The sequence below is a fragment of the Daucus carota genome, chromosome 5, assembly GCF_001625215.2.
Source record: "Daucus carota subsp. sativus chromosome 5, DH1 v3.0, whole genome shotgun sequence".
NCBI lineage: Eukaryota > Viridiplantae > Streptophyta > Magnoliopsida > Apiales > Apiaceae > Daucus > Daucus carota.
In genome coordinates this window covers 24,483,780-24,627,958 of record NC_030385.2, presented here as the reverse complement: position 1 = coordinate 24,627,958, position 144,179 = coordinate 24,483,780, and the positions used below count along the sequence as shown (strand labels likewise).

General features: G+C 35.8%; 7 protein-coding genes and 3 long non-coding RNA genes across 21 annotated transcripts; 3 read left to right on the top strand and 7 right to left on the bottom strand.

The window, feature by feature from the left end:
* Nucleotides 1-4,711: 4,711 nt before the first annotated feature.
* Nucleotides 4,712-5,611, bottom strand: LOC108221471 (uncharacterized). The gene has a single exon (XM_017395347.1). It carries the CDS (start codon nucleotides 5,609-5,611, stop codon nucleotides 4,712-4,714), a length of 900 nt encoding a protein of 299 aa, XP_017250836.1.
* Nucleotides 5,612-5,686: 75 nt separating this feature from the next.
* Nucleotides 5,687-9,322, bottom strand: LOC108221472 (uncharacterized). Its single transcript, XM_064093929.1, has 7 exons — nucleotides 9,255-9,322; nucleotides 8,423-9,204; nucleotides 8,191-8,333; nucleotides 7,876-8,092; nucleotides 7,562-7,799; nucleotides 6,453-7,471; nucleotides 5,687-6,345 (listed from the first exon to the last, which is right to left on the bottom strand). The coding sequence occupies exons 1-7, from the start codon at nucleotides 9,320-9,322 to the stop codon at nucleotides 5,687-5,689; spliced, it is 3,126 nt and encodes a 1,041-aa protein (XP_063949999.1).
* A 156-nt stretch (nucleotides 9,323-9,478) lies between these two features.
* On the bottom strand, nucleotides 9,479-10,016 carry LOC135152696 (uncharacterized). Its single transcript, XR_010292100.1, has 3 exons — nucleotides 9,789-10,016; nucleotides 9,635-9,691; nucleotides 9,479-9,535 (listed from the first exon to the last, which is right to left on the bottom strand). It is a non-coding gene; the product is annotated as an uncharacterized LOC135152696 (long non-coding RNA).
* A 63-nt stretch (nucleotides 10,017-10,079) lies between these two features.
* Nucleotides 10,080-11,435, bottom strand: LOC135152818 (uncharacterized). The gene is made up of 5 exons (XM_064093928.1): nucleotides 11,147-11,435; nucleotides 10,992-11,049; nucleotides 10,772-10,909; nucleotides 10,258-10,494; nucleotides 10,080-10,159 (listed from the first exon to the last, which is right to left on the bottom strand). Exons 1-5 carry the CDS (start codon nucleotides 11,153-11,155, stop codon nucleotides 10,080-10,082), a joined length of 522 nt encoding a protein of 173 aa, XP_063949998.1. The 5' UTR covers nucleotides 11,156-11,435.
* A 54,936-nt stretch (nucleotides 11,436-66,371) lies between these two features.
* LOC108220549 (uncharacterized) lies at nucleotides 66,372-70,335 on the bottom strand. Of its 9 annotated transcripts, XR_001806750.2 has the most exons (8): nucleotides 69,810-70,329; nucleotides 69,435-69,563; nucleotides 69,243-69,321; nucleotides 68,910-69,084; nucleotides 68,301-68,436; nucleotides 67,591-67,645; nucleotides 67,442-67,487; nucleotides 66,372-66,773 (listed from the first exon to the last, which is right to left on the bottom strand). It is a non-coding gene; the product is annotated as an uncharacterized LOC108220549 (long non-coding RNA). The 9 variants fall into 9 exon arrangements; XR_010292510.1 differs by having other exon boundaries at nucleotides 67,591-68,436; nucleotides 69,810-70,334; XR_001806749.2 differs by lacking the exon at nucleotides 67,442-67,487 and having other exon boundaries at nucleotides 69,810-70,328.
* Nucleotides 70,336-70,578: 243 nt separating this feature from the next.
* Nucleotides 70,579-71,274, top strand: LOC135153023 (protein SMALL AUXIN UP-REGULATED RNA 54-like). The gene has a single exon (XM_064094619.1). The coding sequence runs from the start codon at nucleotides 70,762-70,764 to the stop codon at nucleotides 71,089-71,091; it is 330 nt and encodes a 109-aa protein (XP_063950689.1). The 5' UTR covers nucleotides 70,579-70,761; the 3' UTR covers nucleotides 71,092-71,274.
* Nucleotides 71,275-74,307: 3,033 nt separating this feature from the next.
* LOC108222507 (uncharacterized) lies at nucleotides 74,308-76,454 on the top strand. Its single transcript, XR_001806980.2, has 3 exons — nucleotides 74,308-74,708; nucleotides 74,846-75,248; nucleotides 76,106-76,454. It is a non-coding gene; the product is annotated as an uncharacterized LOC108222507 (long non-coding RNA).
* A 4,415-nt stretch (nucleotides 76,455-80,869) lies between these two features.
* On the bottom strand, nucleotides 80,870-88,335 carry LOC108223357 (filament-like plant protein 4). Of its 2 annotated transcripts, none has more exons than XM_017397561.2 (6): nucleotides 88,162-88,335; nucleotides 86,685-86,809; nucleotides 85,848-86,160; nucleotides 83,367-85,746; nucleotides 82,258-82,303; nucleotides 80,870-81,447 (listed from the first exon to the last, which is right to left on the bottom strand). In XM_017397561.2, exons 2-6 carry the CDS (start codon nucleotides 86,793-86,795, stop codon nucleotides 81,007-81,009), a joined length of 3,291 nt encoding a protein of 1,096 aa, XP_017253050.1. In that variant the 5' UTR covers nucleotides 86,796-86,809; nucleotides 88,162-88,335; the 3' UTR covers nucleotides 80,870-81,006. The 2 variants fall into 2 exon arrangements, with proteins under 2 accessions (XP_017253050.1, XP_017253051.1); XM_017397562.2 differs by lacking the exon at nucleotides 88,162-88,335 and adding an exon at nucleotides 87,345-87,814.
* Nucleotides 88,336-98,952: 10,617 nt separating this feature from the next.
* On the bottom strand, nucleotides 98,953-101,235 carry LOC135152817 (uncharacterized). Its single transcript, XM_064093927.1, has 3 exons — nucleotides 100,054-101,235; nucleotides 99,622-99,962; nucleotides 98,953-99,519 (listed from the first exon to the last, which is right to left on the bottom strand). The coding sequence occupies exons 1-3, from the start codon at nucleotides 100,877-100,879 to the stop codon at nucleotides 98,953-98,955; spliced, it is 1,734 nt and encodes a 577-aa protein (XP_063949997.1). The 5' UTR covers nucleotides 100,880-101,235.
* A 24,252-nt stretch (nucleotides 101,236-125,487) lies between these two features.
* Nucleotides 125,488-129,982, top strand: LOC108221890 (uncharacterized). 3 transcript variants are annotated; one of them, XR_010291854.1, is made up of 8 exons: nucleotides 125,488-125,618; nucleotides 126,284-126,632; nucleotides 126,724-126,823; nucleotides 126,911-127,180; nucleotides 127,454-127,590; nucleotides 128,215-128,355; nucleotides 128,453-128,652; nucleotides 129,536-129,982. XR_010291854.1 is itself a non-coding variant. In XM_064092918.1 (7 exons), the coding sequence occupies exons 4-7, from the start codon at nucleotides 127,558-127,560 to the stop codon at nucleotides 129,275-129,277; spliced, it is 387 nt and encodes a 128-aa protein (XP_063948988.1). In that variant the 5' UTR covers nucleotides 126,439-126,632; nucleotides 126,724-126,823; nucleotides 126,911-127,180; nucleotides 127,454-127,557; the 3' UTR covers nucleotides 129,278-129,515. The 3 variants fall into 3 exon arrangements, 2 of the variants coding, with proteins under 2 accessions (XP_063948988.1, XP_063948987.1); XM_064092918.1 differs by lacking the exons at nucleotides 125,488-125,618; nucleotides 129,536-129,982 and adding an exon at nucleotides 129,265-129,515 and having other exon boundaries at nucleotides 126,439-126,632; XM_064092917.1 differs by lacking the exon at nucleotides 125,488-125,618 and having other exon boundaries at nucleotides 126,472-126,632.
* The last annotated feature ends 14,197 nt before the right edge of the window (nucleotides 129,983-144,179 follow it).

The window sequence follows — 144,179 nt, the reverse complement described above, 5'->3', positions numbered from 1 at the left end:
ATTAGTTAATGAACAGATCACACCTCTTATCTGGATAAGGAATTATTCTCCCACAGCCACCCTCACGTGAGCATTTGTATTTTCCCTTTACATGCTCCAGTTCTAAATCACAACCTGCGCACTTCCTAAAGTACCAATTTTCCTTGTCCATAATTCTTTTAACAATAAGTTGACAATAAACTGTGCCCTGAAACATTGAATTTGCTCTGTCATTTGTAGTTCAAAATTTGATGTTAGGATTTTCAGTAAATTATCTTTTGTTACCTCCTTATTTGCTGCAGTAAGATTTTTGATTTCCTTTACTGTCATGAATTTCTTCTCTATTTCGACATCAACCTCTTTCTCCCGCATATGCACCGTAACAGGCATCTCTTCTTTCTATGTCACACTATGAACAAAAATATATACATATATATTGTCACAGTTTGTCACACTATGAAACACTTTTGAGGTTGTTCTAAAATTTAATATGAAGCACTTATGGTGTTCTAAAATTAGAAGGTGACCTTTTTTTAAGCTCCTCAATACTGTAGTGTGCTGGGTTAGTGAAAACTCTGGTTGCAGGGTAATTGGACAAATGCGGAACACCTAAACAGTGCAATATTTAGGGGATGAATAGTTTAATAATAAAGTATTTCATATTAGAAGCAAACGAAAGTAACCTTCATATCTCCCAACTTTTGCACATGATATTATGACGTATAGATTACTGCAATCTAACTTTCCAAACTCTTTTTCCAAATCTTGGCCAAATTTATCAAAGAATGTAACTTGGACAGTTGACCTGCACATTTAACAAAACATAAAATTAAATCATCGACTTTCCAATATATATTATTCATTCAGAAAATGAGTAAATTGTACCTTCCATTGGTTATTTGAAACTTGAAGATAGTCATTTCCTCTTCATTTTTGCTGGTTTTGATAGGCTCTTGAATATTCATGACTTTGCCTACCATATCTACATTTTGAATCTACTTAATTATTTGCAGGTACTAAAATGGAATAATTAATTGATAATGCAATACCAAAAAAATCGTACGAATGAGGAATCGATTGTCATCTGCAAGTTTTTCAACTCTTCATCGTAATGGAAAAGGTCAAAAGCATACTTCTCAATTGGCAATGGAATTTTTTCTGGTTTCTTAAATTCTGTGTGAGTTGTGAAGAATATGTGCCTCTTATTATGCACACATCGGTATTTTTCATCTCCCAGATAATCTTTCACTTTAAAATTAGAAATCACGTAAATTTCTCCTTCTTTGATATCCTTTTGCAGGTCATCACAGTATTTTGAATTTGCAAAAGCATGGATTCTCGAATTTTAAAACAATATACAAAGAAATATAGATTAATTTTGGAATTTTGTATATATAGATTTATGAACTACTTTTCTAAATTAAATAATTGAAAACATAAATATAATGAGCATTGTGTACCGAATCATCAATTAGCATCATATTTAGTCCCCAAAATTCCTGACTTTCTCTGTTTAGGCCTTTCCAGACTGATTGAACTCTTACTAAACATTTCCAGTCATAAGTGGTAGCGTCGATGTGGCTTATAGGGTCGTATGGGTTCAAATCCATGATTACAAACTGCAGTTGAAATTAATTGGACAGGTATCTGAGTACATTTATGGTTGAAGAAAAGAAGCAGCATTGAATACGGGGGAATAAGCAATAAGAACGAAAGAATTATACAGAAGCGTCAGTGAGAATGAACTTACTGTGCTGGTGGAGCAGATTGAGTGCCTTCAATAAGCAAGTAGTTGGTGGTTGTGCAGAAGAAGCAAAGGGTTTACTCCTCAGTAATAAGGCAGCAAGAGCTCGAGATTAGTGTCAGCCAGCACAAGTAGACACGCATTTCCTTTTTACGGCTTGGATGACTTTTCTTAAAGTTATGTATGTGTCTTTTTTCATTACATTAATCTAAGCTGTCTTGAGGAAGCTAGTGGAATATTTGACTGAAATTAAATCGGGGTAGACAAATTGTCATTAATAAAATAATGGTTATTTACGTAATATTCAATGGTTATACAAAATAAAAGCTTTGGTTTGAATTGTTTTTTCATATAAATGTTAGAAACACAACTTGTATTTTGACGTGTTTTATAAAGTGAAAAGCACTAAAAATTATACGGACGGAGTATATTTAGAAACTTTTTAAGCGTGAAAGCATGTTTTAAATAAAAGGCGGTGCAATTCATTACATTGTGAAAGACCTATTCTTGAAAAAATTAGTATAATATATGTTTTTTGTCATTCAAATTTAAAATGAGGATGGAATTTGAAACTTCTATTTTAAGGTTGGATAGTTAAAATACGCATATTTCCGAGAACATTGACCTGAGAATGAAATTCGTTTAAAATTAGTCTCATATAGATTTTGATAATGATAAGTCCACATCCGTGTTATAGTTATCTGAATATAGTTTTATGTATGTAGATATATCGATTTAATGATTGTTCGCTCCTGTTATAATATATGAAAATCAATTTGCAACTACAATCAAGGTAAACTTGCCTTAACATTATGTTATTAATGATTTTCATATAATACAGAGTCATTTAATTTAAATATGGAAATGATCTTTTCAAGTTGTTTTTCTTTGTGAATAAACCACAGCAGAAACAGCCTATTAGGCGAAGTACATATATGCCTCCAAATTTTTTTCTACATTTAAGATAAAAAAATAGCCAAATAACTTTTTTTGTTATTATACTTCAGAAATTTATGTTTTAATATGTAGGAAACAACCGGTACCCTTTGTAAATTTTTTGTTATTATACTTTTGACATTATAAGGAAGGAATCATATAAATTTATAAAAATAACAATGATGTTTGAAATTAAATTTAAAAACAACTTTTATAGAGATTTCTCGCATCTAAAATATGTATTTGTCGGACAACTAATAAATAAGAACCGAAGCACTTGATCTGTTTTATTTTAATGAGTCCGTTTTTGGGAAATTTTTTGGTTATTGCGTATTTTAATGAGGCAGTAAAGAGTGTCATTCAAGTGCAATAGATATCATTCAAGTGCAGGGCTGCAACTGTTTTTGATTTTTAAAAGTAACCCTCTTTCTACCCAAACGGCTGCAAGGAGCTCTCTCTGCTATTCAAACCCTCGTGCACTTTTGTTCGATAAGGTATTCACATTCAAACTTTGATGTTTAAAATATTAGGAATGATTTTGGTTACTAATTACTTTTCTTCTTAAATGAACAGCATGTCTGCAAATGGTAGAAAAGGTATGAATTTGATTTTCGTTTCTGTAATTGTGAACAGCATCTCTAATTTGATTTAAGTAAGTGAACTATAAATTGTGTTGTTGAACAGCATCAATGGAAATGACAAAGTCACTGGGGGGCAAGTCCTTTATATGTCGCATTGTTGAGGACTCTAATAAGAATGGGCTTTTGGTATGAGTACCACATCTCTTTATAAGTTGTTTTGATGTTTTATGTAATTACACATCATATTGCACATTTTCATAATAAATAGTTGTGTTCATGTTACCACTACACTGATTTAATTGGCATGCACATTCATAGCACTCGTTTTGAGACTTTATACTTGTTTTGCCAGAAAATTCCGTCCGACTTTGCTGCATTTTTTAGTTCTCTTGGATTGCATAAAATTGGTTTGCATGTACCTTTGGCAAATACCTGGCTTGGAAGATTTGATAGTGATTCTGAGACTGTTCAAGGAATAGAAAGCTTATTGAAAGCATATCATGTCAATCCATGGTACATGTTTTGTTTAGAGTATATTGGAGGTACTGAGTTCACAGTGGAAATTTTTAATGAATATGCGGTAGAAGTAGACTATACAAACATTGTGGCAAGTTCTGAACATAATGTTCAGCCTACTGAAATCGAAGGAAGTTATTAAAGTCTCATGTCGATCAAAACAACCATGGGGTGGTATGTGTACTTTACAGTGTAAATTATTACGGTGTAATGTACGCTTGCAAATGACTAAACTATTTATTCAATATAGTTCCTCCCGAGGTATATGCATGAAGTGTATAAGAAATGGAATAGAGCAACCACGGTGAAACTAATCATGGATGGCAACTGTCATAACCTAAAAGTGCTGAGAAGAAAGAAGGACTGCAGACTTGGAGTGGGCTGGAATGAATTCACTTGTAACAGGGGACTTGAGGAAGGAGACAAACTGGAATTCACTCTGACTGGAGACACAACTTTTGAAGTAAATAAATCAGTGTAGTGGGAAGCTATGCACTTTCAGTTGACTTCGGTTTATTTTTAGTAACCTATTTATGATTTAGTTCCATTCTGGTCTGTTTGAACTCATGTTTTGGTAAGGGTTCTTTAGTTCAGCCTATGATCTCTTTGCTGACATTGAAATTTTCTGTAAACAAACAAAATCCTATGATAATATAAATGTATTTTGCTCTCAATTTTATCTTAATTTTATTATACAGGTAAATATTCTTGGTTCATAATGTGTTATGACAAAATGATTAAATAAACAATTGTACCAGGCACTGACCTATGTATTTAGTAAATTTAAGTATGGAACAATGGCAGAGAGGAATAAGGAGGAAACATAAGGTAACTAATTCTTGCATAACCAAATTACAATATCATAAGAGCAATCCACAGCATGATTTAATACATTGTCACCTTAAACACCAAAATAATCCTACTGGCAGAACAATCAATACTAAACAATAACAATCTACCTAGGCAGCGCGTAAAACACTTCTTTGTACACAACATTTTGTGTAATATTAGTTGGGAATCGACGATCGTCATCAATAAAAACTTTCAAACCTGCAGGAGAGGTGACGCGACTTATAGCAACGTAGAATTGGCCATGTGTAAAGACAGGTTTGGGAAGGAATAACCCAACTGTTTGCAAAGATTGTCCCTGAGATTTGTTTATTGTCATGGTGTAGCAAATTTGAAGGGGCATTTGTTTCCTCACCAGCTTGAAAGGTAGCACAGAATCACTTGGAGACAATTCCATTCGAGGAATAAAATGCTTTGTGCCAAGAAAAGATCCAGAAATTACCTCACACTCCACGCAATATTTCAAACACTTGGTCACGATCATTCGGGTACCATTGCAAAGTCCAAGTGTTTGATTCAAATTTCTCATGAGCATGACAACTACACCGACTTTCAACTTCAAATCATGAGTAGGCAAGCCAGGTACACTAAGTGAATTTAAATATTCAATTGGAAATGCAGAGTGTAAATCATCATCCGTACCTCCAAAATCTTCTGCGCTATCTATGCTGTAATAGGTCACAGCATCACCTGGTATCATTTCCACAATAAGAGAGTTTAGGTGACCCACTGTTTGGTTGGTAGGAGTCAAAATAGCCCTCTCGCTGAGATACTTGGGATCCTTTGAATTTTCTGCAAAATCTGGGTAAATGCTGTTAATCATGTTCTCCACAGAGTTGTCATTTACCAAATCACAGAATTGTAGTGGAACTTCTATTTCATTCTCAACTGAGTTGTCATCAGGTTGTGTTTGGGTGACTTTTCCATCTCCTACGTCCAGCACCCATTTGGCAAACTTATTCAGCTCTTCAATTTCAGCTGGAGATGTGCCTTTGTTGAGCCTCATGTTTTTTTCCAAAAGGAATATTTTACATATATTCCATAGTCGTGATCTAGTGATGCAAGCCTCCAAAATAACAGCTCAATCTCCATGAGGTATGACCGGTAAGATTTGTCTGAAATCTCCTCCAAGAACTACTGTGATTCCTCCGAAAGGTAGAGAAGCACGCGATTCATCACAAGACCTCATTATATCCCTAAGAGAACGATCTAAACATTCAAATACAAATCTGTGTTGCATTGGCGCCTCGTCCCAGATAATAAGCTTTGTCTGCCTAATGAGCTCGGCGATGTCTGATTTGTTACCTATACCACAAACGGAGAACTCATCAAGGACAATAGGAATTTTAAATCTATAATGAGCAGTCCGACCTCCAGGCATGAGCGTAGCAGCAATTCCAGATGACGCAACTGGCAGAACAATATCACCTTGGGATCTCAACTTGGAAATTAGAGTTCTCCATAAAAAAGTCTTCCCGCATCCACCGCTTCCATGAACAAAAAAAAGTCCACCTTCGTTCTTAGCAACAGAGTCTAATATGCATTTGTAAACCTTTAGCTGTTGATCATTCATGGTGGATAACAATGTTCTGTTCTCAGTCTCCATCTCAGCTATATTGTAGTTCGTTTCTTCTAAAATCAAGTTATTAGTTCCATGATTTAAATACGTCGCTGGTGGCTGGGGGAGTTGAGGAAAATTCTTGAGGGATTTACCAATAGACCTTAGGAAATCATCAATTTCTGCGATAACAAACACACAAAATTAATATCATACTTGAACAATTATACACAATATCTACAAAACAGAAAAGTCCTGATTTAAACAATGTAGTAAATCTTTTACTAACCTGCAAGAGCATAGTATTGCAGTTGTTTGTCATCAAGCATGAGGCTATCATCATTATTTAAACGCCTCCTTTTTAAAAGAATATCATCGACCATCTGCTGCCAATGACAAATCCACAAATTATATAAATCTGTGACTTTGCAGTTGACTATGATGTGCACAAAGAGCTGACGAATCTGTGGAGGCAACCCACCAGAAGCACATTGATCCATAACTTCATGCCACTCTTTGTCATCATCAAGTAAACCATACTCCTTGCAGGCATCACGAAAAGTAGGATAACAAATTCCATTCAAAGTCCTAAGACTCTCAAAAGATGTAGGTCCTCGCACTTTAGTAAGCAACAACCTCATAAACCATACTTCACCGCTGCTATGATGTGTATACGAAAGCCTTCCAATCTGAAATCCTCTTTTCCTTGGATTCCATTTCCTATTGCCATCATCCCAAACAAAATGTTCATGTATTTCTTGGTAAGTGTACTGCTGCGCAGAGACATCAACAGTACATAAATGAAAAAAAGCTTCCAATTTGCTTGGCCTATCCTTCTCGCGCTCTGCAACTTTATTTAGAGGCTGATTGGAACGAAATGTGCAGTTCTTCTGTCCTGGAAGATGAAATGGTAGGCGTTCCACAGAAATGGTGCGATGGTGAATAGGAAAACCAAAAATCCTATATGCAGACTCTGCACCACATATGTAGCGACCATCAAAATAGGCATCAATCTCATCTATAGGCTCATCCGGATTTTGTTTCGCTGTCCTCTTCTTCCTCCCAGTAACATGCACAGTAGCAGTATCGTGTCCCTTGAGGCAATATTTGATTAGGTATTTCAAACTCCGCGCATGGCAACAAATCTCGATATTCATGTGGCACTGGTACTTTACCAATAAATCACGGTTATAAGGGACCACCCATTGATTATCCAAATCAGCATTCCATACATGAACCGTTATATTTTGCCGTCTTCTTCTGTAAATCGGAAATCCACTTTCATCAAACATGGTGCGCGCGCAGTACCTAAATGATATAGTTGTGGATTAGAAATAAGTTGTTGCCTAATAACAAATACATTATTAATCGATGAAAACTCACTTCTTGGGAAAATGCCTGATACACTTCAGATCTTTCATGCATGGAGATTTAGTATTTTGCAATCCACATGGACCATGTATCATGAAAGCCTTGACTGCAGCATAGCCAATAGGATCTTTCACAGGATCTGGAATCTCTGCTGAGACAAATTTGTCTACATTTTTTTTCAAATAATCTTTTGACTTACTATCAAGCCAAATCAGCATGTGCACATGCGGAAGACCCCGCTTCTGAAACTCTACAACGTACATCACTGCAAACACAAAAAATTCAGAATGATAGCGCATAATTATTTATACTACTATGCACGAAGGGTTGTAAATATATACCTCCAACGCAAACGCCAAAAAAAGCTTTCTTCTTGATATCATTCGTCAACTGGTCAAGTTTCAAACGAAACACTCGAGATATGATATCTGGTGAATTCTCTGTCTTACAACCAGGGAGAAAAAGCATCATTTTCTGAATTTCATCCCACAACGGATTTCTTGTCATTGTTAAGAAAATGTCAGGATGACCAACGTGCCGACAAACAGCTAATGCGTCCTGAAAATTTTGTTGCATGTAGCGTTTGGAGCCAACAAATCCAGCTGATAATTGACACCTTTACCAACATTAGCAGAGGACAAATCTCCATTACGTACCGAGTCACATATATGACTATATAACTCGTTCCGCAGGATAGTCTGATTCTTGCGAAACCACCATAAACGCGTCTGTTCAATAGAAGAGAAGGCATCAACGACGTACTGTTGAAAAAGCCTCCCACCCAATCTAGGGGTCATAGCTGCATAAAATTAAGAACGACATCAGAAAAGTAGCAAACGCAGAATATAGAACAGTTACACATAAATTAGACTATACAACAAAACTCACATTGATTTTGTCTAATTTGAAATTGGTAGGCATAATAATCTTTCAGAGATATAAAATCACGATCTTTAAGATTCATCAAATCAGCACTGTGAAATGGAATCTTATCATGGTACCCGTCCTCGCCATTTGGAAACAGAAGTGGATATTGAAGTGCCATGATTTTTGGATGAATGTAGGAAACACGCTGCAGCTTTCCAGATTTGGCCTGAACTATCACATCCCGGTCAGCGGTAGTATTCGAGCTTGAACCAACCATTATGCCTGCAATTTCATCAGAAGCAGATATATGATTCTCCCTACCATTTTGTGCACGGCAAATCTTAAGCTCAACTTTCAAATCATAGATATCCTTGTTTTCCCAACGATCACGGGCCTGGCGGAATTTTTGCACAAGCTCATTAGTATCATCAAGCATATCCATCAAGCCTTGGACAACTTCAACTTCTACAGGTTGTTCATCAGAAACATTCACCCAACGTAAACGGTTATTTACTTCATTGGCAGTATCATATATATAAAGCTGATAGAATTTGGGAGTGTCGCCATCATCGGGAATTAAAGAGCCAAAAACATGGTGGTTTTGACCATTTAAGCGGTAAATATAAGGGCCTTTGCCTCTTTTTATCGAATGATCGACATTCCCACCTGAAGAGGTAAATGCAAACATCGCATTGTAAAGCCTTATGCTTCTTTGAAATTTTGAACCTCTAACTTCATCCCTATACAGATCAAGCAAAAAGCTTGGAGTTGGCTCCGGAGGTGGTAGTTTCACATCACCTCTCCTGCAACAAATAGAAAACAGTGGTGTGCCTTTTGTCACACACTTGTTTACCCTCTCTTCATGCCACATCTGAGCATTGCAGTGACTGCAAATCCTAGAAGGGCCACCAAGCGTGGCATAGTCTTCTGGTATTGAGTATTCAGTAGCACGAGTACTTTTTTTTTAAATTGAGGAGGACTAGTGTTGGAATTGTCTGCAATGATAGTATAAAACATATGTCAGTTAAAATAGCATTTAAATTCACAATGTCATCAGAGCATTGTAAATTTACAAACCTGGGTCTGATTCTACACCACTGTCATCATCGTATATTTGATAGGGATCATTGTCCTCTACAAAACACAGTTTGCATTAGTGTTCCTCCTTTGAATCAAGTATTAAACAATTAATGATGGTCATAATCTAAAATGAAGAAACACAACTATCCTTACCAGCTGAGCTGTCCGTTTCAAATAGAGAATCATCAGAATCTTCAAACCTTGTTTCTTCTGGGTTTATTCAAACCATAATCAATATTCAATTGCTGGTCTTATTGTCTTTAAAGCTGAAAATATGGATTGCAACAATAGTAGTAGAAATTCATACCACAATTCTCATCGTACACAATAGCAGAAGTAGTCTGATCTTTAGTGAGCTCATCATCAAAGAGATTCCGACCAAGGTCTTTCAGTCGGGCATTCCCTCTACTTTTATATTTTGCTTTGCCCTCACCGATGTCATCATTGGTTCTAGGTTTTTTATTAGTAATATCAGTAAAGGGAGTCCTCAGAGATGTTTTCTGTGGCATTTTGTTTTTGCAGGAGGTGCTTTCCATTCTCTCAGCTGCATTTTGTTCAATCAAGTATTAAACAAATTAGTCAGTGTATCAATAAGAAATCAAGAAACAAAACTATCCTTACCATTTGAACTGCCCATTTCAAATAGAGAATGATCACAATCTTCAAACCTTGGCATCTCTGTGTATGTTCAATGATAACCAATAATCAATTACTACTATTATTGTCTTTAAAGCTGATGATTTACTATATACTGAAATATAGTAAAGAAGTCATACCACAATTCTCATCATCAACAATAGCCGAGGCAGTCTGATTTTTACTCAGCTCATCATCAAGGAGATTCCGACCAAGGTATTTCAGTCGGGCATTCCCTCTCATTTTATATTTTGCTTTGGCCTTATCTCTGTCATCATTGGTTCTAGGTATTTTATTAGTAATATCAGTAAATGGAGTCCTTAGAGGTGTTTTCTGTCGAAGCTTGTTTTTGCAAGAGGTGCTTTTGATATTCTCAGCTGCAAAAACAACAGTCTTATATATCAAGGAAAATTCACCAATTTTGGTGTAAGGCCTATTAAGGCTGGCTGCTGGTATCTTAACAGAGCACCACAAATTATAAACATAAAACAACTAAACAACACATAAAACACACCTAACAACAGAACATGAAATTTACAGGGCAAATGATTAGTACACGATATACGAATAGAAACATCAACACATACAACATACTTAACAACACTATATAAAACATGACATAAATTATGGTTTTAAACTGCAAATGAATATTACAGGAGGTCGTAGAAGATACTGTTGAACTGTTTGCTGCATATGCGCTGTTGACAGATAATACTCCTGCCTCCCTATCCATGAATCCAGAAGCTTTCTTCACATTTCTAGCAATTTTCATTCTTTTAAGAGCCTTGTAACCTAAACAAAATTAATGAAAAGATCATATGTTAATGAAGTCTGGTGATGCCTAAAATCTAAATTTATAAGGAGAGTGGCATACCATTAATCATATCCTCAGACGTAAATAAACGCCAAGAAGAGTCGTCTTTATCAGCATTCTGTGAAGAAATTAATAGGTGGCTATATTAAAAAAAACAGCAAACTTATTTAAATGCCGCCAAAATAGAGCATTGCAAAGTAGGATTCCTACGATACCTCCGACATGATCTCCGCAATTTCACAACCGTAGAGTGCGTCGAAGAATGGGAGCGGTGAAAGAAGAAAGCAGCGAGATACATGATTCTAAAAGCAAGGTTCTAATTTCAAAAAACAACTTCCCAAGCAAGCTGTTGTCACCAAACTTTCAAAGGAAGTTGTAGTCTATGCATTGGCCATGACATGTGTCATTTTCTCCAGCGCACACATAAGCTTGTGAAATGTCACGTGGGTAGTGGCATTTTTGAAATTAAGCAGCAATCCAGGGTGAAGTTGTTTGCATAGGTGGGTACTGTAGGGATCAGCATTCAGCAACTATTATATAAAGAGATTAGTAAGAATAATAGACCCTACTTATGCAACTTGCGTCATCATTATAACATCATACGAAAACTACAAACTGCATGTTGGATATTTTAGTGTAATTGAATTAACTAGTTGATCAATGTAATCATAATATTACATCGAACAAGTCAGGAGAGTACGGAGTGTATGCTTTATTGGAGTTTATTATGATTATTAGTGCTTATGAGGTATGTTCATTGGCATTAGACACATCTATAGGAAAAGAAGTGTCTATTGGTATTAGATTTGTCCATTGACATTAGACACATCTATTGGGATATGATGTGGCTATTGTCATTAGACAAGTCTATTTGGATTAAGATGTGTCTATTATCAAAAGACACATCTGTTGACATCTATATATAGATGTTGCATTGATCATTGCAAGTAGATGGTTCATTTGAAATACACAACAAAACACATTCTCTCTTCTTGCAGAATTTCTGATTTTATCCGATTGAATTATTTGGTGAACCACAAATAACTTCAATCTGAAAGTGTTCACACGACTTCAGAAAAATCCAAGTTACCACCTGTAACACCCCCATCTTAAATTAAGACAAGGAGTTACCTGCAAATCCAAAACCTGCAAACAGAGCGCTAATATATTCGAAACAATAATAAACAGGTCCAATAAATCCTAAAATGATTTTAAACCCTCCAAAATAATTAAATCCGAATAATGCGAGTAAATAGAATCTCTAAGCAATAAAACTGAATAACTACTAGAAGTCCATAAATCCTAATCGATGAAAAAGAATGGGCTGCTCTCCATCACACAGTCCCGAATCCCCCTAAGTACCTGCCAGAAGAAGAATACGGCATGAGCCAAATGCCCAGTACGGATTGGAAGCATTTACAAAACCAGAAACATTTAAAATATTTTGACTGTAATATAAGTCAGTTATTTTAAAATAATAGGCTGAAGCAACAAGGGTTAGGATATTTCATACCGAGATCATATCAGAACATATACAGATACACACATCATAGGGTACCTAATGTGTGCAACAAATCGGATAACGTGTACGGCATATACAACGTCACCGTCAAATCACAAATCATATCAAAACTGAACTGGGTGCACCCACGTATCCTGAACATATAATCAAAATGGCCAAAGCTCCTCCCAAGAGCTAACAGAAGGATACGCCGTGACCAATCACACTGTCACGGAAGTGTCATGTCAATGGTGCCGCAAAGACATGGCTGCAGTACCCCTACAGCTGGGAAACTCGGTATACCCTATATCTCTCTAAGGGTTCAAAACAAAAATAGTTTTCACAACTTAAATCACATGGTACAGATATTTCAAATAACCCGAACAAATCACAATTTTATAAAATCCTTGAAAACCGCATAACAAATATCTCAATCTTTCAAAACAGATTTTTTAAAATATTTTTTCGGATATCAAAACAGTCAAATGAATAGCACAAAACAAATTTAGCAAATCGGACGGATCAAAAGAGGCCACATCAAAATATTTAATATCGAAAGGAGTAGCGCTGAATAAAAAGAGTAGAATCCGTACCTCGAAAATAGCTAATCGAACACTCACGAGAATCCGGAAATAATTCATTATTAAAACACAGAATTATTTAATATCTTTCAACGGCGGTTAAAGAAAATATTTATATAAATGATAAGTCCTCGACATTAGCACCAGTGTGCAATTTAGATGTATTACCCCGCTGCACCTACACATGTTTCACTCTGCGACCATCATAGAACAAACCTAAATATTTACTATAACATCACTTGTTCTGTTTGTCATCACTCAATTATCATGAATACAAAAACTAGTAATAATAATAAAATAAAGAAAAGTAGCCTTATTGCACACACAACCTATACGTACACTGGAATTGGCTAATGCTCAGGTTATAATAATAATATAAATCATCTCGCCATCTATATATTTATTCATGTACCTACTTTGATGATCTGACTCGAAGTGGTGAGAATATCGGTACCGCGCCTCCTCTGTTCTGCAACCCTTCGCCTCTGTTCTATAAGCTCCTCACCGCGTTTTGAGTTTAGGGTTATGCGTTATGCATACTCTGTTTATATAGACTTAAACTATAAGCCTAAACCTAATTAAATTATTATTTAAGTGATAAACCCATTTTCTAATCTACTTCTATTATAACTCATATTTTATATTATTAATATTATTAGCTTAAGTTACTAATTCTTTTCCTAATCAAATTACTAAACTAATATTATTAATTCTATTCTAATTCAGATTTTATTACTAATAATAAATAATTACGGATATTACATATATACCCCCTTAAAAAGGATTCCGTCCCCGGAATCTAACGAAACTAAAACTCGTACCTGAATCGAATAAATGCGGATATCTCTCACGAATAGAATCCTCTAATTCCCAAGTAGCCTCTCGCTCCGAATGATTTTTCCACAAAACTTTGACAAACATAATATTTTTCTTCCTCATCACTCGCTCCTCTCGATCTAAAATAGCTTCCGCTTCTTCTTCACAAGAAAGATCCTCCCTAATCTTATGCAATGGATATTGAACCACATGAAACGGGTGATACTTGTAGCCCTTTAGAACAGACACATGAAACACATTATGCACGTGAAATAACTGCGGTGGCAAAGCAACTCTATATGCAACCTCACCCACTCTCTCTATAACATCAAAAGGGCCCACATATCTCGGACTAAGCTTTCCCTTCATACCAAAACGCTTAACACCCTTACAAGGAGACACCTTCAAAAACACATGATCACCGGGTTGAAATCCACCAAACTTCCTCTTCTGATCTGCATAAACCTTTTGACGTGATTGAGCCTTCTGTAAATTTTCTCTAGCCTGCGCCACCTTCTCATTAGTCACTCTAACCAACTCTGGCCCTTCAATATCTCTCTCTCCAACCTCATCCCAACAAGTCGGTGCCCTACACTTCCTACCATACAAAGCCTCAAATGGTGGCATGCCAACACTTGCGTGCCAGCTGTTATTATATGCAAACTCAACAAGGTACAAATACTTATCCCAATCGCCTGTCCACTCTAAGGCACAAGCTCTCAACATGTCCTCCAATGTCTGAATCGTTCTCTCTGACTGTCCATCTGTCTGCGGATGAAAGGCCGTACTAAAGTTAAGCTTTGTTCCCCAAGCTCGCTGAAATCCCTTCCAAAAGTGTGAGGTGAACCTCGTATCTCTGTCAGAGACTATGGACACAGGCATCCCATGAAGTCTAACAATATCCCTCTGAAAAATCTCCGCCAACTCATGAACGGGAGTAGTCTCTCGAATAGGCAAGAAATGAGCAGATTTAGTAAGTCTATCAACTACCACCCATATGACATCATTTTTCCTAAAAGTCCTTGGTAAACCAGTCACAAAATCCATGGTGATGTTTTCCCACTTCCAAATCGGAATATCTAACTGTTGTAACAATCCACTAGGTCTCTGATGTTCAATCTTCACCTGCTGACATGTAAGACACTTACCCACAAACTCCGCTATGTCTCGCTTCATTCCATTCCACCAAAAATGTGACTTCAAATCCCTATACATCTTAGTAGAACCCGGATGAATAGAAAATGAAGAACTATGAGCCTCTGTCAATATTGCCTCACGAATTGTCGAATCTGAAGGAACACAAAGTTTACTACCCAACCATATCACACCCTCATCATCAACACGAAAATCGGTTTGCTTCCCATTCGTCAACTCCAATCTAATAGCATCCAACTCTGAATCATTCTTTTGAGCATCCTTAATCTTCGAAATAAGATTAGGTTCCACCTTTAAGCTTGCTACACTGCCATCTGACCCTCTAACATACAACTCCACATCTAAGCGCTCTAAATCTGAAATAAGATGCGGCTGAGTAACAAGAGATGCCACACTCCCGAAGTTCTTCCTACTAAGAGCATCTGCCACCACATTAGCCTTCCCTGGATGGTACTGAATCTTAGCATCATAATCCTTAAGAAGTTCAAGCCACCTCCTCTGCCTCATGTTCAACTCCTTCTGCGTAAAAATGTACTTGAGACTCTTGTGATCAGTGAAGATATCACAAGTCTCTCCATATAGATAATGTCTCCAAATCTTCAATGCAAATACCACCGCTGCTAACTCCAAGTCATGGGTCGGATAATTCACCTCATAGGGCTTAAGCTGTCTAGAGGCGTAAGAAATCACCTTCCCATGCTGCATAAGAACACACCCCAAACCTCTCTTAGAAGCATCACTGTAAACCTGATATCCCCCACTGCCTGATGGTAAAACAAGAATAGGAGCTGAGACCAACCTCTTCTTTAGCTCTTGGAAACTCTTCTCACGATCATCATTCCACTCGAACTTAGCACCCTTCCTCATTAGTTGAGTCATTGGCAAGGCTATGGACGAAAATCCCTCAACAAACCGCCTGTAGTAGCCTGCCAAACCCAAGAAACTCCTCACCTCTGTAACGTTGCTAGGTCTCGGCCAATTAGTGATAGCCTCGACTTTCGCAGGATCCAACTCAATTCCCTTACCAGACACAATATGCCCCAAAAATGCAACCTGCTCCAACCAAAACTCACACTTGGAAAATTTGGCAAACAATTTCTTCTCTCTCAAAATTCTCAACACGATGCGCAAATGCTCCTCATGCTCCTCCTTACTCCTAGAGTATATCAAAATATCATCAATGAAGACCACAACAAACTTATCAAGGTAATCATGAAAGATCCGGTTCATCAAGTCCATAAACACGGCTGGTGCATTCGTCAACCCAAAAGACATCACAAGGAACTCATAGTGACCATATCGAGTGCGAAAAGCTGTCTTAGGAATATCCTCATCTCTTACCCGTAACTGGTGGTAACCCGATCTCAAATCAATCTTTGAAAAATACTTCGCCCCTTGCAACTGATCGAACAAATCATCAATACGTGGCAACGGATACCTGTTCCTAACAGTCACCTTATTCAACTCCCTGTAATCAATACATAATCTCATTGACCCATCCTTCTTCTTCACAAACAACACCGGAGCACCCCATGGAGACACACTAGGCCTGATAAATCCCCTATCCAACAACTCTTGCAACTGCTCTTTCAACTCGTGCAACTCTAGTGGTGCCATCCTGTACGGCGTCTTAGAAATAGGCTCTGCACCTGGAACAAGTTCAATACTAAACTCCACTTCTCGATGCGGTGGCAAACCTGGTAACTCATCGGGAAACACATCTGCATATTCACTCACAACTGCATAATCCTCTATACGAGACTCAACCTTGGATGTATCCTTTACAAAAGCAAGATAACCATCACAACCCTTAGACAAGAGCTTCTTCGCCTTAAGAGCTGAAATCAACTTAACCTCCCCTTTTGGCTGAGACCCCAGGTATACATACTCTGGCTTATTCACATCCCCAAAGATAACCCGTTTCTCCTCACAATTAATCGTCGCCCTATACTTACTCAACCAATCCATACCCAAAATAATGTCAAAGTCATGCATCATCATCGGAAGCAAGTTGACCTTATAATTCCTATCCCCCACAACTATCAAACACTCTCGGTACACATCAGATATAATAACAGAAGTCCCCATAGGGGTAGCAATAGACATATGCGGAGATAATAATGAAGGTAAGACACCAAGATAACGAACATGTGATAGGGATACCACAGAATGAGTCGAACCAGTATCAAATAACACATAAGCATCACGTGTACCCACAAAAACCGTTCCGGAAACAGTACCTGGATTAGTTGCTGCCTGAGAAGAAGTCAATGCGAAGACTCTGTCTGTAGGATTCTGCTGATTCTGCTGATTCGGCTGACCTCCACTGCCACTACCTCCATCACCATTATTATGTGGACAGTCCTTTAACCTATGATCCATCGAACCACACGAGAAACATGCCCCAGTCTGTTTATAACAAGCTCTGACCGGATGGTGCCTACCACATGTAGCACAAGGAGCCACCGGAATCATATTGGGGTTACCCCCATACGCTGGATAACGTCCCTGTCCCCTTTGACGATTCTGCCACTGTCTAGGCTGCTGCTGAAACTGCTGAGTCTGCCCCTGCTGAGCCTGCCCCTGACCACTATACTGATTCTGCCTCTGACCATGAGCCGTATGACCTCCCCTATTCTGGTTCTGTCCACGCCACTGTCCATACCGACTGTTCTGACCGCCATACCCCTGTCTACCATGTGCTGTGACCAGCTGATCATCTCTACCCCTCTTACGACCACTGTCAGATCTGTTAGTCCGGAAGTCTATACGCTCCTTCTCAACATCCTTGGCTGCATCAGCCACCTCTGCTACATTCTGAAATCTGGAAGAAATGATAGACATCCTAAGAGACGACTTCAGCCCCCATTTAAATTTCTCTGCCTGCTGTGCTGCAGTCCCTGCAGAAGTCCCAGCAAATCCCGCCAACCTGATAAATCTCGCAAGATACTCAGTGATACTCTCATCATACTTCTGCTCAATAGAATTAAACTCTCTCATATAACCATCCTTCTCTGCCTTTGAGAAGTACTGCTCATAAAACAAATCTGTGAACCCCTGCGAAGTCAATGCCTCAACAAATGCATCACCCCTGATAGTCTTCACTCCTCTCCACCACCTCTGAGCATCCCCCTCTAACTTATAGACAGCCAACCTCACCTTTGTAGCGTCATCACATCCCAATGCATCAAAAATCTTCTCAAGATGAACAATCCAATTTTCAGCATCAATAGGCTGTGGTGCTGAATGAAAAGAATCCGGTTTCTGCTTAACAAACCTATCGAACCAAGCTAGTGCATCAGGCTGATTTTGTTGCTCTTCATTATTTCCTGGGTTTCCCTGATTTTGCCCAGCTTGTTGAAGAGCCTGAGTCACTGCTTGAGCTATCAACTGAGCTAACTCAGCTGCACCAATGTTAACGTTATCGCGCCTAGGATTCTCACGTCTAGGAGGCATCTACAATATAAGAAACGAAACGAATAAGGAAACGAGATTAGATAAGAAAATAGTACAAGCAGATGTCAAATGAATTGCGCAGATGAAGTGAGCAGTTGAAATGAATTTAAACAGAATACCCATCCTAACGTCGACCCATTCTCACAGGTCAACCTAAATAGGTTTTCTACAGGAAAGAACCTAGCTCTGATGCCAACTTTGTAACACCCCCATCTTAAATTAAGACAAGGAGTTACCTGCAAATCCAAAACCTGCAAACAGAGCGCTAATATATTCGAAACAATAATAAACAGGTCCAATAAATCCTAAAATGATTTTAAACCCTCCAAAATAATTAAATCCGAATAATGCGAGTAAATAGAATCTCTAAGCAATAAAACTGAAATACTACTAGAAGTCCATAAATCCTAATCGATGAAAAAGAATGGGCTGCTCTCCATCACACAGTCCCGAATCCCCCTAAGTACCTGCCAGAAGAAGAATACGGCATGAGCCAAATGCCCAGTACGGATTGGAAGCATTTACAAAACCAGAAACATTTAAAATATTTTGACAGTAATATAAGTCAGTTATTTTAAAATAATAGGCTGAAGCAACAAGGGGTTAGGATATTTCATACCGAGATCATATCAGAACATATACAGATACACACATCATAGGGTACCTAATGTGTGCAACAAATCGGATAACGTGTACGGCATATACAACGTCACCGTCAAATCACAAATCATATCAAAACTGAACTGGGTGCACCCACGTATCCTGAACATATAATCAAAATGGCCAAAGCTCCTCCCAAGAGCTAACAGAAGGATACGCTGTGACCAATCACACTGTCACGGAAGTGTCATGTCAATGGTGCCGCAAAGACATGGCTGCAGTACCCCTACAGCTGGGAAACTCGGTATACCCTATATCTCTCTAAGGGTTCAAAACAAAAATAGTTTTCACAACTTAAATCACATGGTACAGATATTTCAAATAACCCGAACAAATCTCAATTTTATAAAATCCTTGAAAACCGCATAACAAATATCTCAATCTTTCAAAACAGATTTTTTAAAATATTTTTTCGGATATTAAAACAGTCAAATGAATAGCACAAAACAAATTTAGCAAATCGGACGGATCAAAAGAGGCCACATCAAAATATTTAATATCGAAAGGAGTAGCGCTGAATAAAAAGAATAGAATCCGTACCTCGAAAATAGCTAATCGAACACTCACGAGAATCCGGAAATAATTCATTATTAAAACACAGAATTATTTAATATCTTTCAACGGCGGTTAAAGAAAATATTTATATAAATGATAAGTCCTCGACATTAGCACCAGTGTGCAATTTAGATGTATTACCCCGCTGCACCTACACATGTTTCACTCTGCGACCATCATAGAACAAACCTAAATATTTACTATAACATCACTTGTTCTGTTTGTCATCACTCAATTATCATGAATACAAAAACTAGTAATAATAATAAAATAAAGAAAAGTAGCCTTATTGCACACACAACCTATACGTACACTGGAATTGGCTAATGCTCAGGTTATAATAATAATATAAATCATCTCGCCATCTATATATTTATTCATGTACCTACTTTGATGATCTGACTCGAAGTGGTGAGAATATCGGTACCGCGCCTCCTCTGTTCTGCAACCCTTCGCCTCTGTTCTATAAGCTCCTCACCGCGTTTTGAGTTTAGGGTTATGCGTTATGCATACTCTGTTTATATAGACTTAAACTATAAGCCTAAACCTAATTAAATTATTATTTAAGTGATAAACCCATTTTCTAATCTACTTCTATTATAACTCATATTTTATATTATTAATATTATTAGCTTAAGTTACTAATTCTTTTCCTAATCAAATTACTAAACTAATATTATTAATTCTATTCTAATTCAGATTTTATTACTAATAATAAATAATTACGGATATTACACCACCATTTCAACAACAAAGATTGAAGTTATTCTTTTCTGAAGATGACGAACGGAGAATCTGCAAAAGACATGACAAGTAAGTTTGCAAAATTGGACAAGTTTGAGGGTCAAGATTTTCGAAGATGGCAAAAAAAATGCATTTTTTGTTGACCACGCTAAAGGTTGTGTATGTTCTAAGTACTCCCGTGCCAGAAGAGATTGAGAATGAAACTATTGAACAAACAAGTCAACGCTGCAAGTGGGAAAACGATGACTACATATGTCGCGGTCACATCTTAAACGGTATGTCTGATTCCCTCTTTGATGTATATCAAAATGTTGAGTCGGCGAAAGAATTGTGGGATTCTCTTGAATCCAAGTACATGGCAGAAGATGCTTCTAGTAAGAAGTTTCTTGTCAGTAATTTTATGAACTATAAAATGGTCGATTCTAGACCGGTGATGGAACAATACAATGAATTGTTAAGGATTCTGGGATAGTTTGTTCAACACAATTTGAAGATGGATGAATCTATCTCTGTTTATGGTGTTATAGACAAACAGCCACCATCATGGAAGGATTTTAAACACACCTTGAAACATAATAAAGAAGATATGACATTGGTTGAACATGGAAGTCACTTCCGAATTGAAGAGGCTTTGAGGACTCAAGAAAATGAGAATAATCCTAAGGGTAAGAACCAAGTCGGTAACTCTTTTGTGAATATGGTTGAAGATGGTGGATCTTATAAGAATCCTAAAACCAGCAAGGGTGATAAACGGAAATTCAAAGGAAACAACAACAACTCTTCCAATAAAAGGGCTAAGATTGCATGTTGGAAGTGTGGAAAACCTGGACATTTCAAGAAGGATTGTCGGGTTGGTAAAAGCAAGCAAGAAAGGCTTAATGCTGGTCCAAGTGGATCCAAGGATCCAGAAAAGCAACAAGGTCAGATTTTAATAAAAAATTATAATTCTGGTCAGAATTATGTATCATCAATATCTGAGGCATTTTATGTGCAGGATGATAATGTTGCTTGGTGGATTGATTCTGGAGCAACGAGTCATGTATGTAAAGATCTTCGTTGGTACACAGAATTTCAACCAATTGAAGATGGATCTATCTTAAAGATGGGAAATGTTGCAACTGAACCAATCAAAGGACTAGGAAATGTTAAGCTAGTGTTTACTTCTGGAAAATGTATATATTTGAATAATGTGTTGTATGTTCCTGGGATTCGAAAGAATCTCTTGTCTGGTGTTGTATTAAATAATTGTGGATATAAGCAAGTTTATGAAAGTGACAAGTATATCTTGTCAAAACATGGCACTTTTGTTGGCTTTGGTTACTTATGTAATGGCATGTTTATGTTGAATGTAAATACTCCATTTAATGATGAATCTTCTTGCATGGCTTCTACTAGTACTAGCCTAAATTTGAATAAATCAGAATTATGGCATGCTAGACTGGGACATGTACATTATAAAAGAATAAAGGATATGTCTAAAATGAGCCTCATACCTGCTGTTGATTTAAACAATGAAAAATGTAAAACATGCATGTTAACAAAGATAACTAGAAAGCCCTTTAAAGTTGCTAATAGGGTGTCTGATGTATTAGAATTGATACACAGTGATTTGTGTGATTTTCATTCTACACCATCATTAGGAAATAAAAAGTATGTTGTTACTTTTATTGATGATGCTTCTAGATATTGTTATGTATATTTGTTGCATGCGAAAGATGAAGCTCTTGACTCCTTTAAAATATATAAAGAAGAAGTAGAGCTACATCATCATGGTACCTTGATTAAAAATCTACGTACTGATAGAGGAGGTGAGTATTATGATCCGGTATACTTTCAATCTACTGGTATAATACATCAAACCACGGCTCCTTACACACCACAACAAAATAGTGTGGCAGAAAGAAAAAATAGGACTTTAAAAGAAATGGTTAATTCCTTGTTGTCCTACTCGGGTTTGAGTGAGGGATTTTGGGGTGAGGCTATGTTGACAGCCTGTTATTTAATAAATCGAATTCCTAATAAGAGGAATAAAATTACCCCTTATGAACTTTGGTATAAAGAGTCACCAAAATTGAGTTTTCTGAGAGTTTGGGGATGTAGAGCAGTTGTAAGACTCACTGAACCCAAAAGAAGAAACTTGGGTGAACGAGGTATAGATTGTATCTTTGTTGGTTATGCTGAGCATTCCATCGCATATAGATTCTATGTGTTAGAATCTAATGACTATGTGCCTGTGAACTCGATTATCGAGTCAAGAGATGCTATCTTTGATGAAACAAGATTTACATCTATACCTAGACCGAGGGACATGCTTCAATATTCTTCTAGTAGGAACTCGGTTTCTACTGAAGATGTTCATCAACCGTCTGAACCAAGGAGAAGCACTAGAGCTAGAAAAGCAAAGTCTTTTGGAGATGATTTTCATCTTTATCTAGTTGAGGGTTCTAGAGATGAAATTAAAGATTGTTAGATATAATTGATGATTACTAATGTTCTTAAAGTTTGTTTTAGAACAGGAGTGATCAGAGTTTAAGCTGGGAGCTGATCAGAGTTTGCTAAAGTCTGATCAGAGTTTACATAGTCAAGACTCATCAGAGTTTACACGTGGAAAGAGCTCAGAAGCGGATATACTTCAAGGAAGGATAGAAGCGGAGGAGTGATTTGCTGACTATGGAAACCAAACAGAAAACAGTAGCAATCTTTGATTGATAGAATACATAGCTGATTTATAGGATATCAAATCAGAGATTGATTTTGTAACTGTGTCTATATAAACACAGATTAGGGTTACTCTATAAGAGTTGAGTTATCGAGTATATTTATATAGAACCCTAGCAGCTCTTAGTGATAATATATAAATCACTGAGAGAGTTTTTGTAACCATTCAAGCTTTGTGAATAAGAGTTTACTGCTTTCAATCTCTTATATTGTCATACTGTGTTATTGATTGTGTTCACTATATCAACTTATATAGTGAGTTTATAGGACCTAACAAGTGGTATCAGAGCCAGCTCTGTTAAGATAACTACAGTGAGATCTTAATAACAATCATGTCTGAAAAATCACAAGCTTCGTCTTTTAGAGTTCCAGTCCTTAAGGCATCTGAATATCCAGTCTAGAAAGAGAGAATGATTATATTTCTAGACTCTGTTGATCCAGAATACCTTGACAGGATCTATGATGGACCACACATGCCCACCAAGCTCTCTGTTGGGATTGCAGATGAGCCTCAGAAGATGGTTCCAAAAGACAAGAAAGATTATACCCCTGAGGATATCTTGTCAATTGGTAAAGACTCAAAGGTGAAACACCTTCTGCACAGTGCCCTTGATAATGCAATGTCTAATAGGGTGATTGGGTGCAAAACTGCTAAACAAATCTGGGATGCTCTGGAAACCAGATGTCAAGGAACTCAAGCCATCAAGAAAAACAGAAAAACCATCCTTACACAGGAGTATGAGCACTTTGACTCAAAATCTGGTGAGTCTTTGACAGATCTGTATGACAGATTTGTCAAACTCTTGAATGACTTATCTCTGGTGAACAAGGAATATGATCTTGAAGACTCAAACCTCAAATTCCTTCTGGCTCTTCCTGAAAAATGGGATTTGAAAGTCACTACAATAAGAGACAATCTTGATCTAGGAGAAATGTCTCTTGATGATGTTTTTGGAAGACTGAAGACTCATGAACTTGAGATGGAGCAAAGGAGCAAACGTCATGGAGGGAAATCAAAGTCTGTTGCTCTAAAAGTTCAAGAGGAAGCTGCTAAAAACAAAGGAAAAGCTCATGTCACAAAGTCTGACATTGAGTCATCAAACTCTGATGACTCAAACTCTGATGTTCCCTCAGACTCTGAAGATAGTGATGATGAGATGATGCAGTTAGCAGCATTGATGGTGAAAAGCTTCAAGAAGTTGGCTTACAAAAAGTTCAACAAAGGCAAAAGTTTCTCAAGGAAAGACAGAAACTCTGACAGAGTTTATGATAAGAAGAACTTCAGGAAGAATGAGGGCAAAGAAGCAAAAGCTGGAAAAGCTGACAAGTATACCTGTTTCAACTGTGGTGAAAAGGGTCACTTTGCATCTGAATGCAAGAAAGCCAAGAAAGAAAAGGAAAAAGCCTTTATCACCAAGAAAGGAAACTGGACAGATACATCTGACTCAGAGGAAGAAGTCAATTATGCTCTGATGGCAAACACTGACAACAACTCTGAATCTACTGCTAAGGTACCTCATTCTACTCTTGCCTTTGATACTGAAGATATAACTGAGTTAAGATTGTTCCTTAAAACTTTGCATATCAGCTTTAGAGATCAGACTTTAGAGAATGAAAGATTAAAATCTGAAACTCTAAGTGTAAAGAAAAGGAATGATTATCTAGAAAAAGAATTAGTTCAGATGTTAGAAGTTCAGAAAGAGAGAGATGATGCTGTCATTGTCAAAGATGAACTATTAAAGAGGTATGCATCTCTTCAATCAGAACTTGCTAAGGAAAGAGATATTATTAAGACATGGACTAATTCAGGCAAAACTACTCAAGATATCTTAGGTAGTGGAAACTGGAAGAAGGGACTAGGTTACACTGATAACTCAGAAGCTGAGTCATCAAAAACAGAGTTTGTTAAAACTCAAAAACCTAAGGTTAAACCTGTTAAATTTGTTGCTGAATCCTCTAGGTCTAAACAGAGTAGACCAAAATTAGAGATTAACAACAATTTAAAATCTGATAAGCCCAAACAGGTTAACATAGGACTGATGACTCAGAAACAGCTTAAGCATAAGCTTAAAGAGGTAAAGTCTGATAACAAAGACAAGGAGCCTAGGAAAAATAGAAATGGCAAGATTGGAATAGACAAGAGTAATAACTACATGCCTATTCCAAATGCACCTGGGAAGAAATGCCATAATTGTGGAAATACTAATCATCTTGCTAATTTTTGCAGGAAGAACAAGGACATTAACTCCTTACCTACAAAGTCTGGAGTTAGAAAAAGTAGTATTAGATATAAACCACAAGATCCATGTTTTCATTGTGGTGGTTTATGGCATTCTATTTATACTTGCAAAGAATATCATAGTTTGTATTATGATTATTATCAATTGAAACCTTCTTTGAAAAAGGTTAATAAAAACTCTGCAAGTACAAATTCTGTTTCTAGTACAAACTCTGTTCCAAAGTCTGTTAGCTCAAACTCTGATAATAATTCCGCTGCAAAAGCTAACAAACTTAATAAGGCCAAAGGATCCAAGCAAGTCTGGGTCCTTAAAACTAACAATTAGTGGTCTTTGTGATTGCAGGGCAACAGGAAAAATATCCTAGTCTTGGACAGTGGATGTTCAGGACACATGACTGGAAATAAGGCCCTGCTGTCAGAGTTTGTGGAGAAAGCTGGCCCAAGTGTTTCTTATGGAGATGGCAACATAGGAAGGACTCTGGGATATGGCAACATCAATCTTGGAAATGTCATCATCTCAAATGTAGCTCTTGTTCAAGGGCTAAAACACAATTTACTCTCTGTCAGTCAGATCTGTGACAGAGGATATCATGTTGATTTCCATGAAGAACACAGTGAGATAGTAAGCAAGTCAACAGGCAAGGTGGCAGTGATTGCTCACAGACATGGAAATATTTATGAAATTAACTTGCCTACAAACTCTGAAGGAAAAGCAATTTGCTTATCTACAAGAATCTCTGCAGAAGAAAGTTGGAAGTGGCACAAGAAGCTCTCACATCTCAATTTCAACTCCATAAATGAGCTTATAAAGAAAAAGCTTGTGAGAGGACTCCCTGAATCACTACTCACTTCAGATGGTCTATGTGATTCATGTCAAAAGGCCAAGCAGAGAAAGACATCCTTCAAGAGTAAGACTGAATTCTCAATAAAGAAGCCATATCATCTTCTACATGTTGATCTATTTGGACCAGTTAATGTACCATCCATTGCAAGGAAGAAATATGCTCTTGTCATTGTTGATGAGTATACTAGATACACTTGGGTATATTTTCTTCACTCTAAAGATGAAACAGCTTTGCATCTGATGGATCATGTGAAGCAACTGGACCATGGATCTGAAGACAAAGTAAAGATCATTAGAAGTGATAATGGAACTGAGTTCAGAAATTCAACAATGGAAGAGTTCTGCAAAGAAAGAGGTGTTGTGCAACAATTTTCTGCACCTGGAACACCACAGCAAAATGGTGTAGTTGAAAGGAAAAACAGGACTCTAATAGAAGCTGCCAGAACTATGCTTGATGAGGCTAAATTACCTACTTATTTCTGGGCAGAAGCTGTTCAAACAGCTTGTTTCACTCAAAATGCAACTCTGATTAATAAGCATGGCAAGACCCCATATGAGATGGTGAAGAAAAAGAAGCCAAATCTGAAGTATTTTCATGTATTTGGGTGCAAATGCTTTGTATTGAAGACTCATCCAGAACAGCTTACCAAGTTTGATTTAAAAGCTGATGAAGGCATTTTTGTAGGTTATCCTCTGACAACAAAGGCCTTCAGAGTCTATAATCTAAGAACCAAGGTGATCATGGAATCCATACATGTGTCATTTGATGATAAGAAAATTATGGGTTTAGCAGATATGGATGATCATGAAGAACTGCATTCTGAAAATGAAGAAATATTCTCTGATTCGACAAACTCTGATGAACAGTCAAACTCTGATTGTGAGCAAAATACAGCAAACTCTGGTGAAAATTTACAAGTTCATGATGATGAAGCATATGTTGAGGGGGAGCATCCGAATGTTTCAGACTCTACCCAAGACTCAAACTCATCAGAGAATGCTGACTCAAACTCATCAGAGAATACTGATTCAAACTCTGATAGCACAAATTCAGGGGGAGCTACAGAGGAAGATCAACAGAATCAAGAGAGCATGGATCAAGGGGGAGGATCCAATGATGAAAGTAGCCAACTTCCACATGCTAGGAAGTGGACAAAATCTCATACACCTGATTTGATAATTGGAAATCCAGAAGCAGGTGTGCAAACAAGGACAGCTACAGCAAATGAGTGTTTACATCATTGCTTTCTGTCACAAACAGAACCTAAAAAGGTGGAGGAAGCTCTTCAAGATGCTGACTGGATTCAAGCAATGCAAGAAGAGCTAAATGAGTTTGAGAGAAATAAGGTCTGGACCCTAGTACCAAGACCTAAAGATAGATCCATAGTTGGTACAAAATGGGTTTTCAGAAACAAAACTGATAGTGAAGGTGTCATTACAAGGAATAAAGCAAGACTTGTGGCAAAAGGGTATTCACAACAGGAAGGTATTGATTATGATGAGACATTTGCTCCAGTTGCAAGATTGGAGGCAATTAGAATCTTTCTGGCCTATGCTGCTCACAAGAATGTCAAAGTATTCCAGATGGATGTCAAGAGTGCTTTTCTTAATGGGAAACTGGTTGAAGAGGTATATGTTGAACAACCTCCTGGCTTTGTGGATCCAAAGCATCCAGACTATGTTTATAGATTGGACAAAGCACTTTATGGATTTCTGGATTTTGCCTGAGGTTATAGCTTGCTCATATTCTTTCTTTAGCTCTGCTTCCTCTGCAGCAATCAACTCCAAATACAATTTAGCTTCTGGATTCTCTTATTCAAATAGCAGTCTAGCATATTCTTCATCAATCATTGGTTTATCTGATCCAGCCACTGGTCTTTGCTTTGATCCAGATGTGACATTGTGTGTTGGAGCTGGAGCAGACTTTGAGCTTTGCTTAGACTGTTTTTGACTGTCAGAGTTTGAAACTCTTCCACCAGTTGCAGCTTGAAATCTCTTGTTCTTTGTGAAGTCATCCACATCATCATCATCATCATTTTTCTTTCTTTTCAGAGTTTGAGAAGTAGACTTGCATTTGACTTGTGCTACTCTCTCCCCCTTTTTGACATCATCCTCATCAGGAATCAGTACTGAGGTTATCAGAGAAAGTGAAGATTGGATGGCTCCAAGCTGTTTGGACATTGCCTCTTGAGTGGACTCAATGTTTGTCATCCTCTGTTCCAATGATTGATTTGCAGACACCAGCTTCTTCATGTCTTCCTTCAGAGGTAGTAAATGCCTTTTCTTGTCCATATTCTGAGTTTCCTTAAAGTTGGCTACCTCTGTTCTTAGACCATCTACTGACTTAGATGTCTGAGCATGAGCAGTATGAAATGTCTTCAGATATAGAACTGTAGCTTTTAGGCTTGACATGACATCAGAGTTTGTAATTTTATTCTCTGCCATAGATAAGAATTCTTCAGCTTTTGCTGGCTCCAGAGAATGCTGGTGACTCAGCCAGAGTTTATCCCATACTTCATTTGGTGGATCAACCTGAAGATCCCTGGGAAGAGGCTCAGAGTTTGGCTTCAGAGTTTGCAGTCTGGCATTGTATTGGCTGGTGGACTCCCATTTCTGTTGTTGAAGAGACATGGGGACTTCATCATCATTCTCATCATCTTCACTTTCATCATCCTCATCATCATCAGATGCAGGATCAACAGCATCTTTAACAGCATGTGGAACAACTTTCTCTTTTGATTTGCTGGGCTCCTCATCAGCTTTGGAAAGTGACTGTAATGCTTCCAATACTACCTTGTCAGAGTCTTCAATTACAGCATCTGACTTGTAATTTTCTGGAGCTGTATCATGAATAATGGCACCCTCAGGAAATTTCAATGGAGAATGAGGAATTGGAGTGGAGGGTCCATGATCAGAGATTGGAGTATGAGGATCAGACACTGTTGTCCCAGCTTCAGGTTCCTTGCAAATGATTTCCTCATCTACTTCAGATGAAGTAGAAGATGTTGTAGCAGTAGAGAGTGGAACAGCTTGAAGAGGATGCACCATCAGAGCTTGAGATAAATCAGTAAGTGAAGTGGATGGTGCTTGCTCTTCCTCAAGAGTGAAATCTGTGATTTCAGTAATTGGTACCTTTGCCTTCTTAGGCTTGTTTGCCCTTGCTTTAAATCTAACTTTTCTGGACTGAGGGCTAGCCTGAGAAGGTTCAGAGTTTGTTGCTGGAGGGGCTTCCAGATCATCATAATCATAAGCTACAACAAGTCTCCTTCTTTTCTGCTTTGGTGGAGAAGCAGCTTCAGTGTTTAAAGTCTTAGAGACTGTGTCAGAGTTTACAGTAGGAACTGTATCAGAGTTTATTGGCACATCAGACTTTGTCTTCAGAACTTGTGTAGCAACAGAGGTTCTGGTCTTCACAGTGGAAGGGGCTGCATCAGACTTTGTAGCCCTTGATGGTTTTGGTGTAGATGATCTGGGTTGTCTGGTGGCTGTAGGAGAGACTGGAGGTTGTGGTTGGTTTTGAGGCTGTTGTTGTGGTGCTGGAGGCAGAGTTAGTCTAGCTCTTAATGGAGCTGGAATTTGTAATGGCCTGAGAACTGGTCTCTTCTCATCTTTAGATATGAGATCTTTGAAAACCCTTTTATGAAGTTTAAAAGGTTTGATCTCATCTGCAGCATCAAAAGCCACTTCTCCAACAGTGGCATTAAACAACAATTGGCAAAAGCGTGAAAAATATATAATCTGACGATTTTCATGCATTCTTTCACCAATATTTCTAATAACTAATCTACCAAAATCGAAATTAGTAGAATAGATCAAAAAAATATCCATGGGTATGGCATCCCAGTTTGTGCATTTCTTATGGAAGGCCCTGGTAATGCAGTCGAAGAAAAAGCTCCACTCCTTCCTGAGTCCTGGACGCTTTAATTGACCCAATTTATCAAGAGATTCGTAGTAGCCCAAATCAGTCATCATGGTTCTGAGGTTGGCATCTCCATTTGTAATGTAAGCAGCATTCTCTGGCAGGTTGAATGCTGCTCGGACGGTGGCTGGAGTGACAGCATATTCCGCTCCGTCATACTCAAATACAATGGGTGGTGATCCAGCTGCACCACCATTGTCATAATGCCCTGTTTGCCAAAAGGTTATTATCTGACTCCCAGATAATCTGGCCGGTGCAGTAAGAGCTCGAGCCAAGGCACTTTGTGCCAGAAATTCCTGGATTACATGATAATCCCTTGGAACATCAGTGGTGTCAAGAATGGCTGCGTGGTTGTTTGGTACAAATTCCACACCTGCATAGGTAAACGCTGAAGTGGCCATTAGAGCAGAGTTTGTAAAGGAGGAAGGTGTTTGAGAAAGTGTGTAAGAGAAGATTTGAATTTCAGAGAGAAAAGCTTAAGAGTTTGTTGAGAGAGTGTTTTTAAAGATGAAGTGTATAAGTGAATAATAAGCAGTAAAATCTGATGTGATAAACTCTTCAGATTTTGTTTAGCTGTACACGCTTGGGCTTTTGTTCAGCTGGACACCTGTCAGATTTTAACTGGTAGATGAATGTTAGTGGCATGGAGAAAAGAAAATAGTAATCATAAGCGCAGTAAAACTTGTGCAGTTATAAATGCTGATTACACGTTCTCCTATTAAAATGTTTTACATGTAAGCCCACTAACAATACAGCCATTTGGTACACTCTCTTCACATTCTCTGAATATTTAAACTCCTGAAATGTACAAGATTTTAAAAATCAAGATCAAATCCCTCGAATTTTAAACTCTGAGATTTAAAACAAAGAAAATAAATTTCTAAGTACCTCAGAATATGACATGATGTTTAGAAAATTCATTAAAAAAAAATCAGATTTTGTCATAAAATCCATAGCTCAATAATGTGCTTGTGAAATATGTGTGTGCGGACATATTAAATCAGAGACTAAAGAATTTCACAATTTCGTAATTATAAGGTAGACAAAAATAATTTATTTAAACTCTCAAGACATAGACAAGGGACATACTCTGATGAAGAAATATATAAAGTAAACTAACCCCCTTTTTTTTTTTTCATTCACACACACAGGACGCTTTTCAGTGTAAGTGAATCACGACCTTTAAATATAATTTTGCAACAGTATTTCTCCAGTAATCAATCTCTGATTACTGGAGAAATCAGAGATTAAATCAATCTCCTCTCTGATTACTGGAAAAGTAATCAAAAATTGACGGGTACTCAAAAAGTGTCGGGATAAAATCGAACGACACAAACAAGTCGGTTTTAACAAGATCGCGACTAATGTGTCTAAACCAATCAAGTTAAAATCGATCACAGTTGTTGATCGGTATTATCACTAAAAATGATCGTTTAGATGTAAACAACCATTTTCGACGGTCGGTTTTGTCCTGTTTTCTTAACGCTAGCTTTATACTCCGTCCGTCCCCCTCAATTGTTTACATTGGAGGGGGACACGGAGACCAAGACAATGTATGAAAAATGAGTAAAGTTAGATGAAAAGTGGGTAAAATGGTGGGACCTATCAATATTTAATAATAGATTTGAGATAGTGGAGGAAAGTAGTGGGTGTAATAGTAGTTTTTATTGTTAAATATGAGATAGTGGGGGAAGATAGTGGGTGTAATGATGGAAAAAACTTACTATTTATAATAACGTAAAGAAATGAGAGGAACATTCCAAAATAGTAACGGTAAAGAAATGAGTAGGACAGAGGGAGTAATTACTTACCATTCAGTTAGTTCGCGTGAGGATCAATGGAATCACATCCTATAAGAAGTACATATACCCGACCGTGCTTTCTTATTCTGTTTACAGATTTGTACAGTCACATTTTAAAAGTTCTTTCTATGTCAGAAACATAAGTCAGATCTTCTTGTTCGTTTTGTATGTTTTAGGCCGTTCTCTGTGGCTAAGAATTCGGAAGATCCCATAGATTTATTTTATTGTCATTTGGATGGTCCGCAACAATTAATGCTACAAACCAACTTATTATACTATTATTTTTTTTTGAAGGCAACTTATTATACTATTATTATTATTTGGGTTGTCCGAAACATTTTCATGTTTTGTTTTCTATATTATAATATACTCACCTCGAATATTATCATGCTATTAATTTCTTTATTTTATTTTTCATTTTGTAATAGTCAAACAATTTTTTTCGAGATTTTCATGCACGCTATCTAGTAATTTTTGTGTTGCTTTGAAAGGACTGTGTAGGTGCTGTTAAGTAGACAAAGGGCCTGTTTGTATTCGAGAAGCAGGAGATGTTCCTTGCTTCTGTTTTTTGACCCCGTTTGTGTAAATAAGTAGAAGCACTTTTAAGAAATTGAGAATGCTAACTTCTCTCAGAACTTTTGTTTGCGTTCCAAACATTTTATTAACTCATTTACTTATCACTTCTAATCTACTTATTTATTTTAATTAAGCACAGAATCACCTTTTTAAACTTATCCAAAGGGTCCAAAATATTGTACATCACGCAACAATCTGTCCAACCCTCCTCCTGTGGCCCTATATCTGGCCAGCCCTCTTGCTACATTTGGAATTTAATAAGTGAGATCCAACAAATCAAAACTCATCTTCAGTACTTTCCCCAGCTGAGTCGCTCTATTTCATTGATCATAATTTATTGCTATATGCATCTAATATTGAAGTAATATGTAGGTGACAGTGATAAGACCTCAAGACCAGATTTCTTCTTCCTCAAATTCTTTCTGTAGTATTACCCTAGCTAGATCACCTGCTCTCACTCTCTTTTGTCTCCATCATAATTTCTAAACAGTACCTGCATGTGCTTCATTTTGTCCACTTCTGAATTGGCTGATTGTCTGCCAATTTTTTGGTACTTTATGAAAGAGAGTTTTTTGGACGATTTGTGGAAATGATATCAGAAGTACTCCCTCCGTCCCAAAAAGAGTGAGCTGATTTGACTTTCACGGAGATTAAGAAAAATTGTAGTAAGTTTAGTTGAAAAGTGGGTAAAGTGGTGGGACCTACCAATATTTAATAATAGATTTGAGATAGTGGAGGAAGATAGTGGGTGTAATAGTGTTTATATTATTATAGAAAAGAGATAGTGGAAGAAAGTAGTGGGTGTAATAGTGAAAAGTAGTGTTCAAAAATAGTAAGTATTGTAGGTTGATTCTTTTTGGGACGTCCCAAAAAGGAATAAGGGTCACATAAAATGGGACGGAAGGAGTATTATTCTACGAGACAAACTTTTACAAAATAAGTAGAGGTCCTCACATCTTGTATCATTATATTTCTCCTTGTAGGCATACATAACTGAGCTTATATACTATATCAAAGTTTCTCACTATACTATTTAAATTATTACAATATAAATGAACGGCGCATAATTGTGCTATTCATTGATGTAAAAGTTGTAAATTGACGATGAATTCTAAAACGACAAAATAAAATATACGGAGATCATAAAATAATACTCCCTTGATTAGTCCATGATGATTTAAGAAGCTTTGGGGAGAGAATTTCAAAATTTCGTATCTCATTTTTCTTTCAACTTAAACTTCTTTTATACCTCAATTTCTTTAAATTATGAAATATATTATGTAAATCATCCAAATATTTAAGTAAATTATAATAACACTCAATTTCTTTAAATTACAAAATATATTATATAAATTGTCCGATCATTCAAATAAATTGTAAGTTGTTACTCGTTATTATGCAAATACTTGAATATCTTATATATACATACTAATCTGTATAATTCACTTGTTAAAGGCAAAGGTCAATATTATCAATTACTATACTATATGACAAGTGCTTAATTTATTACAATAAAATTGAAAGGCACTTAAAATGTTCTATTCATGATGTACAATTAGTCGTCGACTTGAAAAACTGAATTCTAAAACCACAAAATAAACTATACAGAAACCATAAATTAATTAAGCACGCTCTTAAGTCTATGATTAAACTTGTTCTATATATAGTTCGGCCTATCTAACTAGTTAGTGCAGAAACACATACTCTATAAATCTAAATTATCTAAAGCCTTAGCACACACCAAGTACGAAGCTCCCAACCTCCATCAGAAATAGTAATTTTATGGGTTTAAGAATGACACACAGCAGTCTGAGGCAGGCCGTAGCCCTAAAGCAAATTATAAGGAGGTGCACAGGTTTTGCAAAGAAAAACTTTGGTGGAAATTATTATTATACGAGTATTACCGGTGAAGAACTAGGGTTTCCATTGGACGTTCCAAAGGGCCACTTTGTAGCATATGTTGGGAACAGCAGAAGCAGGTACGTTGTTCCTATTTCAATCTTGACTCGCCCGGTGTTTCAGTCACTCCTTGAACAAGCTGCAGACGAGTTTGGCTTCGATTACAGCTCGGGGATCATCATTCCTTGTCCGGAGGATGTTTTTTTGTCTCTTGTTGACGCAAATTAGCTTATGTTATGTATATATGTTTGCATATGCTCTCGATTTTATGGTCTTTTGCAGAAAAAAAGACCATTTGATGGGTAGAGACACTTGTTAAAAGTCCATCTGTAGATTATTGTCTACGCATCCATGTAGTTTTCATGTAGCCGAATATATATGAAGGGAAGTGGAGAACGAATACGAAGTTAATTACCCTTATAACTTTGGTCGCAGTAAGTTTCGTAATTAATAGTGTCGAAAAATGTAATGCACTGAGTATTTATTATTTTGAAATGGAAATAATAGTTGCTATCAAGCGCATTTTCATGCAAAGTAACAACCGAAAAACACGTTACACTATGCCATAAATGGCTTTCAGCAACATTACAAATACGTTGCCAGAAGCCCACAAATTGTTGCAGCAAGATGAAAATTTGCAATGGCAACGGTTTTGGGCTGTTAGTATTTTCGGCGTTGCCATAGCCTGCAAAGGCAACAATTTATGCAACATCGGAAATCTGTTGCCAAAAAGGCACAATTTTGAAAAAAAATGGGACCCACCAAGCACTACTTGGTGGGTCCCACTGCCACGTGGCGCCACTGCCACGTTGGACCACTACCATGTGGCTCACTTCCACGTGGCCCACTGCCACGTGGGCCCACTGCTGACTCATCTTTCTAGCAACAGTTTTGGCAACAGTTTATTTAATGATGAAAACGATTTTTTATATTGTTTGCAACGGTTTTTATAGCTACTGCAACAGTTTTGGAATGATCGATTTGAAATGTAATATATATATATATATATATATGACAGCCCAGTACATTATAGTACTTCTTTTCCAATCAAAATCATCAAACGCAAAAGAATATACCATAGATGAACTGCCCTATCTAGTACACTATTCGGTGTTCAAGTTTTGGGTACATTATTCGGCTAAGCTTTTGTGGTTCTCTCACGGATGATTTTGCCCAGTCCACTAAACTCTGCTCTCTACTAGGCCGACTCCTGTCCATGTCCCTTCATCCTGTTAATAACTCCAAAAGTAAAACTCCGTAGCTGTACACATCACTTGTTGCTGTCAAATGACCTGAAAATCATGCTTAACTATTTAGGAGAGTTTTAGTTTCCGCATTACCATTATAATTCAATAATTGTCAAAGGCTCTGCATTTTGCATACTCTTGAGTTAACTACTCATAAAGTAGATTAGAAAGCACTGATGTCATATTAATTTTTCAAATATACTAGAAAATATTTAAGCTGTTGGAGAAATGATGATTATCAGTGCACATGTATTCAGGGGCAGCAAAGCCATGGGTGCTCATTACTCGTGTTGTGACGTGTGTCTTATCTTCTTCTGGACCTTCCCTGGCAAGTCCAAAATCTGAGAGTTTTGCACTGTAGTCCTATAGACATAGAGCACATTTTTTTTATTAAAGGAAAATACGAGATCAAAGCGTTCACTGTAACTGAATAACTAGAATAACATATTTTATAATTTTAAAATATAAAATATTTGATCCAAGCCTCCTTGTAATGTGATCAAGGAATAAAAATTCACTAGATTCATCTTGATATATCCATCCATATATGTGTGTCTAAATATGGGGGCAACACAAGAAGATCAATATAATTATATATAATTTAGTACGGGTGTTGAATAATTAATAGTTAGGGCATTATGTCTCCGACTTGTTACACAGATTTAGGAGTAAATACTATAGGAATAGCAGTCTTAATAATAGTCACGGTATAACTTGTGGTCCACTAATAGTGTAAATTCTATATAGAAAGAAAGTACCTTGTGCATGTATATGGAATATGAGCCTGTTCATATTAGCTTGGTGCTTGAGAATGGACATTTCAAAAATGGAGACCATGTATCTGCCTGAGCTTATTAAAGAGGTTCAACTATTTAACTTCAACATGCCAACAACTAAAATATTACATTAGTTAAAAAACAAATACATTAAAGAAAAAGCTATGAACCTTTCAGAGGAGTTAACGGAGGTACCGTGCCAGGGCAAATACCGGAGCCAAAAGGTACATATTTGGCACATACATTGTGCTTCTCTGCCACTACGCAAAAGGAATTGATGTTAACCACTGCATGGAGAGAAATGAACTGCAAATAATTGGGTAAAATATATTTTAATTAGTGAAGAAGAAGGAACAAATGGTTATTAAAGCTACAGTCGATATAAATCCTATTTTAAGAGGTTCAAACTTCCAATCTTGTTCAATTACTACACTCTTTTTTAACCATAATATAAAGACCTATTCTAAGAAAATGCCAGGGTCCGAGAGAATATAATTAAGTTGAAATATCTGAACCAGAAGTAAAAACTAGTGTGAGTTCATTCGAGAGAACAAGGAAGAACAAACAGGGAAAAAATCCCCAAGAACTATTCACTGATGACCACGCTGATTTAATGGTGGAAGGAGAACTACAAATTTTAAATAGATGCAGATTCACAAATAAGTAAGTACTAAACATGTCATTTGATTGAAAGGCAAGACATACTTCTAAAGAGCTGATTCTCTAAGCTCCCTCTAGGCATGTATTCATAAACTAGTGTGAGTTCATTCGAGAGAACAAGGAAGAACAAACAGGGGAAAAATCCCCAAGAACTATTCACTGATGAGCACGCTAATTTAATGGTGGAAGGAGAACTACAAATTTTAAATAGATGCAGATTCACAAATAAGTAAGTACTAAACATGTCATTTGATTTATAGGCAAGACATACTTCTAAAGATCTGATTCTCTAAGCTCCCTCCAGGCATGTATTCATAAACAAGCAGTCAATTTTCATCTTCACAACAATATTCTATCAACTTCAGCATATGCTCATGCCTTAGTTGTCCAAGAAATATCACTTTAGTCTGTAAAACTCAAAATCAAGTTTATCAGAACACCATCAAACATCAAATTAAAATCATAGTTCAGAAAATATATTGAAAAAAGTATGTATACCAGCCACTCTTTATGGCCTTGCAAGCCATCTAAATCAAGATTTTTAACAGCAACAGATAGAGCCTTCAAACCAGGCCTCGGATTATCATCATTGAACCCCTTGGGAATCGATCCAAATCCTCCTTCACCGAGAAAATTACTCGGCGAGATAGTGAGAGTGAGAGAGAGAGGGAGAGAGATAGAGAGAGAGCGTGTGAGAGATAGAGAGAGAGAGAGAGGGAGAGGGAGAGAAAGACAGAGTGAGAGAGAGACGGAGAGAGAGTGAGAGAGAGAGAGAGAGAGACGGAGAGCGAGCGAGACTGAGAGAGAGAGAGAGAGTCTGAGAGAGAGAGACAAAGAGAGAGAGAGTAACAGATGCACATAGGTATACATACAAAATTAACAAATAAAGCAAGATATACACATACACAGGCATATACATATACACATACAAGATACAAAATCGAGTAATATACCTTAAATCAAAGATGAAGATCAAATTCAGCCCTAATTGAAGAACTAATAAAGCTTTAATCCTCCCTTAGCTCTGAGCTTGAAACTTTCTTCCCTTTTCCAACTCTCCATTTTCATCTTTCGAACCCTAATTTTCACCTCTTTCAAACCCTAGTTTTCAGCTCGACTTTGAGAAATGGAGGATTGGAGGTCAGTGTCGTGCCTCTTTGACTTGGAGCTACAATTTTAAAACAGAGCGCCTATTAGAAATGAAAATTGTTAAAACTTGTCATTTGTTTAACTAAAATATGATATATGATTATATGTAAGTTATGTGAAAAAAAAACAACCACATCAGTGGTGCAGTGGTTCGCACCATTTGCTCATATGTTGGAGGTCATGGGTTCGACTCCCATGGCCTTCCAACATTTAATCAAGTTTTTACATGTGCAGTCACAGCGTGCCACATAAGCAGGTTGGTCCCTTATGGATGACTCATATGCCACATCAGTAGTAGTGGGTCCCTTATGTGACTCATATGCCACATCAGCAATAATGGGTCCCTTATGGGTGACTCGTATACGCCACATCAATACTAGTGGGTCCCATATGGGTGACACATATGCCACATGAGCAGTAGTGGGACACCCATGTGGGACCCGCATATATAAAAAATACTGATTTCAAATAATTTGTATTTAAAAATTATTTTTTTTGCTTATACAATTTTTTGGCAACAGTTTATTCATACCAATGCTAACATAATTAAAAATCGTTGTAACATGCTAGATTAATAGATAGCTACGGCAACAGCATCTACGGCAACGCTAGGGAAAATTGTTGTAGAAGGCTAGTTATGGTGTAGTGTTAAAAGGACGATTATACTGCTCAGGGTATTCTTGCAATATCCACTAAGCTATGATAATTTGATCGAACGCGGTCAAATTTAACCGTTTCTGTTGTAGTGTAGTTAATGGCATTTTCGTAATATATTTGTTTCAGTTTGTTAGTTAGTTGAAAGCAATATATGTTTAAATTGACAATATGTACATGATAACATTGAGTGTGTTGTGTGCTGTGAAAATCAAGAGTGCTCTAATAGATCATTTGTTGTTCTTTATGGTATCAGAGCTGTGATGATCTTGTTTCAGTGAGCTATTTTGTTTCTTTGTTCATACGCTGTGTGTCGATGTTAATGAGTGGATTGATCACAAAATCGATTAGAAAGTACTAAATCGAGTGAGAAATCTTCATATTTTGCTCTATAAAACAATAATATGTAACAATCTGAGTGAGAAAACATCATTTTCTGCTCTGTGATTGCGAAAATGACATCTGGATCGCGTTTCACTTCTGCGGATATGCAAAATTCACTGTTTATTCATCCGAGCGATGGACCGACATCAATCAATGTGTTGAAATTGCAAGTACCCGTTGATTAAAGGATCTAGAAGAGATCGATGAAAATTCAACTTGCTTCGGAAGGAAAGTTAGGGCTTGTGCTTGGAACTGAAGTGGCAGTACCACAAACACGCACTACGAGTGCGATTCAATGGGATACCTGCAATACTATGCAATCTCTTGGCTGCATAACGACATTTCTAAATCAATTAAAAAATCTATGTTGTTTATGAATTCTGCAAGTGAAATTTGAAAATTGTTGAATACTCGATTTCAAATTACTAATGGTTGAAGAAAGTATAAACTTGCACGAGATTTGTATCATATACAACAAAATTGTAAATCATTAGTAAAATACTACATTGAGATTAGTAGTGTTTGGGAGAAACTTCAAAATATGTCTGTCATGCCTGCAATTGAAGACTATCACACCTGAGATTATCGAGTTTATGCGTGACTTGAATGTGACTTTCTGGGATGACTGTGTTTTAACATAGATAAACGATCATAGCTCTAAAAAAATCACGACCAATTTTTTTTATTTTAAGACATGCACAAGATAAAGGATAACTCCAAAAAGACCACGACGAAGGAACATGAGTATTATTGAAGTTGATGAGTGATTTATCATCATTATGTTCTCTTCAAATTTTGAAGATTATGTTTATTATTAATCAGTCTTTTGATATGTATTTGTTAAATATTCGAGACTCATTAATAATTGTAATATTATGCAGATTTATGTTCAATTTGTGTTTAACTTCTATCTTCGCTTTATTTATCGTTCGATAAAAATTTAGTTTATTTGTTTATTAATAACAAAAACACTTAACCCAAACCGATCTAAACCGAAATGCATTAATTGTTTGGATATTAAATTTATATTTTATAAGTAGGATTGAAACTTTACAAACCCGATTTAACTGGATTGTGTCGTAAAGATCTCTCAACCCGACCAGCTTCACTTATTCCTCAAGCAATAAGTCTATATTATAAAAAGAGAGATAAACTTATACTTTTCCTCAAAATAATCACTTTCTTTAATTAAAAGCTAACATAAATCTCGTGATATTTATTTCCAGGAAAAAAAATATATAGATACAAACTTTTTATCAAAAATATACACTTATTTTGATAATGGCTTTTTAGCCAAACACCAAATCGTCCTGTACATACATAATGCACAAGACACGCTTAAGTCACGTAAACACCAAACCCTCCTCCTCCTATACATACATAATACAGAAGACACTTGTATGGTTTTAAATTTCTAATATGTAAATTAATGCATGAGAAAGGATAATACAGTAGCAGAAGATGTGTCCTAATGGTGGTGTGGTATTCAACAAGCAGCCGTATCTTTGTAAGCCCACCAAATTAGTTATGTAGCCCCCAGAAAAAATGATAGCCCCACATTAGTACAATGTTATAGTAACTTACAAGAGGATAGTTTAAGTGTTTCCCACGTGATTCACACGGAAATTGTCCCCTTTGTTTGTTGTATCTCACGAATGAAAACAATATTCGTAATGCATAATTCATTTTTGACGTCTCTTTCTTAAATAGGAACTCCTATATTCTAACAAAAAACAAAAAACTCCCCAGTCGAGAAAAAAACAAAACGAAAACTATCACAACGAAATATCTAGAGTTATTGCATGGTTTGTTATTTAACATTTTTAAAGTATTCACACATTGTCGATCATATAAACTATTTATTAAATAATTCATTTAAAGAGAAAACTATCAGAAAACTAGAAACAAATACTTTGGAACATTAGTAAACTGGAAATTCGGATGATATTTTTACTGTCATGATACTTTTTATTTTAAATTTAGAGAAATATGAATTGGTGCACATACGTACGTGTTATTTTATTTATACCACTATAATAAACCACCGTGGATTTACTAAGATTATGTCATATAACACATGTATGATGGAAGAAAAATTAATTCATTACAAAATCTGCTTGGAAATCTAAACTTGTGGTTGTATTATCAAACAACACCATTTTTCAATCTAAATTTTGATGATATCACCAAAATTTAGATTGAAAATTAGTGCAAACTTTTAATCGATTAAAAATTTGCACTAACTTGTTTTTTTATTAGTCTTCTCTTATATCTTTTAATATATGTTTTTAATTTACTCTATCTATTCCATCATATATATACACTTTTTATTAAGTATTAACAAATAATGTTATGACAACCTCAGAAAATTTTATTATGTATATGAATATTGAGGAGAACAAAGCCCGCAAAGCAGGACTTTAATTTGCTCATATATGGCTGTGCAATAATTAATAACATGGCTTTGTTAACGTACATAAATAACTTTCTCCTCGTCCCATTTTATATGGTCTAATTTATTTTTTTCCCGGATGTTTAGAAAAAACGAACTATAAGTATTATAATAGCAGTGATCAAGTGAAAACAGTGTGGTTGTGAGAACAGTTGTATAACATGGCTTTGTTAACGTACATAAATAACTTTCTCCTCGTCCCATTTTATATGGTCTAATTTATTTTTTTCCCGGATGTTTAGAAAAAACGAACTATAAGTATTATAATAGCAGTGATCAAGTGAAACCAGTGTGGTTGTGAGAACAGTTGTTGGAGCGCAGAACAACTGTTTTGTAGTTCTTTTATTTTTCACACTGAAACGTATTCTCCGGTTAGCACGACTTTTTTTATAGTAATATACTAAACTTCATTAATACTCATCATCAGATTTTTTTGGGATGGAAATATAAATCAAATAATCGACCTTTTAAAAAGCGTCAAACCAGCTAGAGAGTATTACTTCCCGAACAGAACAGCATGTATGTATTTATATATGCAGCGTAATGTCGGGGGAGGACATTAGGTTTAATGGGTAAACGGGAGAGTATACACAAACAGAAGGAAATATATTAATTGTTGATTGCTACATAAAGGGAGACTTGTCTTGTAGGGTATTTTAACTCTGGAAGTTATCGAAGAAACAAACGTATTTATAACCAACACATTGCCTTAACTAAATTGTCGATTCAGATAGTACAATGTTGAGTGGGTAAGTGTTTAAGATACCAATTCATTGGTAATAAGCGAGTGTGCGTAGCAGTGTTAGTTACTGTATGTTCGACTCGGTCAAGAAACAGTTACTCAAGGTTCGATCGGTGGACCATTCTTGTCCTTGGCCTTTCCTGTGGCCTTCACAGCTTGTACCCTTTGACCTAGACCACTTTTCTTTTTCTTTGTTAGGTTTCGGACCTGAGTAGCTCTTAAATTTACATCCAAAACAATTTTATGATCTCGCCCGTCCGTTTACGACATTATAAGCTCACACATTTCTTTGCTCTTCTAAGATTTCTAGACGTCGGTGAAAATTTAAATTGCAAATCATGATCTAAGTATCACCTTATGAAGCAAAACAGATCTTGTATTTAAATTTGTTGTTAGGACGTGGTATGTAATCCAATCAAACTGATGAATTAAACAGAGCGAAACCGGTCCTTCTTTGGACCAACCCAACCCTTTAATAAATAAATTCAATTTTAATTGAATTAAAAGATTTTAAACTGGATTCTATTATGTTCGACCGAAGTTATATTAATTTTTAACCAACCCATCTCCGTTATATTATACACTAATTAGGTTTTAGGAAAATTTTTTATAATATGTTCGTGTAATTGATTTTTCCCAACAATGCACTTCTGTTAAGCTAAATCAGATTGGTTTTTAGGGTGACAACCCCAAATTCAATAAATATGTTGATCAACAAGAATATCTTTCTTCTTCTCATCTTGACATTTAGAATATATCATACAGAATATTATCCCCAGCTTTTATTAGCTAGGATACTGGTTTATTATTGCTACCTTATTGTTTTCTTTTGAACTTTATCCATATTATAAATTTTAGTACTAATAAATCTTTTACTTATGACAAAACCTCACTTATGCACACTTCATATTTTAGAAATTCTAAAAAGTATGAGAAAAACAAACCAGGTATATTTAGTGAATAAAAAATGTCATGTGCGCACTACAAGAAAAGCGGCTAATTTCGACCGGTTATTTTCGAAACCCGTCGAAATTAAGGCCGGTCGAAATTATTTGGTCGAAAATAACCCTCCAACTTTTTCCCGCCCATGGACTTGGTCGAAAATAATTGCCGGTCGAAAATATCCATGTGGCGGGAATTTTCCCGCACTTTGTTTTTTGAATATTTTAAGGGGGTTCTGGTCGGAAATAAACATTCGACCGTTTCTGGTCGAAAATATAATTTCGACCGTTTACGGTCGACCTAGTAATTTCGACCAGATTTGGTCGCAGTTATATTTTCGACCGGTGTTAGTCGAAAATAATAATTTCGACTGTTTCTGGTCGAAACTTAATTTCGACCAGATTCGGTCGAAAATAATAAATTCGACCGTTTACATCATAGAATGCTAAATGAAGATCAAACAAACAACATTAATATTTTTAAAGGTTGGAAAGAGTAAACTGTAAATATATGAGAAATACAATCAGTTTTATTAAGTAAAGAGTAAACTGTAAATATACTTGAAGTTTTATCTTCAAGTAATGCAATCAGTTTGTTTTCTCGGTTTCTAAACCCACACACGTATATTATAGCCATACACTGGTTTATTCTATGTATTGTATATATTAATTTATGTTCTGTACATATTATTGTATGTAATATATTTTGGTGTTCTGTAATTTTTTTTTGTTTTTGTATGTTATGTTCTGTAATCTATTTGAGTGTTTATTTTAAAGTATGTGAATATGTTCTGTATAACACTACTAGAAAAAGTAGAATAGACATCGCCCCTTAGACATCGGTTGCTCTTGCAGCTGATGTAAACAGTGTTTTCCACATCAGTTTTTAACGACCGATGTCTTTTGTTAATATAAACATCGGGGTTTTAGCCAAACCGATGTTATAAGTCTGTTTTAAAAAATTAACAAGCGCGCCTTCCCCGTTTTCCCCCCTTAGCCAAATATTTATTCCCTCTTAAAAATTCCCCCCCTGTTTTTTGCCTTAGCAAAATTTCCCACCCCCGCTCTTTTCTTTTCAATGTGCATTTGTAATTAAAAATAAATAAAAATTATAATCAAAAACATAAAACATAAAACTTAAAACATAAAACTTAAAACATAAAAACAAAAACATCACTCTCCTCTCCTCTCCTCGCTCATCACTCTCTCTCTCTCTGTGGTCGGAGCTGCTCTCTCTCTCTCTGGTGGAAGCGCTCTCTCTCTCTGGGCTGTCTCTCTAGCTTTCTCTCCGTCGAAGTTACAGTCGGGAGTTCAAGGTTAAAGGGTTAGAGTTTAGAGCTAAGTTGAAGGTTAAAGGGTCGTCAGAGCTCAAGTCGGAGTTCCAATCGGAGTTCAAGTGAGAGTTTAGAGCTAATTCGGAGGTTAAAGCTTGAATTGGGTAAGTTTTAAACCCTAATTTTAGAATTGGGGGTTTCAGTTTGAAACCCTAATTTTTAAATTTGTAATTAGTTGAGTGATTGTTCTTATTGTGCATGTTACTGAGCATGTCCTAATTTTTAAATTTCTCATGTTGCAGTTCAGATGTAATAATATGATGTTGAGCATATTATTGTTTTTAGTAGTAATTTTATTGAGCATATTTTCATGTTTTCATGTTAATCTAAGTTTGAATTGGGTATTGTTAGTGTAGTGTAATGTCAAGGAGCATGTGTTAATTACTATTTTTGCCAACTTGGTGCGGGGAATCCGTATGCTATTCATATTGTTAGTGCAGTGAAGGTGTTTTATAAGAAGGAGCTGACGTTTTGGGTGTCGTTGATTATGATTGTCACGACTCAAGTGTTGGGGGTTTGGATGGGAAGGGATTTTTAGGAGGTACTTGGTGGAGCTGGCTGCTATGTGGTGGCCGCAAAATCTTGTACATATCTCGCTTTTCAGGTATTTTGCAAGTTACAAGTATCTCAATGTTTGTGTTAGGGGTCACCTGTTTTGTTATAAGGAAATGAATTTTAATAAACAAGTCACTATTAAGTCATTTTTGAATTAATCCTGATTTTTCTGGATATCACAAGGGATCTTGTTCAAAACTTATATTAGCTTGCACATAAAGGCCAATTGACAAGAGAGCAAGTGTATAACTAACATAAAAACTACATAATTGCTCATTATCTTTTTCTGGAAGGTAAATTGCACTTCCAAGTTGATCTTACATTATCTTTTTGGTGAATCAGATTATACTTTTTTCAATACCCTATATCTTGTGGTTTTGCAAGTTTGTGGAGAATATCATGGAAGAAAATTGCTTCTGTGATGTTTTCTTTTAGTAAATTTTGCTCATTTTGATTTGAAAATATTATCTCTAGTGGTGATTTGTTATTGCTTTTGTTTAGTAATTTATAATGTTTCATTGTTTGTGTATGCATACCTACATAATTGACTATCTTTCTTGAGCAACTACCCTGTTATATAATCTAACTCACATTTACAAGGTCTTAGAGAACTATGGCAGCAGAGCAAGTCCGTTTTCCAAAATAAACATATGGATGTGCACACAAGGCTTATGAGAAAGTACAAGCAAGTTCCAGAATGGTGGTTCGTTGCATTCTCTTGACAAACATTGTAGCAACCATATTTGTATGTGAATATTACAAAGCCCAACTCCAGTTACCATGGTGGGGTGTCTTGCTAGCATGTGGCATTGCCATCTTTTTCACCCTACCTATTGGGATCATCACTGCCACGACTAATCAGGTATCATGCACGCCATCACTCTATGTAACATTTTTATAAACAGTGATGGGCCAAAATAGTTATTAACAAAATCAATACAATTTTTACAGTCTGGGATTATTTATTTGGCAGGTTTGCTTCCACTACAAAGCTAAAGAATGAAAAATTTTAAGAAAAAAAATTGCATCTAGAAGTGTTCTGTTAATGCTAGAAAGAAAAATTCTCAGAAAAATATGCATTTACAAGAGTTCAAAGCATGGATAAGAAATTTTGAAAAAATAAAATAATGACAAAGCAAGGGATTTAACCCTTGTCCTCAAGGACCAAAGCAAAGTTTACCACCATCTTAGCTGCAAAAGATATATTTTAATGTTTGCAGTATATAGTAATTACATGTAATTGCTTCTTGCGTGACCGAGTGTGTACATTCTAAGTTTTTATGAGAGATCAGCTTTTATCTATGAACACTTGATATTCTATAAGTTAATGATATAAAAATTGTTTTTGCTCCTAAATCTTTTCGTCATCCACAGACTCCAGGCCTGAATGTGATCATAGAGTATATCATTGGTTACTTGTATCCAGGTTACCCTGTGGCTAATATGTGGCTAATTCATCAGCACATTGATCTATACATAACGATATTATTGTTCAGGTAGTTAGTTCTCTATTATCAGCATTGGTGCATTTAGGAACTGCATGGTGGCTAATGAGCACTGTGCCAATTATATGTGACAGGGCCTTGCTTTCCCCAGCCAGCCCATGGACGTGCCGAGGCGATCATGTGCTCTATTTCGCCTGCATTTTTTCGGATATTGTAGCTAATACAGTTAGAAAAGATCATGGATGAATGTCAAGTAGTAGTAGTTGATGTTGATGGTTTAGTATTACTATGTTGGGATATATTAGTGTGGATGATATTTGGAGATTGGTGGATGTTAATTTGGATGCTCGCGGATGTTTGGATGTGTACTAGAAGTTGATTAGGAGAATATGACAATTGGTATATATTTGGAGATTATTTGGATGTTAATTTGGTTGTTTGATTTGCAGTATTTTGGTTTTGGTAATGTTTTTGGCACCTCTTTTTTCAAAATTTGCATAAAAAAAAGCAGGTAATCAGACATCATTTATTACAAAGCAACCGATTTTAAAAGGAAGTAATAATGTTAAATTAATATGACTTTACACAACAGTGTATAAAAAGGAAATGATGTTATTAATTTTCATAGACATCAGTGCCTTCTACAGAGACATTAGTTCTAGCTTAAGAAACGATGTTAAAAGCTCTACTAACATCGGTTTATTTCAAAAACTGATGTGAGAGATGTTAGTAACATCACTTTATAAGGAAAATGGAAGATTTTTGCTTGTCTTGCATATCTTTAAATTGATAAAACTATCATATTATATTAATATATAAATTATAGATGTGCATTAAAAATTTAACATCAAGAGATGGATATCAGTTTCCAACTGAAAAAACGATGTCATTGTCATCTTTTACATCAGTTTAAAACCGATGTTAAATGGGGGGACCTTTAACATCGCCCACAAAGACATCGTTTTTTGTTTTTCATAAGACATCGGTGTTTAACCGATGTTTATTGACGTTTTTCTAGTAGTGTAATTTGTGCTATTTTTATTTCATCAAATTTAAGCACAAAATAATAAAAAATTGTTTTTAATGCTTGCACACAGAAGTTGTATCGTGTATCAGATGGTGTAAGGTGGATAATTCAACGTGTCTTAATCAGCATTTTTCTTTTTATCTTAAATCTAAAAGCTCACACGTATAGTAGTTACCAGGTTACTTGTTTAAGGGTTACTCATGGAGAAGGACCCTATATATATATATATATATATATATATATATATATATATATATATATATATATATATATATATATATATATATATGTTTATATAATATACATATTCATGTGTACTTAAATATAAAACATGCATCCAGATTAAAAATTATAAAGTAGGTACCTTGGTTTGCTTCAGCACATTCAACAGCCAAACCAAGGGCAGATCTAGTGTGAAGTACAAACACTAATATTAACTCTAAAATAATATAAATTTATTGTGTTTTTGCAGCTTTATTACAAGTATCAGGATGGTTGTACAGTCGAGGAGGGGGACAGAATTGTGAGAATGCATTTGCAGAGGAATTTCAAGTCGATTCTTAACAAGATAAAGAGCCGACTTGAGGATGACGTTTATGATCTTAGGATAGCTGGGTACACTGACGAAGAAATCCCGTTGGGGAATTTTAAGCCTCATTACTTTACTCCCGAGGTATGGGAATCCGTTCTCAAATATTGGAGTTTGCCCGATACAAAGAAAAGGTCAGAAAATGGGAAGGCAGCACGCATGTTACTCGCTCACAGGGGCGTTGTCTTATGATGAGAGACGGGAGGTATAACTTCACTTCCTCTTTTTTCCCTTTTTTTTTCTGAATTTACTTTGCATTGGCCATGAATATCTTTCAAGAACATTGAAGTAATCTTTTTTCTTTTAAAATTTTATCTGCAAGAAACTTGATAAGGAAAGAGAGGCGAGAGGGGAACCGCGGCTTACAGATCTTGAGTTCATAGATTATGTGTACAATCCTGAAGAACCAGCAGTGAAAACCCCAAAGGTTCGTACCTAAATTGCGTTTAATGTTTTTTAATCCAGCAGTGTGTGTTTAGTGTATTGTAATCCTAAATTGCGTTCCTTTTAGATGTCAATGAAAGGAAAAATGTATCCTGTAATGAAAGGAAAAATGTACCCTGTAATTTATCCTGTAATGAAAGGAAAAATGTATCCTGTAATGCACATATATTGGAGCCGTTTGTTATTTGAAAAGAATGTAAATTAAATAGTGTAAATAAAATTATAAATATGAATTTGCAATACTTGTCTCTAGTTTAGCCATCAACACTTTTATTTTTGTCGGCTATTAATAGAGTGTACATGTAACATAGTTTATAATTCTATAATAGAAAAATATTCTTATATATAATATAAGAAAAGGACTATGACAAGAGGAGGTTTTAATCATAAAACGCAGTGTAGTTAGTCAAGTCAGTGAAATTGCAAGTAGTAAACTCGTGAATTTAATATTCTTGAAATAGAATGACAGCAATAATCATTTTCACGAGTGTCTTTTCCTCTGATCCTAATTGTTCTCGGAATTAAGTTAATACGGTGTTGTTTCTTGCTGCTAACTATGTATAGTCACCAATAATTCGATATGAGACTAATAAAGATGTTTAATTCATAAATAAGAATATGATTTCAAGTTTATTAAGCATAAACAGCTTCTAGAACATCAGTATCATATTATTAGAGCATATTATCAGAAGAAAAGGTGTTGAATAATAAAAATTATACGGATAAACTGTTTCTGATTTATGATTAACTTCTCGTTTAAGCTCATCAAAACCCCGCATGTACTCCAGTTTGCTTACAGACTCAGCGTTGAGCAAAACTCTGGCCCACCTCGACTTATAATCAATAGTACATTTTCTTGTTTGTGAATGTGAATTTTTTGTGAGTTTGGAGAACGCATAAAATCTAATGGCCACCATCTGCATTTTGTATTTCTTAAATGGATTTTTGTATTTTGTAAGAGGGATCTGACATAATTGACATTGTAAGAGAAGATAAAGCAAGCGAAGTCTTCTCAGCCTGCTTTGCCTGAAGATGCCACTTTGACTGCTGGTTTGTCTGCTGCTGACGCCGATAAAATGATAAAAAAACTGAAGCAGAGGCAAGATATATTGGCGACACTGAAGGCCAAACCTCCGAGAAAAGGGAAAGCAATTCTTCGCCCGCGACAAAGCTTGTCAGATCTTCTAGATAGATCAGAAGCTTCACAATTTGCTGAAGGATCGCGCGAAGCAAGCCAGGACATTTTAGGTCATATCTTTGGGATGATGTCCACTATATTGTGCGAGGTGGATGAAATGGTGCGCTCTCTGCCTACTCGTCAGGTCACGCAGCCCGTAGTGGATCAGGAACTGAGCAAGTTGGCTGCTGCCACTTTTCCAGGCCCAGTCCAGGAGTTATTCCGGACTGATTATGTGTGTGCAGCGAAGGGATTACTTAGTCAAATCCTCAAGAACAATGACAAAGTCATTGTAGAGGTATGATTCATAATTGTCTTTAATTAATTTGATTTTTGTAGAAATTGGAACTGTAGCTTATTTTTCGGTTAAGTACTGTAGTTCTTGTGGAGTTGTGTTGGTTATTTTTGATCCTATGTTAATTAGTGCAGTTTGTGTTGATATTGATTTAAAGATTGAAACTTTAGCTTAGTTTTTGATTTATTACTGTAATCTATGTAAACTTGTGTTGATTTTTTGGATTTTGTGTTGATTAGTATTGATACGGATTTTATGTCATCCTCAGGTCAGTCAGCAGCAGCAGTTAGAGGGGAATGGGAAGGAGCAGCAGCAGCAGCCAGAGGGGAAGGGGAAGGAGGCTGCTAGCACAGAGAAAAATCCGTATGAAGATGACTATGATGTAAATGCGTTTTTATACCCTCTGTTTGATTAGCAGCAGTACTGGTGGTAATTTGGAATTTAATACTTTTGGTTGATGGTTTAGTAAGCCAGTGAATATTTTAACTTTTGGTGGATGGATGAATTTCTAACTTTTGGTGGATGGTTTAAATATTTAAGTATAATATCTGGAGTTAAGTTGAATAGTTTGGTATTTTTTTGTTGGCAATTTGGCTTTAAATATTTAAGTTTTTTTTATTGTTATTTTGGATGTAGTTTGGTATTTTGGGTTTGAACAGTGTTAGGTCCTATAAACTCACTATATAAGTTTATATAGTGAACACAATCAATAACACAATATGACAATATAAGAGATTAAAAGCAGTAAACTCTTATTCACAAAGCTTGAATGGTTACAAAAACTCTCTCAGTGATTTATATCTTATCACTAAGAGCTGCTAGGGTTCTGTAAAATATACTCGATAACTCAACTCATCTAGAGTAACCCTAATCTGTGTTTATATAGACACAGTTACAAAATCAATCTCTGATTTGATATCCTATAAATCAGCTATGTATTCTATCAATCAAAGATTGCTACTGTTTTCTGTTTAGTTTCCATAGTCTGCAAATCACTCCTCCGCTTCTATCCTTCCTTGAAGTATATCCGCTTCTGAGCTCTTTCCACGTGTAAACTCTGATGAGCCTTGACTATGTAAACTCTGATCAGACTTTATCAAACTATGATCAGCTCCCAGCTTAAACTCTGATCACTCCTGTTCTAAAACAAACTTTAAGAACATTAGTAATCATCAATTATATCTAACAATCTCCCCCAACTTGTGCATAAATATGTTATGTGCAAGTTAACAGATAATTGATGATGTCAAAACAAATAAGTCAAATGCAACAGAGTTTAGCTATATAACAGAAAACTTTTAAAACTTACAGATACTTTACTCCTTAGCTTCATAGACACCATTAGCTGTCTTTAAGTATTCTCTGAGGAGTTCTCTTTCAGCTTCTGCAAGTGCTGTGATCATCTGTCTCTTGATCTCCCTTAGTTCTAGATCTGAAACTCCAGTTTGATAAATTGCAGCTCTGAGATCATAGATCTTGTTTCTTCTCATGTCTTTATCCAGCCTGATGTAATAACCTTTGTCAGACTCTTCATTGAAACTAAGAGTACTGATTCCAGCTATTGTTTCTATTTTTGCTGAATTCTTCTTCATCTCAACTAGCTGACCTTGATAATTTAGGTACTTTGGAACAAAAGGTCCAGCATTCTTGTTTCCAGTTATACCCATTTTTCTTTTGATTTGATCCTTGATCAGATTTGAGATGTGCTGACATGATTTGTTCTTCACTTGAAATATGTACTGAACATATCTCAATTCTTCCCAATGTTTAGCATAGAGATCAGCTTCAATAACTCTAAACATTGTTCCATCAGACATGAAGTAGATAAGAATGTTATCACCTCTATCATTCTTCACCAGTTGGACTGAATCAAGTTTGTCCATTCTTTCTTGCAATGCTCCAGTCTTGGGTGCACAGAGAGATGAGGGGTCTGTTGACATTGATCCTATACTCTGAACAAATTTTTCATATTTGGATCCTAATCCTCCTTTATCTCTTCCTGCCTTTCGATGAGAGATTGGTTGAATTGAGCCTTTGTCAAAATTTATCTCAGTCATCAGACTTGGCTTTGCAAATCCTGGCAATGGGGTTGTTGTTGGTTTGAACACAGCTTGAGCCTTGTCAGAGGTTGTGTCTTTCTTTGCTTCCTTTGGTCTGGCAGTTGATTTTGCAGGTTTCTGGATTTTGCCTGAGGTTATAGCTTGCTCATAATCTTTCTTTAGTTCAGCTTCCTCTGCAGCAATCAACTCCAAATCCAATTTAGCTTCTGGATTTTCTTGTTCAAATAACAATCTAGCATATTCTTCATCAGTCATTGGTTTATCTGATCCAGCCACTGGTCTTTGCTTTGATCCAGATGTGACATTGTGTGTTGGAGCTGGAGCAGACTTTGAACTTTGCTTAGACTGTTTTTGACTGTCAGAGTTTGAAACTCTTCCACCAGTTGCAGCTTGAAATCTCTTGTTCTTTGTAAAGTCATCCACATCATCATCATCATCATTTTTCTTTCTTTTCAGAGTTTGAGAAGTAGACTTGCATTTGACTTGTGCTACTCTCTCCCCCTTTTTGACATCATCCTCATCAGGAATCAGTACTGAAGTTATCAGAGAAAGTGAAGATTGGATGGCTTCAAGCTGTTTAGACATTGTCTCTTGAGTGGACTCAATGTTTGACATCCTCTGTTCCAGAGATTGATTTGCTGACACCAGCTTCTTCATGTCTTCCTTCAGAGGTAGTAGATGCCTTTTCTTGTCCATATTCTGAGTTTCCTTAAAGATAGCTACCTCTGTTCTAAGACCATCTACTGACTTAGATGTCTGAGCATGAGCAGTATGAAATGTCTTCAGATAGAGAACTGTGGCTTTGAGGCTTGACATGACATCAGAGTTTGTAATTTTATTCTCTGCCATAGATAAGAAATCTTCAGCTTTTGCTGGCTCCAGAGAATGCTAGTGACTCAGCCAGAGTTTATCCCATACTTCATGAGGTGGATCAACCTGAAGATCCCTGGGAAGAGGCTCAGAGTTTGGCTTCAGAGTTTGCAGTCTGACATTATATTGACTGGTAGACTCCCATTTCTGTTGTTGAAGAGACAAGGGAACTTCATCCTCATTTTCATCATCTTCATCTTCATATTCATCATCCTCATCATCATCAGATGCAGGATCAACAGCATCTTTAACAGGATCTGGAACAACATTCTCTTTATCTGCAGATTGTGATTTGCTGGGCTCCTCATCAGCTTTGGCAAGAGACTGCAATGCTTCCAATACTACCATGTCAGAGTCTTCAATTACAGCATCTGACTTGTAATTTTCTGGAGCTGTATCATGAATAATGGCACCCTCAGGAAATTTCAATGGAGAATGAGGAATTGGAGTGGAGGGTCCATGATCAGATATTGGAGTGTGAGGATCAGACAATGTTGTCCCAGCTTCAGTTGTAACTGGTTCCTTGCAAATTATTTCCTCATCTACTTCAGATGAAGTAGAAGATGCTGTAGCAGTAGAGAGTGGAACAGCTTGAAGAGGATGCACCATCAGAGCTTGAGATAAATCAGGAATAGTAGTGGATGGTGTTTGCTCTTCCTCAAGAGTGAAATCTGTGATCTCAGTAATAGGTACTTTTGCCCTCTTAGGCTTGTTTGCCCTTGCTTTAAATCTGGCTTTTCTTGACTGAGGGCTAGCCTGAGAAGGTTCAGATTTTGTTGCAGGAGAGGGTTTCAGATCATCATATTCATAGGCTGCAACAAGTCTCCTTCTTTTCTGCTTTGGTGGAGAAGCAGCTTCAGTGTTTAAAGTCTTAGAGACTGTGTCAGAGTTTACAGGAGGAACTGTATCAGAGTTTGTTGGCACATCAGACTTTGTCTTCAGAACTTGTGTAGCAACAGAGGTTCTGGTCTTCACAGTGGAAGGGGCTGCATCAGACTTTGGAGCCCTTGCTGACTTTGATGCAGAAGATCTGCTTGCTGTGGGAGTTCTGGAAGGTTGTGGTTGTTGTTGTTGAACTGGGGGCAAATCCATCCTAGCTCTAACTAGAGCTGGAATTAGGAGGGGCCTCTGAACTGGATACTTCTCATCTTTTGAGATGAGGTCCTTGAACACCCTTTTATGAAGCCTAAAGGGCTTGATTTCATCAGCAGCAGCAAAATCCACCTCACCAACAGTGGCATTAAACAATAATTGACAGAATCTTGAGAAATATATGACTTGTCTATTTTCATGCATTCTTTCACCAATATTTCTAAGAACTAATCTACCAAAATCAAAATTAGTAGTGTAGATCAGAGAATACCCAATTTGCAGCATATCCATGGGTATAGCATCCCAGTTGGTGCTTTTCTTCTTGAAAGCCCTTGTGATACAGTCAAAGAAGAAGCTCCATTCCCTTCTTAGTCCTGGACGCTTCAATTGTCCCAGTTTATCAAGTGATTCACTGTAGCCTAGAGCATTCATCATCACCCTGAGATTGGTATCTCCATTTGTGATGTATGCTGCATTCTCTAGCAAGTTGAATGCTTGACGAACTGTGGCTGGAGTAACAGCATACTCCTCCCCTTCATATGAGAACACAATAGATGGTGATCCATCTGCACCACCATTATCATATTGACCCGTCCTCCAAAAATTGATGATTTGGCTTCCAGAGAGTCTGGCAGGAGCGGTTAGAGCAGTAGACAGGGCACTATGTGCCAGAAATTGCTGAATTGGATGATAATCCCTTGGAGCATCTACTGTGTTAAGAATGGCATCGTGGTTGTTGGGAACAAATTCCACACCTGCATGAATAAACACTGAAGTCGCCATTAGAACAGAGTTTGTAGAGGAAGAAAGGTGTTTGAGAAAGTGTGTAAGAGAAGATTTGAGTTGCAGAGAGAAAAGCTTAAGAGTTTGTTGAGAGAGTGTGTGTAAAGATGAAGTGTATAAGTGAATAATAAGCAATAAAATCTGATGTAGCTGGACACCTGTCAGATTTTAACTGGTAGATGAATGTTAGTGGCATGGAGAAAAGAAAATAGTAATCATGAGCGCAGTAAAACTTGTGCAGTTATAAATGCTGATTACACGTTCTCCTATTAAAATGTTTTACATGTAAGCCCACTAACAATACAGCCGTTTGGTACACTCTCTTCACATTCTCTGAATATTTAAACTCCTGAAATGTACAAGATTTTAAAAATCAAGATCAAATCCCTCGAATTTTAAACTCTGAGATTTAAAACAAAGAAAATAAATTTCTAAGTACCTCAGAATAAGACATGATGTTTAGAAAATTCATAAAAAAAAATCAGATTTTGTTATAAAATCCATAGCTCAATAATGTGCTTGTGACATAATGTGTGTGTGTACATATTAAATCAGAGATTATAGAATTTCACAATTTCGTAATTATAAGGTAGACAAAAATAATTTATTTAAACTCTCAACACATAGACAACGGACATACTCTGATGAAGAAATATATAAAGTAAACTAACCCCTTTTTTTTTCTTTTTTTTTTGGTCAGGACGCTTTTCAGTGTAAGTGAATCACGACCTTTAAATATAATTTAGCAACAGTATTTCTCCATTAATCAGAGATTGTGACTGGTCACCATAGATTATAAAATCTTAACAATTACTTAATACCAGCAAATGTTTGGGTCTTCCCAGTCACTGTCATATAGACATCTAAGATCTCAAAGGAGTACCATGCTTATTTTCAGGGGTGTGTATAGCATCAGAGTTTATAATCACTGTCTAATTTACTGAGAGAAAATGCAAATTAATCAGTCTCACTTATAATTAAGATATGTGAAGTAATAGAGTCTCAATGATATCAACATGCATATAGTGTAAAATAGTAGCACAAAATTGAGATCAGGATTAAAGATCTTAACTGAGATTCATGATTACTAATTCAGATCATGCTTGATAGTATCTTCACAGGTCGTTTGTCTCAGAGAAATAAAATGAGATCATTTAGCAAGATTCAGAGTTTACAAACATCAGAGAATGTCGTAAGAGAATGACAATCAGAGTATAACAAACATAGTATATCATCAGAGAATGTCATCAGAGTTTAACAATTAGAGTATATCATGGCAAATTTGTGAGCAATACATATGGTAATTTGACAATTTAAACTTGAAAGATCTGACCATTATGTTTACTCAGTTCCTGATATCATTCCTAGCTCATTCACCAACCTAGTAAAGGTTGCTTCACTTAGTGGTTTGGTGAATATGTCTGCTAGCTGCTGTTCAGTGGGAACAAAGTGAAGTTCAATGGTTCCTGCCAGCACATGCTCCCTTATAAAATGATATCTGATACTGATGTGCTTTGTCAGAGAATGTTGATCTGGGTTTCCTGTCATAGCAATAGCACTTTGGTTATCACAATAAATAGGAATTTTAGAAAAGGATAACCCATAGTCCAACAATTGATTCTTCATCCAAAGAATTTGAGCACAGCAGCTGCCTGCAGCTATATACTCTGACTCTGCTGTTGATGTTGATATTGACTTTTGCTTCTTGCTGTACCAAGAAACAAGTCTTCCGCCCAGAAATTGACAACTCCCACTTGTGCTTTTCCTGTCAATTTTGCAACCTGCAAAATCTGCATCAGAGTATCCAATTAGACTAAAATCTGATTCTCTAGGATACCATAATCCCAATGATGTGGTTCCCTTGAGATATCTGAATATCCTCTTTACTGCAATCAGATGAGGCTCTCTTGGATCTGCCTGAAATCTTGCACATAGACATGTGGCATACATTATGTTTGGTCTACTTGCAGTCAGATAAAGCAAAGATCCAATCATTCCTCTATAGTTTGTGATATCCACTGATGCACCAGTATCTTTGTCTAGCTTGGTTGCTGTTGTCATAGGAGTAGTTGCAGCTAAACTGTCTTGCATACCAAATTTCTTCAAAAGATTTCTGGTATACTTGGCTTGATTTATAAAAATCCCATCTTCAGTCTGTTTAACTTGTAAACCCAGAAAGTAACTGAGTTCCCCCATCATGCTCCTTTGGTACCTAGACTGCATGAGCTTGGCAAATCTTTGACAGAGTTTAGCATTAGTGGAACCAAAAATGATATCATCAACATAGATTTGAACTAGAAGCAGATCATTACCATGATTCAAATAAAACAAGGTTTTGTCTATGGTACCTCTAGTAAATCCACTTTCAAGAAGAAATTGAGCTAGAGTTTCATACCATGCCCTTGGAGCCTGCTTTAGTCCATAGAGAGCTTTGTCCAATCTGTAGACATAGTCTGGATGCTTTGGATCCACAAATCCTGGAGGTTGTTCAACATATACCTCTTCATCCAGTTTCCCATTAAGAAAAGCACTTTTGACATCCATCTGAAATACCTTGAATTTCTTGTGTGCAGCATAGGCCAGAAAGATTCTAATTGCCTCCAATCTTGCAACTGGAGCAAATGTCTCATCATAATCAATACCTTCCTGTTGTGAATACCCTTTTGCCACAAGTCTTGCTTTATTCCTGGTAATGACACCTTCACTATCTGTTTTGTTTCTGAAAACCCATTTTGTACCAACTATGGATCTATCTTTAGGTCTTGGTACTAGGGTCCAGAATTTATTTCTCTCAAACTCATTTAGCTCTTCTTGCATTGCTTGAATCCAGTCAGCATCTTGAAGAGCTTCCTCCACCTTTTTAGGTTCTGTTTGTGACAGAAAGCAATGATGTAAACACTCATTTGCTGTAGCTGTCCTTGTTTGCACACCTGCTTCTGGATTTCCAATTATCAAATCAGGTGTATGAGATTTTGTCCACTTCCTAGCATGTGGAAGTTGGCTACTTTCATCATTGGATCCTCCCCCTTGATCCATGCTCTCTTGATTCTGTTGATCTTCCTCTGTAGCTCCCCCTGTATTTGTGCTATCAGAGTTTGAATCAGTATTCTCTGATGAGTTTGAGTCAGCATTCTCTGATGAGTTTGAGCCTTGGGTAGAGTCTGAAACATTCTGATGCTCCTCCTCAACATATGCTTCATCATCATGAACTTGTAAATTTTCACCAGAGTTTGCTGTATTTTGGTCACAGTCAGAGTTTGACTGTTCATCAGAGTTTGTCGAATCAGAGAATATTTCTTCATTTTCAAAATGCAGTTCTTCATGATCATCCATGTCTGCTAAACCCATAATTCTCTTGTCATCAAATGACACATGTATGGATTCCATGATCACCTTGGTTCTTAGATTATAGACTCTGAAGGCCTTTGTTGTCAGAGGATAACCTACAAAAATGCCTTCATCAGCTTTTAAATCAAACTTGGTAAGCTGTTCTGGATGAGTCTTTAATACAAAGCATTTGCACCCAAATACATGAAAGTACTTCAGATTTGGCTTCTTTTTCTTCACCATCTCATATGGGGTCTTGCCATGCTTATTAATCAGTGTTGCATTTTGAGTGAAACAAGCTGTTTGAACAGCTTCTGCCCAGAAATAAGTAGGTAATTTAGCCTCATCAAGCATAGTTCTAGCAGCTTCTATTAGAGTCCTGTTTTTCCTTTCAACTACACCATTTTGCTGTGGTGTTCCAGGTGCAGAAAATTGTTGCACTACACCTCTTTCTTTGCAGAACTCTTCCATTGTTGAATTTCTGAACTTAGTTCCATTATCACTTCTAATGATTTTTACTTTGTCTTCAGATCCATGGTCCAGTTGCTTCACATGATCCATCAGATGTAAAGCTGTTTCATCTTTAGAGTGAAGAAAATATACCCAAGTGTATCTAGTACACTCATCAACAATGACAAGAGCATATTTCTTCCTTGCAATGGATGGTACATTAACTGGTCCAAATAGATCAACATGTAGAAGATGATATGGCTTTTTTATTGAGAATTCAGTCTTACTCTTGAAGGATGTCTTTCTCTGCTTGGCCTTTTGACATGAATCACATAGACCATCTGAAGTGAGTAGTGATTCAGGGAGTCCTCTCACAAGCTTTTTCTTTATAAGCTCATTTATGGAGTTGAAATTGAGATGTGAGAGCTTCTTATGCCACTTCCAACTTTCTTCTGCAGAGATTCTTGTAGATAAGCAAATTGCTTTTCCTTCAGAGTTTGTAGGCAAGTTGATTTCATAAATATTTCCATGTCTGTGAGCAATCACTGCCACCTTGCCTGTTGACTTGCTTACTATCTCACTGTGTTCTTCATAGAAATCAACATGATATCCTCTGTCACAGATCTGACTGACAGAGAGTAAATTGTGTTTTAGCCCTTGAACAAGAGCTACATTTGAGATGATGACATTTCCAAGATTGATATTGCCATATCCCAGAGTCCTTCCTATGTTGCCATCTCCATAATAAACACTTGGGCCAGCTTTCTCCACAAACTCTGACAGCAGGGCCTTATTTCCAGTCATGTGTCCTGAACATCCACTGTCCAAGACTAGGATATTCTTCCTGTTGCCCTGCAATCACAAAGACCACTAATTGTTAGTTTTAAGGACCCAGACTTGCTTGGATCCCTTGGCCTTATTAAGTTTGTTAGCTTTTGCAGCGGAATTATTATTATCAGAGTTTGAGCTAACAGACTTTGGAACAGAGTTTGTACTAGAAACAGATTTTGTACTTGCAGAGTTTTTATTAACCTTTTTCAAAGAAGGTTTCAATTGATAATAATCATAATACAAACTATGATATTCTTTGCAAGTATAAATAGAATGCCATAAACTACCACAATGAAAACATGGATCTTGTGGTTTATATCTAATACTACTTTTTCTAACTCCAGACTTTGTAGGTAAGGAGTTAATGTCCTTGTTCTTCCTGCAAAAATTAGCAAGATGATTAGTATTTCCACAGTTATGGCATTTCTTCCTAGGTGCATTTGGAATAGGCATGTAGTTATTACTCTTGTCTATTCCAACCTTGCCATTTCTATTTTTCCTAGGCTCCTTGTCTTTGTTATCAGACTTTACCTCTTTAAGCTTATGCTTAAGCTGTTTCTGAGTCATTAGTCCTATGTTAACCTGTTTGGGCTTATCAGATTTTAAATTGTTGTTAATCTCTGATTCTGGTCTACTCTGTTTAGACTTAGAGGATTCAGCAACAAATTTAACAGGTTTAACCTTAGGTTTTTGAGTTTTAACAAACTCTGTTTTTGATGACTCAGCTTCTAAGTTATCAGTGTAACCTAGTCCCTTCTTCCAGTTTCCACTACCTAAGATATCCTGAGTAGTTTTGCCTGAATCAGTCCATGTTTTAATAATATCTCTTTCCTTAGCAAGTTCTGATTGAAGAGATGTATACCTCTTTAATAGTTCATCTTTGACAATGACAGCATCATCTCTCTCTTTCTGAACTTCTAACATCTGAACTAATTCTTTTTCTAGATAATCATTCCTTTTCTTTACACTTAGAGTTTCAGATTTTAACCTTTCATTCTCTAAAGTCTGATCTCTAAAGCTGATATGCAAAGTTTTAAGGAACAATCTTAACTCAGTTATATCTTCAGTATCAAAGGCAAGAGTAGAATGAGGTACCTTAGCAGTAGATTCAGAGTTGTTGTCAGTGTTTGCCATCAGAGCATAATTCACTTCTTCCTCTGAATCAGATGTATCTGTCCAGTTTCCTTTCTTGGTGATAAAGGCTTTTTCCTTTTCTTTCTTGGCTTTCTTGCATTCAGATGCAAAGTGACCCTTTTCACCACAGTTGAAACAGGTATACTTGTCAGCTTTTCCAGCTTTTCCTTCCTTGCCCTCATTCTTCCTGAAGTTCTTCTTATCATAAACTCTGTCAGAGTTTCTGTCCTTCCTTGAGAAACTTTTGCCTTTGTTGAACTTTTTATAAGCCAACTTCTTGAAGCTTTTCACCATCAATGCAGCTAACTGCATCATCTCATCATCACTTTCTTCAGAGTCTGAGGGAACATCAGAGTTTGAGTCATCAGAGTTTGATGACTCAATGTCAGACTTTGTGACATGAGCTTTTCCTTTGCTCTTAGCAGCTTCCTCTTGAACTTTCAGAGCAACAGACTTTGATTTGCCTCCATGACGTTTGCTCCTCTGCTCCATCTCAAGTTCATGAGTCTTCAGTCTTCCATAAACATCATCAAGAGACATTTCTCCAAGATCAAGATTGTCTCTTATTGTAGTGACTTTCAAATCCCATTTTTCAGGAAGAGCCAGAAGGAATTTGAGGTTTGAGTCTTCAAGATCATATTCCTTGTTCACCAGAGATAAGTCATTCAACAGTTTGACAAATCTGTCATACAGATCTGTCAAGGACTCACCAGATTTTGAGTCAAAGTGCTTATACTCCTGTGTAAGGATGGTTTTTCTGTTCTTCTTGATGGCTTGAGTTCCCTGACATCTGGTTTCCAGAGCATCCCAGATTTGTTTAGCAGTTTTGCACCCAATCACCCTATTAGACATTGCATTATCAAGGGCACTGTGTAGAAGGTGTTTCACCTTTGAGTCTTTACCAATTGACAAGATGTCCTCAGGGGTATAATCTTTCTTGTCTTTTGGAACCATCTTCTGAGGTTCATCTGCAAGCCCAACAGAGAGCTTGGTGGGCATATGTGGTCCATCATAGATCCTGTCAAGGTATTCTGGTTCGACAGAGTCTAGAAATATAATCATTCTCTCTTTCCAGACTGGATATTCAGATGCCTTTAGGATTGGAACTCTAAAAGACGAAGCTTGTGATTTTTCAGACATGATTGTGATTAAGATCTCACTGTAGTTATCTTAACAGAGCTGGCTCTGATACCACTTGTTAGGTCCTATAAACTCACTATATAAGTTTATATAGTGAACACAATCAATAACACGGTATGACAATATAAGAGATTAAAAGCAGTAAACTCTTATTCACAAAGCTTGAATGGTTACAAAAACTCTCTCAGTGATTTATATCTTATCACTAAGAGCTGCTAGGGTTCTGTAAAATATACTCGATAACTCAACTCATCTAGAGTAACCCTAATCTGTGTTTATATAGACACAGTTACAAAATCAATCTCTGATTTGATATCCTATAAATCAGATATGTATTCTATCAATCAAAGATTGCTACTGTTTTTTGTTTAGTTTCCATAGTCTGCAAATCACTCCTCCGCTTCTATCCTTCCTTGAAGTATATCCGCTTCTGAGCTCTTTCCACGTGTAAACTCTGATGAGCCTTGACTATGTAAACTCTGATCAGACTTTATCAAACTCTGATCAGCTCCCAGCTTAAACTCTGATCACTCCTGTTCTAAAACAAACTTTAAGAACATTAGTAATCATCAATTATATCTAACAAACAGGTAAGCAGAATCCACTGAAACTGTTAAATTTATATTAAGGTCTATTAATTTCGACCGCACCAAAATAATTGTCTATTAATTTCGACCACCAATTTTTTGGTTTAATAAGTTTGACCGCAATGGTATGTTTATTTCGACCAAAAATTTTATTTGAAGGTTTAATAAATTCGACCGTTATCGGTCGAAAATATTATATATGGCGGGAAAATGAAATTTTCAGTTTTTTTAAAAAACTTGGGCGGGAAGTTCAAATTTTCACTGAAAACAATTTTTTGGGCTGAAAAGGACGGTCGAAAATAACGGTCGAAATTAAATATTTTCGACCGGGAATTAATTTCGACTAGGCTAACTTCGACCGCGTCAGTTCTGGTCGAAAATGACTAATTTCGACCGTAAACGGTCGAAATTAGTCATTTTCGACCAGAATTGGACGGTCGAAAATGACCCTTTTTCCTGTAGTGTGCATTGTCTTAAATTATTCAGATTATACATCATGTTCTTCATCGTATTACTAATTTAAAACTTCAATTACGAATTAGTATAAAATAACCAATTTCAGTGATATTCTCTGACACACTGAATCTTTTAGTAAAATAAAACAAAATCCAACCACTTGAACGATATACAATATCAACAGACACATAAACTGTTCAATAAAGATGATCTAAACTATAATTAAAGAAAATTTATATAATTATAAAATATAAATTAAATTTAGAAAGAACATAATCTAGGTTAAATTTATATTTACCTTTTCCTTCTATATCGACCCCATCGAAAATATAGATAAGAAGAATTTATTAGTGGATGATTTTCTGTAATTAATTAAAATATAATAAATTCGAATTAAATAATTTGGATTAATAAAATATATGTAACCTGTTTAACCCCCTTATTGCTGCATACAAAAATATTGTTTCAATCATTTACAAGAATAGCTAGATTGCCAGATTGGCCTTCTTTTATGCATGTGACTGTGTTAGGAGGGGTCCTGTCCTGTGGCTGGTGGTGACAATACCTTTATAATTCTTTCAAGTTCTCTTTGTACCTCTTCTTTCTTTTTATCAAACTTCTCTTTTCTTAGATAGGCCCCCCGCTTGCATCTGTTTGTCTCTACCGTCCCTCTTTTTCCACGTTCTAAGATATGTAAAGAAAAATATAAAGTATTTCTACGATTATAGTTTAAATTCTTACTGATAAATTCTCAGGACGAGTCAAGCTCGAACTCAGGATCTGAGACTACAGACGATAAACTCTTAAATAATAAATTTTCGGGCCGAGTCAAGCTCGAACTCAGGACGTGAGATGACAGAAGATAAGCTCCTGAACAATAAGTTATCATACACTTAAGAAAATATAAACGGTAATGAACTGTACTGTGGATGAACCGTATTGTCAATTGTCATTACAAGATATCAAAAAAAAAGGGGCCTTCATCCGAAGGAGCAAACTCCAAAATACATGACACACCATTCCAATATCCTTCGTCGAAAATATTATTATTTTATCCATAGATTTTTCATTGATTTCTAGTAATATTACACATTTATTACTTAAATATGTAAATAAACTTAAGATTCATAGTTATTACTAATTATCAGTATAAAACTTATTTATCAAACAATTTCAATAGCAAAATTAAAAAATTTCATAATAAAAACAATCGAACAAACACATCATAAAATCTAGCCATATATATACACACACATATATAAAAAGACAGTTCAATAAAGTCGTCATTTTACTAAAATTCTCGAAGTCTATCTATGTTTTGCTTATAAAATATCTTGTAAAATGTATTATCTCTCAAAATATCACTAAATCATGTTTTAAAAAAAATCCCATACAAGGTTGTAAGTGGGATATTTATATATGATATGCATAATCGTTGTAAAGTATTTAACAGTTAATTAAGCAATAATAATAACGATATAAATATCAGCAAAGCATTTAGGGTGTGTTATTCATGGATGTATCAGTTGTCGACCAAATTAACTGAAATTTCATACAAGACAAAAAATGTACAGAAAATAAAATAAACTAGTATTTGTGCCCGCTACGCAAGGGCTTTGAAAATAAAAATTTATTGTATGTTATAATATAAATAAAATAATTTTTTCATAACTTTGTGCACTCATATTTTGTTTTTCTAAATCAATAAAATTACTAATTGAGGAGTATTTTCCTAATCAGATTATAATAAATTAATTTTTTGAATGTGATGTTCTTAAAACGTTTAAATTAGTCCAACTAATGACTTTATAATCGATTTAGTATTCGTCATGGGTGAATAAATATCCGACTATTACCTTCCCAGTCGATTAGTGTTCGTATCATAAATATATTACTAAAATAATACTCAAAAATAATTTAAGAAGAATTCATAATTTTAACATAATATATTTTAGTATTCTGTATTTGTTTTAAAACATAATATTCTGTATCTTAAATTTAATATTTTAAGAGTTCTAATCTTTATAAATTTCTGAGTTGTCCATAATTAATCATAATTGTAATATAAAAAATTTAACACCGGATTCTGTACTGTAACACCAAATACTAATAAAAATAGTATATTTATAATTATATTATAATTATTTAATTTTTTAAATGTGATGTTATTAAAATTTTGAATTAGTCCAACTACTGCTTCTCAATTATAAATATCTAAATATTCCTTGTTGAAAAAAGACGAAATCATAAAAATGTGTTTAAGGGGTGAATAAATACCCGATTAATGTCTTTATGTTGATTTGGTTTTCGTAAGTTTTTTTTTAAATTTGTATCATAGATATATTACTAAAAAAAAATCCAAAAATTTGTTTCGTAAGTTCTAATTTAATAGTCTCTTTTTTAGGTATGATAGAAAAGTTCCCACTTTTCATATTCTACTCGAATATGTAATCCAATCATATTTGATTTTGTTTTTTCTTGTTTGTTTATTTTAGTTTTGTGTTATGTTCTCTCTCGTTTTCTCTTATTTTGTATTATAGATAAATTATTTTATCCAATATCAATAATTTTAAAATTTAAATTTAATTATAAATTAATTTTGTGTATTATATGTTATTGTGTTTATATTTTTTAATTAACTAATCTCCAATCTCATTTACTTAAAAAAATTTGGCACACGTTATGAAATATATACATATAATATAGTTTCATAATTTATTTCTAAATTTTTCTATTAAAATTTAAAAAAATTCATGTGCAATATAAAAGACAAAAACTAATATTTTTTTTGCACATAACTTATGACTTTAATATTTATGTTATTATGACTTATTTTATATGTTCCTACTTTTTATATGTTTTGAAGTGTCAATAAATCGTATCTAAATAAATGTAAAAATCTCATCTAAATAAAATTACTTTATTATAATAATAATAAATAAAATATGTTTAGACTTCAGTTATAATAATTAAAATTTTATATCAAAATTTACAGTGATTAGATAAAATAATTTCTTGTTTTCTGTCAAAACCTTAAATATTCTGTACCAAGCTTCTAGCATCTCGTTGTGAGATGGCTTTAACTTGAAAATTAAGATCATCAAACAAATATGTATTAAGAAATTGTGCTTGAACTTCTGCGAGACATAGCCTTCGGAGGAAAACAGAAAAGCTGAGATACCAGAAACAATTTGAGCAGTGGCCAGATCACTCACCATGAGAAAAGGTTGAGGGCCTAGATATTATCTTTGTGTCTGAGCTGCTCTCTTCAGTCTCAGAATGTGTTCAACTCTTTTTAGTTTTTACCAAGTCTTAATTTTTACCTAATGTTTTGCTAGCCCAATTTTAGCCAATCATTTTTAGTAACACATAAATGATCCTAAATTAATCCTTATCATTCAACTATTCACCATTTTATCATCAAACTTGTTCAATATAAATGTAGGAAACTTGCAACTCTTTCTTTCGATCCAAGTAATACTAACATTGTATTAATAATTTTTGGGATTACATCTATTGGGAGAGAAAAATAGATTACTTGATTCAGTAATCATATATATAAATTTATGATCACAAATTATCATGTTCCATGACCTGTGCCCCTCCACTCTTCACCGGGATTTACAACAACTGGTACTAACATTGAAGCTGGACCAGTGCAAATAAAGTAGTCCTTCTCAAACTTCTACAATATAGATCGAGGATATAGAATTCGGGCTTGACACATAAATGTAGTCAAAAACCATCCTCATTACTCTGTAAAACAGCTCCTTTCCCTGAAATCAAAGCAGGTAAAAAAACAGCATGATGTAAGAGACAAACAATGTTGCACTATTTAGGCCAGCCAAAGTCAAAATAAGAAACATAATAGAGTGAATATAATAGGCCAGCCAAAGTCAACACGATACCAGAAATTAAAAAGAGGCGAACACAAAGAGGCAAAAGAAGTTAAGTATGTAGTTCGAGTTCTGAACGGTGACACTAATGAGATGATATCAAGAGGGAAAACAAATATGATACCAAACCTTGTACATCCGGCTACACTATTCAAACTCATTGAAAATCTGAAAAATCACTACTCAGTATAATGAAACCCTGAAGATCGTATTAGACTTATGAATTGCAGTGAGCGGCCAGGCCATATCTACTATCCCTAAGCAAAATACCAAGGCTTAATTATATTGGCCTGTGCTCAATCAACATGCCAAATTACCCAACTAAACATTTTTAGTTAAGTTAACTAATCCTCCTCCCTATAGTTTTTTGTTATAAAGAAACCCAAAAATCATATCAGACCTATGAATTCCAGGGACCGGCCAGGCCATATCTACTATCCCAAAGCGAATCCGAAATCATGAAAATCCATAAAAAATTACAAAAAAACAATAAAATTCCTGCAACATAATTTCGAAAACTTAAAAATCTAAAGGATTTCCAGACATACTAAGCAGTGTGAGAATGCTGAATCTGAAAGTACCCCGCATGATGTCCTAAATCATCAACCGAAACACCACCAGGATCAAAAGACTACATACTCAATCTTAAACTTAAACCAATAAACTGAAGATGAAGCAATAAGGTGCGCAGACATACCAAAATCAGATATGAAAGAAGCAAAATTATCAAGTTTTAGATGATTGTAATTAACCTGCAAGAACATGAAAACTTAATTATAAACGGGATTTTATAAACTCAATAATCCGATGGATAGATTAACTGAGATTATCCAGACAAACACAGTGACGTTGCCATCTTCCCCTCCCTCCTGTAACTTGTATTTAATCTACTTCTTCATGCAAATGCATATCTTAAGCATAGTATTGGTTTAGTAAGAACATAATAATAATTAAATAAAAATTTGAAAACACAAACAACATATAAGCAATAATTACACAGTACTTACACAATGACAGACACTTGAAGCAATTATAAGCCCAAGGCCTTTTGTCAAGCTCATCCCGTAATCCATTATAAAATACAGTATCATATTTGACAGTAGTCCGCAGCTTGCAGCTCTTTCAAATACCTCATTACAACTTAAATACCTCATCTATCTTATTATTAATTATGATATTAAAGGAGAAGGCAAATTAATGTATCTGACTAATGTTTTAGACTCTCAGAGGCTTTACATGAAAATGGACACTAAAACTGGAGACAAAAACAAAAGACAAAAAGAAGCATGTTAAGAAGAGAACTAAAACAGTAAAACATAAACAGAAGATGACAACTATTCAAGATACAGCGAAACTGGAGCAGAAGTGCAGTAGTAGCATATTATGAGACTACATATATAAGCTTACTCTGATCAGAATTTGGATACTGGAGGCATATGTGATCTTCTGTGATGGTAGGAGTAAGTATCTCTTCTTTATTCTCAGTACCCAGTTTATCATTTCCTCCGTCTTGTACCTCCTTTCCTTGATCTATGGCAAGCGACTGACAAATATGCACAACAACAAAAACACGCTATCACTATTATTGTGTCTTACCTCAACTCTAAAATCATGTATCATGAATTGCAAATCAGATCAAAGGAAAAGGTAAAACTTGGCATCAAACAAATCGGACACAAACAACATAAATCTTATAGCTGTCATCTGTCATATATAATAGAGACCCATAAAACCATTCATTAACAATGAACTTATATAATAGAGAACCATAAAGCCTATTCATTAACCCAACGATTGAACTTGCAGTACTTGATTGAACCAGGAGAAATGAAGAAAAGAATACATGTAAAACAAAATTTCGAAAAAAAAAGGCAATAGAGAAATAAAGCAGTTACTGCGGGTAGGTAATACACGAACAGAGAGAAATTGGACAACTAATGATCAACTTGCTGACCAACTTGATTTACAAATGACAGAAACAATAAAACTGAGAAGCTAATGAGCAAGCAAACTTACAGATATATTATCACTTTCCACCTCCATATCAACATGATCTTTATCCTTGGGCTTGTATGAAGACTTTCCTAATACTCCAGTTTTGAGATAGCGCTTACAACCCTTGATCGTGAAATATCGATTGCTTGTCCTTCAAGGAGAGAAATAAGTATCTACTGATAGGATCAGTGTAATACTGCAGAAAATAGATATCGGTTAAACTGTGCTATAAAGCTTATAATTCAGATTTTTTTCTACATCATATCAAATAAGGGAGTGAGCAAAATCACATCCAACCAATATACAAAGTGTGTATAATATGTGACAATAATGCCGGAATATAATAAACCACACCTAGGGGTTTTGTATCCGAGAACCGCAAAAGAAATTGATGTAAGAACATTAGCAATTGTTTCTGCAGAGTTATTGTCACCTGCAACAATGGTGAAGAACCTGTTAGCCAGCGCGCAGAGTTTTTACTTTTTATAGGAGCTCCGAAAGACTTCCAATTACATTTAGGACATAAATTTAGTGCTATCGTCTTACAGTACTAAAGTGTAGCATGCCTAAACCATCTTTCTCTTTAGCTACACAATCATCAGCATTCCCATCTTTCTGCCCAAACGCCATCCACATTAGAGACAACACTCCCCCTTCCCGGCGGCATCCCTACCACTATAACAACCAAATCAAACCTAATTAACCCCGCAACAAACCCTCACACACATAAATACACATACATAACCAAATCAACTCTTAATAACCTCAAAACACAATATAAAGCCCTAACCAAAAGCTTTCAACAAATCCTTGTACACAAACAGAAATCATAAGTATCTACCTCAATTTGTAGCAAATTAACAATTAATAAGCAATAATAAGAAATACAGTGAAATAAAATGTGAAGTGAAGTGTACATACCAAATCAAATATACATTTGAAGTATTGTATACGGAGCTTTTTGTTTAAGGAACACACATCACAGAGAGAATTTGGGTTTTTATGGGGAAAGAGTATATGTGATATACATTCTCAGTCAATGGTATTATAAGACGGGGGTTTTCTTCGTAGAGATGAGATTTCTGAGCTTTTGAAAAACCTCTGTAGCAAAAGCAGAGGAACTGGGTCTGTGTCATATGATTTGAAATTCAAAGTTTGGCTTCTCCTGGAAGCTTCACATTTTGATTTAAGGGTTGTATTGTAGGAATAAGTACAGGGAACTACGTGAATTTGAAATTTGAAATGCATATAAGAAGAAAGCAGAAATCAATTCCCGATTAGGGAGTAAGGCAGAAAAGTTTGTAGCTGAATACATCTGTCATTTGTTTGTTTCTGAAATGGAAAAAGAAGACAAACAGTAGCACTTACAAAAGTAGTCAAGTGCTCCGAAATTAAAGCACTTGTCTGAACCACTGCTATATTAACTTTAATTGTATTACAGACACAGAAGGCGTGATAACAAAAATAGCGGGTCTATATGAGGCATAAAGCATTTTTTATAGATTATAAACATTTCTTTTTATTCCAGAAAACAGCCACCAAAAAGGTAAAATTGATGGCATTTTATGTAATTAGTATGCAACTCTTGGGGTAGGGGGTGTAAAAAGAGCTGATTTTTGGCAACAGGATTTAATATTTAAGGGATATCTATCAGCTTAATACGTAAATAGCAAACGCTGTCCTCAATTATTTTACGTTTTCCCGTCATATCTGTGCCACAAATGAAGCAGCGAGTTCTATAAATACTTCTGTTTATCAACTAGTTTGCATATACTTCTCTACAGCCTTTATCATTTACACCAAACCCTCAACAAATTCCATAATATATTTCTCAAGTTCACTTAGATTACTCAAGTCAAAAACTTATTGACAAATGGGGTTAAAGATTTCCAACAGCAGTTTACGACAAGCAGTTCAGTTGAAGCAAATTCTGAAGAGGTGCTCAGGTTTTGGAAAGAAAAGCTTTGTGGAACATTGCACTAATAATGGTGAACAACTAGGGTTTCCCCTTGACGTTCCAAAAGGCCACTTTGTAGCGTACGTTGGGAGCAACAGAAGGAGGTACGTTGTTCCTATTTCACTCTTGACTCGCCCGGTGTTCCAGACACTCCTTCAAGAAGCTGAAGAGGAGTTTGGCTTCGATTACGGCATGGGGATCATCATACCTTGCCCAGAACATGTTTTTCAGTCTCTAATTAAGTAATTAACTGAGTGCATGGGTGATCATATATCACAACCGACAATGTGGTATTAAGTTGATTTGGTAAGATTTTAGAGTTCAGGCATTAATTAGTTCAGCAAGTCTTTTATAATTATGCGGTGTAATATATATAATAATATATATATATATTAAAGGAAAGTTGAGAGTGATAGATAAAAGATATCATTTTATTTAAACTCATATACAACAAGGTACAAAATTGATACATATGGCCCCCTCAAATATAAGCTAATTAAGTCTATGTGAAAATCGAAATTCATACAAATTAGTAGAGTAAAATCGGGGTCAAATAAAGAGTCAAAATCATGCATCATGCATCGTTATAATTTTAATAGGAAAAATTCAGTGATTGAAAAAAAAAAGAGTAAATGAGTTGACAAATTAAATAAAACTACATAATTTATGTCTCACCTCATCCCAATTATCATTATAAAAATTAACAAATATCTCCAAAGTTAACACATCCTGAGCATGTACACTAATTTCTTGAGAGGAGTGGTGGCAAATGCTTTTGTGAATTAATTCTGCTAGATTTTCAAATGAACAAATCGGACAAACATCTATTGTTTTCTTTTATTGAAGTTTCACTACAACAAAACTGGAATCAGACAACACTAATCAGACAACGGACGCTGAAAAAAGCGTTGGCCGAAACAAAGACACGACACTTTTTTTTCGTCCTGGAAAAACTATTGTCTAACACCACGACCTACAACCGTTAAAAAAATGTTGTCTAGTAAATTCAATCAGACAACGGTATCTTAACAGTGGTATTGTGTGATGATGCACAATAGACAACTGTTTTTAGTGCCGATGTGTGAAGAAACTTCAGACAATATTCTGAGAAACCGTTGTTGTAATGAGACAAGTGTTTTGTTTGCTGTGTTCTGAGAAGCGTTGTTTGAGCCTAAGTTAGAACATGGATTCTCTTACAACGGTATAACTTCCGTAACAGTTGTGTCATTTTCAATGATACAACATAGATTCGTATAAAAACCGTTGTCTGTTAGACACTACAGGACAAAAAAAACCTTTTTACAATAAGACAAAATTTACTTTTGATTAGTATTGTTAAAAAAACATACAAAATAAACATAAAAGTTTTTGATTTTTTTTATACATGACTAATTCTGTTAGTTCTCAACATCCGTACGGTTAGATCACCGAAAAAAATATTTATCAATTAGTATAGAGCTAATCTTTTACATAACAAAGATTCCATCCAGTACTTTCTGAATTGTTAACATAGAACACATACCAATACTTCATCCGAAGTAAAAGTTGCCTTGGTATTACAAATGAACAATACATATGTGCATATATACATAATATAACTATATTTTTTTTAGTTAAAAAGTATAAAAATAAGAATTGATCAAGGAAATGCGAATTTTTAACTCATAAAAGTGAAAATTTATTATACAACGGTTTTCTTCCCATAAACCGTAGTCTACAGTACTTTTATACAACGGATTTTCCCTTAAGCGTTGTTTGAGCCTAATTTAGGCAATGATTTTCTCTTACAACGGTATAACTTCCGTAACAGTTGTGTCACTTTCAATGTGACAACATAGGTGCGTATAAAAACCGTTGTCTGTTAGACACTATAGGACAAAAAACACCTTTTTACAATAAGACAAAATTTACGTTTGATTAATATTGTTAAAAAAACATACAAAATATACATAAAAGTTTTTGATATTTTTAATACATGACTAATATTGTTATTTCTCGACATCCGTACGGTTAGATCACCGAAAAAAATATTTATCAATTAATATAAAGCTAATCTTATACATAACAAAGATTCCATCCAGTACTTTCTGAATTGTTAACATAGAACACATACCAATACTTACATCCGAAGTAAAATTTGCCTTGGTATTACAAATGAACAATACATATTTGCATATATGCATAATATAACTATATTTTTTTAGTTAAAAAGTATAAAAATAAGAATTGATCAAGGAAATGCGAATTTTTAACTCATAAAAGTGAAAATTTATTATACAACTGTTTTCTTCCCATAAACCGTTGTCTACTGTACTTTTATACAACGGATTTTCCCTTAAGCGTTGTTTGAGCCTAATTTAGACAATGGTTTTCTCTTACAACGGTATAACTTCCATAACAGTTGTGTCACTTTCAATGAGACAACATAAGTGCGTATAAAAACCGTTGTCTGTTAGACACTACAGGACAAAAAACACCTTTTTACAATAAGACAAAATTTATGTTTGATTAGTATTGTTAAAAAAACATACAAAATAAACATAAAAGTTTTTGATATTTTTAATACATGACTAATATTGTTATTTCTCGACATCCGTACGGTTAGATCATCGAAAAATATATTTATCAATTAATAAAGAGCTAATCTTATACATAACAAAGATTCCATCCAGTACTTTCTGAATTGTTAACATAGAACACATACCAATACTTACATCCGAACTACAAAATTATTTTTATTGTCCAAACGAACAATATATATTTGCATATATGCATAATATAAATATATGTTTTAAAATTAATACAATGGTAATCCCAAAACTAATTACTAATTAATAACTAATAAAGTGCTTATCGTATATAAAACAAAATTTCTATTGTGTACTTCCTAAATTTTAACGTTAAAGACATACTAATACTATTTTGTAATATTTTTCAATTATTAATATTATATAAATAACAAAAAATTACTCAAAACAAAATAAGCACATCTATCTAGGTGAAAAAATGAGCCTGGTGATTCTCCCCAAAACAACAATTAGTAACCATAAAAATATTCAGTTATTTATATTTCAATTATATTTGACTCTTAAAATATTTTAGTTTCAACTAATTTATATTTCAGTATATAATATGTAATATGTAATAATATTACATAATTTTATTATAATATATATTAATAACTGAATTTTTTGGTGGTTACTGATTGTTTAAATTAATTTAAATTATTTTGTTTACCAGACACAATATCCTACTATAGTCTTGCTAAAAGATCGTATAAGATAATTATAAAATATTTATTTTTAATATTATTAAATTATCATATACTTAAAATTCTATTTTTAATGATATTTCGATAATCAACTATAAATAAATATTTAAAACATTCATTTTTTTCATAATTCAACTAGACAATATATTAAAATATAATAATACAATTTTTTATTTTAAACTTTCCAGCTGAACCATTTCATTCCCCTGCATAAGTTTTCGTTTCCCCCCTTCAGCATTAACCCTAATTTTGATTTTCCCCCCTTATCTTTCTCTCCAAACTCCAATCGGCAGGTCGACGGCCTTCCCCCTTTATGCTTCTCTCTCTCAGGTGTCTCTCTTCTCTTCTCTTCTCTCTCTGACCATCTAGCTTTATTCTCTTCTCTCTCGTTGTCTCTCTTCTCTGTCCGGCTCTCTCTTCTCTTCTCTGTAGTTGTCTCTCTTCTCTTTATCCTCTTGTTTTCTTGTTTTTCTTCTTCACTTTGTGTTGGAGTAGCCCTGTGCCTAGAGGGAGTGGCCTTTTTTGGCAGAAGCTTGAGGTTCATCAGAAGCACTTAAATCGACTCAACAAGCCCCCCATCAAATCCATTCAGGTCATATCTTTACATCTACTCACATTTTTATGTATGTATTTAGCATTTGTGTCACATTTGTTTTTGCATTTGTATAGTATTTTGATTTTGTTTATAGGAAAGTATAGTTCTTAATTGGTGTTGTTTTGAATGAGCAGAGCCCAGATGGGGATACCATTTACTTTATTCCAATCTCACATCAGCCTGCTTTTGAACACCTTCTCCTTAAGGATCAGAATATCTAGGTCCCCTTTTTAATTTTTGAGAAAATGTGCTTAAAGAGATGACATTTTGAGAGCAAGCTCAGTTAAAGATATGATAAAAAGAAGCATAGATTTCTTTATTTATTTTCATCCCCCTCATCTCTCTCTCTCTGTTCTGTTTTTTTGTAAGGGGGGCTATTTTATTGTTTAGTTTTGACTTACCGGAGTAGCTGCCTTGTTTGAATCTGCCGGAATGATGCTCCTCCACCAGAATTCAGGAGGAGCTCTAGATGCTGCTGCTGTTGTATTGCTCACTCTTTTCACTCCCTCTAGCCGCGCCTCTTCTTCATTTCTGCCGGTATGCATTTTCAGCTTCATATGTGTTTATAAATATATGTGTCATTCATATATGATATGTGTTCTTGATTATGTGTATCAACATTCATTGGCCTTCAGTGTTATCTTTCTCTATATTGGTTGTGTTTGTTTTCTTATTAGATTATGGGTTGTTGGGAATTCTTTTTCTTCTTATAGATATATGTAGTATTTGCGATCTGTGATTATTTTTTTTGTTAGTTTTTACTCTAACATGTGTGAGAGTTTTAGGTTAGGTGAGATTTTTGTGATAGATGATTAGTTTGTGTAGAAATTAAATTACCTTATAATTATTAATAGTATGGCAGTTAAGGTTTGAGTTATACTACTTAATTGTGGTCAAAGGCAGTAGATTAAGACATGTAAAAGATATGAGTAAGTCTGATTAGATAACAAACTGGGAATTTACTAAAATTGGCAATTGACAAATACGAACAATTTAAGCACACTATTCGAATCATCAAGGACGATAATTTTAGTAATGGACTAAGCTTGAATTGACCGACTTCATTCATGTGCAAAGTCGTAACAACTAGAAACGCTTGAACGTAATTAAGAAGACTTGGAGTTTTTAAGTGTGGGTGCACTGATAACCTAGGTTTTTCTTTGTCATAAGGGCCAAAAGTTGGGGAATTGTGCTTCTAATAGCTGACTTTGTGATCATCTTGTGCATGAATTTAATGCCATAAAACCGAGACATATGAACCTGCTTAAGAGTGTTGTTCTCTGACAAACTGTGTGTAAGAGTAAAGAGTTGCCTGAGCTGCATATTTGGTTGTGGTTTATCTGAATTTTGTATGGTAAAAACTTCATGTGCTCATTTGCTTTATTCATTTTTAGTCAGATGAACAAAAAGCTGCTCTATGGGGGCCTCTGGCCAACCAAGGATGGAAAGCATGTGTCGATTCAGCTACTGGCCCTAGTATTAAATGGAGTTGTCGTCAAGAAGACAACAAATACGGAGTAGATCTTAAAGCCCTATTGTCTAACACTAGGAGTTATTATTTTTCTTGCAACAATTATGGAGGTCAAACTCCAATAAGCTGCTCTATCTTGCAAAGGGCTTTCTGTTGGCTTCTATCTACTCTATATAGGCTCTTGTCAATTGTGTGAAACAAATTTTTGTATGTGATTGTACGTTGTTACTATAGTTGGTAATAAAAACTTTTGTTACTAATTTATGGCTTGTTAATTATATTCTTCAGCATGATTTGATTAGGTTATGTAAAACCATTGTGTGACATAACTAAATACAAAAGGAAAAGAAAAAGAAAACAGTTGTCTTATGCCCTACAAACAACACAATTTTAAGAATAAAATCGTTGTCTAAGACATATACAAATAAGTATATAGTAGTAACAAACCATTGTCTAAATCAACATTATTCAAGCATTTGGAACAAAAACCGTTGTAGAAGAGCTTTCACACAATTGTTTCATCAAATAAACTATTGTTATAAGGAGCCTTACACAAGTGACCACTACTCTAAGCCCGTTGTACAAGGTGGTAAAACACGAGCCTCTATAACTCAAACAATCTTGTCTGATACTCTTATTAACAAGTAAATATATCCACAAACTGTTGTGGATAGTCCTAATAACAACACAAATTCGAAATATGACTGTTGTTGTGAAATGTTTATAACAACACTTTGTTAAACTTATCTGTTGTTGTTTCTGGGTGTAACACAACACGCTGTTAAACATAAACCGTTGTGTTTCTTGATCTCACACAACGGTCGGTACCGTTGTCTGAGGCGTGTATCAGACGGCATCGCAATAGACCACGGTTTTTCTTGGTATCAGACAACGGGCAAAAACGCTTGTCTGATGCTGTTTTCCTTGTAGTGTTTGCAAGTAAAGAAAAACTTTAATTCAATATGTTTCGTCATATCATCTTTAATGTAGTATTTCATAAACATGATGCTGCCTCGTTAATATAAGTGGAAAAATGCTTTTTGTTACCAAAATATGAGAAAGATGTGAGTGAGAGAGAGTTCGACAAAGTGAGAGAGTGAGAGAGAAAGGTCGAGTAAGATGGAAGTCGATAGTGACTATTTATATGAAGAGAGTTAGAATTTAGGAGCTGTTAGGGATGAGGAACTGGGGTGAACGTTAATATATTCACTAAATCCGATAATCAATATCGAGCGCTAACTTAGCCATTGCATTCGGTCGCTAAAATCTATCGCAAATATATCAATTAAATCGGTTAGTCAATATCGATCGCTAAGTTAGCACAACAATCTGTCCTGAACGCTGTCGCAGACACGTGGACAAATGATTCAGCTTTGCAGTCGCAATTTGCTGTGACATTACGGGATGGTGGAGCCAACCGTTGCTTGTTGCTGCAGCTGGGTTGAGATGAAACGCATCTCGTCGAGACAAGCTAAGAGTCTCGACGAGTCGAGCCGAGACGGTGCACCCGTGATGAGGCTATTCCAAGATGTATGGGCATGATGAAGCGATACTGAGTGCGAATTCTAATTTCTTATCCCGTGAACGCTTTTCCTGTACAAACTAGTTGTGCCAAGTTAAACTCATCTCGAAACAGATAGAAATTCGTTTGTCTCTCTGCTTGTACCCTTGTACAGTGGTTTTGTCGAAGCGCCTTGGGCTTTTTACCTTGTACAAAATTATATGATGTCGTATATGTAGAAGGACTTGTGTCATAATTGATGTGGTTATGCTATAATTTTAGTCTCTTTTTTTTTTGAAAAAAAGAAATTAATTCAAAAATGGAAAGCCATACGGCATCTACAAGAACAATCGAGTCGAACAAATATAAAACAGATCATATCGCTGATTAATCTAGTCTTTATAAAGACTCAATCAAGCGATTTGTTGAAATTGATATATACACATATAGTCTTCATCAAAACCCGTTTGAGCTATCGATCGTAACTGCAATCTCATATAAATCTTAACCTCTGAATCAATCCCTTGAAAATCTGACAGATCTAACATCCTAGACATTGAATCACACCAAAACATACCAAAAAACACACAAAGCTCTCACAAGGAGAGAATAAACAAAACCCAAATAAATTGGGAACAAAACTCACCCAAAAAAAGATTTTATCAAACAAAGATACAATCTTGTATGATAGAAATCCTTACCTGGAGAGGAGTATTATTGAAACACAAGAACAAAACAAAGAAAATAACCTCACGACGGCTAGACAAAAGGAAGAAGAGGTTTTTTTAGGATTTGGAGGAGAGGCTCAATGATAATATTCAAACGCTATAATTTTAGTCTTGATAATATATTCTTCATACAGAAAAATATATGCTTCGATCGGATGTTCTTTGATTAATATATAATTTTGTAAGTAATGATCCGTTACTACTTACTCCCTCTGTCCCATTTAATTCTATACGTTTCTTCTTAACTGCTCGACACGCATATCAATGCTCTTATAAAATATAGTTCCGTAACTTATTTTTGAGATTTTCTTTTTCTGTATAAAAATATAACATCCAAACTTTAATTTAGAAAAGAAAATTTTAAAAATAAATTGCACAACTACACTTTTTAGCAGCATTAAAGTCCGCGTCCCCGTCCCCCAATATATACTACTCAGCGGGACGGAGGGAGTACTAGTTTGACTAAAAAAAATAGAATTCTAACATTATTAAAATTATTTAGTTAACATTTCATCCTTTTAAGTCGCTTTCGGCACTTATCCGCTCCGCACTTGGTTACCAACTTTATCATGGCCACGATAACTGGTTTTATCGTGTTGGTCAAAAGAATTTCTTTAATTAGACTTAATTTTGCATTATTTTTATAAGCCTTTATGACTATAATTTATTAACTTTAATTTTATTTGTTCTTGTTTTATTTTCAGGTACTTTAACTTTGTGCTTTATAAGTTAGATAATTTAAAATTGCTTTAGTAAAAAAAATCTTGAGTGATTGCATTCTAGTCTTATAAAGAAAAATATATTTCCAAAATAATGGGTATTATTTTTTTGAAAAAAAAAATAAATTTAATATGTAAAAGGAAAAAAAAATACAAAAATGGATTATAGCTCTATGGAAAAGCATAATGTGGGCTTATTTTATTTTCTGGTGCAAAACGGTAGATATTTTTAATAGCACTCCATGTCATAACCACTTATATCTCAAAATAATTTTATAACATAATAGTAATCATCTAGAAATTCTGTTGTGGAATCAATTTCGAAAAATAAACTTTTTTTCTTCAAATATTAAGTGTTAAATTACTTATAATAAATATATGTTATAGCATTCTATATTAGAATCACATTTTATATGCATTCTATAATAAAATAAATTTGATGATCTATAATGATCCTGGAATATTGGTCATTTTTAATGTACTTAATGACCAAAAAAATTATTAAACTTATGTGATTTTTTCATTTTAACCATAAAACTGTTTTTGTTGCAGAATAATGCAACTAGGTAATACAAAATCTATTTGACATAACCCAATTTTAATAAATTTCTGACCATGGTTAATTCATAGTTGACATGAATGTCACAGGACAAGACGTCAAATTTTCTATTTTTATTTTTAAAAGTTTACATAACTTATTATACATATATTAAAATTTAGCTATATTAAAATTTTTTGGTAATTAAATCTTTTTAATATATTGGGTCCTCTTTAGGACAAATATGGGAGTTAAGAAATTCAAGATGTAGCATATATTTTTTTGTTATTTATTATTTATCCACTTCTAATCTTAACGATGATAAAATGAATTAAAATTTAAAAATTATTAATATGAATTTAAGAATTTAAAATTGATTATGCATACTTTCTAGTGGTATTTATTTTAAGAAATCCAATTATAAAATATATGAAAAAATGGGTCAATATTAAATTAAAATAGGTCAATATTTAATTAATTTGATTATAAAAATTAAAAATGAACTATTAATATTATTAAACGAGTATCGAACTCCGAAGAAGAAATTAAAGTATACTTCTGTCAACAATCATAGTTCGCAACTCAAAAGATTGCTGATAGGTCTTTCGTGTTCAATATACCACTAATGAAGTAGTTATCAAACAAGAAACATGCGGACACCAAAAATTTTAATGTAGATTTTAAAATACCAATTCTCTGTGTCCAATTACACGTAATAAGCATTAATTTTTATGAATTTGATGTATTTTTATTGTTTTTCTAATTCAAAATATAGATAGATCTGTGTATTTTCATCGATACTGTCAATAAAAATACACAACTCATCAATAATGTTTATTTTGTACCTTTGGACAATGTACATTGGAATGATCCTTTGAAAAATTGTTTTTTTCTTTTTTTTTTGAATAACCTTTGAAAAATTGTTAAAAGCTGCATTACTGAATATGCATTTATTTCTCAATAAAGTGATAGTATGCACACGAAATAACTGTGTCCATTTCTAAAGCAATTGAGTGGATTGGTGACTTAATTCTCATAAAAAGTTGTGTTCCATTTCAAAGCAAACGTAGTCCAAGCTAAATATTTTCAAATGCCAAACCAAAAGCTGTGTTCACTTTTATTCGTTCAATTCCCATAGATTTTGCATTCCTGATAGTGAATTGATGGTTGCACCGATTTTATTTATCTTTAGAAAGCCAACTGGAGAATAAGAATACTGGAGCTGTAGAGCAAGATATTAAATATGTGTTTATTTACAGAACATACGAACGGATGATTCTTGGTACAATTAAATAAAAAGCCTTGATATAAAACCATGCACACAGTAAACAACTAGACCTAGTGCTCAATCTTTGTTTTCGTAGAAAAGAATCTACTAATTCCTCTGTGTTTCTCTGATGTTGGGTTTGAAGAGGAAGAAGAGCCTGACTTAGTTGGCCTGTGCTTGGGATAATGCTTTGAAGTGATTGGTGATCTTGATAGATTGTTTGCTTCAGAAAAGGATGGAGAAAGTGGTGTATTAAATATATCCGAGTCACTACCAGCTCGATGCATATTTGAACGAAAACTATCAGACTCAGATTTATTACCATCCTGCATATTCATGATACTTGTTAGTTTATCTTCAGTGAAGATTCCATCCTTCTTTAGAATCATCTCCTTGGTTAGAGACCCGCCAGATTCCATTTGAGGGCGCATTGAATTCAGGTGCTTGCCTAGAAGAGAAATAGTTTCTTGACATTCTGCTAGCTTTTGAGCTGCAGCCGCTAACTCTGTCTCCTATAATGAGAAACAGACAGGGGGGAAAATAAGCTTTATTATCAAGATTAAGCTACATACACAAAGCAAAATGAATACAGTTCAGATATGACTGAATATATGTAATTACATTTCTAAGATAGTAGCTAACAAATACTTGGCATATTACATCCTATACAATAAAAAAAACAATTGCTACTCGACCAGATCATCGTTGATTTTCACTACAAATGCATCTCTTCATTATCTTTCATAGAACTCATAAGCTCCGCAATCTTCCAGATTACTTGTACCAAATTCACCAGATAAGTTGACAAAAGAAAAATTATTACTCCCTTCGGTTTGGAAATAGTAGGTTAGCTAGATTCTTACATCTTAATTGTTAAGGGCTTTTCTTCTCCATGTATACCTCTACTAAGGATGAGTTACAAGAGAACTGAAGGTATGGCAACATTAATCTGTTAACAAACTTAATTCTCATTATATTATCAAGTAAAACTGACTACTTAAACAAAATTGCGGAGCATGAGACACTCTAACACCATGGAAAGAGTATTGTTTTCAGAATGGAGACCAGAAAATGAATAACATAAACCATATACAAGCTTAATTTTGCAGGACAGTCCTGCATATATCGGTTAAGAAACCCTCATCTTTCCGCGGTTAACAGCAATAATTGAACTATTGACCTACCAACAGGCAATTGATTTAGCAACATTAACATGTAAAAAGTGTGGTTAACCAGAACGCCTAAAGAAGCATGATATATAATCTTATAAATTCAATTACTATTTAATATTTATGCACGTATAGACAGACTTCAGCACTTACCTGACTACTCTTGGCATCAACTTGATTTACTGGAAAGCTCTCGATCCTGAAACAAGTAAATCAAGAAAAACTTAGGGGCATTTGGCAAGTAAAACGTACAAGTTTGTACACATAACTATTATATTAAGGCCAAGTCCATAACAGACGTCTGGTGCAGCATACTTACCTTCCCAATTGAGAGCGGCAAGGCAAAAACACAAAAAATTTCACGATAAGCGCGGTAAGGTAACTGGGTCCCCTTTTTTTAACATAAAAGGCCACTGTTGTACTTTAAAGTGTGAAGTATAGCATGGACCCAGACCTATAATACTATTAGGCCTCTAACATTATGTACAATCACCAAAACACATTCATTAATAGTGTAAAAATATAACTGTATATCAGACAGAACAAAATCATTATAAAGTTTTGTGTGTGAATTTATTTTTTCTATCCCGAAAAATGACAAAGAAGAATGAAGTTCCTCTCCTCTTCATCCCTCTCTTAAGTTATCTAATATCCTTCCCGTCAAAATTTTAAGGATTAATGGCCTTTTAGCTTTTAAAATTAATGACTATAACTATGAACCCATCAAGTCCTAAGATTTAACCCCGTAATTTATACCCTCAAGGTACAAAGGTACGGGATAAATACCTATTGACCCTTATACAGTGACACTAGTGTATAAGAAAAAAGGTTCATTTTCTGCTAGGTTACGATACTACTTCTTAAATTTGTCTAAGAAAAGGTTCAGGGCTTAATAATCCTTTGGACCAATTGACCCTCCTACCACAACAAAGGTGTATAACACTATATCAGAGGGTCAATTGTCATTTATGTCCCTCCGATATATACTGTTATACAACTTCGTCACGGTATAGGGTCAATAAGTACATATCCCTACTTTGAGTGAGGGTTAAAAAGTACTAGTATAAATTTTAGGGCTTGATGAAAACACAATCATAAACTTCAAGGGTTAAAAGATCATTGAGCCAAATTTTATACCATGGACAAATTACCGGTAGGTCATATGTATAGCTATATAACATTAGGCTGGACAATCAAGTAGAATGGAAAAGTCACCTAATGAAAACAATTTGCATATTTGAAATTAAATAAAAATTGCAAACCTTTTCAATTCTTCTTGAAGATCATTATATCTGGCAAGAGAATCCTCGTGATTCCTCCTCTCCACTTGAAGCTCACTATCCAAACTATCTGCTTTAGCCTGTAGAAAATCTGCCTTAATTTGTAACTCCTCTGCATGCTTTTCTAGAGACCTGTATGATTCAGCCATACATTTCAGCTGTGTCTCGGCTAGACCATTCACTTTTTGAGCAGATGCCAGTTGTGATTTAACTTCAGCAAGAAGTTCTTCTGTTTCCTGTAACCGGGACCGAGTGGATTCTAGATCTTCAGTACATCTAGCTAGATCAATTATAGTGTTGTCTTTTTCTGATTTTAGCAACTCCAAGTCCTTCAGTGAGCAAGTCCATGAGGATTTCACTTCAGAGGTAGGGACAAAAGCACCTTCATGGGGAATGTCAGGATCAGATGTTGAATCAGAAAAATGAGCACAGCCATCTGCATACCTCTGTGTAGAGTTTGTAACTACCTTGTTCTCAGGTAAAGCAACTTTGTCTATGCAATCAGAAGTACTTCCTTCAGTATCGATATGTTTGTAACCCAGGACATCAAAACGGAAATAACTGGCTTTGCTGAATACACGGGAAAGGGAAATAACGAATTCGTTCAAGCTTATATTGCTGTTTTTAACCTCATCAAAAGCAGCAGAGAATTCCCCCAATATTTTAGTTAACTCGTCACCTTCCAGTGATGAGTTCTGGACAGCTCTAAACTCTTTTTCAAGTAGCAATACAAATTCATGAATTTGAGATACAGCAGCCACCATATCTTCATCAATTATATGAACAGCTTCAGATGGTTTGTGGGTTTCCTGAGACAAAGAGGATACTTTACCAGCAATGTCCATGGAGTTCTCAGGTAAAGCTGGACAATCACCTGCAGTATTAGTAGAGCTCACTGAACTCTGATGCAAACTTGCATCCATGTCCTGTACTACGTTTCGGATATGTTCCAAAAGTTCTTTCAAATCAGATTCTTTCGACGCGGACTCAAATATCAGTGAGATCTTTGACTGGAGTTTCAAACATGGCGACAGATCCTCCCCGTTCGAACTAATATTTAAAGATTCTGAAAGTGGCTGATCTTTAAGTTGTAAACCCACAGTGGCCTCTGACAAATCATGATTCACATTTTCAAATGTTCTGGTACTCGAATCAGAACTTGGACTAGTTTCATTTGAAGATTTAGATGAATGTGCCAACTTTTCCATCTCTAGAAAGTCGTCCATCAGCCCTATCCTATATGGATTTCCACTTTTTCTTGGACTTTCGATGTTCTTTCCCTTGTTAAAACTGGGGAGCTCAGACATAGCCCAAGACCCAGCACAACTTGCTTCATCATCATGTCCATATTCTGACATGGATGTTAGACTGGGTGGGTTACATGCATTTTGACTGAAGTAATTTTCAGACACAATTTGACCATCAATTTTTGATGTGTGTCCTTGTCGATTATTTGCTTGCAATTGTGCTTCCAAAATTTGAACTTTGCTGACTGTCTTGGCACACACACTTCTGGAAGCTTGTAATTCACTATTTCGCTTGGCCAACGCTTCCTTGAGCATTTTTGTTTCTTCTTCCATTGCCAAATAGCGTTCAGTTAGTAACTCAATTTCTTTCTGGTACTTTTGTACATTATCATGTGAGAATTCAGTGAAAGTGGACATGTGTGGACTGCGGGGACTAGAAGGAGGCTTTACAGGTGACCTCCTTAAACGACTTTCTCCAGAATCCCTGCCCATGCTCTCAACTTCGAGTTTCATTTGAGCCAGCGCAGCTGGTCCTGGCAACTTTTTCCGGACAAGACCACGCAAACGTTGACACTCTGCTTCTAGCTTAGCAATCTTCTTTACCCCTTCTAAATGTTGTTTGTTTGCAATTTCTGCAGATCTGACACTCATGTTTTTTTCCTCATTACGAATCTCTAACTCTTTAGCAGCTATATGTAGTTCATATTTGAGGGAATTTATTTCCCTTTCACAAGAGTCAACATTGCTCTTCAATTGTTCAATCTCCGCTTCAGCTTGAGATTTTTCTTCAGTGATCTTAACCAGCATGTTAGAGCGCTCTTGCAAAGACCTTGAAATTGCTGTGTTGTCAGAAACAGATCTACGAAGTTCTTGTCCTAAGTTATCTAACTGTGTTTCAAGCTCAAGCTTTATCATGTCACATTCTTTTGTTTTCATAACAACAACTTCATGAAGTGTCTGCTCGTGCTCGTCTGTCAGATTTCTAATTTGTCGCATACACTCTTTTAAAGCGCCATCTAAATGTGATGCTCTCTCTTCGGCAGTTAGCTTTAGTAGTGTAACCGATTCTAGATGATTTTTCAGATCCAGAGCTTCTGCCTCAGCCTTTTCCCAACCTGTTCAAATAAAACTTGTATTAATATGATTATTGTTACCAGAAAAACATATTTGTTAGCAGCATGATACTTCATGGAGAATTAGCACCACACCACCAAACCTGAAACAGCTTCTTCAGCAACTTTACTGTGCTGTTTTACAAGACCTTCCTTGGTCACCATCTCTAAATTTGCTGCGGATAGCTTCTCATTCAGTTCCTCCACTTCATCTTCTAATTCTTTCACTTTATCATCGTAAGAAGTCATCTGGTCGTCATATTCCTTTACTCTATCTTTGTATATAGTAATCTGCTCCTCATATTTCTGTACTCTATCCTCATATGACTTCACTTGATCCTCTAATCCAGTTAGATGTGAATATGACTCTACAGATAATTGGACATACTTGGTCTTTTTGCTGTTATCCTGCTTAGCCTGAACCATATAATCAAAAGAATTGATCAACTAATTAAATAATGCATAAGATCGAAGAGTCGAACTTGAGTATATAGTGAAGCTGTTGATGTGATAATAAGCCTGACTACAGTGAATTGAACAGCTTAAAAAACTTTCACCAGTAAACACTAGAATGTGCATAGATGGTCAAAATCTGACATAACATTCGAAGTAAGAAGTCTGCCAATTGGGGTTTTGGGGGGTGGGGACTGGGGGGCGATGGGGAGGAAGGGAAACTTGCACACTTTTTAATCTTGACATTTGATTTCTCATTATTTCAAAAAAGAATATATACAGTTTCCTATTCCATTAGTATATATCAGATGTATAAAATTTCTAACCCTGAACAAGAACAAACGAGACGAAAAGGTTGAGGTGCTCTACTGTCTCTACATGCTCACAAATCTCAATTAACAAAGCGATGAAGGAATTCTAATGTCATCCAATGGAGTTCTGTATGACTAACATATTATACAGTTATACTAATGTAACGATGTACATACCACAGATCCAGCTAGATCTGGAGCACCGGCAGATTCTAATGTAGCAATTACTTTCTCGGTAGCTGATTTATCCGAAGATTTTTTTTTCCAGGGCCAACTCCGTCGGTCCATAACGGAATGTATAGCTGCAAATGGTAGTATAACAGTGTCAGTAAAATTTGACTTGAACAAATCTTAAATGTGTTTCAAATGCATTCTACACAGAAAGGCATTTTCTAAGAGCGAGAGCTACACCCTTCGATATGCAGTGATTGGGAAATGTGTTAAAATTTGATAAAATCACATCTCATCTGTGCAAAGAAAATTTCAATCTCTCTTATGTGCAAGCAAAATATATTCAGTTTCATCAATAACTATATGCATAATATAGGACCTGAACTTTTGCCACTTCCTCTTGCTTTTCGAAGTGTGGCTGTCCTTAAATGCAGTATGAAGCATTCTTATTTGGAAATCATATTTTCAGCATCAGCTAAATAATAATTTTCCAACAAATTTAAACAAACATATATAAAAAGGAGGGATGAATATGCATCCACGTCCAAATAGGCATTCAAACCTCTGATTTGGATTAAAATCCCAGTTTGAGGCCACAATAAGAACAAGTGCAAGTAGCTAGCAACATATCTTCTTATTAAGAACATAGCAAGATAGAGGAATTACGCAGAATTAGGCAAATATCTGAAATGATATCAGGCAGCGAGATAACAGCATAGCAAATCAATCGGAAACAAAGTAATAAACCATTACTCGAATTTTAAATGCTTCGACTGAAAAGAACATGAACTACTGGTCTATTACTAATCCAATTTCAGCAGGGTTTGTTGTCGACTCTGTGTGTTCCGTGATACCATATAAAATAGTATAACATCATACTCACTTAAGTTAAGTGGTATTCCATTCTGACATACATACATAGAAGAACTGTGTTATTATTTGTTCCCAGAAAACAATAAATTTCGAAATGTCAGATTCATGACTTGAATTTTTATTTTTTGGTTCTGGGTGCTCTGTCATTTTCATTCACTCACTACTCCTTTTTCTAGCCTAGCATGCGCGTAGATCACATCTAATTCCGGAAAATTTATTCGAATAGGAAATCCAATAAATTTCATTATTTCATAGGTCCTATATATTCTATATAGGACTTGATATCACATTGACTAATTCACCATAGCAACAAACACATATAGTTGCTTAACCAAAAAGAAAAAAAAGAAAAAAAGCCAAAGCTTCATAAGTCTTTCACAAATAAATCAAATTCTAGCATAAATTAAATCCATCGTTATTTACATTGAAATCGAGAAAAAGCAAGAAAATACAAGTCATTCAAGCTCCTCAGTTTCACATATAAATCAAAACAATAAAAAAACATGAAGAAGCGTGAGATATACACACAAGAGATTGAGTTGCTCAAAGAACAAGTTCCGACAGAACATATTAAACAGACATGTGTTTTAGTGTATGTGAAGCAACTTACCGGAGGCAATGTAGTTCGGATACTGAGTAAAACTCGAGTACTGTTAGTTAGCCCGTGTGAAGTGTAAAGTGTTATATTTAAGGTCTTGTTTCGCAGAGAGAGAGAGAGAGAGAGAGAGATGGAGAGAGATGGAGTGGAGAAGGTGAGTTGTAGTGGGATATAAAAACTCTATAGATAGTCAATATATATATATAAAGGAGGATGCGGGCGTCTCTAAGATTGCTCGATTCAGTCCTCTGAATTTTCTTGATTTTCGGAGAGAAAATATAGTTATAATTCAAAAAATCAGGTCCGAGAATTCTAAAAGTAATACAATTCTTTTCTTATTTAATTCTAAAGATGATACACTTCTTTTCTTATTTGGTATTTCTTATTAAACTCTAAAGATGATACAATAGTATTTCTTATTGAATTCTAAAGATGATACAATTCTTTTCTTATTTAGTTATCCAAAACAAATAGGATTATATTTATTCAAACTAATAATAATAGATTAAATACAATTTATGTTTAAGATATGTAAAGTAATATATACAATTCTTATTTTCGATAAGATATATTGAAGATATGTTTAACGGGAACACGACTGAAAATAACTTTCATGGAATTATAATAGTATTTCGTATCAAACTTTATAAAAAAAATTATTTATTAGTATTGTGTTTAAGGGGAGGGCGGCCCAAATTAATTTTTACCTAAATAATAATATTTTTTTATTAGTATTATGTTTGACGGGAAAGTAGCTAAAACAATTTTTTGTCTAAATTTATAAAAAATTTATAACGCCGCCGCGAAGCGCGGCTTTTTTCACTATTGTAAAAATAAAAAAAAATAAAGGTGTGTGTGTATGGAGTGGCGTTGGAGCATCACTTTAAAAGAAAGGGGTGGACGTTGGAATTTGGAAACCTCCAAAACATGAGGGTTTTTTTAGTTTCAGAATACCGATGTTTCGTAAAGGGAGATGTGTGTACAATTACTGTGCTACCCGCTTTTCGATGTATATTGTTCTAGGAGTGTACAGAGTATTTTTTTTGTTTTATTTGACGATAAAAAAAAACCCACGTTATTAACAAAATACCTGTATTTTGATTTACAATTTTTTATATTATTTTATTTACATATTAAGTAAAGCTTGGGTTTTTAAGCTTCTATGTACGGTATACGTCTACTATTATGTGTAATATTTGGAAAAAAGACCATATCTCACAAAATCAATAAGAAATGTCGTGAATAATAGATTTGTGAAAAATTGTCTCCAAATATCATTTAATAATACAAATGAAGTAACGTTTTGTTTTAAAATACATCTATGTAGCGTTATATTTTTGAAAAACAGCCTAACGTTACATCGTATAGACTTATCGAATATGAATGTCAATTAGCGATCCTAACTTACTACCATCACTAAATTAACTAGTGTCTTGGATCTTATAGGCATTCACATATACCTCATATACCTTTAAGAGCATCTCCAAAGGTGTTCCTAAATCATTCTTTAAACAATAATATAAAATGTGGCTCCTAATAGTTAGTACATTGAATAATGTGTGAACTCCAATACTACTCTTTATAATTGCACTTAACTCATATTTTATTATTATTTAGGAGAAAAGTTGGAGAGAGAAGTGAATAGAAATAAAAGAAAGTGATTATTTTATTCAAAGAAAATAAGTTAGGAGCACCTAGGTGCACTTTAAAAGAAAACAGAGAGAGGAAGCTCTTAAACTTTTAAAGAGTTATTAGGAGCCCATTGGAGCTCTAAATTTTCATATCCTCCTAAATTTTAGAATTAAGAGCTTGTTTGAGGACTCATTGCTCTCTTCCGCTAATTAACGAGTGAGGTACTGGCCACCAAAACTAATCTACTATCTTTCAACTATTAGGAATTTTGTCAAAAACAAAATCTTTTTACCTAAATGAGTCTATCGAGATGTATATAATATAATACAATAATATTATTAGTGTTAATAATAAATTAGTTCATTATCTTATTAGTCTCCTATTTATTATATAATTGGAATCCTTTTTCATTATCTAATAAGATTTCATTTGATTAAACTCTTTTTTTATTATCTAATTAGTCTCCTTTTTTATTATCTAATTAAATCTCATCTAATTAGACTTCTTTTCATTGTCTGATTCGTAGAACGAGTTAATAATAGGATTTCGGATTTATTTTAAATAATTTTAACTATAATTTATTTTATTCAATTTAGTATTCCAGTCTCACTTAATTAATATCGTAGATAATTTGAATCACATAATTAATTGTCATTAATTTTTTTTAAGTATTCTTTATGTGTGACTCTACATGTCACTGTTACATTAACAATACTTTTATTATTATATAATAAAATTATAAATAATGAGCAATATCTAATAATACATCAATGTTATCCAAGAAATAATAATAAATTGGTGATTTGATTATATTTTTAATGAATAGTGTTTCATGTAATATATTCACCTCAACACTAATATACTATTTTAAACTCAAGAAATGATTCATGTCCAGTGGCAGAACTAGAAGAGGACTAGGGGTTGTTAGAGTTACCCCTAACTTGAAAAAAATAGTGTAAATAATACCCGTGTTGTATTATAGATGTTAACACAATTTTTTTAAAATGTCCAATAAAAATAGAGAGATGGCTTATTTTGTAAGAAAAATATCAAAACATATAAATAATAATATTTAACAAAAAGAGAATAGGAAGTAATGATTTTACAAATGAAAATATATTTTATAAAATTAATCTTTAACTTAAATATTTTTTTTTAAAAAAAAAAAAAGAAAGCCAGCACTCCAGTCTATCCAACTCACAAATCGTGTGTTTAGAGATTACAATTTACTCTTCTATCTTATTTCCTTCGTATAAGACATAAGGATGGGCAGAGGACATTTCGGTGTCGGGGAGTGCTATTCCCGCCCCATCCCGGAATTCGATACCCATTTTCGACCCTGTCTTGAACTCCTTACCTCCTCGATCCCGGTCACGAACGGGAGACGGGGATCCCCGCAGGAATTCGGGGAATTCTAGTTTTTTATAAAATAAAAAATAATTTTATAATATATATAATATTTTTTAATTTAAAAACAAACTACTAACTCATAATATACAATAAAATAAGATTATCTCATATTTTATATTTTAAATTTATAAAATATATTATATTATGATATGATATAATCATAATCGATCAATAAATATAAAAATTATTTTTTAATTCAAATAATATTATAAAAAATATTTAATATTAACATATATACACAGTCGGGGTCGGGGATCATGACGGGAATACACGAATTCCTGCCCCGCCCGATCCCCAACTTTTTTATAAAACTTCCCGATTCCTCGATCCCAAAAAGTTCCACGAATTCCCGACCCGGACATGACGGGGAACGGATTGGAATCGATTGGGGTGGGTTGAATGCTCATCCCTTATAAAATAAAGCATATTACATGAACTTACAATCTCTTCAAAGAGTGGTGAGATATTTTCTTTAAAAGAGAAAAATCAAGAAACTTCTTCAACTATATCGAGAGATGCACGGTGCGGTTCACATCATAAAATAATTTTTTGTTCTTTTTCCGATGTGATCATATTTTAGTCCTCATTCTGTCACTGTTTTTGTCACCTTTTTTATAATTTAATTTTCATTTTCTTGATCAATAATAAATAGGCTATTAAATCAAATTGATACTCTATTAGCAAGCCCTGATAAAGTTTTAGTGAGCCATCCGGTAAGAGAGAAAATCAACGTTGGCTATATTATGTTATATCAAAGCGAGTGATGTTAGAATTGATTTGTATGTTAGAGTTGATTTTTTATTTAATTGATTTTTGATCGGTTGCTATACTCCGAAAATGCAAAAGAAACGGAGAGAAGGCATGCTGCGGGCAGAAGAAGGGATGTCGGGGAGTATCGAGTACAGGTCGCACATGCATAAATGTATATTCTGTGGTATTCATAATAGGAGCCGTGCGCTGGCGTAGTAGCAGATCTTAGTCCTTAAACATATGTGCCGTCTGATTATATCTGACAGACTGATGGTAAAGACCAGTGTCAGGGTCAGCCAAACTAACGTCGTCTTTAGCGTATCACTGTTGGCAACTTAAATAATGGGTGAGCAACCGATTCAGGCATTAATCGGAAATTGAGGATTAATCAGAAAGATTAATCGGAGTGAAAATCAGATTTATTTTAATATTAAAATATTATTTAATATGTAGTTATTATTATATTAGCTATTTACTAACTAATATATTTACTATATTCATAAACTCTATAATTATTCATATTTAAAGTAATATAATATTTTAATTTTAATGATTTATCATATATACTTCGATTAAGAAATATATATAAAGATTAATCGGATTTCAAAAATCGAATCGGTGCCGACCTTGCAGGGGATTAATCGGTTAAATCGGAGACTCTTAGAACACTGTTGATATGAGTCAGAAGTAATATTTAATATTAAAAGCCCAAGAACACTAAAGCCCAGTTAAATAGGGCCTGAGGCTCTTAAATGTTAATTAATTTCGTAATTAATTAATAGAGGTCCAGTTAGAGGTCCAGTTACGAGTCTAAATTCTATAATACATCTGATTCTAGCAGATAAATATTCAGAAGTTCGGATAAACGTCAACAACAAGAGGATAAGAGTTCTATCTTATCTCTTGCTTCGAAACCTACTTCGATAAGAAGTCTGATACACGGAATCATACTTCCATCCGACTTCTGACTCCGAAGCGCCTATATAAAGGGCTCTACCCCTCATAACTAGAACTACGTTTTGGACTTGATTCTTCTCCAAGCAGAAGATACGTAGGCATCTCACATCGAGACCAGTCCGAAGCACGAATCGCTCACCCCCGTTTTTAGTTCTACAACATTTGGCGCCGTCTGTGGGAAGAAGACAACAACCATGACGAATCCAACCGGACCACGTTCAGAAATCCATGTTCCACGCAGTCGAACCACCACCGGGGTCTCGACTGAATCGACCCCTGTAACTACCTCCCTCCCGCTTGGTACGATCATTGCTCAAACTACTACTCCCCTGACTTTTGGCTCGCTGCCCCCTCTGACTCGAGTAATAGCAACCGTCACCGACGCCGGCACACATTACTCAACGGTCACTACAACCACCCGTGGAGGCACAAGAGATGACTATGTGCATGTAACTGACTACGACTCTTCCGAATCGGAGCAGGAGCATGATACACCCCCTCGAAGGAGGAGAGATGCTGATCGACACCGTCGACGCCGCCATAGGCAAGAAACTAACGAGCCCCGGGGGCCAATAACTTATGAGGAAAGGATCCGGGCCTATGAAGAGGAAATCGCACGGTTAAAAAGAGACCAGGCAAGGATGCAACCCCCGGAATCTAGGGATGAAAACCCTCGTCAAACCGTGATGAATCAAATTCACTTGTTACCAGCAGGCGATCCTGATAACCCGGTTCCCCCTTTTACGCAAGAAATCATGGGTGCAAGGATTTCCCGAAAATTCAAGCTCCCAACCATAAAAGCTTACGATGGCACGGGTGATCCCGCTAATCATGTTCGGACCTTCATGAACGCTCTTTTGCTCCAACCCGTCACCGAAGCAATCAAGTGCCGCGCTTTTCCTCAAACCTTGAGTGGGATGGCTCAACACTGGTATAGTCGCCTACCCCCCAATTCTATCTCTTGTTTCACTGACTTGAGCAGGGCTTTCATAGGACAATTTGTTGGAAGCAAAACGCATGCCAAGAGCTCTGCCTCTCTAATGAATTTGCATCAAGGTAAGAACGAATCGCTCCGAGAGTATATGAATCGTTTTACCAAAGAAGCCTTGAAGGTCCCAGATCTAGATCAGAAGGTAGCCATGATTGCACTCCAACAAGGCACCACTGATGAAAATTTTCGCCGATCTCTAGCCAAGAGGGCTCCGGACAATATGAACGATTTACAAGAGAGAGCCGGAAAGTATATAAAGGCGGAGGAGAGTTTGAGAAAATCCCAGAACAATCAGGGACCGAATACCAACTTCAAGAAGCGTGGGAATGACACGGAGTATAATGCTGAGAATAAGTATTCCCGGAAGGAAGATGAGGAAAAATTGCCTGCTAAAAAGAAGGTGGGGCCGAGGTTTACTGAGTATGCCAGGCTTAACGCCCCGAGGAGTCAAATCCTGTTGGAAATTGAGAAGGATGAAAGTGTTAGATGGCCGAAGCCTATAAGGACCGATCCGGAGAAACGTAACAAAGATTTATATTGTCGATTCCACAAAGACACAGGACATAAGACCGATGATTGCCGGCAGTTGAAGGATGAGATTGAGTTCTTGATCCGAAGAGGAAAGTTATCCAAATTTACCAAAGATGGAGACAAGAATCATCGAGACAATGATAATCGTGGAAGAGACAACGATGATAAGAGAACCCAGCCTCGAGGGCCTGTGATCAACGTGATCTCCGGAGGACCTACAGCTGCAGGAACCTCAAGTAATTCACGGAAAGCTTATGCGAGGGAAGTAATGAGTATAGTTGGAGAACCCCCGAAGCGGGCAAAAATTGACTATGCAATGGCATTCGATAACGTCGACCTCGAGAAGGTAAAATTCCCCCATGATGACCACTTAGTAATTACACCAGTGATTGGAAACTCGTCCGTAAAGAGAGTGCTCATTGATAATGGAGCCTCGGTGGATATTTTGTTCTATGATGCCTATGAAAAGATGGGATACTCCGATACTCAACTGACACCCTCGGATATGCCTATATATGGCTTCAACAATGTGGAAACCAAGATTGAAGGCATGATCCAACTTCCGATAACTATGGGTACCGAACCCAGACAAGCCACGTGCATGGTAAATTTCTTGGTCGTTAAAGCCTCATCAACCTATAATGCCATCCTTGGGAGGACTGGAATACATGCTTTTAAGGCAATCCCATCTACTTACCACATGAAGATCAAATTCCCGACTAGGAACGGAGTTGGGGAAGAATTAGGAGATCAGAAAATGGCCCGAAGCTGTTATATTGGGGCATTAAGATCTGGAGAAGCCGGGGGGCAAGTATTACCTATAGAGGACCTTGATGCCCGGGAAGAAGAGGAAAGGAGAGGCAAGCCTGCCGAAGATTTGGTTCCAATCCAATTGTATACAGAAGAACCTGAAAAGGTCACTTATGTTGGAGCATTACTCCAGGAAGATTTGAAACAAGAGTTTGTGAGGTTCTTGAGGAACAACCGTGATGTTTTCGCTTGGACAGCGGCTGATATGCCAGGTATCGACCCCTCATTCATAACACATAAGTTGAATGTAAACCCCGTGAGGAAACCTATCAAACAGAAGAAAAGGAACTTCGCCCCTGAAAGGCAAGAAGCCATTAAACAGGAGGTCGATAAGTTGTTGGAAGCAGGTTTTATCGAAGAAATACAATTTCCAGAATGGTTGGCCAACCCTGTTATGGTCAAGAAAGCTAACGGGAAGTGGAGGATGTGTGTAGACTTCACTGACCTAAACGACGCTTGCCCAAAGGATTGTTTTCCTCTTCCGAGAATTGATACGATGATAGATGCCACTGCTGGCCATGAGATGCTAAGTTTCATGGATGGCTTCAGCGGATATAATCAGATCCGGATGGACAAGGACGATGTACCCAAGGTATCGTTTATCACTGACTTTGGTGTATTTTGTTATTTGGTTATGGCTTTTGGACTTAAGAATGCAGGAGCAACATACCAACGCCTTGCAAACAAGATGTTTAAACATCTGATTGGTAAGACTATGGAGGTATATGTAGACGATATGTTGGTGAAAAGCTTGAACAAAGCAGATCACCTTGAACACCTTAGGGAGGCCTTTGAAGTCCTGAGGACGCATAAGATGATGTTAAACCCAGCTAAGTGTGCCTTTGGGGTCGGTTCTGGGAAGTTCCTGGGTTTGATGGTCTCAAAGCGTGGTATTGAAGCCAACCCCGACAAGATAAAAGCTATCCTAGATATGGAACCCCCAAAGAGTGTAAGGGATGTTCAGAAACTGACAGGAAGAATTGCAGCCTTGGGAAGGTTTGTATCCAAGTCAGGAGACAAGTGCTTGCCTTTCTTCAAAGCATTAAAAAAGGTTAAGAACTTTGAATGGACGGATGAGAGCCAAGTGGCCTTCGAACATCTAAAGAAATATATGGCAGAGCCACCACTCTTATCAAAACCCGTAGAGGGCGAAACCCTGTATGTATACTTAGCTGTCTCGGAACAAGCGCTAAGTGCCGTCTTGGTTCGGGAGGAATCCAAAGTCCAGAAACCGGTATACTATGTGAGCAAGGTTCTGCATGGGGCTGAGCTCAATTACTCAGTGATAGAAAAGTTTGCTTTGGCCATGATTACGGCCTCGAGGAAGTTGAGACCTTACTTTCAGTCTCATAAGATAGAAGTCTTGACAGACCAACCTCTCCGAAATGTTATACATAGCCCTAAGGCTAGTGGAAGATTGATCAAGTGGGCCATTGAGCTTGGAGAATTTGATATCCGATACAAGCCTCGAACGGCGATTAAAGCTCAGGCCTTAGCTGACTTCCTAGTTGAATGCACCATTAGCAACCAGGAAGTCGGGGGGCAAGGAGACAAGGTAGAAGAACCTACTAAGGAAGAAAAACCTAAAGAATATTGGCTACTATTTTTTGACGGGGCTTCAAAAACAAAAGGTAGTGGTGCAGGACTTGTGCTCAAAAGCCCTGATGGCTTTACTGTGGAATATGCTATTAAGCTAGACTTTCCGACCACTAATAATGAAGCAGAGTATGAAGCATTAATAGCTGGACTTGGTCTAGCTAGAACCTTAAGGGTAAAGAATTTGAAAGTCTGTGGTGACTCAAAGCTTGTAGTCTTCCAAGTGAATGGTGAGTTTGAAGCCCGTGAGGAGACTATGCTGAAATATCTAAGGATTGTAAAGACCCAGATGGCAGTATTCGAAGAATGCTTGGTAGAATATGTGCCAAGGGAGGAGAACACCAAGGCTGATGCCTTATCACAATTTGCATCCTCCGATGATGAGGTATGTTCAGGAAGCGTTTATTATCAGGTTTTGAAAACCCCAAGTATCGAAGCAAAGTTAGTTGCCCCCATTGACACCGGGGCCACTTGGATGGATGAGATTAAGTTGTACTTACAAAGCGGTCACCTACCGCCTAATGCTGATGAAGCACGAAAGTTACAGGTAAGGGCCCTTAAGTATGTACTCATTGAGGGGACCTTATATAGAAAATCGTTTGTGATCCCTTATTTGAGATGTTTGAGGCCGGATGAGGCTCGGGAAGCCCTTAGAGAAGTCCATGAAGGGGTATGTGGCCAACACCTCGGTGGAAGAGCATTAGCTCATAAAGTAACTCGCCTTGGATTCTATTGGCCAGATATGCTAAAGCACGCTCAAGACTATGTAAAAAGATGTGATCGTTGTCAAAGGTTTGCACCCGTTGTACGACAACCACCTGAGATGCTGACATCTATCAATACTCCTATCCCCTTCGCAATATGGGGGATGGATATTCTTGGACCATTTCCACTTGCTAGTGCGCAGAGAAAGTTTCTATTGGTTGCGATTGATTATTTCACTAAGTGGATTGAAGCCAAGCCGTTGGCCAAGATAACCACCAAGCAAGTTGCTCAATTTGTGTGGGAAAACATTATCTGCAGGTACGGAATACCTCGAGTCATGGTTACAGACAATGGGACTCAGTTCAATAATGCCGAGTTTAGAGGTTATTGTGAGGATTACTCGATTGGGTTACGCTTCACTTCAGTTGCCCATCCTCAAGCTAATGGACAAGCTGAGGTGGCCAATAGGATAATCCTTGATGGACTGAAGAAAAGAGTTGAGAAAGCCCAGGGGTCATGGGCCGATGAGATACTCCCTATACTATGGGCGTATCGAACAACTTGTAAGGTTTCAACTGGGGCAACCCCCTTTCAGCTGGCTTATGGAGCCGAGGCAGTGGTGCCACTTGAAATCACTCATACATCCTCCAGGGTCCAGCAGTATGAGCCAGAAGCCAATGAAGAAGGTATGAGACTTGCACTTGATATGATTGATGAGATTCGTGACGAAGCTCATGCTAAGATTGTGGAAAACCAGAAACGAGCTTCCTATTACTATAACCTACGGGTTAAGGAGCGATACTTCCGGGAAGGAGATCTGGTACTTAGAAAAATTGAAGCTTCTGGGGTAGGCCCCAAAGGCAAGATGGCTCCGAATTGGGAAGGCCCCTACCAAGTTAAGAATGTCACAGGCCATGGCTCATATATACTCCAAACCTTGGAAGGAGTTGAAGTTCCCAGAAGTTGGCATGCAACCAACTTAAAGATATATTATATTTAATGTCTATTCTGTGATAACAGAAGGTAGTAGTTACCACAAAAATAAGGTCATGTTGACCACTGCCATGTAGTTGATTTCCAAAGATAGTTATTTCTTTTACTATAATAATAAAGTCCTGAGGATTATATAGCATGTTTATCCAAGTCATTTTTCCTTGTACTTGTGCTTTCGTTGATGAAAAGTTCACAAGTTCTAAATTGAACTTACATGTTTAAAGAAGGAAATCCTAGATATGAAACAATATGGATAAAAAACTCGAAGTTGAAAAGTGCTAAATGAGGCTCGAAGCTAAAAGCATGATATGCAAAAGAAGTTAACTTGATAAATATGGTTAACGAATAAACAAAAGAGTTAAACCCCGAAGGGTTGATATAAATATCCAGATAAATAAATAAACCAAAGCCACGCAGGGCTATCTAATCTAGGGTAAACCATCATCAAACTGGTCATCCCCTTCCTTGGCTTTCCCCTCCTCCTCAGGGACCTCCTCTTCCTTCTCCACATCCTCGGCCATGGGGGAATCAACCCCATCTTGCGCTTCCTCCTCCTGGGTCTCGAGTGGATGGGAGTCCCCGAACTCCGTTTCCTCGAGGTCCTCTGAGGATTCTGAGGTCTTCCCCGGGATCGGGGGAACGGGGAACTTCTCCAAAGTGACCCCCTCAATCTTAGAGCCGAGTTCCTCGATGATGGCCTCCCAGCAACTCTTAAAGGTCTCAGGGAAAGCCGCGTCGTACTCGGCCGCCATCAAGTCCTCGTACTCTTTGGACTTCTTGAAGTCCTCAATTGCCTCCGTCCGGACCCGATCCAGCTCAGCTTCCAGGGTTCGAACCCTCTCCTTCTCGATCGCCAACTCCTTTTCCACCTCACGGAAGCGTTCGAAGTTGGCCGTAGAGGACTCGAGGTATCTATCGCGATCGCGCTCGGCGATCGTCTTCTCGGTCCTCACCTCCCTCAAGTTGTGGAGGGCCGCTTGGAGGTAAGTATTAACCTGCAAAAAGAGAGAAGTTAACACAAGAAAAAGTACTCTAAGTACTAAACATAAGAAAGAAAAAGGGAGCCAAAAACACTAAGTAAAGTTGAGATTTTTTACCGAAGCAACAGCCTGTGCTCCGAGAAGCTCGATCTGTAGATCGTCCGAGGACTCGACCACGTGGGCCTTGTCCCTCGGGGTCACCACATTCTTGGACCACTCAGCGGCGGCCCGAGAATCGCCCACTATAGTGTCCTTGTTTAAGAGGCCCCACTGAACCACGTAAGGATTTGGGTCCTCATCGATAGCAGTGGGCCTCTCGGCTATGAAAGCCGGAACTTTCTCCACAATGGGAGAACCACCCTCCTTCCTGGGCCGCTTGGTACGGGCCTTCTCCACAGGAATGGCCTTCGAAGCGGCCGTCTCCCTCTTCTTAAAAATATTGCCCAGGGTGGCAAGGGCTGCGGAAGAAACGTACAAACAAGTTAAGGCCCATAGTCAAATCCAGTAAGAAAAATAAAAATAAAAATAACGAGAGGAAAAAGGGAATACCCTTTGGGCCTAAATCACTAAGCCCGTGTGCTTGAAGTGAGGCCTCTGAAAGCAGCAGAGAGCAATGATGGAGGTTGTCTCCCATCAAGATGCGAATGGCGGCCTCTTCTTCTAGGCCCAACTTAAGAGATCTAACGGGCCCGTCTTCGGCCCGACTAAAGTTGGAATAGAAACAGTCCTCCCAACTGGCCCCCTCCATATAAACATAAAACCATTGTTTTTTCCAAAGAGGGAGGGAGTCAGGAGCTGTGTCAGAAACAAAAATACTACGGGCCACATTCCTATATTGGATTTTTACCCATCCCTCATCGTTGGGTGCATTCACGAACTTGAACAAATATCTAAACACTGCAACACTAGGCTCTAAATTGTGTTTCCTACATTGGACTAAAAAACAGTAAATGAACTTCCACCCATTGGGCTGAAGTTGGGTCGGGCAGATACGGGCCTCAGCCAAAAGCCTGCCAACAAACATGGGGGGAGGGAACCTAAACCCGGCATAGAGAGTTTCTTTATAAATCCTAAGGGCTCCGGGCTTTGGATAGCAAGACCTATCATTTGGGCCCGGAGCCACAGCCCTGTATGGCCCATTTATCCCAAAAGCCACAGCAATGGTATCTACGGCTTTTTGATCGTATTTTGAAGGAAACTGATACGATTCTAAATGCAACAAGTTGGGAAAAGCTTCCCCAAAATCTGAAAGTAAATCTCTAAGAGAAAAGACACTAGCATGAACTAGGGATTTCTTTTTACCTCGGTTCGCGCGAGGATGAGCATTGGAGGGCTGGGAAAGCTGTGATTGTTGGGAAGAACTTGAATCTGCCATTGATATTCTTCGGATGAATGCTCTAGACCCAGAAAATGATGAAGAAGAGATGAAGATTGCTCGGAAACTGGAAAATCGCTTGAATATCGGCCGGAAACTGGAAAATCGCTTGAATATCGGCCGGAAACTGGGATCTTCCTGGAGATTGCCTAAAAAATTAGAGAGATTTGAGAGAAACTTGGGAAAGTGTTTGGGCTCTAAGATTTGGAAAGAATAGTGAATGAAAAGGAGTCCCTCAGTCACTCTATATATAAGGGATGATAACCGGTTCAACTGCCGGTAAGCCCTAGGGTTACTGCCTGTATTCGGTAAAATGGGCTTTCTAGCCGGTGGATGGGCCGAGTTTGGGCGGCAAGCCCATGTGATTCAAAATTTTTTTGAAGGTTCTAGAAGAACATGAGAAATATCTATATATATATATATGAAAACAAAAAAGAAAAAAATATCCTAGGCCTGACAGATATAGATCTTGGCCCACAGGATCTAACTAGTTCAAGTTAGCACCAAAACAACGCTAAAGAAGCACACCTTCCTTGGCGTGCTTACGTGAATGCCTCCTTGGCGTGGTTGACCAACGCCAAGGAAGCATATCATTGTTGAATCCCGGTGGACCAACAACGCCCAGGAAGCACACCTTCCTTGGCGTGCTTACGTGAATGCCTCCTTGGCGTGGTTGACCAACGCCAAGGAAGCATATCATTGTTGAATCCTGGTGGACCAACAACGCCCAGGAAGCACATCTTCCCTGGCGTGCTTATATGAATGCCTCCTTGGCGTGGTTGACCAACGCCAAGGAAGCATTTTGCTGTTGAACCTTTAGGCACCAACGACGCCCAGGAAGCATGTCTTCCTTGGCGTGCCTAGACAAACGTCTCCTTGGCGTGGGACACCCACGCCAAGGAAGCATACACATAAAGAAGGGATATTTATGGAAAGTAAATTATGATTTATTCATAAAGTGCTGAATATTCCTCAAAAAATATGGGAAAAATCCTGAAAATTCAGGGAAAATCATTAAATTGAAATCCTAATTTCAAATATATTTTGAAAATTATTTAAAGGCTCGAAAAATTCTAGAAAATTGGAATTTAATTATAAAAATTCCAATTAATTTGAATTTAGCCCTGAAAAAATACGAAAGTACTCGAAAGTACCATTACGAACGTAATTTTGAAGGATACTTATTGTACCAATAAAAAAGACTCGTAGTGTCATGAAAACGACTCGAAAAATCAAAAGAAAGACTCATGTCTTCCGATACTCCAATCAAAAATGAAGTACGATCCCGAAGGATACGAAACAGAGCTATCTTTACTATACAGTCAATTCGAATCATCTCTCGAATTGTTTCAAAGTAGTTAAGATCGGTGAGATCCTTGCGCTATTTATGGAACTTCAGACCTTGGACGATAGGAATTTGCAGAAGTTAGCTTTCTCGCATGATATATGAATCAGGAGCTCAGAAAGCCGATGAGGACTCAGCAACTTTTGAAAAGTTTTTACAAAACTTGTCGAAAGTTGGGGGGCAAATGATATGAGTCAGAAGTAATATTTAATATTAAAAGCCCAAGAACACTAAAGCCCAGTTAAATAGGGCCTGAGGCTCTTAAATGTTAATTAATTTCGTAATTAATTAATAGAGGTCCAGTTAGAGGTCCAGTTACGAGTCTAAATTCTATAATACATCTGATTCTAGCAGATAAATATTCAGAAGTTCGGATAAACGTCAACAACAAGAGGATAAGAGTTCTATCTTATCTCTTGCTTCGAAACCTACTTCGATAAGAAGTCTGATACACGGAATCATACTTCCATCCGACTTCTGACTCCGAAGCGCCTATATAAAGGGCTCTACCCCTCATAACTAGAACTACGTTTTGGACTTGATTCTTCTCCAAGCAGAAGATACGTAGGCATCTCACATCGAGACCAGTCCGAAGCACGAATCGCTCACCCCCGTTTTTAGTTCTACAACAACTGTTTTGAATAGAAATTTATTGTATATTTTTTTATTCTGAAAAAATAAAATCTTGAAAATAAGTTACAGAATTATAATTTATAAGAGCATTAAAATACGTGTCAAGCAGTGAAAAAACAGATACTAATGTGTAAGGCATATAAGCCTGCATTGTAAAAAAAAAAAAAGACAAAAGAATATCAATTATTCCCACCGTCCCTGGAATTATATATCAGGACCGTGACGAAGCACGTATTTTAGTATTTCTATAAAGTACAATTTAGTTATTTTTTAAAAAAAATTAATATTTAGATTTTTATTCAGAAAAATGGAAATTTTAAAAACAAATTATTTAACTATATTTTATAAGAGCATTACAGTACCTGCCGAACAGTGAAAAAAATATATTAAGAAATGAATGTGATGGGAAGAACAAGGACTTCCCCAAAACTAATTTGAATTTAAAAGTACTTCTAAAATTATCTTTTTGAGAAAGTATGGTCTTCTAAAATTAACTTTGCAAAACAACTCTTTTCTAAAACAGGTTTCTTCTTATAAATAATCTCCAAACGATTCTTTATAATTGAAATAAAAATTATCTAAAAAAGCTCTTCTCGAATCCCCCTGCTTCAGTAAAACAGCAGCGTCCGTGTGAAACTCCTGAACGCAAAAGTCATAAAAAGTCAAATGATTATTCAGTGATCAGGCGCTCCTTGACATTTCAAAGCTCTTTTTTCCCCTGAAGTTCCCTGTTGCAACAACACGATTGAGGCCTCGCGGCCCTCGCCTGTAAAACTAACACTTCAGATAACAATCTGTACTTCTGTAGTATGCAATTATAGAGCAAATCCAAGAATCTACTGTACTTAAAGAGTGTATTAATAATTCATCTATGAATAGTATAAAATATAATATTTTAATAATTTAGGACAATATTTGTACTTACACTTCAACAAGAATTCTTATTCAAAACCCTAATATTAAAATATCAATATATTTAAAGTGTAAGTATGAAAGGAAGTGTGGAAATAAAAGGAAAAATAACAGTGTATTATCAAAACTAAAATGAGTCCTGAGTAGGACATTAAAATCAAGACAGATTAAGAATGTCATATCAATTGCTGAACGGTCGAAAATGTGTTATTTTTACACATATATTTGAAAATGAGCTTTTTCGATAAGTAGTTGACAATCGAAAATAGGGATTATTTCTGCAATATAATTATCAATTATCCTAAATTTTACTGTAATTCAATATACATATCAAATAAGACACCTGTTGCACTTGCTCCTGCACCCGAGCTATTCCACTGACCCCTATGACCCAAAAAAACGCAAATCGCAGGAAATTGATGAGAATTAATGATTTTGCTCGTTACTAGAATGGTTCCTTCAGGATACGTACTGCATGTACTTGAAGTCACAAAAATCTTATTTACAGCATAATACTACCTCCATCCCAAATTAGATGACCCGTTGACTTTGGGCACGTAACTTTAGGTGCATTGACCGTCTACTTCCGAAATATATTTTTTTATTTTTTCTTTTGTAAATAAAAATTTCATATTTAAATATTTATTTACAAAAATAAAATTTTAAAAATAAGTCCTGTAGCTATACGGTCAATGAACCTTAAACTGTGTGCCCAAAGTCAACGGGGCCATCTAATTTGGGATGGAGAGAGTACCTCATTTCATAACAAATCACGTACTCAGTTTACAATGTTTATTACTACTACTCCCTGCCCCTTTTTAGGTGCCAAATTTTAATTTCAAAAAAAAAAAATTAACTAAACTAATGAAAATTTGACTAAATTTTGTATACAAAGACGAATCTAGAAATTTAGTTAAGTAGGGGAAATAACACATAAATAAACTATTATTTAGAGACAAAATTTTTGAGGACGGTACCAGACCCACATATTCAATATAGCTAATGATTTCTGGTATAGACCAATACCTCAACCACGAGGAAAAACTACATTTACAGAATTCATATAATAAAAATATTAAACTATTCCAGGATGGGACTACTGGGTAGGTACTCTCACTGCCCCTAATATCCCTCCATCCCTGTTTATATGTATTATATAATTAAAAAATCTTAAAAAATTTATAATAATAATAAAAGCATTGCAATCTAGTTTATAATATAATTTATAAAATTTTAAAATAAGAAAAAAAAATACTTTTAACCTTCAATTATAAAGCTAAAATGAAAAATGAACGACTAAAAAGAGGTGAACCGAGTACTTCAAGTCGGCAAACCTATCCAGTGGTAATAGACTGTTCGAATTTAGATCCGAGAATTATTCTCAATTTAAAAATTAAAAAAATATGAGATGCTTTATCAAAAAATATCAATCGACATATTTTTATTCATATGGCTCACTGTTTTTATATTGTATTTAAGCTGGTATCAATGCAATTGCTAATTAAGAAATTAGGAATTTGACATGAGATTAAAATATCTACACAAAATAAACAGAGTAGTTCTAAATGCTACTTATTTTAGTTTCAAGAAGTCTCTTTCGAACAAGGCAATCATCTCGATCTTCAAAGAGATTGAAAAGCAAGGCAATCATATACTCCCTCCGTCCCAATCAATTCTATACAGTTTCCTTTTTGGGATGTCCCATCAATTCTATACATTCCCAAAATAGCAACTTTTTATAATATAAAACACTACTACATCCACTACATTCTCCCACTATCTCCATTTTATAATAATAAAAACACTATTACACCCACTACCTTCCTCCACTATCTCAAATTTATTATTAAAAAATATATGGGTCCCACCACTTTACCCACTTTTCATTTAACTTTACTTATTTCTTATACATTTTCTTGGTCTCCGTGTCCAATCCCAGTGTATATAACTCACTGGGACGGAGGGAGTACGAGGCAGAGGAAGAAACAATAAATTTTGGATTCGGTAAATTTATTTCTTTTAATATTATATGTAACGAAGATGTCCCCTGTCTCCTTGAAAAGGTACGATTTTTTCTTGATTATCGTTTTGTGATCTGAAATAAATGTGTGTTGGGTGTTTTATCGCTTGAGTGGTTTGTGTTGTATATGTTATCATAGCATATCTACTCCATTGAATCTTTTTATACATTCATTCTTCTAATGTTTAGGTTGTATAAATTTTTCAAGTGATCGAAATCATAGATTTGTATCTGGTTTGTAAAATTTGTTTTGATTAATTTGTAGATCAGGCAAAGGTATTTTCTAGTGTTTTTGTCTTAACCGGGTTTGTTTGATCGACCAGAATTTTTTGAAACCATGTCATTTTAGATTTCGATATGTGTTCTTGGTGTTCTTGACTGTGTGAGTATTAAGTGTGTGTTTTGATCTTTTAAACTGAAGTTTTAGTTTTTTTAACATGTTTTTAGGTTCATGTTAACAATTTATCTTTTATTTATGTCTTTGGTTTTATATAATATATATGTATGTATATTAATGTGCAATATTTTTAAATTGGAAAGATTATAAGTTGGTATGTTTAAGCATTAAATTTTGCTAATTTACCGTTCATTTTGCTTTTTACATCACATGTGCTAATATTAGAGCATCTCCAACGGCGTTAGCTATAATCGTTGGCTAAATTAGACATGCAAGACATTATGTAAAATTTGCTGAACCTGTAAGACATTTTGCTTCAATGGTACTGGCTATATTGGTTGGCTATAATTTAAAAATAGTATGTTATTAATATTTTAAATTGTTAAAATAGAATATATCAGTTCAATATGGTAATAAATGATGTACAATCTTCCTACAGATTTTTTTACAGACCTGTAGAGGTTCGACAAATTTAGCCATCCATAGGAGGTTGGCTAAATTTATAGACAACAGGTGAGCATGGTTGGAGTTGAGTTTTTGGAACTCTTGGCTAAATTTTTTTATTTTAAGTAAGCCAACTCACTTTTTAGCCAAAGGTTTTAGATGGTTGGAGATGCTCTTATGGGTCATTGTGTTATTGATTGACAAAATTTTAGAGTGATATTGTTTAGGGAAGTTATATTTTTTAAAATAGAGTATTATTATATTTCCGTCTTTGTGCCATAATTGGTGGCTTTTGTATCCGTAAAAGGAAGGATCATTTATGATGTCTTGTTGCCATTTTATGATGGATTTTTGGACATTTTATGGTTAATGGATTAATTGGTGTATACCAAATTTATTGTGCCTTAATGAGGTACTATATTATAGCGTCATTAATGGTTGATTGATTGGTGTATACTCCCTCCGTCCCCCTCAATTGTTTACATTGGAAGGGGACACAGAGACCAAGACAATGTATGAAAAATGAGTAAAGTTAGATGAAAAGTGGGTAAAGTGGTGGGACCTATCAATATTTAATAATAGATTTGAGATAGTGGAGGAAAGTAGTGGATGTAATAGTAGTTTTATTGTTAAATATGAGATAGTGGGGGAAGATAGTGGGTGTAATGATGAGAAAAACTTACTATTTATGGTAATGTAAAGAAATGAGAGGGACATCCCAAAATAGTAACTGTAAACAAATGAGAGGGACAGAGGGAGTACCAAACTTGTATTGCGTTAATAATAAGAAGCAGGCATAATCGTGATTCATTTGTTTGATAAGATTTTGTCTTATATTTGACTAGATATATCTTAACAATATTTTCAATATCCAAATTTTATTTTCTTATTTTAAATATTTGTTAGTATATATGTCAGTTATTTTCATATGGGATTTTTATTATGTATCTAACCAAAGAGATCTCTTATCTCTTTGGTGTAGATTTCTTTATTTTGTTTAATATTAGTTCTGATTTACTCTTTTATTAAATAAAAATTATATTATATTCTTATATTTTTTCTTTAATTATGGGTTTTTAAACTTTTTCATCTGTCTTATTAATTAGTTTTATTATTTCATTGTCGGTATGTGCTTATTATGGTCTTTTGTATTGTATTTTTTCAGGGCAGGAGAGTGGATGAAATAATGATACATACTCCGGATTAAAGAAGGCATCTATTTTTAGTCTGTTTTATAATCGATGTAATTTTTGCAGGGCACTCTTTTTCCCCCTTGAGTTTTTTCCCACAGGGTTTTTTAACGAGGCCCTTTTTTGTGGGTTATCCTTTCTGACTTGAATGGCTATGTTATCTAAGGATCCGGAGTATGTACATACTTTCGATTAGATGATATACCTTCTTGAACGAAGGAAACTCTGTCCATCCGGATTTGTATCTTTCGATCTTGGTTTAATATAACCGTTTATTGTGAAAAAAAAAAAAAAAAAAGTCGGCAAACCTAAAACTTGTCTCATAAGAAAAGAGAAAGTTTACTTGCTTGTCTACTTTCACATTTTACCCACTCCCTGCCAACATGTTTACATATAATATGCATGCAGACTGGAGTTAAATTATGGAGATTAGTGGAAACGTCCATTAAGATTTACAAGTATTATAGATAATTTACGGGTTTAGTAAACACAGTGTATCTGCACATAAATTTAGTCTCCAGCACACCACCCGTCAGCCGATTAGCGTTTGGACCACAAAATTGAGACATCAATCACCTAAATCATTACGTATGAATTATAAATCTTGTATATTAATTATTATCAAGAATAAGACAATTTAACCGATGCACATATTGTTATATTTAATTGTAATCTCTTTTATTAATGCAGAGTACTTGGCAAGTCTTCAGAGTTCATTGCATATATCACGTATACAGATATTTGGCTGCTTACGGTATGAATTACTTAATATTTAATGAGACAAAAACGAAAAACAAAAATAGCGATTAATTTGCCAACAAGGTGTTGGTGTAGCGGTAGAGCTCTTGTACCCCCTTGCGGGAGGTCGGGAGTTCGACTCCCCACGTGTGCGTGTGTAATCAATTAGAAAAAAAAAATAAAAAAAATAGCGATTAATTGATGCGTGTCCACTAAAAATAAAGTGAAGAGAATGAAATTATACCATAAATTTGACAGCTAGTATTAGAGAGGCATATACTTAGGAAATTTAGATGTTCTTTAATCATGTCTAACAAATGATGATTAGTTGTGTTTAAGTGTCGTGATTGAGGTGGTCAAGTTTGCCCCTCAAGAGTCGTAGTTCAAATTTCTTGCGAAAGGAATGAGGTGAGGGTAGATTGGTAATACTAGTCTGACAACATTAGGCAACTTTGTTCGAGTAAATATGAGGTTTCTTATATGGGGATAGACATACAATGTCACGGGACATGTCTGCTGCTAATGGAAAAGACACAACGCATCACATCGGTTCTATTAATTGATTTCATCGATCAGGAAAACTCCAAGACACACGAGTACGAGTTTTGATTGACATAGATTTGTGGATTAAAATGTTACCCTAGCAACTATGGGCATGTTTATATTCGAGGATCACAAGCGGCTTTCGGGTTCTGTTTTTCCTAATTTTGATCTATTTATATAAATAAGTAGTAGCACTTTTAAAAAATTAGAGAATGTTAGAAATTTTGCTTCTTTTCTAAACACTTATTAACTTATTTACTTTTCCGTTTTAATCCACTTATTTACTTTAAGCACAAAATCACTTTTTTTTTCAAATTTGCCCAAACAACCCCTGTATATCGAAATTTTGGTTCTCCCTCCATGTCCATGTTTTAAATGTTCTAAATCCAACTTATGAGTCGAGAAGACGGGATCGGTTCGGATTTAGCCAGATTTAAATTCGATTCGCTATGTTTCGATTAGTTGAATTCAAATATGTATATTGAGAATGAATATTAAATTCGATTTGGTCGAATTTTTCTGAATAACGATTTAGGTTCGGGTTTAATTCGGATCTTATAATAATAATAATTAATTAAGATAAATAAATTTATATTATTGTACAATATGATAGGTAACACATTTTCGATTTTCGGATTTCAGTTTCGAGTTTCACGTTTGAATCGGATTTGGAACGGATCTCGAATTCGGGTCGGATATCGGTTTAATATACTTAAAATCCAAATACAGATCCAAACTCAGGCCTGAATCTAAAAAATCAGGAATAATTCAAACGAATCGGAAACGGTCGGATTAAATTATCGTCCCTCGTTGTGAGTGGAGATACAGACGGAGAAGGATGGTGGGAGGAAATGATGGTGAACATGGGAGCCTCTTTGTACCATCATATCTCGTAATGTGCTAATATTTCAACCTTTGCTTTGTTGCTACGAAAGCATATTATGGGTCGAGGAGAGAATGGAGATATGCAACCAAAAGATAGAAGGGGCGAGGGCGCATCTAAGTAAACTACACCCACTTTGGTGTTTTTGTGTGTGTTGACATATGTGGGACACGAATTATGGCGATGGGGACACCATTCACAAGCCAAAGACAGCTTTAGTCCACCTTCTCTCTAACATCACATACTACATTTTCTTCATTGGATTCTTTATGGCTAGCTATATGCATTTTGGTAGTATTTTCCATTAGCTCACCGCGCACTTGTACATTTCTTTCGTTTCTTTACAGTGCTGTTATCAGCTTGATCAGATTTCTTCTCATTATTCTGACAATATAATCACGCAATTAAAGATAATTTTTACTTTCACAGACATATATAGCACTTAAAGAGCTCCAGCAAAGTTAGACGTGAATGAGCAAATATATCATTACAATAGACACCGCATGCCTTGCTACGTTATCATTTTGTTTTTCACAATTATATGATTGTATTTTGTGGAGTGGCGCAGATAAGGTGCTAAAATAGGGGCGTCAGCTCTTTCTGTACCAATTTCGACAAATAAGACTCTACATTTCATAATGATTCAAAATATTATATTAACATTCTGGTAGTGTTTTCGCCAATAAAAAAAATGAAAACTCTAATTTATGTTGTGTTTTTTCATTCAAAACACAAGTTCAAGTTGGCTGTCACCTCAAAACGCTATACAATCTAAGTTTTTGGAATCAAACTAAAAACCCAACACGTACTGGTGTTTTGAAATGATATTTGAGAGCATTTTTTGGTAATAATGATTTTTAGCACATTCCTTCTCGGTTTTATGAGATATCGGGCCATTTCAATAGAAGGTTTTTTCTTATTACGAAAACAAGCTGCCTTCAAATATTTGTTTAAAAGTTTGTCCCCTATCATACTAAATTTCGGATAAAATTAATGTATATACCAATCTTTATACTTTAATTATAAAATCGAAATCACAACCATGTAAAACCAAACCAATTAAGCCAACTGATTTTGAATTTTAATTTTGAAAAAAAAGGGGCACCTTCTTAATTTGGGTACGTTTGAGCTCCTTGCCTAATATTTCAAAGTAGGTACTGCCTTTTTCTCGATGGCTCAATATATTCTTCCAGCCTGATGAAAAAGTTTACTAGCTAGGTTAAATCGGTTAAAAGTAATACTCCTAGTACACTACTAACACAGATCTGACAAGTGACATCTCCAACATATGATTTAGATTTGAGTAGATATGATTTACATGCTTTGATTAGACACTTCACACTCCATAAAACTATTGAGCTCCCCTTTACTAACAAAACTAGAGCCATTCCAAGCTGGACAGTACTAATCATTTTTTTCAAATACAAAAAAATTATATAATTTAAATCTTTATATATGCTTTTCTAAAACTTCTATTTAAATTTAGCACTAAATTGCGGAGAAAAACGGACAAGTCTATAAGCTACCACTATGAATGTTAGAATTTCGTGTTGTGGATGTGATTACAACATTGACTTTAGCATCCCATCCATTCCTTGCATGATGAAATGACTTGAAAATATAGCATTGAACCACCAACATAAAGCCGGTGCTTTTGCAAACCAAAATTAAAGAATAAAGATAAAGGGAAGCCATCCATATCTAAGCAGCCCTACACTTTTTTTAGTTGGCTTAAGTTACAATTCTGTAACAGTATTATCTTGTTGTAGTGTGTCACAAATGCCTCAGAATGAGAGAGAACAGTGATCTCTGGAAACTTCTGTTAGTTTTGTGGCATTATGAGTCTGAGAGGTGCATATAGTGGGCATGCATGCGTAATTGCCAGCTCCTGCTGTAGTTTTCTCGCAGACTGTAAGCCAAGTGCTTAACATGTGCTCCACTACCAAGTGTGTGCATCATCTTGTACTAAAACCTATACACTATAGTATGATAAATATTTTTGGGACAGGGCTTCATGGCTCATGCATATGCCTTTTACACTTGTGTTAACTAATTAACAAACCGACGATACTAATCTATTTCATTATATAACACTAATACATGTCATTTTGGTGGAAAAAATTGCGTATTCCTAAACATCCTTGTCTGTCTAGGTTTTTTTCCAATCGGACTAATCGAGCGATAAAATCCAGTAGGTAGGAATTTCTGTAGTGTGATACGCACGGATTGGGATCCCATCTCCTTTGGTGAAATCTTTCCACCGTCTCTTCAACTCGGGTGAATGTCACAGAGCTGGTGAGATTTCGAACACGAAAAGTCCTGTTTCCACCAAGAAAATTCTCACACTCTAATACATAGTATTATTTTGAGTAAAGAGCGTAGATTTTAGTATTTCGTGCTAACGCGGCCGTCTCGTGCTAACTTGTTTTAAAATTTAGGATGGTGGTGGTTTGATGGGTGGCAAACTTGTTGAAATAAATCGAAACTATTGATATGATGTGAATGGGAGCCTAACACCAGTTCTGCTAAAATCAAAATATGTTAAAAACTCCTTTTTGGGAGTATTTGGGGCCCAAGTTTTACTTATGAGATGATAGGTTAACTTTCACAATAATGTCACATGTTCCCCAAATATAATGAACACAAAGCCAAAAGGACAATTGATAATAAATTCGAAATTGTACAATCCTCATGACTCACCCAGTCACCCTCCTCCCCTAGACACCGACAAACAAATTGTCTATTATGCACAAAAATTCAACATAGGTCTTAGAATTTGCTCTAAATATAGAGCCTTGCTGTCAGAGTTTCAGAACAGAAATGCTATTGTACAAGATTGTCCAAGCCCAGTATTTAGTTGGAAAAAATAACTTGAGAAACCTCTGATTTTGATATGGGCTTGTGGGCTACACTCAGTAGGCCCCTGAAACGAGGAATTAATTCACTCTCTTCTCAGCATTTGGGTGGGCTTTTGGATCCAGATAAATTACATGGTTAGAAATGAGGAGCACTTGAAAATCATAGTTCTTGGTATATATAACAAACAAAGGTTGCAGCAACATGTCCACCATGCACTTGGGCCTTGGCTTTAATGAGTTACGAAAGTCAGGTATTGCTTCTAGACTATTGAAAATTATACTATAACTTGTAGCCAAGTGAAAATTATACTATAACTTGTAGCCAAAGGACTCTAATGTGTTTCTTGATTTCATTCTTACATACAGCTGCTCAAGTTTCTTTGTCAATGTACGAAAATACGATCTAAGTACTCATCTTCTAGGGTTAAAAGTGGGGTGGGGAAAATGGGGAACCCGCTCTGAATGGGGCAGATCCGCCCCGCTAATATGGGGAATGAGGTAGTGACGGGGAATGATTTTCTGCCCCGTCAAGATATGGGGCAAGTATGGGATTTGTTAAATCCCTGCGAGGATTCCCCGCCCCGCCCAGCATATATTTAATATAAATAAATAATAATATTTAATATAATATATTTATTATATTTAATATTATTATTTTATAATACACAAAACTATAATTTTACAATGTATAACATGTCTCTTTGATTTCTATTATATATTTATATTTAGTTTTTTGCTTTTAATATACGTGTTTCGTATATTTTTATTAAATTCTGAAGAAAAAATTACTAAATTTAAACATAATTATATAAAGTGTAATATTATAGCCGCGGGGCGGGGCGGGGCGAAATTATATTAAATCCCCGATGGGGCGGGGATGGGGATTAAAAATAGATCCCCACGGGGAATGGGGCGGGGACGGGGCAGGAAAAATATATATGGGGCGGGGCTGGAAAATGAAGTCCCCGCCCCAAATCCGCCCCATTTTGAATTTCTGCTAAATTTTGATTTCAGTTGTATTGCTTGCTATCAAGCAAGTCACTTTTTTTTTTGTTGACTAATATGACTTACAGCTTTACAATTTGAGTATTTGTTTTAAGATATTCTCTAGGTGAGCCAGAGTCGAACTCAGGACCTGGGCCAACAGAGGATGAGCAAGTTACTTAGAAGTGCAGTAATCCCTGAAACTGTTCGAAAACAAATTTGATAATGATGACCAAATTGGTTCATATATAAGTTGATACCACCGGTGGAGTTTTTGAAAAGCAAGCAGAAACATTTCAATAAACTCAGAAATTCTTACAAAGATTCTAAAGGATGATCAGACAGGAATCATCAACAAGGAAGACCCTACATGGCCTCCAACCTAACACAGCAACAATATAACACAGATAAACATACTAAGAAAGAACTGAGACCCTGAAATAGAAGGACAAATGCATGAAAACATCAGGCACTGCTAGAACCAGAAGAGGATGCCTGACTAGTCTTGACTTCTTTAGGAGTGTCATTTTTCTCACACCCCAGCAGCATCTTGATCTGCTCAGCCTCACCCTTCTGCATCACACCATAACCAGGCTGCTTGTAATTGCACTCTTAAGCACCTCTTAACATTGACAGAAAACGAATCTGTGAAAACCCATGGACTTGCACCAAACTTGCACCTCTTTTAACATTAACATTGACATGAGCTAGATACAGCAGCTTGGTGTACTTCTGGATTCTCCCCAGAATTTCCTGAGCCCACCAACTGAGTCTTCATAATAGGTCTGGCCATACCTTTTTTTGCCAAGTCATCTGCCTGCTCATTAAGATAACGAGGCACAAATTGGACAAAGATTTTAGAATTTATGAGAAACTGATGTTTGAATTCCATGGCTTTTAACGGGAATTTAATGTAAATTCCTTCATTAAAAGCATTGACCGCAACTGAAGAATCAGAACATATAACTGTTCTCATTTGAACCAAATTTAATTTAATCACCCAATCTATTACGTAAAGAATGGCATCAACCTCTGTTTCCACCGCATTTTTAGAATTTGACGGGCCTGAAAACACCATGACCATTTTACCTGAAGGCTCTTGCAAATAACCACCAATTCCACCGTTATAATTGAGGTCCTTTGCCAATCCCCAAGCTCCGTCAACAGCCGCAATTAAATCGGATTGTCCTTTTTTAAACTTCCAGTATGAATCCAGAATTTTGTAGCGCCTAACCGCCACAGCACCATGCGGATTAATTCTCCATAGGGGGTCTGCTCCAAACGTCATGAGCCCTGATTATATGACTGTGCCTGCTGATTATATGATCTGATTTATTAGAGCTAGCTTAAACAGAACTGATTAACAAGAAATGTGCGTAATATCAGTTCAACCCTCTAAAAATTAAGATAAAATTAGAAGAAAGATCTCGGAAGAATGTTGGCAGCTTCTCAAACCCGGAAAAGGGCTATAATTAAATATATATGGGTAAAAGCTACTTAGATGACTAGATGAGCCAGAGGGTCGTAAACTCTATTCACCTTCTATTTGGCACGGATATATAATCTCTTATTGAGAACTTGGCGTTATTATTTTTAGTAATTTATAAATTAGAGTCGGCATGTACAAAGAATGTAATACAAATGAAAGAAGGATATCGTGGTGCCCAGGGGATCACACCAAGTGAAGCAAGATTTGTACTAAATAAACACTAGAGATTTGTAAGATACAAATGTGGTGGTGTGAAGTTCAACTCTTCAGTGAGACGGATGTAGGTACCACTTATACTCCATTTGCACAAAGCCGTCAAGTGAAACTAGTGTCTCTGTGTATTTAAGAGTTGCATAAACGTTCTGTTCCTCAATATATTACCCAAGGAGTACACTACCCCGTTATAACAACTTGTGTTGACAACTGCTCTATAGTTGCAGGAGCCGGAAATAATCTCCAAGAATTAGCATTTGTAGAGTGTTCAGTGGGTGTCAACCCAAGTCTCACGTGACAAAGATAAAGAAGATTTGTCTTGAATATAAACAGAGACAGATGCCTTTTGGGAGGAACCCAAAAACGCAAATCAACGACATTACCAAATTCAACAACTACACAGATAATTCCCATTATAAAAAGTACTAAAGAGCTCTTCATATATGGTTGCAATTACATGCTTTTCTTCTTTTTTTGACAAATGTAATTACATGCTTTTATTCATAATTACAAATATTATTTGTTTTAATATGCAAAATCCAGGGAAAACACAGCATGTTAAACTGAAAGTAGTCCTGCTTTTCCAATAAGTGTCTACAAATTATAAAAAATACACGAGCAGATGCTGATTTTCTTATACATATGCCTGATAAATTCAACTCAGACTTAAGCTTAGGATGATTGGATGACTATCTGTCACCAAACTTGTCGCCATCTCAGTTGCATTTTTCTTTTCCTCGAGCAAGCTGAATTTTTCCATACACTAAAAAAATACCGAAACAGAAAACAAATTGTTTTGTACAAAAAGTAATCAAGGAAGCCGCCAACAAGCTTTGCCAATTGGCACGTAGTTGCGAAATTAATCAGTCAACTCGATCGGGATTTTAACTCGAAAACTATGATCAACAATGCCAAATCTTAGGCTTATCATCTGAGGCTGTTCAGCAGAGGCTGAGACTCGGCCCATGCATCATGACTAATCAGCTTAGTCCGTAAACAGACCCCAGAAGCTTTGTAATCTGATCGGCCACAGAGACAGCGCAGAAAATCTTGAAAAATTAATTCGTCACAGGGAATGTGCAGAGGGCCTGAAGTAGTGAACCCGTATTCTTCTTCAGCCTGGGCCAGGAGCTTCTTGAAAACAGGGTGGTTCAGGTGCGCTAAGTGGACCACGAATCTTCGGTGGTTTAGTCCTACGTAGACTGCTATGTGTCCGGGTGGTACGTCACAGGGGATGCGACGAGAAGACCTGGATGTGTTCTTGCGCCATCGACGTAGGAGTAGCCGGAGTTTGATAATGCTGCATATTTTGCTGCATCCTGACATGTTTGTTTTGAGTTTGAAGAGTGTTAAGTGTTTCGAGTTTTAAGTGTTTGTAGGGAGAAATAGTGAGCGGAGTCTTGAAATTGAAGAGGGAAGATTGGTTTTATAGGCAAAAAAATGTAGTGCTGCTACATTATGATTGGGGTCCAAATTAACAAAGATATGTATCTTTTAAACGAAAAATAATTTCTTTTCTGTCAAATATGCCCATAATTTCTCTAAAAAAGTTTTCTGAGCAAAAATCGTTATACGAAAAAATTTATTTTAGATTTACGTGAGGAGAAAACTGTTATTGTTGGAGCAACTCCAACATGATCCTAATAAATTTTTTGAAAATAATATTATTATATAGAATTCTGAGTAATTTAAGACATTATTTTAAAGGATCACTCCAGCAACAATTTCTAGCTACATTCCCTATTGAAATCAATATATATATATAAAGGAGGATGCGGGCGCCTCTAGAATTGCTCGATTCAGTCTTCTAATTTTTCTTGAATTTCGGATAAAAAATATGGTTATAATTCAAAAAATCATGTTTAAGAATTCTAAAAGTGATACAATTCTTTTCTTATTGAATTCTAAAAATGTATTTATGAATCCTAAAAAGAGTAGGATTATATTTATTTAAACTAACAATCATATATAAAATACAATTTATATTTAAGATTTGTAATATGAATCCTAAAAAGAGTAGGATTATATTTATTTAAACTAACAATCATATATAAAATACAATTTATATTTAAGATTTGTAAGGTGATACGTACAATTTTTATTTTCAATTTAGTCTTATATTTTTTTTTTAAAATTTTCTGAATGCGGGTGTCTCTAGAAATGCTCGATTCAGTCTTCTAATTTTTCTTAAATTTCGGATAGAAAATATAGTTATAATTCAAAAAATCATGTTTAAGAATTCTAAAAGTGATACAATTCTTTTCTTATTGAATTCTAAAGATGTATTTAGGAATCCTAAAAAGAGTAGGATTATATTTATTTAAAATAACAATTATATATAAAATACAATTTATATTTAAGATTTGTAAGGTAATACGTACAATTTTTATTTTCAATTTAGTCTTATATTTTTTTTTAAATTTCGTATAGAAAATAAAGGATGGCAAAGATAATAATCATTAAAAAACACTAATAGCAAAAAAAATTAGAACCATAAAAGAGTAATAATTTTAAAGTAATAAATAGGAATCATAAAATAAAAATAATTAACAAAAAAAATAGGATAGTATATAAAATAGGAAATATATATTGATTTTATAATAACGTAAATGATTCTTGATTAGTATTGCGTTTGACGGGCACGGGAGGCGGCCCAAACCAATTTTCATTTAAATAATAGTAAATTTTTTATTAGTATTATGTTTGACGGGAAAGTGGCTAATATAATTTTTTTTATCTATGTTATAATATTTGTTTTTTAAAACGGTACCACAGTTCAAAATAATTTTTATCTAATTATAGTTATAATTAAAAAAATCAACTTGAAGGATTCCAAAAGTTAATACAATTCTTTTTTTTTTTTTCGGATTCTAGAGGTAATACAATCTTTTTATTATTTAGGAATGCCAAAAGGAATATGATTATATTTATTTAAACTAATAATCATAGATAAAATACAATTTATATTTAAGATTTATAAGGTAATACGTACAATTTTATTTCTGATTTAGTCTTATAATTTTCTTAAATTTGGAATAGAAAATAAAGAATTGTAAAGATAATAATCATTAAAAAACTAATACCAAAAATATTAAAACCATAAAAGAATAATAATTTTAAACTAATAAATAAGAGTCAAAAAATAAAAATAATTATTGATTTTATGATAATGTTGATTAGTATTGTGTTTGACGGGCACGGTAGGCGGCCCAAACTAATTTTTATCTAAATAATAATAAATTTTCTATTAGTATTATGTTTGACAAGAAAGTGGCTAAAATAATTTTTTATCTATGTTATAATATATATTTTTGTTAAAACGGGACCACAGTTCAAAATACTTTTTGTCCAATTATAATCTTTAATTTTATCATAATTAGAATAATTTTATTAGTATGTGTTTGGCAGTAAGGCGACTCAAACTAATATCTAAATTATAATGTTTTGTTATTGGTATTGTGTTTGATAAGAGAGCGGCTCAAACTAATTTTGATCTAAATTATAGTATTTAATTTTATCATAAAAATAATAATTATGGATTAATATTGTCTTTGACGGGAAGGAGGTTCAAACTAATTTTATTATTAGTATTGTGTTTGACAGGATGATCACTTAAACAAATTTTTATACCAATTACAATATTTTTTATTTGTGATATGTTTAACGGAAAGATGATTCAAAATAATTTCTATGCTATTATAATACTGATTCATATCAAAATTTATAACGCCGCCGCGAAGCGCGGCTTTTTTCACTAGTTATCTAATAAAATTTAAATTCAAAAGAAGGAAAGTTAATATGAAAAATGAGAAAAAAGAATATGTAATATATAAAAAATAAGATAAACAATTATACATTACCTAAAAATAAGACATAATATGTGAATCTCGGAAAGTACCGGTAACAATATCATATTAGAACAACTTTCTAAAAGATTATCTTAAATTTGAACTCAGGACCTCGATAGCTAACTCTCTCATGCAATATCAATAGGGGCCCCAACTTCATTTGGTTCCTCTACTTACCGCATGAATTATTCAATTACATTGTTTTCTAAGCGATGACCACCAAAAATTAGATGTTTATGCTGCTTATGTATCACTGCCCATGTGCAAGCGTGCGGCGTGCCCCCATCGTTCGTGTGGTTCTTCCTGTTAAGCATAGAACAAAGTACTAAGCGCCAAATTTTCTCCCGAGATTTAAAATTACGTATGCTATTATATAGCATGGATTCTTGTCGCACAACCCCAACCAACCTCTGTACTAATCAAACCACTGCAATATGCACACCACACATATTCAAATTTACCGGAACTTTTCTCTGAAAGTGGCTGAAATCTTAAAACAATATTTGAGTTTTCATGAAAACCTTGTAAAACAACGGGATACCATACGCAGAACCTTTTTACTTTAACAGCTTAAAATGTTGTGGGAAAGAAAAACGGTAATATGATTGGTATAAAAGTGAATCTTTGAGTCATACTTTTAGTGTTAGTTATTTTTATTTTTTTGAAACATTTAGTGTTAGATATTTAAGAAACAGACATCTTTAATACTAATATGTGTCAGTTATCTATTTAATCGATGTTGTGCATTTTTCACTAATTTTTACGTCGGCAGTGACACTCAACCGAGGCTTTAAACACACAAGGGTTATTTGATTGCCCCCCTTAATAACCAATACTATTAGGTCATCTCCGGCCATTGTCATCCAAAAATCCAAATTTAGATCACCAATTAATTCAAATTCTGATCCAACTTTCTGATCACCTCCAGCAGCGTGATCCAAATTCTGATCCAAATTACTTTTTGTATATTATATTACATAAATTTTACATTAAACTATACAATCTTAAATTTAATTTTAATTATGCATTTTATTTTGTTTTATGAATTTTATTTTATGCATGTAATGTACTCTTTTTTCAATTTCAATGAATTTTTCTTTTCTATTATTTTAAATTTTTACTAAAACATTAATTTTATTAATTATTGTTTATAAACTATTGTTAATTAAATATTAATAATCGCAAATTAATTTTAAGTCCAATAAACGAAAGATATAGAAATAACAAAATCATTATTTTATAATAAAGTTTGTGATCCAAATTTGGATCAGTGAACAGTGGTGATCCAAATTTCAAATTTGGATCCGTACTATTCACTGATCCAAATGGATCACTTTCTCGATCACTGCTGAAGAAGAATTTGGAGTAATTTACTTCAAATTTGGATTTTTTAATCACTGCTGGGTTTGCCCTTAGTCACTATATGGTGTTACTACTAACGCGTTTTGCCGTGTGTCAGATTTTAAAATTTTAAAGTTATATATTAAATATTATAATCTGTAATTTGATTATGTAAGTCACAATCAGTTTAAAATATAAGGAATATTTTTATTATGACATATTTAATCCAATTTCAATTAAGAATTTAAAAGTTGGACATACTTTAATAAAATTCGTTTTGACATAAAATTGAGCCAATTTCATTTAAATTTAGCCGATCTATAGTGGAATTCCATATAACTAATTAGGATATTAAAATACTTAATATATGTGTGTGTATCATCTATTATATCTCCCCTCATAAGATAATTAATTTAATGTGAATACTATTTCTAAAATATAATTAATAATCATAAATTTCATCAAATTATAGCACTTACCATCTCCTAAACGTCATATTTCTCGACTAAAAATTTATATGACATGCTATAACGGATATTATAAAATTAAATTGTGTAAAACATTATATTACTTATATAAAATAATTTAATTATAACAACTTTAAATAATTAATTTAATCTACCATTTTTAATATATACTGAATCATTATAACAAATTTTGTCGAAACACAAAATTTTTGAGCAATATTTTATGTCATTCTAATTATTCAATTTTAGACAACTCATATTATTTTGGATTATATTAAACAGTCACATTAACAAAATTGTCCAATTCTCGTCTAAGAAATTTGAACTAGTTGTCGAGATGGATTCGCATACAAACGCAGGTCAAATCAAATCTTGTCATTCAGTTTGAGCTGCATGAACCGAATCAGAACTAAAACTTTCTATCAGGCTATCCCCAACTCCCCTCATGTTATGTTTGACGTTTAATAAAGTAAAATTCTTTTTCGTTCATCAATAAATAATTGATTAGGACTAAAATTTGACTCGCATGTCCAACTAAAATTAGCAATAAGATGTTCTATACTATTCTGATGCACGTGGGTCTGAATGCTGAATTGCTGATACATCCCCCCATCCTTACTAATAGGACTCAAAGTACCCTACATGTCAAGCGATTAGGATCATGTACCATCTTTTTTGTATAAAATTTATGATTAATAATTAATTGTTTAACTTTCAAGCAAATATGCACCCTAAACAAACACACAAATTATAATTGTGCAAATATAAATACAGCATCTATCACTGATATCCAAATTTATCTTCAGATATATAATTGTTACAAAAATACTAGTGTTGCATTTGTTGTTTGTTTTGTAGCTATGGATTAAGCACTTTTCTATCATTCACTGATACTAGACAATTTAACAAAAATATTAGAAGATATTGGGAATATTATGTTGATAACAGTTCGAGAACATTATTGCAGATCATACATTTGTTTGTACTCTAGCTAAGGCCTAACTGGTCATTCGACATTAAGCAGAGAAGCAAACCGTACACTGTTTAAACATAATTTAAAAATGAGTTAATTACACTTGTAACCCCTAGGTTTGCTCCAAACGCACTTCAGTACTTGAACTTTAAAACGTGGCAATATGCACTATGCACCCTAAACTTAATATTCCCGTGCAAATTATAACCCCTAGTCACTATTCCGTCCAAATATGCCGTTAACTTTAACTATTTGAGAGGTAACAGTGTGTATATTATTTTCTAATAACTACTTTACCCCCTGTGACCCCTCAAAGTTTATGTATTATATTTTGAAATTAATTCTGAACACACACAACGATGTAAAAAATATTAAAATAAATTTTAAAATATGTATTTATTTTAAAATAAGTTACATCGTTTATGCAGAAAAAATAAATTTTCAGATTCTAAATCTAGATACATATTTATTTAAAAAAATTTAAATTTTTTTACATCATTGTATGTGTTCAGAAATAATTTCAAAATATAATACATAAATTTTGAGTGGTCACAGGGGATAAAGTAGCTGTTAAAAACTAATATACACACTGTTACCTCTCAAACAGTTAAAGTTAACGGCAGATTTAGACGGAATAGTGACTAGAGTTAAAGTTCAGGATGAATATTACCACATTTTAAAGTTCAGATACTAAACTGCTTTTGGAACAAATCTAGAAGTTACAAAATATAATTAACTCTTTAAAAATTCGACATCCAAGTAAAGTTTATTACTCCCTCCGTTTCTTTTTTCTTTTCCTATTTGTAATGTCGGTACTGTTCATAACATGAGACAAATTATTAATTTACATCTAATCTATAAAACTAAATATAGTCATGAGTGATCTTGTTAGATTCGTATTCACAAGTACTTTAATACGGTGAAGTTTTTATATTTAATGCTACTACGAAATGAAAGATATTAACGATCAAAAGTGTGTGTTGGCAAACGTGAAAAGTACAAACATGAAAAGTATTCAGGGACGGAGGGAGTACTGTAGTAGTACTAAGAAGATACGGAATAACTAGAGAGGAAAGGAAAGTACGTACTCCTGCCAACCCCTCAGTAGTCAGTACATTAAGCAACAACCTAGCTACTCCCTCCGTCTCCGTCTCTTGATACTTTTCCTCTTTCTCTTTGTCACGCTTGCCAACACACACTTTTGATCATTAATATCTTTAATTTCATATTAATATCAAATATAAAACTTCACCGTATTAAAATACTCACAAATACGAATCCAACAAGATCACTCATGATTATATTTAGTCTTATAGATTAGATGTAAATTAGTAATTTGTCTCATGTTATGAACAGTCTCGACATTTAGAATGGGAAAAGCTTTTAGAGACAGAGGGAGTACAAATTATAACAAGTTGAAGAATTAAATTGGTTCTATTGATGAAATTCTCATATTCTCGTCAATTTGATGAATAATCTCTTTCGTAATTTCTAGAATCACAAGTTATTTTCATTTTACAGTATGTTTTATATCTTTAATTTTATTCTAGATTCTCATCTTAACACTCATTCATATGTTTTCTTATATACCCGTTTAAAACACTGATAATGACACAGAATTAATGATGATGAGGATAATAATAATAATTTAACCCGTGTGCGAACGCAAAAGGGCGGCTAGTAGTCTAACGCAGGTATTATCTCGTGTGAAATTCATATTCCATTAGAATTTATCGCAATTGTTGCCACCAATTTTTAGTACTCAAGCCCTCGGGCAAAAAATGAGTATGGTGGAGACATGGAATCCTAATCTCTTAATCCATCTCATCCCCACAGCTTTCTACTAATGACACATATATTGCACTAGGCCGACAAGCTTTGATTTGTTGAATTAACATTTTTTTTAACTCGAGATTCATGTTGCTGGCAGTTCGGCTAAGTACTTTGATTACGCCCATTCTAATTAAAGAATTGCAAGGTTTTACGAAAAGTAAACACCCTTTTTGGATGAGTTGTGTATTTTGGCGTATTTAGAGAAGGGTCCATGGACTGCAGCAGCAGCAATTGTAACATTGATGTTAATTAATTGTTTTGCAATTCACTTTACAATAATCTTTGCTCTAATAAGGTTAAGATGATGATAATACGACAAGTTTAATTATATTCTTAAACAGCTTGGGTTGGTGCGATTAAATTAGTAGCTAGGTAGTTTGCATGTCTACCAAGATGATTCCCGGCTTTTTATTCAAGTTCAGTGAATGTTAGCTGTTAATCTGCAGGATTAATTGCATAACTAATTAATCTTTGATTTGTACAGTTCGTGCAGATATGAATACAAGTATCAAATCTCAATTTGACAGCACTGGATCATCCAGTTTGTCATTTTTGTATATGCACGAGCTGCAGATTGATGGGTACGGAGATGAGATACGAGATTCGAAACCAGATGGATAGAGCTTTTTGCAACCATATTTACAGACTGCTGGTGAATATTTAGCATATTAATCACCGGCATCACAGTCACGTTTGTTTCATGGCCTTTTCAGGGTACTATTTCATCTTCAAATTAAGTTAGGATAATACTACGGAGTTGATCTTTTCTTTTAGTTTTTGTAAATGATGACACACTTACATTGCTAATTATGCATGTTTTCTGGATTATGTTTCTCAAGCATTTAATTAATCGTAATTAGGATCAATTCATGTTTGGTATCAACAAAATTTGCATTGTGACGTTTCTTTAATTAAGGAAATGTCATTGTTTATCTTGTTATTGTGGACTTTATCTGAGGGAGGGGTATGGACGAAAGAATACCGAAAGGAAAGCGTGAAATTCTTTTTCCTTTCCGCAGGGACCACTACAAGAATTTCCAATACTACCAACAGAAATTACTAACGAAAACTAATCCGTTGGCAGTTACTAACGAATTACTAACGAAACTCAAATGTTTGAAAAGTCAACACGATCGTGACTAAATTCCAACAGAATACCAACAGATATTTACCAACGGAATATTTTGTTGGCAAAATAGGAGGGAAAAATGCCCGCCAAAACTTACCAACAGAAATGCTAAGGGATTTCTATCGGAATGTGACCTACAAAATAGTAAGGGAATAGCAACCCATTAGTAGCGAATTACCAACGACCTAGCAACGGTTACAATAAATTTTATTCTGTTAGTATTCCGTTACTACTTCGTTATAAAAGTAAATCGGTTAAACTTATATCCGTTACCTTCCCGTTAGTAAATGCAGTCCTCAAATTTAATATCGGAACCTAACCAAGAGTAAATGCAGTCCTTTCTCACTTTCTAAACCACTCAGTTCAACTGCTTATCTAAAAAAACCACTCATTCAAAATTTATTTTCTGTTCATTTTTCTTCCTCCCATCTTCTGATCATATACATCGGCAACTTACTCTTCTCAATACTCTAAGCAAATCAAGACATACGTTACTGAGGTTAGCTAGTTTTTTTAATTATTTTTTACAGCAATGAAAACATGTGTTTTGAGATTGTTAAGTACATCATTATTATTTTGTTTAGATTCGGTAATTTAACTTGCAATTTGTTTTAGTGACTCCTGCTGTAAATATGCAGTACTTAGTTTTTTATATTGTTTGTGTTTGATTATAATATGCCGGTTTCTTCGTTGAAAAATATGGTATAGGCACCGTTTTTTTCTTGTTAATGTATGAGTGGTAGTGCCAAGCGTGGGTTTGCTCTTGGTCAGTAGTTTTTTTGTCATTATATATATATATGTAGTAGTACTTTTGTGTTGGGTTAAGTTTAGTCTTCTGCTGCTGCTGCTAGGCGCGCAGGCGCAATCTCTCAGAAAAGTTTACACTTTTTCAAATTTTTGGTATCCTATCAGACATGTATGGTCTACTTTCTGTACGAATTGAATGTCCGAGACTTATTATAACATTAAGCGCTTACCAAAAAAAATGTATGTCCAATTAATTTGAATAATTTTTGTCCATCTGTAAAATTAATCCTATAAATTTGCAACGGAAATATCCCTTTGTTTGGTTCAAATATATGTGCTCACTGTAAAAAATTAAATTATGTATGGATTTATATATACACATTTTAATTAGTTATGAAAATGTATATATTTTTGTAGGTTACCAAAAAATTAAATATGGATAATGATCGAGGTTGGATGTATCAAAGGATCGATAGTAGAGGATTCTTAACTCCGGCTTTTGTAAATGGGTTGGAAAATTTTATGCAATATGTTATATCTCGAGAAGAGTCCATGGATGGGACAAACATGTTCAAACAAAACATAGAAAAGTTCCCAGAAACGATCCTGGTGGAGGTGAGGAGAGTTTTGGGGGAAACATTTCTATATTTTCTCATCCTGGACGTTCACATGGGAGTGTTAGTACTCGTTATCTTGATGATCGAGAATACATGGCGGTTCACAACTATATCTTGTTTAACTGTCCAGAGGTTGCACCATATACCGAGTAAGTTAATTTGCCATTATCACATAGTTATATGTCCCCCATTAATGAATATTAGTTATGTTATCTCATTAATTTGGTTTTGTGTAATCAGGATTTTCATAAATCAACTTCGGGAACATAATCCACATGTAACTAGTACTGAAGTTGATCAGTGCTTAGAAAGTGATTTTGCAGTGTGGTTTAAAGATTATGTAAGTTAGTTGATACTTTCATAATTAATATTATATAATTGTGAACTATTATTTTCGTATTCTAATAGTCACCACTTATAATTTCAGGCTGAAGATCCATCATTGGTTCCAAATGAATATATTCGGGATATTTCATTTGGACCTCTTCGTTCGGTTAAGTCAGTACCAATTCACTATGTGAATGGGTACAAATTTCACACACGGGAGTATGGGGCTGATAGGTCAACGTTCAACAGTGGAGTATGCATCAAGGGTTCGAATTTATTGTGAAGAAAATGGATCTTCAAGAACCGAAGATAGTAATAATTGTGAAGATGAATATATTGATTCTTCCGAATAATCCCTTTTAGTTATCAAGTATGTAATTTTTTTAACATAAATAATAATATTATAATATTATAAAATTATAATCATAATTAAGTTATAAGATATGTGTATATAATTATTGTTAAATAATTATGTGTGTGTATATATATGTTATAATTATTTTTATATTATTGTAATTTTAAGTTATTGCGAATATGCAGCATGTTAGGTCGAGTCTAATAAATTAATTGTATTTTGTGGAAAATATAAATACAGGGTCGAGTCTAATAAATTAATTGTATTTTGTGGAAAATATAAATACAGGGTAAACAGAGGATTGGGGTTGGAGACACAAACAAACTAGGGTTTTTCTCTGCTTGTAAGGAGGCGGCGACTAAGAGTCTGAATCGAGCGGTGAATGACATCGAATGAAGATGAAGAAATTGGCAATTATTTTATCTGTATGTGCTTATTCATTTACCTCTACATGTGTGTATCTATATATGTAGCGTTTATAGTCTATCTCTATCGCTCTTTTCTTCACTATTTTCTTCAATTAATTGAGCTTTGTGTATGTATTTTCTTCGATTAATGGAGCTTTTTGTATGTATTTTCTTCAATTAAAGTAGCTTTGTCTTTGCTGATGTTATTAACTTGAACTTTGTGATATAAAATGGATTGTGTTGGTTTAAGTAGTTTATATCTTAGGCTCCTCTATAGTTATTCTACAGACCAACCTGTGAATACCTGTACTTGTGCAACTTCTTGGTCACAAATTTTAAAAGACCATTTTTTCCATTGAAGTTAGCATGGCAAGCAACATTGATACAGTTAGACAGAGATCTGAACTTGAGTCCTGGACCCTCTCCCTCAGTCTGTTTTTATGTAATTCTAGTCTGACAGTCACATTTAGTTTCTTTGTATGCTCCCCATGACATGTTTTAGACTATATGTTAAATTCTTATGGAAGCAAATTGGTGTTCATTGCTGTAAACACATGACTATGTTCTATTGCACTGTTTGTTTTTTCGTGATGGTTAAAATTTCAGGTATATTAGATTTAATAAACTTGTTATTTTTATCAGCCCATGACTAATGATGGAAGCCCTGATGAAGAGGGTAATGGTGCTAAAGGTGTTGGTTTTTCTCAATATGCGAGTCCAAAGAAACGCAGCGGGGTTGCAACTGATGGGGGTGTACAAGACTGTGATGATGGTTTTGCTAAGGTGAACTTTAGATTCAATGTTATTGCTGTATAGCCATAGATTGCTAAATACAATACGTATTTGATAGGTCATGTAATGTTATATTGCTATATTTCAGATTGTGAAAAAAAGAAAAGGCGTCCGGAGTGCAAATATTGGAAAGGAGGATGGTTTTGCTCCTAATAGTCAAGTCACTAAAAAACCCATTGAAAACAACACTACTATACATACAACTCAGACACATCACAGAATGAGGAGGATGGCGAGGACTCCGGTTACGAAAGGATATGGGTTGACAAAAAAAGCCAACAAACATATGTGAGTTATTTAAATTTCCATATATATGAGGTTTTCTTATATGCTTGCTGGAAAACCAATAGTTTAATTGTTTTAGGGAGCTTCTAATTTGCACTTTGTAGTTGTTAAGAAGTCTATTTGAATTTTAAACAAAATAAACAATACTGCATGCATGTAGTAAATTACCAGCGCTGTGTTTGATGAGATCAGGTTCCTATTAAGTCTACGAAGAATGTTGTGTTTGATGCGATGGTCAAATAGTAATTTTGTAGTTAATTATCAACCTTTCCGTTTTCATCTTGCCATCTTGAGATTTTTAAGCTTATCTCTGGCTAGTAAAATCAATTGCCTATAAAGAATGTTGTGTTTGATGAGGTTGCTATGTGTTTTTCATATTTTTTTGGACTGAATGTGTTGTCTAGATTGATTTCATTGCGTTACTGGGACAACTCTGTTTGTAGATTAGACATAGACATTTATGCAGCATCCTTATTTAAGTTCTGGGAAATATCGCATTGAGGTTGTTTCATTTAGTTATCCAATTCTGGGAAACAAGGTTATAATTTTGAAGTTTTTTCTTTGAAAAATCTGTTTAGTAAGATTTTTGGCGAGTAATATTGTTGCTTGGGGCAGGAAACATTCCTGACACTTTGTGTTTTTCATTTTTTTTTTGGACTGAATGTGTTGTCCAGATTAATTTCATTGCGTTACTGGGACAACTTTGTTTGTATATTAGACATAGACATTTATGCAGCATCCTTATTTAAGTTTTGGGAAATATTGCGTTGAGGTTGTTTCATTTAGTTATCAAATTCTGGGAAACAAGGTTATAATTTTTGAAGTTTTTTCTTTGAAAAATCTGTTTAGTGAGATTTTTGGCGAGTAATATTGTTGCTTGGCGCAGGAAACATTCCTGACACTTTGTGAGCTTCATGAGAAAGCGGGAGAGCCGGTTGATAAAAATGCAATATTTCTTCAGGCAGCAGGAGGGGTTGACAAGAAAAAGAGGGTGTATGGAGTTGGTTCTTCGCAAAGTCTCTTCTATAGGTCAAAGACTATTCCTTGCAGTTCATCTTTTGCCGATGCAGAAAAACAAAAATTGCAGGAGGAGTTAAAAGTGATGAAGGAGAAAATGCTTTTGGATATATTACTTTTGCTTACTATCGGACGGGTTGAAATATTAGTACAACTCTCATCCTATTTTGGATCAATGAAGTGTTAATTGTATGAAAAAGTGTTGTGTTTTATTTAGATTTGCATTTTTATAGATATAGAAATTGAGAAATTTATACTGTAATATAATACCATAAATTTTAATTTTATAACGAATTTATGTCGGATGTTTGGTTAATGATCTTAAAACTACCATAGTTATTCTGTTAGTGTTCTGTTACTAAATTTAACAACGGAAAATTCTGTTTGTTTCTTGTTACTAATTTAATAACAGAGATTCTGTTAGAAATTTGTTACTAAATTAACAACAGACCATGGGTTGGTAATTTGTTACTAGAATTAACAACCGAAAGTTCTGATAGTTTTTTGTTATTAGACTAACAACAGATGTTCCGTTAGTAGATTGTTGCTAGAATTATCAACGGAATATTCTGTTGGCGAGTGGTGTTTTTTTGGTTACTTTGCAAAGCAAGATGCTGTTATTAATTTGTTACTATTCCGTTGCCAACTTAGTTACGGACACTTAATCGGTTAGCAAGGTGCTTCCCAACGACGTTTACTCTAACGGTCCAGTTGGGTGGGTATTCCGTTAGGAGTATCTTTTACCAACCGATTTTCTTAATTTGCCAACAGAATTTGTCGTTGGCAATAATGAAATTTCTGGTAGTGGACCAGGAGATTGGATCTAGCCGTAGGTCAAAATGAGAACTTGATAAAATTTAAATATATTATCATAAATACTAAAAGTCAAGATTTTTTAGTTGATTTGTGGTAACGTTTAAAAATAATGCGTAAAATTTTATAAATAATATTTTTATTGTTTGAACTTCTATTTTAAAATACCTGTTTGATATTTGTGATGATTTCAGTGATCATCTTGATACTATTTTTAGTTCGATCCAACTTATATATTAAGCTCAATTCATTAACCAACTAGATAATCAACCGGTTGTCAGCAATTTAGAGCTGTTTAACGAACTGAGCTGTTCGCGAACAAGCTCGAGTTCGGCTCGTTAAGAGCTCGTTCGGCTCGGCTTGTTAAGAGCTCGTTCGGCTCGGCTCGTTAAGTTAACGAGCTCGAGCTGGAACACAAAAAATTGTTCGTTAAGAAAACGAGCTCGAGCCGAGCTTTTAGTATGTTCAGCTCGAGCTCGGCTCGAGCTCGGCTCGAACTCGTTCGGCTCGAGCTCGGCTCGTTAAAGCTCGAAAAAAAAGAATATTTTCATAATAATTTCGTAATATATATATGTTATTGAACGCCGAATTCAACATAAAATATATCAAATCGATCATGAGAATATCAACTATAATATGGTACCATCAAAACATACTAAAAATTTTATTTGGCTTGCTATTTTAAGAGTAAAGTAGCGGTTTGGCTTTATTTTTCTCTAGCTCGGCTCGGCTCGGCTCGGCTCGACTCGGCTCGTATTTGTTCGTGAACAAGCTCGTGTTCGGCTCGTTAGTTATCGAGCTCGAGCTCGAACACACTTTTTTGTTCTATAAGAAGCTCGGCTCGGCTCGGTTCGATAAGAAAAAATTTAAAGCTCGGCTCGACTCGATCAAAAATCGGCCGGCTCGGCTCGGTTCGTGAACAGCCCTAGACTCAGCATGTTTGCCATAATAGCAATTTGAGGTGAGGGCAAGACGAAACCCAGCCTTGTTTGCGAGAAACTGGAGGGGCTCACAGAGTCATGGGCCTCCTTTTGGACACACTTGCACTCTTGCACTCAATCTAAGTCTTCGGGCAAAGTCCAACTGTACTTTATATCTTTTCAAGATGAAAAAATTATATCTTTTTAAGATGAAAAAAATTGGGACGTCTGATTTCTGTCCATAAACACATATTAAATATTTAATTTATTTTAATTGATATGATTTTTGTATTGGAAAGAATGTTTTTGACTATAGATACACTAGAAAATTTGAATAAAAATTAATATCTACGTATTAATGTTAATGTTATTCTATATTTATACTAAAAATAATTTTACTTTACTCAAAATAATAAAGAGCGGATGATAATAGAGTCACCGTTAATAAAATATCTCATTTCATCTAAATCTGAAAAAGCAAAATTGAAAAAATAATTTTGTGCTCAAAAAGAAATTCTTTAAGAGTGATGGAACTGGAGTATTCAGACACGTGATTATAATCAGCCGACGGGATTTATTGTTTATAAATGAGAAGTAATTTTTTATCTTTACGTGTTTGGGTACATTTTTTTTGTTTACAATTTATTGGATTTAAAAATTATTATATAATAATAAATTATATAGATTTTTTAAGTCATCCCTCTACATATTTGTACAATCAAATTTCAAAAATAAAAATAAGTCACCTCAAAAAATTAGCATTTTCGACTTTTCAGATTCTGACTTATAAGTCGGGAATCAACTTATAAATTTGTTACACAAACAATACAAATAAGATGTATCAGACTTATGGGTCCAGTGCTATAAGCCTAGCTAAACCACCCCATATTATAACATTAAAAAATGATTTTCTGTGTTTGATAATTGATACTACTAAATTGTAACAACTTCGTTTCTTAGCGCAATTATGAAATAACCTCTACCATGTTTCATAATAAATATAGAACTAGCATTAATGCCCGCGCAAGGCACGTGCCTGGTACGAAACTCATATTTTTTTCGTCATACTCAAATATGCTCGATTGAAACATGCTCGTCATAAGTGTTGTATGAAGGGGTACATAACATATACAATGCAACAAAGAAAAATTGTAATTTGGAAAATTATACGGAGTACATACTACACATACTACATAGTTATTCTTTTAGAGTACAGAATACATAGTTGTTCTTTCGGAGATACTCAAAATAATGCCTTGAAAGATGCAGCTTGGGAGTGAGTGAATTGCACTCAATCTATATATGGTGTAGATTCTATGATGTGGGAAGTAAAAAACATTTCATAGTTCAAATAAACCATTATGCCCTATTAAAAGTCGGGAATAATATGCCATGAGAGCTAGTGTTTGTACATCAACACTAAGCTAGAAGATAAGACAGCTTAAGTTCTTCAACAAAATAATCAGCACCAGGCTTGAAGGGGTCTTCTATTAAATACACCTCTGGACCATAGATGCTAGCATCACTCATGCGATAATTCAGGACATGAAAGAAACCGCCATAATCATCTCGATTTTTCTCTACATACTCTTTAGCCTCGGCTGGGATTCCGTTTACAAAAGCAAAGTGGATTTCCTCCAAAAGCATTACTCTCTGTATCCATTGTTGTAATTATAATTGTTCTGTCGTAGATGATGTAGGAATTACTTTTTGAAAACTCACCCCTACTCTAAAATTAACAGTTTCTTTACTACCATAAATCTAAAATGCAAAGAAAATGAGGACTATTGGGCAACGCTCTAGGTCGTATTCTTACTCCTTATATACCAAAAATTCTAATGCCTTGAAAGCTACAACTCGGGACTAATTGAATAGCACCTTATATATGTATTTGATGTGAATTCCATGATTTGAGAATTAAATTCCGCCTTGTCCCTAAAGGAAACCATTATGCCCAATTAAAAGTAGGAAATATTTGAAAGGGTCTCTTACCACATACGCCTGGAGACGATAGATAAGCATCATTCATGCGATTATTGAGGACATGAAGATGGCTTTCATTTCACCATCACAATAATCTCGGTTTTCCCCAGCATACTTTCTAGTTGCGGTAGGAACGTTGTCTAGAAAGGGAATGTGTTTGTGTTCTGAAAACAGTGGTCTCTATATATTCCTCGCCCTAATTTCTCCTCTCTTAGTCTCCTCACTCGCTCTTAGGAGAATGAGTTCCCTCCATGTTATACTTAACATTTTCATCTGTCCTTATCTGATACCGAGAGTATATGCATGAAGCCGAAAATGTCGTCCAAAAAGGGGCCGTATTATGATAGTGTTACCCTCGGTCTCCTTTTTCATGGAACCTGTGCAATGAAATTTATATATGTAACCTCCTGGTGCTAAGTGAACTAACCAAGTTGGAAGTCCAAATTTTTAGAAAACCTTATCAAGTGAGTAGAGGAGCACATATTAAATTTAAAAAAAAACATTGTCAAGTGAGTAGAAGAGCACATATTAAGTTGCAAGTGAAGATTACTTTCTACCTAATCCCAGGGGCCACGTCAACAGAGGCTAGTATATGGCAACATATTTATCCTCAGTGTTAATTTTTCTAGCAATGAAATATTATATTCTAGTATGTTGTTTATTATTTTTATGAAAAATCTTGCGGTTCAGTATGGAGAATACTGTCAACTAAAATTATGGACTTAAGCAAGTTTGTAATGATAGTTCTTTTTTTAAAGACCTGAATTTTTTTATTTATTTAACACATAAGTAACACATAAGTTCACAGCATGGTAATAAGGAATAAGTAATGTAAGTTCCTAACCTTGTATTCATGCTCTAAATTAGTTATGTAGCTGTTGCTGCATATGACTGCTGCACAATTGGCACATTGCACACAAAAGCCTAACCCACACAGGAAACGAAGAGAAAATCTATACATCTAGTGCTGACAACTGAACACATAAAGGTTAAAACCACACAAAATGAGCACTCAACAGATCCCAATGAATGAGCTAGGCACACATAAATAAAGACATGGAAATGAAGGACAGATGGAAACCAGAACGGTGGAGACTTGCATACCCTAAAACCGGCCCTAGTAACGCACAAATTCTATCAGGACGCCATACAGTTTGATTACCTAAAAAAGAATTCAAAGAAGAGGTATGCCCAAATATAATTATTGAGCAGTAACAAACAAGCAAACAGGGATGTGAACTACTTTGAGTAACAGGCCAGTAGCATCCTTCTTAGTAGATCTACTTCCTTAGTGATATAATAAAAAAAATTGGTTGAATTTTAGACCACCTTTATATTCAAGCCCAAGAGATCCCGTAAATTCTACACACTCAAGTGATGTGCATATTGTATTAGGATTGCTTGCTTACTTTGCTTTGTAAGATAAAATTAGACGTTCTACTGTTTTGAGTCGACGAGATTTATCTCAAAATGTAGAGTAACTATACTATCACAAAGATAGTGTTATAGCTTATACGTTCAAAGTAGCCACACTGCGTGCAAGGTATTAACTATCCTTACTACTGCTTCTGAGAATTATTACAAAAAACAAACAATATTGCAGGACTACGTGGGCACATCCCACCTGAAAATAGACAAAGGCAGACACCAACAACAAAGAGAATTGTTTAAACAACCAACATGGTCCGAGTTTAAAGGTATACGCCAAAATGTTACCGGAGATTAGTTTTTAAATTACTATAATTATTTAAGAGTTCTGGCTCCAAATCTTCACATTAACAGAATAATATTTTGTATAAATGACGCTCTAATTTACTCTGTTGTTTTTATCAAATATTTTCTCAGGATAAGACAATTAAAATGGGGATCTTTAAAAGTTCCTTGTTTCTGAAAAAAAATGTTCTGTTGTATTTACTAATTCCTCCATATTCTATAAGTTTGGTCACCTAGTTTAAGATATTTATAAGATTGCAAGTTCCTGGCTAACATTGTATGGAAGACATATTTGGTTATGCTTGCAGTTGGGCATTCATTTTCTGTTGTCTTACATTTCGACCGACCTACTAAATTTGACACATTTTATGTGATGACTCTGATATGGGTAGGTTTAGCAAAGGAAAGAAAAGACTTCGATATGGGTCTCACTCTTATACTTCACAATCCCCAGTTGCTTAAATCAAAGAGATGTTAGTGGAGACCTTTTGATACTTTTGTTATTAGAAATGAGAGTAGACCGGATTCTTTTAATTACAGGATGATGCATGCCTGGTATAAGCCGACACAACTCAATAACGCCCGTAGAAAGATACTATTCAAGTGTTTTACCGAAGTAATTAATATAAAAATAATAGCAAAAGGAATCAGGCTTTAAAATTCCACACATATGATCTGTTAGAGTATGATATCACAAGTTTATTTATGTCCAGAGGAACTGCTTATGGTTTATGCGAGTACATACTTCCTCACAACTCATGCAATTGAGATAGAATGCTGCTTTTAGTTCAGCTCCACCTTATTATACCCAATACATAATGCACATACAAGGGATGAACCACACATGTAACTTCATGTATAAATTACAATAGGGCAGGGTACTTCATCCTCAGACTCAGTTCAGAGGCTGTGGAGTTAGAATTTTTTTTAAGAGACTTATTTATCTAGCAAAGAATCACCACCGGACAAATTTTGTGCATCATTTAAGTACTTGCAAGGAATTTTACAAGAACACAATTTACGATCCAACCTGGCAAGCACAATTTGATTTAATGCTACCTAATTCCAGATTTAGCTTACTACATTATTCCACTCACAGAAAACAATTAGCTAGAAAGACGAGTTATTCAATAACCAATACAGGCATTTATATGTATACCACATTAAGAACTTGCCTTTGAAGCTCCTATTTTGTCCCTGCAAATTAACTGTGCTGCCGTCCACCCTTTATCTGCGACCTCTCTCAATGTTTTGGTTACCTAATTCCAGATTTAGCTTACTCCATTATTCCACTCATAGAAAACAATTAGCTACAAAGACAAGTTACTCAATAACCAATACAAGCATTTATATGTATACCACATTAAAAACTTGCCTTTGAACCTCCTATTTTTGGCCCTGTAAATTAACTTTGCTGCCGTCCACCCTTTATCTGCGACCTCTCTCAATGTTTTGGCTACCTATTTCCAAATTTAGCTTACTTCATTATTCCACTCGCTGAAAACAATTAGCTACAAAGACAAGTTGCTGTTGTCATTTACACCAAAAGCCATGGAACACACAGCTTTAAGGAGGACAGATATTACATGACAGACTGCACAACCTCAGGCTTCAACCAAATATTTTCATCCCAACAAAAAATCAAACCTTGGATGTGAAAAAGGATTCTAGCAACTTCTAATTTTTTAGATATAAAATAAGAGGCCTTTAGATCTAATTGTGCTGGCTCACCTAATTTATGAGGTGCACAACTCAATGCGTTGATTGATATCATTCAAAATTTCAAATGGAAGCAGAAGGCATAAACGGGAAAACCACACAAACTGAAGACTTAACAGACCATACACTGCTCTGTTTATTTGAAAGGAACAAACTGTAGGAATAAAATTTCATTCTATTCTATATATATTTCAATTGTCATGATAAATGTACAAATTCCAAGACAAATCATATAAATAAAGATAACAGTGATAAACTAATGACTCACGTCATCTTTAAGGCTATCACCAATCATTATCACTTCATTAGGTTCCATCTCCCAGGATGAGCAGATATGCAGCAACGGCCCTGGGTCTGGTTTATATGGACGAAATTCCGATATTTAATTGTTCAAAGGATTTAGCTACGGTAATTTGAGTTGAAAAGGTATTGATATTTAGCCAGAGAATATATTTCAAGTAACAAACAAAAACGGGGAACCACTTCGACACAAATAGTATAATACCAGTATAATATCATCAAACAAACTTGTTGAACTGAATACAATAAATAATTGTAATGATTAGCACGAAAATTGGTAAAACAATAGTATGTGGGAACTTATAAAACTCTTTTACTCGGTTACTATTTCAGTTGGTTCATCGCACTTGGAATTAAGTAATTATGAATCATTTTGTCAAACAAACCAATGTCATTTTATACTAATACTACATGTCACTCAGACTCCACATTCTTTAAGAATTTGTAGCACAAGAATCTGTTCTTATTTTGGACACCAGTACAGAGTCATAATTATAAAAAAACAAGTATGCTGGATATGATATTGCAACGAAAATTACATACCCCACAAGAGGTCCCAATAACGCACAAATTCTATCAGGACCAAAGGCAAACGGTCTGAGTGGCCGAGAATACACTCACACCTGCGCCCGAAGATAGTAGGTTGAACGGGAGGGGATGCACCGAGGGGCCTTCCAACAACAAAGTAGCTGGCGCGGAATGAGAACGAATCTCTGCGCCTTGAACTTGGGATGGGAACGCGGCTGAAACGTATGAGATAATCCCCAGTCTGCGTAGAGGAACCCTTAAATCAGTGAGTCTGTATTCTGAAATCAGATAAATCTGCTCCTCTTGATCACCACGGAAGCACTGCTATGGGCGGAATATGGAAGGAGCCGAGCATGGACCGACAGAAATGACCACCGAGTGTGATAGCTAGGCCGAGAGCCAGTCTGGAGTCAGGGTCGGAAGGGCAAGATGGCGAAAAGCACTGCTTCGGTAAGACATCAAACATTGTTCAGAAGGGGTAAACTGTCTTTTCACACTGAATTAATTTGCTCAAGAGAAGGGCCTATTCTCGTATAATAGATATAGTAGATAAGGGTCGCGCTCAAGAGAAAACAAGTGCTTAAAATGGAACCATAGAACCACCAAGGTTCTGCTACAGAACCCGATATTTTTCATAAATTTTCAGGATCTAAATATAAATACATGTTTTTTTATGTGTTCAAAAGTAATTTTAAATTATATACATAAATAAGATATTTTTTTCATTTAAAATTCTGCTGCAGAACCATAATTAGTACTTCTTTTCTAACTAATACTAAAAATAAGATAATGGTTCTAAGGGTTCTCTTCCTAATGGTTCTCTCTGGAACATGACGATAATTCTAGTTACAAAACTAATTTTGAATTTAACAATTTTATAACTTCATATATTATTGGCGCATAATTTTGTTTCGTCCGGACAGGTGTGTTTCGGCTTTGTATGATATGATCCTAAAGTGAAGAAGCCCAAGAACTTCCATGCCCATAACAAGTACTCCATTTATATCAAGCGGAATCGAAACCGAACCTGAACATAAGGTTACAATTTTTAATTTTAAAAATCGAAAATGTATGATCGTGTTGGAGCCAAAGTTCTGCCGGATGCCGAAGCCTGAATATCACTTGAAATAGAGAAGAATGCGACGGATTGTCCCCCCGATTCACCTCCGGCGTGAGAATAAGTTAGTGGCTCAAAAGGGTTTTTTAGAGAACTGCAAGCGTAGATGTATGTAAAAGTGTGTATGTGAATGTGTTTTACCCTTGATTTACCCACTTTATATAGGAGGGAGGTGAACCTCCGTTTTGTAACGTTCCCGGCCGATGCGGGAGGAAGTAATGGTGAGTTAAGGAAGCGGGATTCTCTCCCTCGACCGTTGCAGCAGTGACGTTGGCGTTCAAATAATGGGCTGGGCTTCTTTTGGGCCTTGTCATGTTGGGCCGAGAGGCTTATAATCCAACATGTCCCCAGGCTTCGGTCGGGTTGTAAACGCGGCCGAAGTCTAAGTTTGTTTCGACCGACCGATCGGATGAGGCGTTAGGCTGGGAGATCGACAGGCGCTTCGGTATGATTTCAAAGTGTCTGGTACGAACGGCGATAGGTGTCGCTTGAGAGAATCTCGTTCGTTGCCTTGATGACGTTACCTCGAGATCTGTGTTGAATCTGGGCCGTGCATTCGAAAGGGTGCCTTAAATGAGGCGCGCCTTTTCACAATTTGTTTATAAATACAAATCATTACCCGTTTTCTTTTCATATTTCCAACACCTCTTCGCTTTCTTCATAACTCCCTGCCCTCTCAAGTTTTTTGCTCTCCCAGTCGCAAGTTAGCAACCGGCGGCGGTTCCAGTTCCGGCTTATCTCTACCGTTCTTTCTTTAACAAGTAAGTTGTTCTTCTTTCCTTGACGATTTTTGTTACCGTCTTTTTATAATGCTGCTAGATGTCGTTGATTCTTTGTACTGTATTCTCCGGTGGAGGTTTCTCGCCGGTCCGTGGATATTTGCTGTTTTCTGGTAGTTTTTGACTTTGGTTGTTTGTCTACATTGTAGTGTCATCTTGTTGGGTTGTCGTAGGTTAGAATTGTAGTTGGGGTTTTCTGGCGGTTCTCGAGTTGTAAACTCGGGGCCTTGCCGTGGTTTTTACCCTTTTTGCTGTCGTTTTGGTGATGGGGCTGCCTTTTAGGATTAGGTTTTGTTAAGCCCCGTCGGCCCGACCCGATTTGGCCCTCTGTACTCAGGCTTGCCTCTTTTCCTTCTTTTTCTTTCTTTCCGAGTACATGGCTTATGTTTGCCTTCTCTCGTTTGCAGGCAAATGGATCGGTCGGGCGACATTGTGGGGACCTCCTACTCAGCTGCGGATCACTTCAGCGATGCGCTGAAGTTTCCTATGGCCAACTTTCCTTCCCTGCTGACCGAAGCGGACTTAAAGACGTTTCAGATAAAATACCAGATCCATCGGTCATGGGACATCTATGCTGCCGTGCCGTCCGATTGCATCTACCACACTCCCGAATCGAAGGACGGTCATCGGTGCGTAGGTATCTCCGAAAATGCCTTTAAATGCGGTTTTCGGGTGCCGGTTCTCCCCCTGCTGAAGAAGTTGTTGAAGCAGATGGGGATCGCCCTAGGCCAGTTGGACCCGAACGGATTTACGTACATAAACGTATTCCAGCATCGGTGTCTGATGGCTAGCGTGTCTCCTCGGCCAGCTCTCTTCTGGAATCATCATGATTTCAAGATAAACGCTAAGAGCAATGGCTTCTATACCATCGGCCGCAAGACCGGCCGCCCGAATTGGTGCGAAACCAACTCGAGCAACAAGGGTACCCACGAACGATGGTTCTACCTGGGGGGTCACTCGATCCACAAGTTCTCTACGTGGAGGGAGGTCGACCCCTCCATCATCACTACTCCCCCTCTAGTCGGTAAGGACCTGGAGGACTTTGAGAAACTAAACAAAGTCCAGGAGCCGAACCGGATCCTGTTATCGACGAGCCGGGAGAAGGAGTGGCTCTTTACTCTTTGGGATAGTGACGGTAGTCTTTCTGTTTCTTCCATGCTTTCCTTTCAATATTCAACCTTTTCGCTTGAATCTGTGCGTTGTTTTAACACTTGTCTTTTTGTGCAGTGCCTTCCCGAACCGAAGCTCTGAAGAGGAAGACGGCGAAGGCGTTGGCGGCCAGGAAGGAGGCCGAAGCAAAGGCACGAGGTGAAACAACAGTTGGTGCCATAGTCCAGGCGGACGTGGCTCGGGAGAAGACTCCGGAGGTTGGTCGTACGGAGGGGACGGTTGAGAAAGCCTCCGAGGTGGTGGAGGTTCCGGCCGCCGAAGCTTCCCGGAAGAAGAACAGGCCGGACGGTTCGTCGGAAGTCCGGCCGTACGTTCCGGAGTGGTCGGTCTTGGCGACCGATTCGATCGCGATCCTGGCTCCAGAGTGGATCAAGGAAGTCGCAGGCGATCTCTGCCGATCGCAAGTTCTGCCGGCCGACCGGGGAACTTATGAGTCGGCGACTGCTCTGCAAGCGTGCGAGCAATTGATGTGCTTCTTATCCTTGTTAAGTGTTCTGATCCTTCAATTCCTTCGTCGTTTTATAGGCCATGAATATCCTTTAACTTGTTTATTTCTGTACAGGCTTCTCCCTGGGCAGCGGCTGTGACTGATAAGGTCCAGGATATGCAGAAGCAGATGGCTGGGGTCAACGCCCTTACTATCAGAGCCAATCTCGCCGAAGACACCCTGGCGGCCTTGAAGACGGAGCTGAATGCGGCACATCAGGATCTGAAGGACCTTCGGGAGTCCGAAGGCCGTCTGAAGGGGCATGTCGACACCTTGACCCGGAGGGTTCAGCGCCGCAACTTGGCGTTGAAGGCTGCTCGTAGGAGGGAGAAGAAGGCGAAAAAGCTTCTTGAGAAGACCGAGGATAGGTTCCTCGAGATCGGGTGCGACGAGGCGGTTCGTCGGGCTCACAAGGAAGGCTTGGATCACAAGTTGCTTTTGTATGAGGGCGCTTCTGACCCAGTCGGCCATGAGGATTCGGACGAGCCTCTGGTCGTTTCCTCCGATCCCGAGACCGATTACTCGGAGTAGTTTTTGTGATTTGTTGGCCTTCGGGCTTTTATTTGTAGAAACAATTTGCCCTCGATACATGTTAATTTAATTTTAGCATTTTCGTATGTCTCAGACTGATTAGTCTCGATACGGCGAACTTTGATGTATGTCTCCGACCGAAGAGTCTCGATATATGTCAAAAAAATTTTTACAAGTGTACATCTTTAGCCTAAAAACTGGCTTCAGTATAATGCCCATCGATTCCCCCAATATTTGGAGATTGTTATTATCTTTAAGTTAGGAATTCGATCGGCCCCATTAGAGATAGAAACAATCATGCAAATATTTAGGTTAATCACGGCCATCTCCTTCGGTCCCGTATCTTAATCAGGTTGCCCCGAGTTACGGGACCGACCGGAGTGCTAAAGAGGTTACAACTATCCAGAATTTGAAATAGGAACTTTTATTCATCGTAAGAGAAATAATTACATAACTGGAGGACTAACAAATGGAAATAGGAGTGTTCGGTCGGGAAACCTTACTGATAATACTTTCGGAGTTGGGAAGCATGCCAAGTATTCTTAATGGGGCTCCCATCTGTTCCTGCCAGTTTGTATGTTCCCGGCCGAACGATCTCAACAACAGTGTACGGCCCTTCCCAGTTCGGCATAAGCTTGCCTTGCTTAGTTGGCATAGAAGTTGCCAGATCCCGGAGAACCATGTCCCCAACTCTGAAAGAGCGTTTTCGGATGCCCGAATCATAATATTGAGACGCCTGCTGCTGATATCGGACATTCCTCTGATGGGCGTTCTCTCTTTCTTCTTCTAGGAGATCTAGGTTGCCCCGGAGGCCAAATTCGTTGGTACAGGGATTGAAGACCTGGGTTCGGTAAGATTCCAGGCCGATCTCGATTGGAACAAGCGAATCGGTCCCATAAGCCAACCGGAACGGTGTTTCTCCTGTTGAAGACCGAGGAGCAGTTAGGTAGGCCCACAGGACCCAAGGGAGTTCTTCGGCCCATAGTCCCTTGGCTTCTCCAAGGCGCTTCTTAATTCCGTGGAAGATGATCTTGTTGGCTGCCTCGATCGCCCCGTTTCCTTGAGGATGACCGACTGAGTTGAACCTTTGCTGAATGCCGAATCTGGCCAAGAACTCTTTAAACTTCTTCCCAACAAACTGAGTACCATTGTCGGATACACACACCATCGGTATGCCGAACCTCACAATTATCTGCTTTAGGAAGAACTTCTTGGCGGCCTGTTTGGTGATGGCTGAAAGTGGTCGGGCTTCGACCCACTTCGTCATGTAGTCAATGGCGACTATGCAGTACTTTGCTTGTCGAGTACTGGTCGGTAAGATTCCCACTATGTCTATGGCCCACATGGCGAATGGTATTGGACTGAGGACCGAAGTCATTTCCTCTGGGGTTGTTTCGGAACATTGCTATGGATTTGACATTGTCGGCATTTCTTTGAATAATTTGCAGCATCTTCCCTTAGGGTCGGCCAGAAAAATCCCTGTCGTAGTATCTTTATTGCCAGGGATCGGCCGGCCAGGTGTTCGCCACAGATTCCTTCGTGAACCGTCTCTAGGGCCAGAAGCTGTTCCTCTGAATCCAGGCATCGGAGCAGGGGCTGAGAGACTGATCGCCTAAAGAGTCGGCCCCCGATCAGTGTGTAGCTAGCTGCTCGGTACTTTATCTTTTGAGCCTCCTTTTTATCTAAGGGCAAGAACACTTTCTCCAAGTAAGCTCTGATGGGGGTCATCCAATTTATGCCTTGATGAATCTCCAGGCAAGCTTTCTTGTCGATCGAAGGCGTTTTTACCTCCGTCAAGTAGATGGACCCCATCAAATTTTGTGTTTCGGCCGAGGCTAAGCGAGAGAGAGCATCGGCACGGCCATTGTCCTCCCGACCGATGGCGCTTAATTCAAATGTTTCAAAAAACTGAGTTTGTTCTCGTACCTTGGCGGCGTAAGCTTTCGTTCGGGGCTCTTTCTGCTCATATTCCCCGGAAAAGTGTTTGACGACCAGCATGGAGTCGCTAAATGCCCTCAAATGCCTCACTTCTAGAGTTTTTGCTAGACCCATCCCTGCCAGGAGAGCTTCGTACTCGGCCTCATTGTTGGTTAAAGGGAAAGTGAATCGGATGGCCTGACAGATCTCAAACCCATCGGGACTAGAAAGCATCAGTCCAGCCCCGCACTTCGACCCGGCCACCGACCCATCCACGAATAATTTCCATCTCCCCGGAGTTCTGATGAGTTGTTCCTTCGGCTCTAAGTCTTTCGGTCCAGAAAAAGTGCACTCCACCATGAAATCGACCAAGGCTTGGGCTTTGATGGCTGTTCGGGGGATGTACTCTAGGTCGTATTCCCCCAATTCGACTGACCAGACGACGACTCTGCCCGAGGCCTCTGGTCGGCTGAGGATCTTTTTCAGAGGCTGGTCGGTGACCACCTGTATCGTTCGCCCCTGGAAATAGTGCCGCA

Coding starts and splice junctions, on each gene's coding strand:
- LOC135152817 (XM_064093927.1), bottom strand. CDS start 100,879: ATGGCAGATTCAAGTTCTTCCCAACAATCACAGCTTTCCCAGCCCTCC. Junction 99,963..100,053: donor TAGTGATTTAGGCCCAAAGG/GTATTCCCTTTT, acceptor TTTCTTCCGCAG/CCCTTGCCACCCTGGGCAAT. Junction 99,520..99,621: donor GAGCACAGGCTGTTGCTTCG/GTAAAAAATCTC, acceptor CTCTTTTTGCAG/GTTAATACTTACCTCCAAGC.
- LOC135153023 (XM_064094619.1), top strand. CDS start 70,762: ATGGGGTTAAAGATTTCCAACAGCAGTTTACGACAAGCAGTTCAGTTG.
- LOC108223357 (XM_017397561.2), bottom strand. CDS start 86,795: ATGGACCGACGGAGTTGGCCCTGGAAAAAAAAATCTTCGGATAAATCA. Junction 82,304..83,366: donor CTTCAAGAAGAATTGAAAAG/GTTTGCAATTTT, acceptor TACTTGTTTCAG/GATCGAGAGCTTTCCAGTAA. Junction 81,448..82,257: donor TTGATGCCAAGAGTAGTCAG/GTAAGTGCTGAA, acceptor TTCTCATTATAG/GAGACAGAGTTAGCGGCTGC.
- LOC135152818 (XM_064093928.1), bottom strand. Junction 10,495..10,771: donor AGTATCTTCTACGACCTCCT/GTAATATTCATT, acceptor TTGTTTTTGCAG/CTGAGAATATCAAAAGCACC. Junction 10,160..10,257: donor TGTTGATGATGAGAATTGTG/GTATGACTTCTT, acceptor GAACATACACAG/AGATGCCAAGGTTTGAAGAT.
- LOC108221472 (XM_064093929.1), bottom strand. CDS start 9,322: ATGCCACGCTTGGTGGCCCTTCTAGGATTTGCAGTCACTGCAATGCTC. Junction 8,334..8,422: donor TCAAATTAGACAAAATCAAT/GTGAGTTTTGTT, acceptor AATTTTATGCAG/CTATGACCCCTAGATTGGGT. Junction 7,800..7,875: donor TTTTGGCGTTTGCGTTGGAG/GTATATATTTAC, acceptor TTGTGTTTGCAG/TGATGTACGTTGTAGAGTTT.
- LOC108221471 (XM_017395347.1), bottom strand. CDS start 5,611: ATGAGGCTCAACAAAGGCACATCTCCAGCTGAAATTGAAGAGCTGAAT.
- LOC108221890 (XM_064092917.1), top strand. CDS start 127,558: ATGAAGATGAAGAAATTGGCAATTATTTTATCT. Junction 127,591..128,214: donor AATTGGCAATTATTTTATCT/GTATGTGCTTAT, acceptor TATTTTTATCAG/CCCATGACTAATGATGGAAG. Junction 128,356..128,452: donor GTGATGATGGTTTTGCTAAG/GTGAACTTTAGA, acceptor GCTATATTTCAG/ATTGTGAAAAAAAGAAAAGG.